Genomic DNA, 139,421 nt, shown 5'->3' on the forward strand with positions numbered 1-139,421 from the left:
ACAGTTTTTTCCTGCAGGGTTTGGCAAGCAATGAAACCAAGATTCAGAGGCCTAGCAAGGTGCCACGCAGCTGGTCAGAGGGTAGAGGAGTGGAGGATGGAGCTGGGGTGGCCGGAAGTTTCCCCGGTCTAGGGCAGAGTGGGAGAAAGCCTTCTGGGGCAGAAGGTCACAAACCAGCTGCAAGGTAGCTGGGCGCTGATATGATCAATGACTTTTTTTCCTCTTCCCCTGAGTTGCCCTATGATGGCCTTTTAATTGGGTCTGTTTGTTCCAAGGCCATGGGCTCAGCAGATGCCAGTATTTGCCTGTTATTAAGCAGATTAGGAAATGGCACTGGGTCCTGGGCAGCCAGAAATGTCAGGGCAGCTGCACAGGGTCTCTGAGGAGTGACTGCAGGCCTTGATGCTCGGTGAGAACACTCCAGGCAGCTTGCCTCTGCCCGCACCAGCCCTCTGTGGGCAGCATCCCTGCCCCTGCCTTGCTTACCTGGGAGACCCCTCCCCCTCCTCCTCCAAGCCTTGTGGACTGCCATCCCTGCCCTCACTGGCTCATCTCTCTGGGCAGAGACCTCACATGTGTGCCAAGGAGGGATGACTCCGACAGAGGACATACATGGTCCGCGTCGGGGTCGTCAGGAGAGAGGGAACACATACAACACCCATGCAGCAGGGACATCCCAGTCCTGCTGAAGTGAAAGAGACTTTTCCCTTTCCCCCGGTTCTTGCTCAGGAGGAGTGGTGGGGGTGGGGTGGGGAGGAGGGGCAGGGAAAGAAGGAGGAGAGGAATTAGTGTTAAATTCACAAAATGAAAACAAGCCAGAAACGTAAACTCGACTGGAGAAAAAGAATACTGTCCTGTGGCAATAACAAATTCAGACTTAAAAAAAAGTTGGTTACTTCTATTTTAGACGTTATCTACTGATTTCCTCCGTGTAGTTCTCTTCCTTCATCCTCCCATTGCAATTTTGGGATAAATTAATACTCAGTGCTTACGTTTTAATGACTTTGAAAGTATTGTTCACAGTTAATGTCTAATAGTGTCCCATGATTACATTTGCTTTCTTGCCTAACTTTCTGTCTTTCCTGGAATTAATAATTGTCTCACTCTACATGGCTAAGAAGGACATGTTCTAAGGACAAAGAGAATTATAACAAAATTTTAAACAGTGTTGGTTATCATATCATGAGTGGCTGTTGAAACGTGGCTCACCTGAATTGAGATTTGTTGCAAGTGTAAAACACACTAGATTTTGAAGACTTGGTACGATAAAAAGAGGCAAAATATCTCATCAATTTTTCATATTGGGTACATGTTGAAATGATAATAAAATTAATGTTCCTAAAATCAATTTCATTTATTTCTGATTACTTTTTAAATGTAGTTACTTGAAAATGTTAAACTATACCTGTGCCTCGCATTATATTTCCATTGGACAGGTCTAGGCAGTTACCATCAATGGCCATGAGTGCCCCACAAATAGTCTCATAGTACCTGAACCCACTGACCAATATTAGCATCACAAAAAAAGAGAAGGCGATCAGTCATTATGTCTTGCTAATGTGGTGCAATAGGAAGTACATACCACCACATATGAATTCCTGCTAAAAATAATTGATCCTGAATCTGATCAAACTGATTTAGCTATCAGTTTTCAGGAAACACAGGGTACAGAAGAACATGTTAAATGACAGTTTGGGGATGCAATTAGCCAGATCCAGAATTTGAGGACTTTTACAGAATAAATGACCTGCTTCTTTACTTTAAAAATGGGGGAAAACAGCAGATGAGTAAATACAGGAATCGAGTTGAAGCTAAGGTCTCATCTCTGCTCACTGCTACAAAAGTGTAGGTCCCAAATCCCTAAATGCCCAGAAGCCATTTGTCTCGAAGGGGCAGAAAATCAGAAACAGAGAACAGACTGGACCACATTTTGTTTTTCCCCACTCTTCTATGCTGAACCCCTCCCCCAAAGTATGTTGAAGTCCTAAAACCCAGTAGCTCAGAATGGTACTTAATGGAGAAAGGATCTTTAAAGAGACAGTTAAGGTGAAATAAGATCATTGAAATGCCCCTAATCTAGTATGACTGGTGTCCTTACAAGGAAGTGATATTCAGATACAGACACAAACAGAGGGAGGGTGGTATGAAGACACAGGAAGAAGATGGCCATCTACAGGCCAAGGAACCAATCCTGCTGTCACCTTGACCTTGGACTTCAAGCCTCCGTAACAGTAGGGAATTCATTTCTGAAGTTTAAGCCATCCAATCTGTGGTACTTTGGTAGAGCAGCCCTAGCAAACCTCTTATTGTGGGTGTGGGAATCATCCCATTTTTTAGAGTTTGATAGGGAGGTGTATTTTCTTTGCATGTATCTCCCCATATGGGAATGCCTGTTGACATGACTTCTTAGGGCCTGAACTTACCCTTGCTGGGTTAACAAGTTGTCACCATGGTGGAGAACCTGGCCTAATTACTCTACCCAAGTTCTTACCTTTATATCCCATAGCTGTATTTTCTCTTCAATACAGCGCTTCATGGATTTCTGTTGTCATTGATGTTGATGACTTCTGTATCAAAGAACATCATCTCCTGTGTTGGGTGAATGACTCAGCTAACTTTTTTTCTATTCATTGTCATCCCTATATACAATATGTTGATGATAATAATAATAATAGTTTGTGACTGCTTTGTGGCTATTTGTAATCCATGATTGTATAAGGCACCACATCCTGGGGCTTCCCAGGTGGCTCAGTGGTAAAGAATCCACGTGCCAATGCAGGAGATGCAGGAGAAGCAGGTTTGATTCCTGTCAGGAAGATCCCCTGGAGGAGGAAACAGCAACCCACTCCAGTGTTCTGCCTAGAAAGTCCCATGGACAGAGGAGCCTGGTGGGCTACAGTCCATAGTGTTGCCAAGAGTCAGACACGACTAAACGATTGAGCACACACACACCACATCTCATCAGATGTATTCAGAGTTGAGGTTTGGCTTTGTGCAAGCACACGTGTATGTGTGTGCAAGTATGAGATGGAATTTGTTACAGTCACTGCCTACACAGGGCAAAAGCTTAAGCCAACCTTCTGCAAGGTCAGTGTTACAAGCCACTATCTATATGACAGCTTCTTGGTTCTTTAAACATCTTGTACCAGCACCTATGTCAATAAGGACGTGGTGGTTTTCATTGACGTGGACATTGCTATTAAGATACCTAGATTCATTTCTTTTCATTTGCATCCAATTTGCTCAAGGCAAAGCAAAACCCTGTGATAAGCTGCCTCTCTCACATCAAGGCTATTTCTCTTCTTTGGGTCGGTAGCATTCTGTATCTTAAACATTCTCCAGGGTCTGTGAACCAGGGTTGGTGAGCTGGTGAGTTTTCCATTCCAATGTGGGGGTCCATGCTGAACTCCCTATTTAAAGCCCAAGGAACAAGGAAAATGCTGGTTAAGATCCAGGAAAAGCAATGATAATATGAGGAGATTCAGGATTTTATTTTCCTGGTGTTTTTTCATGGAGGAATTCTGTCTCTATGTCCATTCTATAGATGGAGAATTGTTCAGTCTTCTAAGAGACTCACTTTGTCACTTCCCTCATAGTTAATCTTGGTTCATGGTTTGCTTTCTTATCTCCTGTACATCTTGTGTACAGTTTTGGCCAAGTGTAGTAGTTTAACACTAGACATTATGTTACTTTGTCTCCTGCTCTTTTCTTTTTTTAAAAAACCTTTTATTTATTTATTTATTCATTTAATTTTATTTTTGGCTGGGCTGAGTTTTCGTTGCTGTGTGCAAGCTTTCTCTAGTCACGGCGCATAGGCCTCTCACTGCCATGGCTTCTCTTACTGCCGAGCATGGGCTCTAGGATATGTGCACTTCAGTAATTATGGTGCATGGGCTTAGTTGCCCCCTAGTATGTGGGATCTTCCCGGACCAGGGTTCGAACCCATGTCCCCTTCATTGGCAGGCAGATTCTCAACCACTGGACCACCAGGGACTCCCTCCTGCTCTTTTCTAAACCATACACTATCAGTCCATAAGCCACCTGAAGAAAAGATGAACACCATGATTGTTTCCCTAAATCCAGAAGTGCCAACTCTTTGGAAGGGTTCTCTTTCTTGTCGGTTCTGTTACTGGAAGAGCCAGCAGGATTCCAACGAAATGCCTCTCTTCCAACCTGCAGAAGGAGCTCAGGGTGGATCCAAACCCTCCTGATCATGACTTCCTGTTATCCTTGCTTTTGTTCTTCTGGCCTTTCTCATCCACTTCTGAGAGTGGCAACATCTAAGAGCTGCCAGTCAGGTCTTCAAATGGTGGCAGATGGGAGTGTTTCCACACAAACACGCTCTTCACACTTCCATCTCCAGGAAATCAGGGCTTTTTCCTTTGAAATTCAAATTACATCCCCTTATTCTCAAACTTTGGAGGAAAAAAATAACTGGAAAGAACAATTCTGTTCTTTCTATATGACAATTTTCAATAAATACAGCTTCACTCAGTATTTTTCTGATCTGAAATTGCCAGAAGCCAAGGTCAGCATTGTGTATGTCAAGACAATTAAACTCTAGATAATATAGAGGACACGCAACAACACCACCACTTTGATGCCATTAATGCTAAAAAACCTCAATAATACAGGATGATTAGAGACCTAGATATGTGCTCAGGACCTCAGTTATGGTGAAGGGTGGTTGAGAGTATAAACATTGTGCACAATGTTACCCAAAATGGCATAAAATTTTCTGAGGGGAGAAAAACAGTTTTCCTTGTAAAATTTGTCATTTGTCATTTAAAATCAGTGCACATAAAGTTGGACGGACTAGTCCTTTTCAATTTTGCAATAAAGCTTAACATGGAAAAACTCAACTGAACACTGACAATAATAACTGTAGAAAAAGTATGTGAGTTGACTTAAACTTTGTCTCACCAGTAAGATTATAAGCATCATTAGGGCAAAAGTAATTTCCTATTCTTCCTTCCATTTTCCAGTGCTTCTCCCATATTTAGTTCACATGGCTGACATATGGAGTGTTCAAGAAATGCCAGTTGAATTGGAATATCTTCTTCTGTTATTTACATAAAACAATATTTAAAGAAAGTTTTTTATTAACTACTCTGTGGTAGGCACAGTGTCCAGAGTTTTACATACCTTACCTCAGTTAACCTTCAAACCACTTAAGAGAACAGAATTATTTTATCCCACCTTGTATGAGTCACCAGCCCTCTGAGCAGCAAAGGTGTGGCTTCGTTTTGCATTTTCAGAGGTTCCTGCTATCAGGCCCCTGGGTTCCAGTTCCAGTTCCTTTCCTGGGCAAGAGCATTGCCCTCTCTAAGCCTCAGCTTCCTCCTCTGAGAAATGAGACTAATCACTTGTACTAGATAACGCTTAAGCAGACTAATATGTTAATTTATGCAAAACTACTTAGAAAACAGTAAATCCCTCTACAAAATTCTGTTTATAAAAATTTTCCATTTTTCTCAATGAGATACTATCAAGTCCCACCATTTGGAACAACTTAATTAAATGTGACATCTTGATTTAAGAAAGTGATATTTTTAAAATTTAATTTTCTATTAAAGAAGGCATTCACGCAGTTCAAACAAAACACATATTGAAAGGTAAACAGTGAAGCGTCTCTCTCATTAACTCTACAAAAAACCACCATTCATGGTTTTATCATCTTTCCAGATAACTGTGTGCATACATAAATCCTAAAAGCTGCATTCTTTTTTCTTATAAAAGGCTACACATTCATACACGTATAACTGGCTTTCTTTTGCAGATTTCCCTGAAAGTCTTTTTACACCAACAAACAAAAAGCTTCTTTGTTCTGTTTACAGTCATAATTTATTTAACCAGTTCCCTGCGAATAGACATTTAGGTCATTTCCAATCTTTGGATATTGAATTTGTTGACTTTTAAAGAGCTGAAATGAATGAAAACATCAATTCTTTCTTCATTAGGAAGTTTAAATTATTTAACCAAACAATAAAATCTGGCTGTACCTCAGATTCAACATGCTTAGTCGCTTCAGTCATGTCCGACTCTTTGTGACCCCATGGACTATAGCCTGCCAGGCTCCTCTGTCCATGAAATTTCCCAGGCAAGAATACTGGGAATGGTACATATTCAACAAGTCTGATGTGAAAAGAAAGGGGATCTGTGGGTACGCAGTGAAAGATCTGACCCCTGATCTGAAGTTTCCACTCTCATGTAATTTGGCTTCTTGCTCCCCATTTTGATTTTGTTACCCTGTGATCCCCCTACAGCAGGCAGTGCTGTGAGGTCAGTGAGCTTCCATATGTAGTTTGAGCAGCAGACCGTTGTGAACTGTCAGCTTTACCACAGGCACTGTGCTCCTTTTAATTCCAGCTAACTTCTCAATCAGGAGCAGCTCTGGTGGGCAGGGTAGGAGACTGAAAAGTGAACAGCCTCAGTCTTACCTCAGATGTCCTAAGTTCCAGTTCTGACCAACATTTCCTAGGTGTATAACCTAAAGCCAGTCATATAGTCTTTCTGAACCTCAGTTTCCTCATCTGTAAAATGGGAATAATCAGGGTATTCGGACTCCATGTACAAATGAAGCATGAAAATGTTCGTAAATCCCTTCGTATGGTGCTGGCTCATAGCGCACGTGAAAAAAAAAAGGTAGCATTTGTATTAACACATATATGTGGAATCTATAAAAATGGTACAGATGAACCTATTTGCAGGGCAGGAATAGGGATGCAGACATAGAGAACAGATGTGGACACGATGTGTGTGGGGAAGGGGAAGGTGGGACGAATTGGGGACGTAGCCTTGACAGATATATACTACCATGTGTTAAAATAGATAGCTAGTGAGAAGCTACTGTATAGCACAAATAAATAAAACTAGAGCATGTTTTATTAGTAGAGCTTGGAAGGGTGAGCAGGACTCGTGAAAAGGATAAGGAAAGGAATAGCATTCCAAGAGGGCAAACAGCATGCATAAACAGAATTTACAAACTGCGACCATGGTAGGGAGGCAGAGAAGGGATTGTTGAGGAAATTTTGTAGTTGAGGAAACTAAGAAAAGAGCAATGAATCACCCCCACCTCCCATCAATGTACATTGATTGGTGGCGGGGCGGGGGCGGAATTCAAAACCCTGAGGATGTACTGCCGGGGCTAAAATTCCTGGGTCATGAAATTGTGGATTAATATCAGGTTGGGCAGCTGGAATGTGGTGGGAAAGTGAAAGGGGAAACTTCTGGAAGTGGTGGCCCTTTTCAGGACATCAGTTGCCCATGGACACTGGATGGACAGAACAAAAAGGAGCAACATGGGGCTCTTGGACCTCAGGAAAGGGGTTGGGGGGTCTTGGGACCATGATTAGGGCTGAAAGAGCAGCACTGGCCTTGGGAGGAGGCTGCAGGCACATCAACACTGGGGGCTGACAGGAGCAGGGTAGTCTCGAAGTCGTTGGAAATGCCAGACATAGCTCGTAAACTCTGGGTCTCACTGGATGCCTGCCAGCTGGAGGCCACGGACAGCGGCCGGGAGAGGGAGGAGGAACAGGGAGGAGAAGAGAAGGAGGCAAGTGTGCTGCCAGACCCGGTTTAACGAAGGGCTCTCTGACCTCTGCTGGAGCCGGGGGGATGAGGCCTGGCTCCTGGGCCCTTCTCTGTGCCCGCAGCCGTCTCCTTGCTTCTCCCAAGCCTGTCTGCTCTTGGCCTCGGTGACACCACACTACTCCGCTGCCCACCTCACTGCTCTGGCTGCTCCTCCTCAGTCTTACCCGCGGGCATCTCTTCCCTCCTTTAACTGATGGCTCCAGCCCAAACCTTCCTCTCGATCTCCTCTCTCCCATTAAGCAAACTCACCTGCTCTATGGCCTAGAGAACAAAACATTAAATTGGTATGTTTCCCAGATCTGTGTCTCCAGCTCCCTGCCAACTCTGGGGATGATGGGATGTTATTTTATTAAAGAGTCACCAAGTTTCTCTGACTTGATTTATGTGCGCCGATCAAACCACTTGGCTAAGCCGATCAGATAGACACTTCCAGTAGCTGGAGCACAGTCTCCACCAAAATCAGGTGAGGGTCTTCAAACCATCTGGGGGCAGTGAATGGACCAGACAAGAAATGCTGAGGGCTGAGGACTGGGGATATGATGCTGGGGAGAAGTCAGGGCCATCAAGCCAACCCCCACTGTCCAATTTCAACACAGACTCCTCTCCTCTACCCACCTTGGAGAATCAGAGCTCAACCTACTGGGGGCAAATGGGGCTCCCTTCCCCTGTAGCAGATGCTGGAACAGGTCCCTGCTCATGACCCCCAGCATTCACTACTCCCTACACCCCTGCACCTTCTTGCCGAGAGTGCCTGAGACTCTGTGTTGAGGCTTTCTCTGGCCATTTGGAGCACACTTGACCAGAAGTGTCAGAACATTTGGAGACCAGCCTTTAACCAATGACAGGCAGAGTTGATTGATAAATACTCTGGATTCCTTGCCCCTCCTGTGGGACATCTCTGAGGCAGGTTCTTGCCACCTCCTGGAGGTTCCCAATGGGATCACCCCCCAGTGATAATCTGCTCATTGATCAGTGTTGGGCTGCACCTCACAGGCCTACAAAGGCCTATGCCCACCCAGCTTCAAGACCGAAAAAAGAGTCCAGAGTCAGCAACAGAGATATCAATGGTTTAATGGATGGGGGAGCATACACATCTGAAACAACGTCTTAGAGCAACAGTGGTGGCAGTTTTCCCTCCCAGGGGGTAGATGGAGTGATTGCCAATTGTGGGGGAAACTGACATGGGGTTGTCTCATTGGTTATCAAGGAAACCAGCAGAGGGGTATGCCCCTCTATACCTCTTTGATAAGAACAATCACTAGCTGGGGCCTGGGGTAAGTATGTAGAAAGTTTACTCATGTGAGTAAGGTGTAGGTGAAGCAAGCACTGGTAAGGCAGGAGATATATATATATACAGAGAACAAGGTGAACAGCCACCTTGAGTGGCCTGACTATACAACCACCCTGAATTGGCTTCTTTCCTTTTCCAGGCTGTTATACTGATGCTTTCACGATCATCTCAGAAATTAACTACTTGCACTTGAATCCTTGCCTCAAGACTGGCTTCTAGGGAAACCCAAACCAAGATACTCCCTCTGTCTTCCTCACAGTCACATCCAATCTGCCTAAATCCTGCTGATTCTACCTGCTAAAAAGTCCTCACAACCCCCTTTCTAATCAGCCCCTCACTTAACACCCCTCTTGCACCCCCACCACCTTGGTCACCTGCATGGACCACTGGCCTTCACTGGTCCCCTGCCTCCTCTCCTGTCCTTCCTCACAGCAGCTGGGTCAAGTGAACTTTCTAAGACATGACTGATTATGCCTCTCCCCTACTTATACCTTCCATGGCTCTTATGGCCCTGAGGTTAAACCAAGCTTTTGAGCGACATTCATGGCCCTGCAAGACCTGGTCCCTCCCCCATCTTCAGCCTTGTCTGGCCCACTCTTCCCTTCCACTGGACCCTCCAACAGGACTGAGCCACACAAGGGTCTCAGAACTGGCCATGTTCTCTCTCACCTCCAGGTCTTTGCATGCTGTCCCCGCCCCTGATTTCACGCAGATGACTCTAGTTATTCTTAAACACCAGCTCAGGACTTGTACCCTGACTTCCCTGTGCCCCTTGTCTCCGGGCTGGGTCAGGGCTCTCTCTGGGCCCCTATGCCTCAGTCCATGTCTCTGCATCCCAGTGTCCCCCACAACCTGGCTTACTCCTCTCCACACCAAACACTTCTTGAGGGCACTAGCCACAGACAATTCATGTTTGTATCCCCAGTGCCCTGACCATACTGGGCACACAGAAAGGGTCAGAGAAGAAATGAATGATAATGATGACTCTAAATCCCCAAAGAGACCTATATTTGTTCCTTCATTTAGTTATTTATAGAGCACTGTGCCAAGTATAGAGAAAACAGGGCTGGTGAACGACAGACACAGTGCCTGTTCTGGAAGATCTCTGCTGATGAGGGAGTGATGTGGAGACAGACATCAGGCTGGAGTGATTGGGTGTATCAGAGGCCAACACTGGGGCCTTAGGAGCCAGAGGAGGCCCTAGGCTCTATCTGATGGGATGAGGGACAGAGTAGCCTTCTAAGAGGAGGTGCTTCCACTCTGTGCTGGCCCTGTTCACCGTCTGTCTTTACAGAGCATGCAGCAGGTGGTGGGGAGTCAGGAGAGAAGCAGAGTCTAATTAGTGTGCCCCGACAATCTCATCTCCTTCTTCCCATCAAAGCTGACCTCTACCCAGTTGATCATTCCCATTCATATCTTTATACATGAATATAGTATTATTTTGCATGTTTTAAAGCTTTATGCTCATAGTATCATACTGTGTGTATTTTTCCATATACTTCTTTTTTCAGTCTGATTATACTTGTGAGGTTTAGCTTTCCTGATATGTTGCCCTAGTTCATTCGTTTTCTCTGTTACATAGTATTCCATTATATGTTTATACAGGTATTCCCTTTTTATCAGAACACAGTCCATTCCTAACAGTAAATCTGTAGATAGTGAAAGCTCATGCATGCATTGGAGAAGGCAATGGCACCCCAGTCCAGTACTCTTGCCTGGAAAATCCCATGGACAGTGGAGCCTGGTAGGCTGCAGTCCATGGGTTCGCTGAGAGTCGGACACGACTGAGCGACTTCCCATTCACTTTTCACTTTCATGCATTGGAGAAGGAAATGGCAACCCACTCCAGTATTCTTGCCTGGAAAATCCCATGGATGTAGAAGCCTGGTGGGCTGTCGTCTATGGGGTCGCACAGAGTCGGACACAACTGAAGCAACTTAGCAGCAGCAACATGCATGCATGCATATGCATGCATGTGCTCAGTTGTGTCCGACTCTATGCGACCCCATGGACTGTAGCCCACCAGGCTTCTCTGTCCAGGGGATTTTCCAGGCAAGAATACTGAAGTGGGTTGTCATTTTCTTCTCCAGAGGAACGTTCCAGACCCAGGGATCAAACTCGCATCTCCTGCATTACAGGCGCGTTCTTTACCACTGAGCCATCGTGGAAGCTCCTATTACAGAATTTTAGTTGGGAAAAATAATATATTGCCAGCTCATCCGTAAACTTCAACTAATTTTATCCCAATATCATTGAAATTCTTTAAAACAATGAATGATCACCAGAGATTTCTGCACAGTATAAAGCTGTATTGTCCAATATGGTATCTACTAGCCACATGAGACTATTTAAATGTAAATGAAGTTAAAAATTTCAGGTCCTCGGTTGTACTAGACACACTTCAAGTTCTCAGTAGCCACATAAAGCTGAAGGCCATCATATCATATTGGACAGCAGATATAGGATATTTCTATTGCATAAAGTCCTAAAGCGTTTAAAACACTGGTTGATTCATTATCTGACACTGAATGAGCTTTTTGTGTTTGTCTTCTCACACATAGGACAGTTCCTATGTGTGATAGAGGGGGATGTAGGCCTGCCCAAAGGGCTTCCCAGGTGGTGCTAGTGGTAAAGAACCTGCCTGCCAATGCAGGAGATATAAGAGACCTGGGTTCAGTCCCTGGGTTGGGAAGATCCCTTGGAGAAGGAAATGGCAAGCCACTCCAGTATTCTTGCCTGGAGAATCCCATGGACAGAGGAGCCTGGCAGGCTACAGCCTATAGGGTTGCAAAGAGTCAGACAGGACTGAAGCAACTTAGCAAGCACGCACACATGCCTGGCCAAGCTTACAGCTTGCACATGTTCAGCCCTCTCAATGAGCTTTATTACTTCCACGTTTTCTTCTAATGAATGGGCTTTCTTCAGCCTCTCAGATTCAGGCTTTCCCACTTTCTTAGAAGACAGTTTTCCTTAACAATGAGGAGAAGATTGTCACAATTACATACCAAGTAAGTTTAAGGAACTTGAGCATGACGTGCAAGCCTATCCTATCTGAACAGCTGAGTTACCACCACAGCTCACTTCACGTCATCTCACCCAGGCTCATGCTGGGGAACACCTGCAGGTTTAAGCTGGGTTTGCTACTAGTTAAAAGTTGTTTTTTTTTTTTTTTTTTAGCTAAAAGTTTTAAAAGTCACTGTAGCAATTATCAGGAGAGTGAGTTCAGATAGCAAGGGACACCTGAATAAAAATGTATTTTCCATTCTCTTATTGATAGATAATTAGATTGTTCTGAATGTTTTGCTTTAGATACAATGCTGTGATGTACATTTTTCTACACCTGCCAGAGTTTCTCCAGGTTATTTATGTTGGAGTGTAATGATTCAATCTTAGACCATGTACATCTTCAGCTACTAGATATTGACAAACTGTTCTTCAGCTTGTGTGTTCGATTTCTAGTCCCAGCAATGGTACATAAGAGTTCCTGTCTCTCCACATCCTCAACAAAGTTGGTATTATCAAACTGTTTAATTTTTTCTAGTCTGATGTGTGTGAAATGGTATTTCATTGTGGTTTTAATGGAATTTTCCCTGGTTGATTGTGAGGTTGAGTGTATTTTCATATATGTGTTGACCATGCCTGCTTTCTCTTCTGTGAAATGCCTGCTCATGTTTTTTGTTCATTTTCCTACTCGGTTGTTTGGTTTCTTCTTATAGGTATATAGGAGATATTTATATGTGCTGAATAATAGTCCTTTGTTACATTTTGCAATACCTTCTCTCAGTCTGTGGTCTTTTTTTTTATTTTAGTATTTTGGATTAATAGAACTTCTAAATTTTTACTACACTTGAGTTTATTGATTTTTTTCCTTTAAGATTTTTTCTTTTTTGTTGTTGCATTTGTTTAAGAAAGCCTCCTTAATCCTGGCACATAGTAGGAATTCAATAAATGTTTGTTGAATACCAGCTGCAATGGAACTGAAAGGATAGGCTGTCTTGTCCAGGTGTTGCAGGTGTTGGGCTGACAGTGTTGTCCTGAAGATGAGGGCATGGGGGAGATTATTGTAGAGAAGAGGACACTTCAGTCATCAGAGGGGAGAAGTCCAGGGAGCAGTAAGTCTGAGGTGCAGGAGGATGGCTGGGCTGGAGGTGGGAAGTGTGAGTGCCCAGCACACAGGGGTAATTTGAGGAGAGCCACTGCCCTGCCCCAGGGAGAATGTGCTCAGTGAGCAGAGAAGATGAGGATCAGCTAGAGCCCTGGGAGGAGTCTGGGAAGCAGGAGGAGAAGGGTACTGTGGGAACCACACAGGGAGTTTCTGACAGTATCTAGAAGTGACTTCCTACGCACTCCTTCAGGGGCACGGAGGTCACTGGGTCCTTAGAAGGGCCATTAGAGGGAGGTTCTGCAAGCAGAGACTAGACAAATGGGCTGAGGACTGCAGAGGAGGCAATTTTTCTCAGACCACTGGCAGTGAAGAAAAGAGAAGGCAGTGGCTGGAGTGGGTGCCTCCAAGGCTTGAGAAGACACTGAAGCATGTTCACAGGCCAGCAGGGAGGGAGACCAGGATTCCCGAGGGTGTGAGGACCTGGCTGCAGAAGCAGAGAGCAGCTCTGGGCACTGTTGGGGCCTTCATCTCAGATAGAAGGAGAGCCACCTCTTGGGGAAGGGGATGCTAAGCAGAAAGGCCGGGGTGGGGGGCATAGGAACTTAAGTGAGTGCCCCCCACTGAGCCTGGCCTCAGTCCTAATGTCTGTCTAACACAGGTCAGAACTAGTAAACAATTGCATGCATGCTAAGTTGCTTCAGTCGTGTCTGACTCTTTGCGACCCCGTGGACTATAGCCCACCAGGCTCCTCTGTCCGTGGGATTCTCTAGGCAAGAATATTGGAGTGGGTTGCCATGCCCTCCTTCAGGGAATCTTCCCAACCCAGGGATTGAACCCATGTCTCTTACTGTCTTCTGCACTGGCAAGCGCCACCTGGGAAGACCAGTGAGCATTTGTTGAGTGAATTTCTTGGTGAGTCAGGTAGCAGACGAGGATGGGATGTCAGTGAGTTAGAGTTTGTGAAGAGGGAGGATTTGGAAGGACTACCATGAAGGGAGAGGAGAGCTTCCCTAAGTGAGGGTTTCTAGGGGCCCAAGTCCCTTGAGTCACAGGTAAACACTTTCTCCCCACAAAGGACTGGCAGCAACCACCACCACCACGACCCCGGCCCTCTGCTATGGCCGCACCTCAAGGCCCCTCGGGTCAGGGGGACTACAGTATGACCACAGTTCATGACACCAAATATCCCTGCTCTGGCTTTCGAACTCCATCCCCCACTTCCTTCCTGGGCCAGCTGCCATCATCTTTTCTCAGATGCTAAAACAGACTCCTACATGGAGACCTGCTGCCACCTTGCCCCTCCTACCCATTCCTTAATCTCCATCTAGCAGCTGGAGACACTGATTAAAATGATATTGGATATACAAATACTGAATCATTATGCTGTACAACCAACACTCATAAAATGTTATACATCAACTATACCCCAATAAAAAAAGGATATCTGATTATGTCACTCTACTGCTCTAAATGTTTTAATGACTCCCACGGTTCTTCAAAGGCCAAAGTCCTGATTTTGGGCTCTGGGCTGGCTGCTGCTCTTGCTTCTTCAGCCCCATCTCCCACCAAGCCTCCTGGCTCATGGGGCACTACCCACTCTGGCTGAGCTTCATGTCCGGGAATGCGCCAAACCCTCTCCTGTCTCACCCTCTTCAAATTTTCCCTGGCTGAAACGCTCTTCCCCCAACCATCACCTGACTGAGGCCAAGGCCAACTCCTCACTCTGGCCTCTGGGAAATCTTCCCAAAACTTACAATTTATTTATTGGCTGAGTGAGCCTAGGGGCATGTGAGATCTTAGTTCCCTGACCAGGGATTGAACCCATGCCCCCTGCAGTGGAAGTGCAGAATCCTAACCACTGGACCACCAGGGAATTCCCCTAAATCTTACAATTTAAACTAGATGCCTTCCCCCTCCCACTCCCATTATACTATCTCCTCTAAGCTTCACTTTTCCTTCTAAGTACTTACCACAGTATGTAATTACATATTAATTTATGTGACTATTTAACAACTAGGGCCCCCACTAGATTATAAACTCCATGAGGCCAGCACTATCTGGAGTCTCCTACTGATTTAGATCCACAGTCCCAGCACAGAACCTGTCACATAGGAACTCAATAACTGGTGACTAAAAGCTGCAATGGTAGCCAAGAGGAGGGGCTGGCTAGTCTGAGAGCTACAAGTCAGGGGAGGTTTCCAAGATGAGAGAATTCGAGGCCACTGTGCATAAGAGAGCTGAGGAGGGCTCCCCTGGAGGCTCAGTGGTGGAGAGTCCACCTGCCAACGCAGGAGACTCGAGTTTGATCCCTTATCTGGGATCATCCCATATGCCAAGAAGCAACTAAGCCAGTGCACCACAATGACTGATCCCGTGCTTTAGAATCTGGGAACTGCAACTACGCAGCCCACTTGTCACAACTACCGAAGCCTGCCTGCCCTAGAGCCTGTGCTCCACAACAAGAGAAGCCACTGCAATGAGAAGACACCCAACACCAAAACTAGAGAAAAGCCCCCACAGCGACACAGACCCAGCACGGCCAAAAATAAATAAATTAGATAAATAAAAAATTTTAAATGTTAAAAAAAGAGAGAGAGCTTAGGAGATAAAAGAGTGGGAGGAGGAGTGACAGGAGGAATACTGACACTGATGAGCACCAATGATGTGCCAGGCACTTTCATTATACTAGCCCAGTATCACTCCCACCCCCATCTTTAGTAGGATGTCTCACTAGCTGGGTGACCTGGAGTAAAATAATCTCCCTGAACCTCAGTTTCTTAATCTGTCAAATGGATTTGTAATGGCAAGCTCCTGAGATTATTATGAGGATCTGGGAACAGCGTATGGTACGGAATGTGCCACCAATCCACTTGGGATACTTGGGCTTTGGAGTTGGACTGAGTTCAAATCTCAGATCTGCCACTTACTAGCTGTGTGACTTTGGGCAAGTCACTTCACTTCTCTGTGCTTGAGTTTCACCATCTGTAAAATAAGGATAATACTTCTGGAATCGCTGTGAAGATTAAACGAGGTAATGTATTAAAACACTTAGTAGGATGCCTGGCACATAGTAGATGCTCAAGAAATAGCATTTATGTTTATCCCTCCTTCCCTTTCACTATCCCAGGACTCTAGAATGTCAGAGCTGGAAAGTCGGAATAACCACTTAAGCCCCTGGCCCCAACACAAAGGGAGAAACCGAGGCCAAGGGAAGGTAGAAGAGGTGAGGGAATCTGGTATGGAGTCCAGGGGTCCTGGGTCCCAGTTCAGAGCAGCAGACCCTGACACCTGTGGCCTCTTCCAAATCTATACCGCCCTCGGAGTCCCCAGCAGCGGGCAGCCCTGCCCAGCCCCGCTGGACTGACTCCAGCGCCGGCGCAGGGCTGCACGGCAACACCCCTTCCCCGCCCCCTTGCTCTTGCGGCGCGAGGAGCCGGGAGGTCCCCGTGGTCTGAGCTGCTGCCGCTGCCCAAGCTACGCTTGGATTCAGGAGGTTGCCTCCTAGCCGATAGCCGAAGAGAGCGCCGTCCCCGGTCCCGCGGCACTGGTGCTGCTCGGTCCAGGTGAGGACTGTGCGGGGCAGGGGACCGAGGGGCAGGCGGTGCCCGGGCGCATGGGTACAGGGCAGGTCTGCCCACGCGTTGGCGCCCCAGGTAGGGTTCCCGGAAGTGAGTGTGGGTGTGGGATGGAGAGTGTGTGTGTTGGGGGGGGGCGGCGGGGGTTATTGTGAGCAGTGTTTAAGAAATTAATGTGGGCAACGTGTGTGTACTGGGTGTATGCAGTTAGCGATGGTGCATGCTTGCTGTGTGTGTGACCAGTGAATTGTGGCTTCCCTGGTGTCTCAGACGGTAAAGAATCTGCCTGCAATGCAGGAGATCCGGGTTTGATCCCTGGGTGGGGAAGATCCTCTGGAAAAGGGAACAGCAACCCACTCCAGTATTCTTGCCTGGAGAATTCCCTGGACAGAGGAGCCTGGTGGGCTACAGTCCATGGGGTCGAAAAGAGTCCCACCAGACTGAAGCGACTAACTCTTTCACTTTCTGCATGCAAAAAGTTTGTGTGGTACTTACCTATGGCTGTGAGTGACTGTGCCAGGGTAACCTGGGGGTTCCACGTGTGTGCCCAGGGTGTGTGCCCACTGTGTGGTGGGAACCATCACGTGATGGTGCATGCATGCTTGTTGTGCCTGTCGTGAAATGTGTGCTCACTATGTGTGGCACATCCATGGCTCTGTGAAGCATGCTGAGCCAAATTATGGAAGATGAGAAGCATTCATGCAGCTCTTACTACTGACAGATCATTTCCCATGACCCTAGGGTGGTTCTGGCTTTTTTACCCAGCACCCCGAAGGGCTTGGGAGAGTGAAAGCTCACCCTGGATCTGGTTGGAGGAAGTGCAGCTATTCCCATGCTCACTCTCCCACAGGTGTGCATGGGTGAGCAAACACATGCACACACACACACACACACAGGAGAAGCTTCTTTGAAGTCTCATTGTTTAATCTTCAAAACTCATGTGGATTTTGCAACCCTCTATGTAATGTTTTTGTAGAGTGCACAAAAATATCGTTTGGTAAGTTCCTATCCAGTGAGTTGACACAGGGCTTGGTGATAAGCTGGGTTTATCCTGCTGGGAGCCCTCTGGCACCTGCAAAGTAGGAGGAATCCCCTACCTGTCCTCCAAACTGAGATGGCAGGGCTTAGACCTCCTGGGGGAGTGCGGCAGTGTGACTGGTACATGGTGTGTGTGCATGTGTGCGGCAGAGTTGTGTGTTGGGAAGCTGGAGCTGTGTGTGGCCACGTGTACTGTGTGAAGGAAGGGGTCACAGTGGAGTTGGGGTGTGTCTTGCATGGGGAAACTGTGTTGGAGTCTGTCTTGGTCATCTCTAGTGCAGGGGCAGGGAAACTGGGCTTCTCAGGAGGAACTCTTGACCATCAATAATGTTCTCATCTTTTCTGCACTGGCTGGGCAGAAAAAGGCTACAGGAGTCCAGGGGACCATGGGGAAGGGAGTTCCTATAGCACGTCACCACCTGGGACTGTCAAGGCAGTTGCGTTGTCAAGGCCTGGTTTAAATCCTACCTCTGGCACTCTCTACATGTAGGACTTAGGGCAAAACTTTTCTGTGCCTCAGTTTCTTCCTTTGTAAAATGGAGACTTTAATTGTGTTTGCCTTGTAGGGTTATTGTGAGGACTGAATGAGTTCCTGGATGTAAAGTGCTTGGCACATAAAAACCCTTAACAGGTTATAAAACTATAATGATAGTGATGGAGCCCCCCCCCCCCATAGTAGTTCTGTTCCTGCCCTAAGAAGTCTCCGATTCCACAGAGCCAATGATTGGCCTGGAGCTGGGCAGGTGGGAGTCTAAGGGTCTCCCATTTAAGAATGCCTGAGGGATCCATTCCTGTCTCCAGCCTCTATCACTATTGAACTCTCAGTGACTCTCTGGCTCCTGGGAAGATTCAGTCTGAAAGGGGAAGGTGTTGAGTCTCTGGCAAGGCCTGGGATGAAGCGTGGGAGAGAGGCTGAGAGGAGATGTGCCAGGGCAGAGTGGGGCTGGGACGGAGGCCTCTCTCCCAACGAACACCAGAGGAAACAGGAGAATGCTGGCCTGTGCTCTCGAGTGTGTGTGTGTGTGCGCACTCATGTGTGTGTGTGTGTGTCTGTGTTTGGGGACTGTCAACGGCAGGGGCAGGAGTGCGCTCTGCCTGGAATGAAGAAAGTTAAGAAGAGCAGGATCAAGGATGTGTGGTCCTCAGGCCAGAGCAGGCCCTGGGAGCTAGAGGGAGGCTGCAGTGTCAGAGTTCGAGCAGGTGGGTCTGAGCTCCAGACTGAGTGGACTAGGAGACCCCTCAGGCCAGGCTTCGTTCTGGTGGAGAAATGTTTGCCTTGGCCGGGCAAGAGCCCTTGTTCCTGGGGATTTCATTAGGTCAGTTTAGAGAAGATGCCCGGAGGCCTCAGAGGAGGAGGGGACATAAAAGGCAGTGGCCAGAGCGGTGGAAACTTATTTAGGGAGGGCACCTAAATATATCCAGGGTGGTGGCGGGGTGCTGTGATGGGCTGGCAGTGAGGCTCAGGATAGGGGAGCAGCAGACCACTGTCCCCACTGTCCCCAGGCAGGGAGTGCCTCGGCCCCAGAGACCCTGGCTGCCACTCTGGGAGATCTGGAGAACAGAGCTCTGTGGGGCAGCGGAAGGCCTGGCCCAGACTCCACGGGCTGGGTGACCAGGGTCGGCTCTCTCTTCTTGGCTATCTGAGGGGTGGAATGGAGTAATGCTGGCATCATTTCTGTCTCTCATTTCCTTTGATCTGTAATTCCAGTTCTCATTATTTATGATTCTACAGCCCTAGCTCTAAGAGTCTGTAATCTCAACTCAAGCATTCTAAAAAAGCCTGTAATCCCAATTCCAACTTCTTTCCTCCAGCTATAACATTTCCTGATTCCAGCTCCAGTATTCAAGGATTCTGACCTTGGCTCTGGCAGTCTGACACTTTCAAGTTTATAAACTACCAGGAAAGATACACTAGAGGTCACTTCAGCAGAATTATTTGAGAAGCCCCCAGGAAAGGGCCTGCACAACCAAGCCACAGCCATTGGAACTGCTCCTCTGGGCTGAGGGAAGGTCCTTGGACCATGACCACATGCTGCCTAGGAGGAATGACAGTGAACCCACGGGTTCCTTCTCATCAGGGCAAGGGAGGTGCTTGGAGTAGACCATGGTTCAAGAGAGGGTGTCCCAGGAGAGGAAACTGTTCAGATCCCGAGTTGTCATCGTTCCCCACAGGATGAGGGATTTGTGGGATCACTGGGCTCTTGGAGGAGACACAAAGAAGGGAAAGAACAAGAAATGGGGCTGAGGAGAACCCAAAGGCAAACATTATCATGTCTGAGAGACTCTCCAAGCACCTTAGATCGTAGAAAAGATTCCTGTGGTGCTAGTAAGAACAGCACCTTTAAAGCGCAGCCGAATCTGAACTCAGCGTGGGCTGCAAGTGGAGAGCTGATGGCCAGCCCCCGCTTCAGCTGTGTGACTTTGGACCAAAAAGTCACTTTCCTCTGGCAATCTGGTTTGCAGGACTAAAACTCCCTGATCTCTCTCTCTGACCACTGGGGGACACCAGCACTATCGTGGAAACCCAGTCCTTGGACCAGTCTATAAATATTAGTTGAATGAGGGAGCGTGTGTGCTAAATCGCTTCAGTCGTGTCCGACTCTTTGCGACCCTATGGACTGTAGCCCGCCAAGCTCCTCTGTCCATGGATACTGGAGTGGGTTGCCATGCCCTCCTCCAGGAGATCTTACCCACCCAGGGATCAAATCCACCTCTCTCACGTCTCCTGCATTGGCAGGCAGGTTCTTTACCAGTAGCACCACCTGGGAAGCCCGAATGAGTGAGGAGAGAATAAAGAAACGAATGAGCAGATGAAGAGAAGTGAAAATACAGCAGAAGGCACCATGATTGTGCTCCCTCTTCGCTTCTCTCCACTCAGCCATAGCCCCCATGTGAGAAATTGGTCTCAGAACTTAAAGAACTGAGGGGCAGGGTGGAGGGGTGGGGTGGGGGCAGTTTCCTTTGGCAGAGCCCTGTATTGGTGGAGAGTTTAAGAGATGGGGGGAATTCCCTGGGTGTCACCCCTTGTCCTGTAGCATTTCCACTGCCAGCCCCGCCCAGAGCCCTGGGCAGCAGGCCTGCTGATTCACAAAGTTTGCCCTGATTATTTCCCTATGGTCACTCCCCGGCCCCCGAGCTGACAACTGAAGGAAGGAGCTCAGGCAGTGGCTCTGGAGGCTGGGGTCGTAAACCAGGAACCCCCAAGAGATTGGTGGAAGAGTGAAGCCAGGAGGGTCCTGAGCCTCTAGGCTGAGTGAGGCGGGGGGAAGGTGGGAGTGGCCCTGGTATGAGCAGGCGTTGGCATGAATGAAGAGCAGGGGACAGGTGGCACACACTCACCAGGCACCTGCTGTGTGAGGCACTGTCCAGTCCTTGCCTATGTGCTCTCTGCCCTCCAGTCACCCTAACAGGAAGGAGGGGTTTGGGTGCATCCTTGACTTCTTCCTCATTTCTCATTATTCCCCATTCCCCCATTTGATTATCAAGCCCCAGTGAAGATGCCTCCCTTGTATCTATCTCTCCAGTGGTCACCTTGTCTCCAGCCCTGTGACTCTGGCTGAGCTCTGGAATCCTCGCAGCCTCCCTACCTCCCACCTTTTACTTTGGCTGCCAGCAAGCTCAGTCACCATCTCAGTCTAGGTTTCTGCTGCTGTCCTGCTCTGCCTCTAATAGGATCATGCGGCATGTGTGGCTTTTGTCTGAGCTGCTTCTAGCCCTTTATGCACAGAGATGCAAGTTCTAAAGCCATCGACCAGTAAAATCTGGTATTTGCTAGATTCTCATGAGAACATCCACTGATTCTTGGATTTTTCACTTTTTTTTCAATTGCCTTTCCCACCATACTGACTCCCACCCAGACATGGAAACATTGGTGCACAATGGAGCAGTGTCCAAATCCTGGCTTTGCTACTACTACCTTTACGAACCTTGGGCAAGTTACCTATCCACCCAGTGTGCCTCACGTTCCCGTCTCTGTTATGGTAATAATCATGGTACCTACTTTGTGTGGGTTTGTGAGGATTAAGTGAGACAGTATAAGCACTCTGGTGAGTTCTGGGGTTGCCAGTATAGATTACCTGAATGGGCCTTAGCCATCCTGGGAGAACTGACAGGATGAGGGGCTGGCTCTGTATGGAATGTTCTATATCAGTGCTTTTCAAGTGTCAATGTCTGCCTCCATCCCTTGAGGATCTGATTCATTAGGTTGAGGTGAGGCCTCCAGGCACATTCCTGACCTGCTATCGAAGGACACCAGTGCTTTTGCTCGAAGTCCACACTTCATTCCACTCTGTGAGGACTTGGCTCTGGATAGGATCCTTGTAAACTGTAAAGTGATTGACTGTTGTACCTGGACGGGGGCTCCTGCTGGTGACTGAAGGCAGGAGGGTGGCTCTGCAGGGGCCAGTGCCCACAGGCAGCAGAGGGTCTGAGGACCCCAGGAAAAGGGCTTTGGCCTTTGGCATACACCCCCTCACATGAGAAGCCTACATCCAGGGCTGAGCAGGCTAAGTTAATCCTCTAAGTATTCCTTTTCCTCTTATGCAAGTGCTTTTGTTCCCAGGGAAATTGAGAACCTGCTGTGACCAGGAACCCCACAAATCTTCTGTGGCATCCCAGGCTGCCTGAGATTGTGGCAAGGATTCCCGAGCCTGGGAAAACAAGGCCTGAGCACTGGGGGTTTGTGGCTCAGACAGTAAAGAATCTGCCTGCAATTTAGGAGACCCAGGTTCGATCCCTGGGTCAGGAAGATGCCCTGGTGAAGGGAATGGCAACCCACTCCAGTATTCTTGCCTGGAGAAGTCCATGGACAGAGGAGCCTGTTGGGCTACAGTCCATGGGGTCATAGAGTCACACAAGACTGAGTGACTAGTACTTTCACTTTTTCACTTTCACTTTCAGGAGTGGGCACATGTGTGTACCACATGTAGAGACACAAGCACAGGCAAACATACATGTGAACATACAGACTTTAGGGCCACAGACACACACGTGTGCCATATACACACAGGTGCAGTTCCAAACTCATGCACCCTGTGAATACATGGGCATCTTCCAGGTCAGACCCACACCTTGCTGACCTCCCACTCCATGCAGACATGTGTGTACCTGCCATTCATGTAGGAATGTCCTCTCCCACCCTAGGGGCCTGAGATGCATAGTTACTTCAGCTCACACCTTCTCCTCCTAGAATAAGGACAGTTTTCCCAGGGTTCCCAACCTCTCCCTTTCCATGTTTCCCCCCTCACCTTCTCACTACAAGGATAGAGGAAGGGCTTTTCCTGTCAGCTGCCAGCCCCCTGGTTGGGAGCAGGGAACCAGTTCTGTGGAATTTTCACTTATTTCCCATTAAGGGTCAAGACCCTGCTCTGGGGGTTGCCTCAAGGCTCCATAAGCATGAGGAGGCTGGCTTTCAGATACACAGGCATGCTGAGCCTATAGCAACCTCTGCCATGTGAGTAGCACCTGAAAGTCTGCAGACTGCCTTCTGGCCAGTGTCTTGCTCGCTCTTCATGACAGTCCCGAGACTAATTGCCTTCATTTCCTCCATTTGGCAGATGAGGGAACTGAGGCAGGTAGCAGGTCAGGTCGTGATAAGAGCTCTAGGTCAGGTCATGACATGAGGGAGGGGAATGGGTGGAGATCCACAGGGCTGGATGGGACTCATGTGAAGTCACATCTGAGCAAGACGAGGTAGAGTTGACCAAAATTCTAGTCTCTTGAGATTGGGCTAGGAAAAGTGGTTTCAGCCTCCAGGGGCTTAGAGGAGAATTTGGTTATCAGAGCTGGGAGATGGAGCGGGCTGGTGCTGCTAGGTGGGCCTAGTGGAGGAGCTGGCTGAGGACACAGGTAGCCTCTCATAGGTCAGTGCCCTGCTGAGGCTCAGCCTTTAGTCCACCCTTGTGGACCCATCAGAGGAGAGGGGAACAAAGACACCTTTGCATTGCTGTGTGCTCCAGGCAAATCTCTGCCCCTCTCTGGACCCACAATCGGTCTCTACAATGAAACATCAGGGTTGGTCGGTGGATACTCTCCTGCAATCCTGGGGAAAGCATCTGCAGAGCTGCGAGTGGAAGGCAGGCTCTGGGCGCTCTATGTTGCAGCCTTGGGGGTCCTGAGCTGTGGCCTGTGCCCGGGGATCCCCGGCCCGGGCCCCTGGCCTCTGCTGTGATCCACCAAGGCAGGGACTGGCACAGAGTTGGGGCTCAGGGCCTCGGTTCTGCTCCAGGTTAGGTGGGAGTTGGTCTTGTGAGAAGAAGACCCAGAAAGTTCCATCCATCCCTGTGGATCTCTGTCCCTTACCCTCCTTTATGTTTGTCTATAGTTCTTATCGCCACCTGACCTGCTACGTATTTACTCATAAACTAAGATAAATTTGTCCCCCCTACTAGAATGTAGATGCCATGAGGGCAAAGAGTTTGTTTTGTGCTCTTAAGTGCATTGAACATTACCTGCACAGAGAAGGTGCCCAATAAATACTTGTGAAAAAGAAAGAGGAGGAGGACTAATCTTCAGATGGGGAGGAGCTGGCCCAGACCCACCACCGGCCTGAGGCAGAGTCCCCCTGACTGCCCTCTTATCAAACCCAAGCTCAAGGTTGGATTGAAGCTAGGAAAGGGGGTTGGCCTGAGCTCGGACTCCCCCCCAAATCCCCCTTACTCTTAGGAGCCATCCTCAGTCCCCTGAGGGAGGCCATGGCATCTGGACCTGTGGGGTGAGGACCAGACCATAGAGCCATTGGTCTCAGGGTCTCCACATCCTTTAATGGACCTTCCAGGCACTGCTGAGAAAACCAGGTTAGTTATTCCCTAGGGTGGCAGTGAGCGGGGCCAGGACTCTCTGCAGACTTGAGAAAGGCCAGGAGAGGGCTGAGGGGTGGGGTGGAGATGAGGAGAAAAACAGTCATCTGCTGAGTGCCAAGCCCCAGGGCCAAGCCCCTGGTCTTTAAATGCCACCTCACTCAGTCCTCCCGGCAGCCGTTGGGGTTGACTTGATGGTACCATTCCAGGGATGATCACACTCAGAGCGTGAAGTGACTGGGCAGTGCCTGGGTCAGCTTTGGCTTTAGAGCCTTGAGCTGGAATGTTCTTGGGATTTGGGTCCCCGCCCTGCTGCTTGCCAGCTCTGGGCCGAGGCAAGTTACTTCCCCTCCTCGATTTCTCGGTTTCCTCATTGGCTGTCTCCGGGGATGACTGTGAGCTGTACATGTGACAGTTGGGGGCACAGGAACTGACGAGAAGGAGGGACTGCTCCAGGAGTCAGAATTTTCCCAACTCTCGACGGACCTGCGTGGCGCTCACTGCCTCCTGGGTGAGTGTTCTGGGTCAGTGCCCTGAGGGTGCTGAGTGCCACCCCGCGCCCAGAGCTTGGCACAGGGACCACCTGCAGCCACTTTGGCTCATTACAGGTCATGAGCCCACTCTCTCATGGAGAGAGAGTGCGCGCGGACTTGGGGGTTCTCCTCCCTTCTTTGGCCTGATTGTGGCTAAAGCTACAGTCTGTGCAGAGCAGAGGGTGGAGGAGACGGCGACGATGTGGGCCTGGGCTGCGAGGAGGAACGAGCAGTGCAGGCAGGACTGGGGGTCACACAGGCCTGGTGTGAGTCACTTTCCCTCTCTGGGCCTCAGTGTGTAGAATGGGGGTAACAGTGACCTCCCCCTGATCTTTGGAAACGGAGGCTGTGCCCGCAGGAGGCTGTGGTGGGAAGAGGCTGGGACGGATTAGGACCAGATGGGCATCCACGGAAGAGGCACTTGCCTCCGTGTGACTGGTGAGGAAAGTGAGTCTGGCGTCCTGGTGCGATTTGTTAAAGAGGAGCACAGCAGGGTGAACAAGCCTATCTGGGGGAGCTGGGTTAAAACTTTTCTGGCATTTCTGTTGTCATCCAACTCCGATGATACCGTGAAGGGAAAGCTGAGCAGCACCGCCCATGGGATGGGCCCTGGCCTCTGGAAGGTACCAGGGACGCACATCTCTTGGCAGCTTTAGAACGGGTCCAAAGCCAATCCAGGGACAGTCTCTCTACCCCTCTGTATCAGATGAGGTGATAAATGAGAAGGCTGCTTGCGGACTCTAAAGTGCTAGGCCTCTGATGGTGCATCTGTGTGTGTGTGTGTGTGTGTGTGTGTGTGTGTGTGCAAGCCCTTAGGTGTGTTTGCATGAGTGAGAATGTGCAGCTCGTGAGTGTGTGTGCACATGTGTGCCTGTGCATGGTCCCCTGACCTGGCTGGGGGGTAACTCCGTGCTGCCCGAGGCTTCCCATTTGGCTGGCACTCTTCCCCCCTAAACTTTTCCCAGTCTTTTTTCCCATGTTTCCTCACTGCTTCTTAGTTTACCAGAAGGGAGCCGCCTGTGGTCCGGAAACAGCAGTTGTCTCTGAATTCACTGACTCTTCTCCTCTCCAGCCCGTCCTCACCCCATCCTGCCCCTGGAGGCCCAGATGCCCAGTCTGGAGGGCTGGCAGCTCACCTGGCTCCTCTGCACAGCCCACCTGCCACCTGTTTTCCCTCCAAGGCTCTATGCCAGCCACTCTCACATCACTGTCCCTTTGGCTCTTCATAAAACCCCCAGCACTCTCTACCCAGGTACTCTTACTAATTTCACTTTACAGGCAAGGAAATGAAGTCTCAGTGAGGGGAAATGGCTTTCCCTACATTATGCAACCCAACTAGTGGCAACAGGGTTTCAACTCCTACATAACTCCAAAATCTTTATTCTTGACTCTTGCCACCTACCTAGCAGGGGTGTACTGACTGGTTGACTGAATGAATAAATGAATGAAAGAACAAATGAATAAATCACTCAGTCAATATTGAGCTGAAAGAGAAGATTACGTGATAATAACAATGGCTGTCATTTATTGAACACCTACTACGTGTTAAGTGCTTCACATGAAAGCAAATGCATCCAAGATTATTGTTACCCCATTCTGAAGTGGAGGAGGCTGAGGTTCAGAGAAATTAAAGTGTCTTGTCCCATATTGGACCTGAGATTCTAACTTGTCCTCCCTAGAGGAAGTTAGTGGAGCCTGGTGACAGGTACCATTGCAACAGAGGCCGGTCAAGACTCTCAGGAAGCTGTGTCTATCAGGCCCTCCCCAGTGACACCCACCCTCACCCCTCTTATCCTGGAACCGTTTCCCCATTTGTATCTGAAGTAGGTTTCTCTTTCAGTCTGAAGTGGGGATCTGCTGGCCCAGCTCTGACTGTTCCTCTCTGACTGTTGGCACATCTGGTAAGGGCCAGTGCCCTGAGCTGGGCATGTGGAGGTATCTTCCTGTTACCCCTGCCCCAGGGCCAGCCCTGTCATTAACAGCTCCCATGAGAGGGCAGGCCTGGGCAAGATGCACGTGTGGGTCTATGGAGATGGCCTAGGCTGGCTCAGTGGCATATGTGCCAAGCCCTGTGCTGCATGCCAGGGACCCAGAGGTGAGGAGATCCAGCCCTTTGATTAGAGAACTCATGGGCTGGGTACTGAAGCCTGGATGAGTTAAATCTGTAGTGGGGGCAGAGCCTGGAATCCTGACTCCCTGTGCAGCACTGATTTTTATGGCCTGGAACAGAGTAGAGGTTGTTCTGTGGCCCCAGGAGACCTGTGTTGACCTGTGTTGTCTGAGAGGCAGATCTCAGCTCAAAGAGATGACAATAGCTCTATCAAGTCAGGAGGATGAGAATCAGCCATTCATTCATTCAGAAGTTCCTGAAGGACCTTCTGTTGGGAGGCAGGGTAGGGGTGGGGGACACTTTGCACAGAGAAAAGAAATCAGATGTTGAAATCAGAGTTGGGTTTGCATCTGGGTACCAGCATTTGCTGGCCTTGTGATTTCAGACAAGTCATTTAACTTCTTGGAATCTCAATTTCCCCATTTGTAAAATGGGGTACTAAAACCTACCTGGCCAGCTCATGGAGTGGACAAAAGAAAATACTGCACATAACATTACTTGTAGGTTCTTAGGGAGGTTTGGGGCTTCTCAGGTGGTGCTAATGGTAAAGAACCTGCCTGCCAATGCAGGAGACATAAGAGACACAGGTTCGATCCCTGGGTTGGGAAGATCTCTGGAAGAGGGCATGGCAACCCACTCCAGTATTCATGCCTGGAGAATCCCATGGACAGAGGAGCCTGCAAGGCTATGGTCTATAGGGTTGCAAAGAGTCAGATACGACTGAAGTGACTTAACACACACGTAGGAAGGTTTAATTCACTTCCTTCCTTGCCCTGGAGAGCTCTTTATGAGGGAGGAGATATTCCTGTAAATAGCAGCTAAACCATCAGCAGTCTGATGGTTGAGGCAAGAGACAAGACTTTTAAGGTGTTAGAATGAACACTCCAGATTGACCAACATTGACATTATGGTGCGCAGTCTCATTTCTCGTGGCACGGAGGGAAAACAGAAGCACAGAGGCTGAGGTCTGAGGCAGCCTAAAATACCTCTGCTGTAGAAAGTTGCTCAAGTGAAACAGACAATAGATTAAAAACGGGACAGTCACTAGCCTAGGTCTCCTGACCAACCTGGAAAGTGCCACTGTCAAACTCTCAGACTTAGTGAGTCACTGAGGACCTACTTGTGCCAGGCCCATACCATGAAAGGTTAATACTGTCATCCACATCTAGTCAGCGGGGAAACTGAGACTCGGAGTTTTATATCACTTGCTCAAGGTCATATAGCTAATATTAATAGAAGCTGAGGCAGGATGCAAAACCAGGACAGTCTGGCCCTGAAAGTCATGCTTCTCCTACTCTGTGGGGTACTTGTTCCACCAAAGATGTCAGGCCTTAGATCAGAAATACATATACTGAAAAGGTAAAATATAAACAATCACAAAAAAGGAGTAATTAGGAAAATGTAAGTCAAAATCACAGTATGAGACTGCTTTATGCCTGCTTGGATGGCAATAAGGAAAAAGACAAGACAATAGCAAGTGTTGATGAGGACATGGAGAAATTGAAACTCTCATACGTGGCTGATAGAAATGTAAAATGGTGCAGCCACTTTGCAAAATTTTATCAGTTCATCAAAAAGTTAGACATAGAGTTACCATATGACCCAACAGTTCTGTTCTTAGGTATGTACCCAAGAAAACTGAAAGCAAACATCCACACGAGTACCACCATTTGTTTCTCCATTCTTCCATCCATGGACATTTAGGTTGTTTCTGCCTTTAAGCTGTTGTAAATAATACTGTTAGGAACATTGGTGTATAAATATCTGTTTGAAAGTCTCTGCTTTCACTTCTTTTCACCTAGAAGTGAAACTGCTGGATCTTTTAATAGTTCTGTGTTTGTTTCTTTCTTTGTTTTGAGGAACTGCCATTACTGTTTTTCACAACTGCACCATTTTACATTCCCACCAGCAATGTCCAGGGGTTCCATTATCTCCACATCCTTACCAACACTTGCTATTTCATGTTTTTTCTTATAATAGCCATCCTGATGACTGTGAGGTGTGTATCTCCATATGGTTTGGGTTTGCATTTTCCGGCTGATTAGTTTTGATGAGCATCTTTTCAAAACACAGATTTTGAGTGCTTATTAGTCATTTGGACATATTCTTTGGAGGGTATCTATTCAAGTCGTTTACCAATTTTTGCATTGCCTTTTTTTTGTAGTTGTTGAATTGTAGGAGTGAGTTCTTTATATATTCTGGATACTAATCCCATATCCTCTGTATGATTTACAATTATTTTCTCCCATTCTGTGAGTTGCTTTTTGCTCTGTTGATGGTGTCCTTTAATGTTCAAAAGTTTTCAGTTCTGATGGAATCCAATTTGTTTTTTCCTTTGTTGTCTGTGGTTTTGCTGTTATGTTGGTCAGGCATGTTTTGATTGCATCTGACAAATGCTGCTAATTTGAACAGGAACTGTGTTAGTGGATGTAAAGAAAAATTCAGAAGTAGACCTAGATCAGACATGGTTAGATCCACCAATTACAATGATGCCATCAGTACTCTCTCTTTTTCTATCGTTTCTCCTGACTTTCTTTTATTTTTTAAATATTTATTTTTTTGGCTATACCAGGTCTTAGTTGTGACCTGTGGGATTGCAACCCAGGCTCCCTGCATTGAGAGTGTGGAGTCTTAACCTCTGGACCACCTGGGAAGTTCCTCTCTTACCCTTCTACTGGATTACTACATTCTCATCTAGGTCCTGACCTTCTGCTGGATTACTACATTCTCATCCAAGTCCTTTCCAGAAGCACCAGGCTTCCCATGGCCCTCATGGCTAATAATCCTGGGAGGGAAACTTTCATGCTGATTCCACCAAAATTCTGGGGTAGACCCTAATTGGTTCCCCCAAACCAATCACTGGTAAGGGGTCTGGATGGCTGCTGTAACTGACCCGCTCTGGGTCAGGTGCCCACCTTGAATGAACAAGGTTATCATGGAATGGAGGAGGGGGCTCCCCACAGTCAGAGATCCTTGACAGGCAGAGGGGGTCCAGGAATCCAAGGGGCAGCTGGACTTAGGAGGCTCTGTTTGAAAAGTCATACCTCATCTCCGATTTCCCATGGGGGCTTCTGGAAGTAGAAGGAATCCTTCTAGTTGATGCCTTAAGACTTCCTGGAGCAGGCAACATTTATGGGGCCCTGTGATTAGTGAGAAGGTGAGCCTAAGCAAGCCAGGTCCCAGGCAGGTGGGGCAGAGCAGTGGAGAGGCTGGACTTGCCTGCCACCTGAGAGCCTCCCTACCCCAGCCCTGGTGCACTAGAGACTATGGACTCTGATCTGTACTGCCCGGGCTCATAGCCCATCACTCCTCCTACCTGTGCTGCCTTGGGCAAGTCAACTAACCCCTCTGTGCCTCAGTTTTCCCACCTGAAGTATAAAATGAAAACGATACCAGTATTGTCTCACAGGTCATGATGAGGATTAAATGGGGATTGTGTATCTGGCACACTGGGCTCAGTGCTTGTCTCATTATAAGTTTGATCCTCTTTCCTGACCACATTTGCTGGTACACTGGCCGCTCCAGCTGTGTTCACTGTCCTTCCACGTGCCTCATCCAGTCTCTGCCCTTGCTGTTTTCTCTGAAATGCCCTTGGCCTCTGTGAACACTTGGCCATTTTGTTGCTGCCTCCTCTATTGAGCCTTCCCTGCCCCCCAGAACCATCCCTCCCCACCTGGGCTCCCACCAGGCTCTGGAACAGGATGTCTGCCTCGGATTGTGGGTCTTCGGGTACTTGTAAGTTCCTTTTCTATGCTGAGCTCCTGAGGGCGGGATCTGGGTCTCCCGAGTCATTGAATTCACAGCCGGAGCCTGCCACCTGCCCTGTGGAGCGATCCAGGGGCACACACAGCACCGACTGGGACGTGAAGCGGAGCACAGCTGGTCTCAGGAAGCGACAGTGGCTTGGTGCCCTGTGGGTTATGTGAGAGTGGGTGGGTTGCGTGTGAGTGCTGAGAACAGAGGGATCTGCAGGGCCTAGGCTTGTTCTTTTCCCTAGGCACTGGGAAGCCATACAGTGCTTGGGCGGCGGTGGGGGAGGGGGCCCTGAGGTTAGTTTTTTGCTGAGCAAGGATGTCTCTAGCTGCAGAAAGGGGATGCATTGGCTGGGGAGGTGGAAGACACGGAGCATGAAGTGGCTGCTGACTAGGCTGAGGCAGGGACTGCAGGATGAGAGAAGGGGACAGCTTGAGAGGTAAAAAGATGGAGAACAAGCAGAGCTTGGTGATTAATTTGAAGTGGGGCCTCAGGTTTCCCATCGGGGAAATACAGTGAGTGGGGCTCTGCCCACCGCCCCTCGCACCAGCCTCTCCTCATGAGACTGGAGGGTAGCCGTCACGTGGCACTGATCACTGTAACCAGTTAGTAACCGTCTCTCCAGTGCAGTCCCATACACCCCCCCACAATCCATTCACTCCCCTGGGTAGGGTCAAGGTCAAGCACAAGGCCAGACATGGAGGCGGCTTGGTCAGGTCTGCAGGCTCTAGGGACCAGAGCCAGGCCTCCTCACCAAGCCCCCCAGGGACACCCGGGTGTGCTGATGGGATCATTTGTCCCCTTAGGCAGGGTGGGGCCTGGGCTCCTCTGCCAGCCCAGACCTTCCCTCCTGGGAGTACATGGTTTCTTCCAGTTTGGACCTCAGCCGTGCCTCCCAGAGGCTGGTATGGAAGGGAAGCGTGCCCTTGGAACAGCACTGGAAACATTGCTGGCACCGGGGCCAGGCCATAGCCAGGTGCTGTTTCAGGAGGAATTCCACCCCTCCCCAGCTGAGCGTCCTCAGGAATCATGAGTCCAGCCCCTCGCAGCAGGGCCGAGACTGGTGGTGATTCAGTTGCTCAGTCATGTCCGACTCTCGCGACCCCATGGACTGTAGCCCACCAGGCTCCTCTCTCCATGAGATTTTCCAGGCAAGAATACTGGAGTGGATTGCCATTTCCTTCTCCAGGGCATCTTCCCGACCCAGGGATCGAACCCCATTCTCCTGCACTGCAGGTGGATTCTTTACTGACTGAGCTTCCAGGGAAGCCTTAGGGCTGAGACTGGGGCCCAGTGTTCTGTCTCCCACACCTGACACTCATTCCAAGGCCCAGAGAGCTGTGTTTATCCCAGGAGCTTAATGCCTCTCTTCTCTGGGCCTCAGTTTCCTTAGCTGCCAAAAGGGTGTGAAGGAGGACAGGAGAGAACTCGGGAAACTCTAAGACCGCTCTCCCCACTCAGAAATGGGAGGGCCTATGTGGGCTGGGCAGTTGGAACAAGTCATCCTTCTGGGCCCCTCTGAGATCCCATCTACCCAAGCCACACCCTTGCTTCCCCCGGGGAAGAGACTGGGTGGCAGGCTTGGGAACAGGTTCAAGGGCAGAAGCCCTCCGTACACTCTAGAAGGCTGTAGACCAGGGAAGCCCTAGGGCTGAGACTAGGGCCCAGTGCTCTGGGCCTTGGGTTCCCATCTGTGATCTGAGGACGGGAATGGGTTATCTCTGAGAACTTAACCCCTCCAGTCTGTCTTCCCAGCACGACAGCTGTCAAAGCTTGTCCAGGGGTGCAGAAGAGGGGCGAGAGCCTGCTGTGAGCCAGGAATTCAAGGCCCCTGATTTGGCCCTACCACCAGCTGGCCCTGCAGCCTCCCTTTTCCAGGGCCAGGGCCCCTTTTCAGGCCCTGTTGTCTCCCATTCAATCCATCCCCCATCCAGCAGCATAAAGAACCTCCTAAGTCTCAAATCTGATCACACTTCTGCTCTGCTTTACAAACCATCTAGGGTTCCTTGGTTGGAGCCCATAACACAGAGGCCAAATTTGTGGTCTGGCAATTGTGTGTTTTTGGTCCCTGTTGGGACCTGGCTCTGATGACCTCTCAGCCTCACCTCCTGCAAACACAAACACTTGTGGATACCTGTGCCTTTATATCTCCAGTAGGTCTCTCAGTGGGGAACACCCTCCCCTTCCTTGTCCATAGTCCACTAAAGAATCATCTCCTCCAGGGAGCCTTCCTTGATAACCCAGGCAGGGATGGGGCCTCCTCTGTCTTCCCAGAGACCTCATCTGTCTTTGCATCAGCTGAGGCTTTTCAAGGGCAAAGACCAAAGCCCAGTGAAATTTCTGCATATCGTAAGGCTCCCAGCAAATGCATGCCAAATGAATGAGTGAATAAGTGAGTGAGTGGGTAGATAAGTAAAGATTGCAAGTGAGGCCATTTCTAAGCTGGCCTGTGATGAAATTATGAGTAAGAAGCCCCACTGAGTGAATACCTGCTTGCACCAGATTCTGGGCTAAGTGTTCTAGAACACTTAGCTACACATTACTACATTTGAGCCCCAACAGTGCTGTGAGATGGGCATTGTTATCTCTATTTTATCATTAAGGACACTGAAGCTCAGAGAGGTAAAGTCACTGTTAATAAGTTGCAGAGCCAGGATGGAAACCAGGTCTGCCAGGTACCAAGATCTGCAGAGGGAGTTGTGATGGCTGGCAGAGGGCTGGAGATGCCAGGAATGGACATTTGACTCTAACTGACCTGGACCCCGCCCAGGGGTCAGGATAGGTTCAGTGAAGTATATGGGAGTGATGGGGAGAATTAGAATGTCTGGGCTTGAAGAGTTCTGGATTTTCCAGGGAGCTCTGAGGAGAGACCCATTTGGGAGTGGAGCCTTGTATTTTGTATGATCAGGAGTGATACTGGGGGATAGCTGAGTGAGATTTGTGCCCCCACCCTCACCTGCTCTGTGATCAACAGCCCATCCTAGTGTGTGAGACAGACAACTGATGTTTTCTCAAACAAATATCATGAGCCATGTAAAGGTGTCAGTCCTCTCACCTACCTCCTCCAGAATTCTCCAGTTCCCACCTAAACAGATGTTCTGGTGGTGCCATGCCTATCCAGAGCCCCACCCCAAATTCCCAACAGAGTCCAGGCTTTTTCCTGGAAGCCACAGATGAGGCTCCCCTCCCCCCAGACCTGCACCAGCCTCAGCAGGAGTGACATCAAACAGAAGTCACCTCACAGTGGCCTGTGTTTTCTGAAACCCTGTTGCATCAAGATCACTTCTGAGATTGAGGTTTCCTTGTGATGGAGCTCAGATAGTCACTGGTTCCCAGGCCCCATCTCACCTCAAAAGACAGGGTGCCTACTGCTCTCCCCTGAGCTGGGCCCAAAGACCCCCTGCTTTACTGTGCCCGGGGCTCAACTGTATGGGTGTGAGAAATGTGGGCAGAGAGGGCAGAAACAGAAGCAGAGCAGCAAGGACTCTTCCAGAAGCTTGATTGTGAAGGAGGAAGCAGCACAGCTGGAGAGACACGGGTCAAGGAAGAGGTGTTGCTAAGAGGAGAGCTGAGGATGGAGAGTGTTGTGGGCTGAGGGAAGGAGCCAGCAGGGGTGCAGAAATGCGGGGGGCGGGGGGCAGCCTTGGATTTATTTCTGTGGCCCAGGGAGTTGAAGGAGGTGCCTCTGAAAGGCATTCCTTTGCTCTGAAGGATGAGTTGTGGGCTATTGGGGTTGAGAGGAGGCCCAACAAGAAAGATGGGGTGAAGTCTTGGACAAGAAGGAAGAGAGGCTGCTCCGGGACAGGCAGAAGTTTGGGAGCCCAGCCAAGCCGGGTGGCTATCAGTTCCTGGGCCTCAGGGCCCTGGGCTGAGTCAAGTCCTTCATCCACGTTTGGCTTGGCAGTGTGGGGCTGAGCAGGCTGCTGGTGCCAGGGATGAGGGATACAAATGGAGGAGCTGTGATCTCAGGAGTCTGGTGTCCTGGGGAAAAGGTCCAGGCTGGCAGGGGAAAGGAAAGGGGCCGAGAAGATGCTGGCCCAGTGCTGGAGGCCTCCAATTCAGAGGCCCTGGTGCAAAGAGAGTGATGGTGTGCAGGCTGGAGGCTCTTGGGGGAGAGCAGGGTAGAGCTGGGTCAGTGGAGGAGGTGGAGGAGATGGGGACCTTGGACAGCCAGGAGGAATAAGCAGGCAGCCCAGGCCCACCCAGCCATGTTCTGTTCACCCTTCTCAGCTGGGACTGCTCACAGCCTGAATCTCAACACATACCGCCAGTTAGGGGCAGCTCCACGGGTCTTTATCAGCCCCCAATCCCCAACACACACACACTGCAAGTACCGACTGCAGCTTGCAATATAAACACAGACTTGAGTCAAGTTCCCTATGAGCCATCAGATTTCTGTTCCTATGTCTACTCTGTTCTCAAACTAGCCCTAGAAATTCATCCATCCATCCAACAAATATTTATTGAGTACCTACTATATGTCAGGCACTACCCTAAGCACTGAGGATGCAGTGAATAAAATAGTGAATAAAACATGAAAATCCCTGCCCTGGTGAAGTTTATGTTCTGATGGGAGGAGATAGACAATAAGCAAACACATAAAATAATACATTTAAAGATGGTGTGTGCTTCTCTGTCCAATAAACCATTGATGTCTCAAAAAAAAAAAAAAAAAAGATGATACACTCTAAGGAGACAAATACAGCAGGAGAGGAGATGAGTGTGTGCTGGTGGGAGGTTTAGTTTTCACTGGAGTGGAGAGAGAGGGCCTCACCGGGAAGATGTCATTTGAGTGACCACCTGAAGGAGGTAAGGTCTGTCCTGTATTTTTCATACACACTCCACACACAGAAGCGTACTTCACAGCAAGACCCCCTGTGGCACCCAGTGACCCTCCTCTCAACACCCTGAGCCTGGCAGGTGCCTGACTTTGCTCTCTTCCTCCCAGGCCACCTCTCAGATGCCCACAATGCACTGTTCCTCCCATGCTGGGTTGGCCGCAGATGGGACCCCAGTCCCACATATGAAGATGAGGGAAGAGGCCACGCCCCCCTCACAGTCCCCATGCAGGGAGTGAGACAGCATGGAGGCAAAGGGCTTTATCCCCAGGTTTGGAAATGGTTATGGCCTCCTGACCTCCTGCCTGGTTTCTGGGCTCCACTACTACGTTCCCTGGGCCTGGACATGAACCCTGGACTTGCTGGCGGGAATGAAGACCAGCTGATGACAGTCTTGGGACAGTCTCTGCAGGGGGTCCTGAGGGATTGGAGGCAGCCAGGTCCGGGATCCCAGAGGCAGGTTAGACTGGGGAATGGAAGCAGTGACGGGGGCAGTGCTTGGGCTTGGTATGACAAAGCATACATCTCAGTGAGTTCTCTCAAAGTGAAATGCAGTGACCTGGGAGAAAAAGGGGGCTTCCTGGTAGCTCAGCTGGTAAAGAGTGAGCTCCCCGTCATGGGGAGTATGTGAGCAGAGGCCAGACAAGTCTGTCAAAGAGGCTTCAGGGAGCCTCCTTCTCTGAGGGGTGGGGGAGAGCTCTGTGTCAGATGCTTTTAAGGCCTCTTTGGCCTAGTGATCCAGAACTCAGAGACTTATCATTGACCCCTGGGTTCTGGGGTCCAGGTGGGTCTCTTGATTCTGCCAGATGGGCTCAGGTGCTGGAGACGGTCAGAGCAGGGCCAGGACAGAGGGCTGCCTTTTGTGGGTAGTGAGGGGTTCCTCTGAAGTTTTCTCTGCACCCAAACCTTGCCTGTGAGAGTTGGAGACATAGTTACCTACCTCTAGGGCCTCAGTGTCTATCTGGGAAATGGGCAGGACCATAACCTGCAGTAAACATTCAGGCAGTGTGGGTGGTCTGCCCTTCCTGAGGGTCAGCGGCTGGGGGACGCAGGTAGGCTCAGAGGTGCTGCTCCTGTGGCCATGACCTTCATTCCCCCTGACAAGTCTTCTATGTCATCAGCCAAGACAAAGATTTGATTTTATTGTTTTGTTTTATTTTATTTTGCCAGGCAGCACCAAGGACAGAGCCCTGAGTCTCATCTTTACAGACTGGTCCACTCATCTGACATTTGCCAGTGCCTCTTGGGAGTTGGAGACTGTGCTAGTCTCTGGGGCCACAAAGGGAAAGCAGACCTTGTCCCCAGTTCCTAACAAAGTTAAAGAAATGAGGGTGTCTGGATAACATTGTCCCTTGGGTTGTTCTTCTTTTCTGCCCTGACTCCTGGTCCCCATTCTTTTGTCCTGTCTCAGGCCACTGAGTTCCCGAGAGACAGGGTGGAGTTGTGGATTTACTGTATACTTTGAGAAAGTTCCTGATCTCTCTGGCTTCAGTTTTCCTGTAGGGAAAATGTCACCTCTCTTCCTGAGCATAGACTTTATCATTAATCAGATCTGTGTACTACCCCTGGCTCACCTCTGACTCACCATGTCACCTTGGGCAAGTCACCAGCTTTCTCAAAGCCCATTTCCTTGTCTTGTAAAATGTGGATAAATAGCTCACCACACAGGGCTGTCGTAAGAATGAAAGAGATCCTGCCACAAAAGCACTTAGCTGTGTGCCTGGCACCTTCTGGGTAGCCAAGAAGCTATAGCAGTAAAGTTGTTTGGGAAAATGAGGCTTGGGGAGGTGAAGTGACCTGCCCAGGATCACACAGCAAGTGAGTGATGAATCTAAGACTAGACCCTGGATTTCTGCCTTTCTAGTTTCCTTCTCAGGAGATACTGAGGTGACTGGTCACTCCAGAAGCTGATGGAAGAGGGGCTCTCCTCATGGAAAATGAGTGGTCAGGGGGGCTCCCTGGCTGCCCCCATGGAATCCATGCTTGACCTGACAGGCCCTCAGTGGCTTCCTGCCCCTCTGCTGATATCCTCCAGGCTCATGGCCAGTTCCAGCCTCCACTGCAGGGATATTAGGATTCCATGGCCAAAGCTGTAAAGATGGGCTCTTGGGGGCAGCCCGTGGGGAAGGGAGGCAGCGGGGTGCAGGACTGTAGGCAGGACTCCAGATTTTAAGTGACAGTCCTAGGTCAAACAGACTGAAGCATAAAGGGAATGTATTAGCTCATGCCTTCAAAAAGTCAAGTGCAAGGTAAAGCTTCAGGCATAGCTGGAATCAGGTGCTTGATGGTGTTCTCAGGAACACCTCTGTGTGTTCCCACCTCTCAACTCTGCCATCCCTTGGCTTTATTTTGGACAGTCTTCTCCCTGGTGGTAGTATCTTCAGTTTGTAGGATAGTGCCAGGCACATAGTTAACTTGGCTCCAGCAGCTCCAGGCTCACTTCCTACTAGCTTTGCAAACCCAGTGGGAGACCTCACTCCTTTCCAGTGTTCCAGCAAATGCTCCAGAGTTGGAGGCACCCAGTAAAGATTGCCCATCCACCCCTGAGCTAGCTACAGGGCCTGAGGAGTCCACTCTTGTCTCTTCGGAAGATCTAGGTCACAGGCCTTTCACTCCCAGATCCTCAAGGCTCCAGGGAAAGAAGGAGGGGAGGCTGTCATCATGAGAGGGGTCTGGGAATTATGTGGGAGAAACTACAGAGAAACAGAACCATGATGGCCTGTAAGACAAGCCAGACAGCTGGACCTGGGCCATTTCTTCCCCAGTAGACTAGAGCCTGGTTATCTGGGAGGATAGGTGGGTTTTGAAGGTAGTAGAGGAGGCTGTCAGCCATGTACACCGCTTGCAGCAGGGTCCTTCATGAAGGGAGATCCAAGTGGTGCACCTCCATGGGGAGATTTTAAAAGTGGGACAGCCTGGGGGGTCCAGGCAAGAATAAAAGACACTCTCACATTGGCACTGGGAAAGAGGGCTTACTGAAAGGTCCTGAAATCTCCCAGAACCCTGGTTGGGAGGTGCTGCCACCCCCCATGGGCGTGGACTTGGAAAGTCGGCCGTTACGGACTCTCCTTTTTCTGACAGGGGCCGCCTGTCACAGCTGGCTCTCTGGGCGTGCTCTGTGGCATAGTTCCTCACCGCAAGATTGCCTATGACTTCTCAGCTCTGTGCCCACCAGGTCGCCATGATCTCAGACCTGCTCATACACACACGTGCCTAAGAGAGAACCTCTTGCTAACTTCACCAGGCCTTGGTTTCCTCATCTGCAAAGTGGGGTTGGTAACTGTGAAGAGTAAATGAGATAATGGCCTGTGAAGTACTGGTAACTCTGAAGAGTAAATGAGATAATGGCTTGTGAAGTATTGTTGCACAATAAGAACATCTGTCCAGACTGTGGTGGGGATTACATGAGCTCATCGATGGGCAGCTGGGGCCTGTGCATCATCGAGCTGCAGGAGAGCTAAGTTTCTTCTTTACTCAACCTGTAGAGGCCAGAGAAGGACTAGAAGCAGGAGCTTCAACTCCCAAATTCCCCAAAGCTGTGGCTTCCCCTTCCTTACATTCAAAATGACTATTTCAGTTCCAGCTTTAATTTCTGTTTAGCAGGAGGTGAGAAGGGGAAGTGAGAAAAGAAAAGAGAAATCAAGTTCCCTTCCCTCTGTGTGCCATCCTCCTGCCAAGTTTTGCCTGCTGTTAAAGACATCTCGATCCTACAGGTGAGACCAAAACCCCTCTAGGAGGAATTGGCTGTGCCCTGGCCCACTGTTCTCTGGGTGCCAGGGAGGAGTGGACCTCAGGAATCTAGCCATTTCTCTAGCGACGACTCAGGCTCAGAGAGGGTACGTGGCTCACTCTGGGACACACCGCAAGTTGGTGATGGATCCCAGCTTATCTGACTCCTCAAGGGAAGGAAGCTGGGTCTTGATTTCTGTCATCCTGTGCACTTGCTGCTAAGCTCACAGCCCTGGGAGGGGGGCAGACGAGGGGGTTTCCAGGCCTTGTTTCCCAGAAGGCAGGCAGGCAGGCCAAGGTTAGGAGGCCTCTTCCCTTGTCCAGCCTGGTCTGAGCTGGCTCCTGGCCGTCTGGCAGGTGGTGACTCAGGCTTCCAGCTCTTGCCTCTGGCCAGCAGGCCACCTCATCCCTTCCCGATAAGAGGGCCTTGAGGTGAGGTTTGGGATGGGATGAGGCTACAGAGTCATCAAAAGAGGTATCTTGAGACCCCAGGATCCAAGGGGCCCAAGGAGCTTCAACCCATCAGTTTTTTCTTATGTCTAAACTGGATTGCTTCTGCTACAGGCAGAGACCAACCCCAAGCATTGTCGTTTGAACTGAAAGTAGGAAACGGCAGCGATAGTCCCCTCCGAGGGGTGAGGGCCTTCAGTGTTTCTGCCAATAGCGTACATGGAGTGGAGCTGGGCTGTGGATGCTTGGAGTCTGGGAGACACTCCCTGGGCTTCTTCCTCAGCTGGACGGCTCAGCCCTGGCTCTGGGCCCTGCCAGTATCTCCATTGGCTCCTGAGAGTCACCTAACCCAGGTGGGGGATCTGAGAACAAGGCTGGAGCTTGTCCGGGCATGAGTGGGAGAAGGGCTGGGGCATAGGTCAGGAGGAATTGAGGTTGGGAACCCAGTCCTGAGGTTGCTCAGCGCCAGCCCCAGAGGCCAGGCTCCCGCAATGTGGAGACGTGCCCCCAGCCCTCGTCTTAGGGCCGCTGTCCGAAGCCGGCAGGTTGACGATCCTGGGTAGTCTCCTGGCGCCACCTCCTGGCCAGAGGCCCTCAGTGCAGGGAAGACTGAGGGAATTCTCTGGCTGGACCATTTAAGCATGGGCTTTGGGCGAACAATGGAAAAGGTGGCTGTATAATGAGAAAGACCTTGTTGAAATGCCACCAGTCTGGGACACCTTGGAAAACTCACTAGCCTTCCTGAGTTTTAGCTCCTTAGTTGGTAAAACGGAGAGAATAATTTCCACCGCTACCTGCCAAGAACAGCAGATAGAACATCCAGTGCAGGGTGGGCAGTGAAGAAATGAAAGGTACCTGGTGCCGATGACCCAGATATCCCTGGAGACTGGGGTGCACTAACGGAGCCCAGAGCTGGGCTTGGAATGGATTCATTCAGTTAACAAACATTTATTAAGTACTTATTGTGTGCTAGGGCCGCTCACATACAGAGTTTCACTTAATTCTTACAACAGCTTGTGTGGTAGGTACCAATGAACACTCCCATTTTACAGATGAGAAAACTACGAGGAAGGATAAGTGAGATGATGCAAAGACAGTGAGTGAAAGTGTCCCAGGCAGAGGAAACAGCATGCGATGGGCCCAGGGGCTGGAAAGCCTGGTGGGGAAAGCCCTGGTGGTGGCACCTGGGGCTCTGTTTGAGGTTTTATGATGGGCCACCCTCCTCATGCTTCCCAACTGGTCCCCTCTTCACACAACTTATGCCATGCTCTGGTTGCAATATTTATTCTTCATTTCTTACCTCCTGCCTGGGATGCCCTCTTCATTCTATGTGTCTGGGTCACCTCTGCCCTTTAAAGCCTAGCAGCAGACATGCCTTCTCCAGAAGACCTTCCAGGTGGACCCATGACCCCTAAGTCCTGAGCTCTCCCTCCTAGGCCCACCCAGAGGGCAGGAACTGAGACCCAAGCCCTATCCTGGGGCTGACACCTTCAGGAAGTCCTTGGAGCTGCTCCCATTCTTGGGACAGACACCCTGGTGGGGGTTGGGGGTGACCGCAGGAGGTCATCCTGGGAATCCAGTGGTGTTGGACTGAAGACCATGCATCGTTACCCTCCTGAGCTCCAGCACAGCACAGATCAGACCAGGATATCCACCCTCTCAGCTGGCACAAGCGACCTCCTAGCACAGACTTGAATAAGCTTGTGCACAACTGACCAAGTGTTTTGTTTTTGAATATCTATTTATTTATTTATTTGGCTGCACTGGGCTTAGTTGCAGCACGCCGGATCTCCACTGCGGCATGCAGGATCTTTAGCTATGACACAGGGCTCTCTAGGGCATGAGGCTCAATGGTTGCTGTGCTCCGGCTTAGTCGCCCCATGGCATGTGGAATCTTAGCTCCCCAATCAGGGGGTCGAACCCATGTCCCCTGTGGATTGGAAGGCGGATTCTCAACCACTGGACCACCAGGGAGGTCCCTGGTCAAGTGTTTATCGGCAGTTCAAATCTGAATTTTCTGTTTGGTCTAAACTTCTGACCCTGCCAGAGTCACACAGTGAGTAGGCGCCAAGATAGAATGAGGAACTGGACCTCAAACTCCTGAGCAGGGATCGTCCCCTGCACCATTCTGTCCCCGCTCCCCTATTTGCCTCCTCTGCTCCAAATGAAAGCCTGTCTCCTCCAGGTCAACCCCTGAGTACTGTCTCCACTGCCAGAGCTGGCCCCCTTGGGACAGCAAGGAGCGAAAGCTCCTCCTCTGATTGTCCTAACAGCTGGTTCGGTGGTGAGGAGCAGCCAGGGGAGGGCTGGCACAGGCAGGGGAGAATGCACCCAGATAAGTTCTTGGAACATCAACTCTGCCCCCACAACCTACACCCCTCACTCCCAGGGAGCTCTGGGCCTGCAGTGTTGAAGGGACTAGTGACTGCTACATGGGGGAATGTGGGAGGATCTGATGGTTTATAGTCGCTCAATGCGTGCTTGTGAAGAGAGGGAAAGAGGAAGGGAGAAGGTGGCTGAGTAAGTGAGCGCCTAGATGGATTGTCAGGAGTGAGCTATTGAATGAATGAAGAAAGGGGGGATAAGATTGGGTTTGACGCCTATACACTACTGATACTATGTCTGAAATAGGTAACTGCTGAGAACATACTGTGTAGCACAGGGAACTCTACTTAATACACTGTGATTACCTGAATGGACAGAAGTCCAAAAGGGAGGAGATACATGTATACATATGGCTGATTCGTTTTGCTGTACAGTAGAAATGAACACAACATTGCAAAGCAACTATACTCTAATAAAAATTAATTTAAAAATATAAAAATATCAACACCCCCCCCCCAAAAAAAAAAGAATGGCGGGATGGATGGAGGAGTGACCCAAAAGGTGGGTCTGGGTATTACAGCTGAAGGGTTAGTCGCTCAGTTGTGTCCAACTCTTTGTAACCCCATGGACTATAGCCCGCCAGGCTCCTCTGTCCATAGAATTCTCCAGGCAAGAATACTGGAGTGGGTAGCCATGCCCTCCTCCAGAGGGATCTTCTTGACCCAGGGGTTTAACCTGGGTCTCCTGCATTGCAGGCAGACTTTATCTTCTGGGCCAGCAGGGAAACTCCTATTACAGTTAAAGAGGGCCCAAAAGTTCTGCAATCACCAGACTACTCATTTGATAGATAAGAAGACTGAGAGAGGGCTGAGGAGAAAGGAAGCTGCCAGATCTGTGGGGCTGGCCTTCCATCAGCAGTCTCTGCCCTCTCCACCTCTCTCTGCATCTTCATCACCCAGTTTCTTCTGCTGGGGTGAGGACGGTTCCGGGAAACAGAACTTTTCTCTGCTTCCTTGCTCCTTAGATTCAGTTTCCATCAGGCTTTGGTGTGGAGAGCGGCGGGGAGGGGGCAGCCCCCGCAGGGGCTATTTCAGTCAGAGACAGACGTGGCAGGAAACAGAGGAAGCTGCCCTTTCAGCGGTATCACAGCCTGGGCCAAGAGCAGAAGAGTGGAGAGCTTCGTGTCTGGCCTCCCCTTGACCCAACACACTTGGGGCCACCAAGGCGTGCGTTTCGGGGACAGGAGGCTGTATGTGAGTGTTGGCGCGTCTCGGGGGCCATGGGCCAGGGTGGAGGGGGGCGCAGGTAGGCAGGCTGGGTCCAGCACTGACCTCAAGAAGATCCAAGATTTGGGTGGGGGGTGGGCAGAGAGGAAGGGACTCCACCCAACTGGGGGATCAGAAAAAGGAAGAAGTAAGCTTAGATCTGGAGCTTGATGGACACTGGGTTTTGACAAACGGAGGGGTTAAATGGCGCTTTGTGTGGAGGGCATAGCGAAGATGGGGAGGCTGAAGAGGAAGTTTGGATCTGTGGCTGTCAATGGCTGTGTGGCGGTCTCGGGCTCTTGAGAACAGTGTGGCAGGAGAGGAAGCAGCAGAGTGAAGCACTTCATCTGGGTGCGCTTCAGATGAGGCTGGAGGGCTCGGCAGGAGCGTAAATGTCAGGACAAGAACTTGAGTTTTTCTCCCAAGGGCCAAGGGATCCAGGGAAGGAGAGCACCTATTATAAAGCAGCACGCACCCCACCCCCCACACACGCCACCGCCAGAGCGGCTGGAGCCCAGGAAGGGGCTGGGGTGTGGGCTGGTCCAGGGCACACGGTCCAAGAGTGAGTGACAGATGTGACAGCCCACAAGAGCCTACATCAGCCGCGGCCGGGAGGCAGGGACCACACAAGCCCTCCCTGGGGACCAGCTCTTGCCGGGAAATGGGAGGACCGCTCACCCCTCCCAGGTCCTCAGACGGCGGGCCGAGTGGATCAGGAAGCCAGGGTGACAGTCAGGCCCACCTTTCCTGGATCTCCTCGAGCAGCCCCTGCCTCCTTCCAAGAGGACTGGTCTTGCCAGGGAGTGGGAGGCAGAAAACACCCAGAGCAGGAGTGGGATGACCTGGGAGGTTGGGACCAACACTGCTATGTATAAAATAGATAACTAATGAGAACCTATTGTATGACACAGGGAACTCCCCTCAGCGCTCTGTGGTGACCTAGATGGGAAGGAAATCCGGAAAAGAGTAGACATATGCATACATATGACTGATTCACTTTTGTACAGCAAGAAACTTACCCACCATTGTAAAAGTTAATTAAATGGGGGGAGCGGGGAAAAACGCCTGGAAACCCCAGTCCCCTGAGTTAGAAGGCTGTCTCTCAGGGTGGTGTCTGAGGGGAACAGACCTCCCCAAAGAGAGTGCAGGGGCACCGCACAGTTCCTTCTGCCCAGTTCATCCTCCTCACCACGACCTTCTATCCTAGCAGGCTACTCTCCTCTCGGACTCTGCCTGCTCCCACTTCCTCCCCACTGGGGTCCCCCTGGGTGGCCTCTCACCCCTCTCCACCCATGCACATCTTCTTCAACCACCAGGGATTTGCTCCATCCTTCATCCTCCTCTGAAAATGTCTTCTATCCTGTGTCTCACACTGGTCTCCCCCTTCAGATTGACATATGTATATGAATACGTGTATGTGTATGCATCTATCTGTTTATGTGTCCACCTATCTACATCTATACACTGTGCCCCATGCAGTGAGCAAGTAGTGAGTACCCATTAAATGTCTGGCATGTGAAAACATGAATACTGAAGTGGATAGCCTTTCCCTTCTCCAGGGGATCTTCCCAACCCAGGGATCAAACCCAGGTCTCCCGCATTGCAGGCGGATTCTTTACCAGCTAAACCACCAGGGAAGCTCCATGTGAAAACAGGAGAATGAAAGAATGGCTGAAACAAATGAATGAAAAGATGAATGAATGAACTTTCTCTTGCCTGTACTAATCTTGGCTTCTTGGCAACAATGGGGGGACCACTGTACTTCCTCCTCTGGCCTCCACCTTGTGCTTCACTGGTTAGCTGGGTGCCCCACGCTCCCAGAACTGGGACTGGGACTGCAGCCCCAGGAAGAATGCTTGATAATTAAAGGTGATGTGGGTTACAGACTAGAGAATCTAAGCATCATCATTTTTCAGTTACCCACAATCTGGGTAAAACATTTTCATTGAAATCAAATTTTAAGTTGGGAGAAATTAGTTTGGGGAGTTACATTTTACTCTCATATAACTTTTATAACTTTATTAGGTATATTCACATTAAGAGTAGCTCACACTTGCTTGTGGCAGGCACTGATCCTCACGAGAAACCTATGAGGCGGGTACTGTATTATCCCTTTTTATAGATAGGGAAGCCAAGCACGGGGGTTCATTAATAGGCCTAGGCCACACAGCTCACATGTGGCAGAGCTGGTATTTGAACCTGGACATCTGGACCAGAGCTCATATGCTTGACTTCAACGCTCTATTTCTCTCTGAGTGTATTGGCAGGACTTCATGTTTTTTCTGGGCCTCAGTTTCTCTCATCTGTAAAATAGGAAGAGGGGATGATTTGAGTCACTATCCCAAAGGTTTTCCCTTATAGGACCATTGGATTAAAGTTGTGAATTCTCTCTGGACATCAGTAAATATGGAAATGCCATTGGGGAGGTGAGTATCAACAAATCAGACTGATCCCATCAGGGGACCTCTTAAGACATTTGTGCTGCTGGCTCCCCTAAAACTCAGCCTAAAGGGATGAGTGGAAGAACAAGGTGTAGGATACAAAGGCATGGCATGGCACTTATTAAGCACCTACTGTGTATCAGGTCTATAACAGTTTTACTGACAAGGACACAGGCCCAGCAAAGGCAAGCAACATTCCCTAGGTAGACCAGCATAGGAGCAGAGGAGCCAGGGTTTGAACCAGACCTGCCTAGCTCTGAAGCGAGCTTTGTAACCTTTCCAGTCCATGTCCATGGGTCATACTAAGTTGCCTCCTCTTAGACAGGCAGTCGGGTCCTGGCTCTGACTCTCCTAACTCTCTGAGATTGAGCAGTCAGTGCCCCTAACTGTGCCTGGATTTTCCTCTCTGTGAAGTAGCTGTGGAGAAGGCAGTGGCACCCCACTCCAGTACTCTTGCCTGGAAAATCCCATGGACGGAGGAGCCTGGTAGGCTGCGGTCCACGGGGTCGCTAAGAGTCGGACACGACTGAGTGACTTCACTTTCATGCATTGGAGAAGGAAATGGCAACCCACTCCAGTGTTCTTGCCTGGAAAATCCCAGGGACAGGGGAGCCTGGTGGGCTGCCGTCTATGGGGTCGCACAGAGTCAGACTCGACTGAAGTGACTTAGCAGCAAAGTAGCTGTAGGTAGGTCCCTCAGCCATCTGCCTTTGTGGGGAAGCTCTTTTCTCTCTGGCCACCAGAGGGCACTGTGGCATCAGTGGCTTCGCCAGACCCGCCTTTGTAGCTTCAAGTCCAGTGGAAGGACATAGGGAACTCTTAAATCACCTCCTTCTTTGCAACTGAGCATGCATAAACACAGATCACCATCTTCCCCCCATTTTACAGATAAGTAGACTGCAACCAAAAGAAGAACCATGGATTAGGAAGATGGAGTCCAGGCTGAGAAGGTGAGCACAGCCCTTAGCCCAGAAGTCTGACATTCTGCTAATATTGATTGATTAATTAACAGGGTCTTCCCTGCTCTGGGCCCCAGTTTGGGCTCTCAGACACAGACCTGGCACTTCTCCTTAAGAGCTTTTCAGTCTGTGGGAAAGAGATAGACAGGTAGGCCCACCATGACTACCATCCCCAAACTCCAGGGAGCCCAGGGAAGCCCTGCCTAGCATGATTTAGCGCCTCTGATTACATGACATCCTGAGAGATGGGTGCATCATTCTCCCATTTCAGATGGGAAAACTGAGACTCAGGTAATGTATTAATATACTGTGTCACTTGACCAAAGTCACATAGCTAGTAAGTAGCAGAAAGTGAAAAATGAAAGTGTTAGTCACTCAGTTGTGTCTGACCCTTTGCAGCCCCATGGACTATAGCCTGCCAGGCCCCTCTGTCCATGGGATTCTTCAGGCAAGAATGGAGTGGGTAGCCATTCCCTTCTTCTGGGGATCTTCCCCACCCAAGGATCGAACCCGTGTCTCCTGAACTGCAAGCAGATTCTTCAGTCTGAACCACCAGGGAAGCCCAGTTGGGATTCAAACCAAAGTCTGTCACTCTCCTTTTATGAGGAGCCATTATGACTAGCATTTTGAAGGATGAATAGAAATTCATCAGGAAGGTTGGTGGGAAATGAATATTATAGAAAGAAAATGAGTTGGATTTCTCTCAAGTTTGAGCTTTATTGTATTCTGGATCTTGGGAAAGTCAGGGCTGTGAGGGGCTTTGGTGGGGTGGTGAGTATCAGAGATGGTCCAGGCAGGAAAATCAAGGGCCCGGAGAGGGACAGGGGCCTACTGGGTGGTCCACGAGTGTAGTCACTGACGGACTGTGTGTTGCTTCCCCAGCCTCTCTGGATGTAGGAAGCCCAGCTGAACAGGCATGGCATGGGACAATGGCACAGGCCAGGCCCTGGACTCCCCGCCCACCAACTGCGTTTACCGAGAGAACTTCAAGCAGCTGCTGCTGCCACCCGTGTATTCGGTGGTTCTGGCGGTCGGCCTGCCCCTGAACGCCTGTGTCATCGCCCAGATCTGCATGTCCCGCCGGGCCCTGACCCGCACGGCCGTGTACACCCTGAACCTGGCCCTGGCTGACCTGCTGTATGCCTGCTCCCTGCCCCTGCTCATCTACAACTACGCCCAAGGTGACCACTGGCCCTTCGGAGACCTCACCTGCCGCCTGGTCCGCTTCCTCTTCTATGCCAACCTCCATGGCAGCATCCTCTTTCTCACCTGCATCAGCTTCCAGCGTTACCTAGGCATCTGCCACCCTCTGGCCCCCTGGCACAAGCGTGGGGGCCGCCGGGCTGCCTGGCTCGTGTGTGGGGCTGTATGGCTGGCTGTGACAACCCAGTGCCTGCCCACTGCCCTCTTTGCCTCCACAGGAATCCAGCGGAACCGCACGGTCTGCTATGACCTGAGCCCACCCGCCCTGGCCACCCGCTACATGCCCTATGGCATGACCCTCACGGTCATTGGCTTCCTGCTGCCCTTTGTCGCCCTTCTGGCCTGCTACTGCTGCCTGGCCCGTCGTCTGTGCCGCCAGGATGGCCCAGCAGGGCCAGTGGCCCAGGAGCGGCGTGGCAAGGCAGCCCGCATGGCTGTGGTGGTGGCAGCTGTCTTTGCCATCAGCTTCCTGCCTTTCCACATCACCAAGACAGCCTATCTGGCGGTGCGCTCTACCCCTGGCGTCTCCTGCCCTGTGCTGGAGGCCTTTGCAGCAGCCTACAAGGTCACCCGGCCCTTTGCCAGTGCCAACAGCGTGCTGGATCCCATCCTCTTCTACTTCACCCAGAAGAAGTTCCGCCAGCGGCCACATGAGCTGCTACAGAAACTCACGGCCAAGTGGCAGCGACAGGGTCGCTGAGTCCTCCAGGGCAGGACACCTGGGGGCAGGGCAACCATTGTGATTGCCACCGTGACTGGGGCACCAGGAGCTCCACCAGCTCCAAAGCATGTAGAGAATTAGAGCTTAGCTCAGCTGGGCATAGACTGAAGCCCTCACCGACCCCGAAACTTCAACAACTATTTATTAAACCCCTTTTCTGGACTAGGCTCCATGGGTACAGAGAGAGACAAGCCTGGGCCTGGTTCTCCAGAAGGCCCCAAGAAGCCATGGAGAATTCAGAAGTCATGTTAAGCTTCTTACAAAAATACAGTATAACATGTACTATGATTGAAGAGTATGCCGCATACTTTGGAGTCACCAATAAAGGGGGTAAAAGAAGATGGGAGGTGGAAGTGAGAGCTTCTGGGAAGGGCCATTTGACCTGGGTTTTGAAGGATGAATATGAGCTCTCTGGGGTATGTGCTATGTTCTATTCATTCAGTATATCTTTGCTGACACTTTGTGCTTGGGCCTGATTTGGTTCTGGGGCCCGAGAAGAACCATCTCGAGCCCACCCCCATACAAGCTTTCAGTTACTGGAGGTACAGACACGGACACACTCATGTCAAGGCTGTGACAGCGGGAGGCATGGCTGGGGGGCAAGGGTGCCCAGAGGATGCCCATGACCCAGTCTAGGAGTCTCTCGAAAGGGGCTGGGGGTGGGGGCATTTGAACCAGATGTTGAAGGCTGAGTGGGAGCTCTGAAAATGGAAGTGGGGAGCACGTTAGTGCAGCCTGGGCCATCCCTGTGCCAGGCTCTGCCCTGGGCAGATAGGCAGAAAGCTGGAGTGGAGGGCATGTGGCCTCTTGTGTGTGAAGGCTGAGAAAATAAGAGCCGTCTCATGGCCACCCTCCAGACAATGGCAAGAGTCGGGCAGGTGCTCCAGGCTGGGGGTTCTCAGTGGAGGAATCAGGGAGCACACTTTCGAAGGGGTGGGGCTTGAACTGGGAGGAATCTAAAAGGCAGAGTGGAGGAGGCTGCATCTGGTAGAAGGCACTGTGTCTACAAAACCCAGAGGCAGAGATGTGCCAAGGCCGATTATAAAGCACCAGTGAGTTTCAGATAAGCCTGGGGTTGGGTGTGTGGAGAGGAGTGGCAAGAAATGGAGCTGGGTGGGACTAGGGCATTAAATGCCAGGAAGAACCCAGATCCCACCTGTCCTCCACTCACCCCTCCACATGTGCCTCCTTCAGGCTCAGGGTGTCCTCGGTGCCTGGAGACACCCCCACAAGAGCCCCCGAGGGAGGGAAAACAGCCCTTCAACACTGCTTCATTCTTTTTTTTTTCCTGAGTTTTTTTTAATTTATTTTAATTGGAGGCTAATTACTTTACAATATTGTGGTGGTTTTTGCCATACATTCACATGAATCAGCCATGGGTGTACCTGTGTTCCCCATCCTGACCCTTCCTCCCACCTCCCTCCCCATCCCATCCCTCAGGGTCATCCCAGTGCACCAGCCCTGAGCACCCTGTCTCATGCATCAAACCTGGACTGGCGATCTATTTAACATATGATAATATACATGTTTCAATGCTATTCTCTCAAATCATCCCACCCTCGTCTTCTCCCACAGAGTGCAAAAGTCTGTTCTTTACATCTGTGTCTCTTTAGCTGTCTTGCATATAGGGTCATCGTGACTATCTTTCTAAATTCCATATATATGCATTAATATACTGTATTGGTGTTTTTCTTTCTGACTTACTTCACTCTGTATGATAGGCTCCAGTTTCATCCAACTCATTAGAACTGATTCAAATGCATTCTTTTTAATAGCTGAGTAATATTCCATTGTGTATATGTACCACAGCTTTCTTATCCATTCGTCTGCTGCTGGACCCCTAGGTTGCCTCCATGTTCTGGCTATTATAAACAGTGCTGTGATGAACATTGGGGTACACGTGTCTCTTTCAATTCTGGTTTCCTCAGTGTGTATGCCCAGCAGTGGGATTGCTGGGTCATATGGCAGTTCTATTTCCAGGTTTTAAGGAATCTCCACACTGTTCTCCATAGTGGCTTTACTAGTTTGCATTCCCACCAACAGTGTAAGAGCGTTCCCTTTTGTCCACACCCTCTCCAGCATTTATTGTTTGTAGACTTTTTGATACAACACTGCCTCATTCTTAAAGGAGAAGTCAGCAACTTGAGGAGATGCAGGGCTACCCCCAGGGCCACTCGGAGGCTGCTACACGGAGATTCCGTGGCCTGGAGCCTGCAGATCAGCCTCAGCACAGACTGCTTCTTCTAGGTTCTACCCCTGTCGTCTCATCTCCATCATTCTGGCCTGTGTGTACCTGGAAGGCTGCCTGGAGGCACCCTCATATGGAAGCATCTCAAACACAGAGCTGAGCTTATAAAACCTTGGAAGGGCTTGTGTCTTGCTGTATCTCACTGTTCACTGAACCCAGGGTAGGCAAGGTGGGAGTGGGGAAGCCAGAAGAAAACTCAAGGAGCCGTAGGAAGTGCAGGCATTGTTTATTCGCAGCAGCAAGGGAGACCTGCTTTACTCTCTAATGGCTGACACAGCAGCAACGACGACTGTGCAATTCAACTCCACGTGACCCGCCTTGACTTCACTGGACTCTACCAACTTGCCCCCTGCAAGAGCTATTCAGGTGGTGCTTATATAGGTTTACAGAACAAAAGTGGCCTGTGGTCAAGTGGGTCATCATGACATGCACGCACAATGCTATAAGTGATCTCAGCTGTTACATAACCATGTAATCACAAACGTGGGGTGAGAGAGCCTGACTACCTCCGTCTTAGCTAATTGGCTCTTTCCCTACGGCATCGTCACTGAAGGTCCCCGAGAAGGCAACAAAGGAGAATTATACCACATAAAGCCTCTCCAAGTCCTCTTCACTTGTTTTCTCCCTGCTCACGTCTCTTTCAGGCACTCCTCTGCTGGCTCCTCATCCTCTCTGCTCCTTGTCCTCATATCCACACACAGCCACACTCCACCCCCATTACTCCTCTAGTCCTTATTCCTTTCTCCCAGATCTTAGTTTTCCTCCCATAGAACAGACTGGCTGGCCTGTAGCTGCTGGCACACACACAGACCCGGCACTGACAGAACTGGTCATGGCAAAGGGGGTCTTCTGCCTTAGAAGGTAGAACGGGGACAGGGAAGGGCAGAGGGTCAAGGCAGGGAGGGGAAGGACAGAATAACTTCTTCAGTGTTTTTCCTTTCACCCTGCCTAACTGCCAAGGCTATTCAGCCACAGGGACATTTAGAGAAGGGCTCTGCAGGGGTGAAACACCACAGTAATGTCAGAGGTGTGCTTACAGCTGGTGGAGGAATCCATTCAAAGTGCCCTTGCTGGAGAGGCTGAGAGTTTAAACAGAAGGTAGTTTGATTCTTTGGGTCATGGGGAGATGGATGTGTGGGGACATCAGAAGACAGAGACTGGTTCTTAGTCTCTATATAATGCAGAACTGAGCCAAGCAGTCCGGGTGTTATCCATCTTGCCTCTGAGACCAGGCTCTTCAGCTGCCTGTCACGGGGGGTAGGAGATGGAAGAGCAGAAGGCAGAGGGCCTCCACCAGCAGCCAATGCAGTGAGGCCCAGAGGATTGTCCCAGCAACCCACAAAACTGTGACCCCCTGGTTACTTTTCCAAGAGTGAAAATTGTGGACCACAGATAAATCCCATTCCTAGTTTTCCTTGTAAGACAGAATAGCATAAAGGGTTCAGACCCCAGAGCTAGATCACCCGGGTATGTATCCTGGCTCTCATTTACTAGCTGTATTACTCTGGACAGGCTATTTAACTTCTTCATACCTTAACTTCCCTAACTGTAAAATGGGAGTAATAATGGCACCTATTTTGTAAAACTGTTGTGAGGATTAAATTAACTAACATATGCAAAGCACTTAGAATGACACCTGGAACACAGTAGGCATGCAATGAATGTTGCTATATAGTGGTTTCACCTTCTGTGCACAGAGCTTCCTCTAGGGTCCATCTCTAGGAATAGGCATAGCAGTTTTCTAAACAAGGAGCTTTAAGCAGAAGATTGCAAAGGTTTTTCTTTCTCCTTTACCTAGAAGGCAGCCAGTCTTTCATGGGGGAAAAAAAAAAAACCCAGCACACTTTTTTGAGAACAAGAGCCATAATCCATGAGCCCTATCTGTTATTGTAAGAAGGAAAAATCATTTATTACATGCCAGGACAGGGATTCCAAGCACCATTTGGGGGCTTGAATTCCTCTTCTTCTCCTGCTTTTTTTCTTTTTCCTCTTCCCTATCCTCCTTCCTCCCCCTCACTTTAACCCAAGCATTCTCAGTGATGGAGGGTAGGGGTCAGCATAGGGGCTTACCCTGGGCATGTCTACTTGCTGGAATGGGGACAGAGAAGACACAGACAGGGGTGGAGTGCAGTGAGGGGCAGAAGGGACCATGCTGGTTCAAAGGGGTCCAAGGATTCTTCTGTGGGTTAGGGAAGATTTTCTGGGCTTGAAGCAGCGCAGCTGGGTCTTGGATAGTTGTAATTAGACTGAAGGAAAGGGGGTAAGAGTGTTGCTGGTGTAGGGAACAACACAAAGGCATGGAGGCTGTTGGAGGAGGGATAGGAAGGACTGTGGCCTGATATGAAGCTGGAGAGAAAAGGGCTGTCGGCCAGGGAAGCACTGTGGAACCACGACGACAGTAACGCCCACTGGCGGGATTCCAGGTACCATCAAATTGTTGTACACTCAGTTTCTCATTTAATACTTATAATACCTCCTGTTACAGATGGGGAAGCTGGGATCTGAATGTGGGAACTGACTTACTCAGGTCACACAGCCTTTCTCTAACCCAGATACTAGATTCTCCCCTGCTTCACCCTCCCTCCCCTCCCCTTTCCTCTCTTCACCTGCCTTCCAAGTGCCCACTTGCCCCACCCAGTCCTAGTAAGTGGGGACCCCAAGGAAGTTGTGCCAACTATAGTGTCAAATCTTTTTTAGTTAGGCACAGTCTCCTATCGTCTTCCCAGGTGGAGCTAGTGGTAAAGAACAATGCAGGAGACCCAAGAGATGTGGGTTCCATCCCTGGGTCGGGGAGAGCCCCTGGAGGAGGAAATGGCACCCCACTCCAGTATTGAGGTGGGGCTGGCTAGAGCTGTTGGACCAGGAATCCCTTTGGTGGACAGGGAGGGTATTTAAGGATCTAAACTGGGCCTCCACCCTGGGAAGCTCACCAATCAGAGAATGACTTGCCTGCTCACAGCATCTCATGAGTGCTCCATGGACACCTCAAGGCCAAGCTGCATGGTGCTGGAACCTGCGACCTGAGTCTCTGCTCCTCTCCATCAGCTCCCTCATCTGTGATTTGGGAATAAAAACCTCTATCCTCTAATCCAGAAGTGACGTGAAGACAAAACAGGACCAGGTGTGAAAGAGCTTGGAAAATTACAAATTTCAGGACTTGCTCGGTGGTCCACTGGTTAAGAATCCACCTGCCAATGCAGGGGATATGGTTTTGATACCTGGTCCAGGAAGATTTCACATGCCATGGGTCAACAAGCCTGCGAGTTGCAACTGTTGAGCCCTCAACCAACTACTGAAGCCCATGTGCCCTATGGCCCGTGCTCCCACAACAAAAGGAGCCACTGCAATAGAAGCCGACACACCACAACTAGAGAGGAGTCCCTACTCACTGCAACTAGAGAAAGCCCGCAAGCAGCAACAAAGACCCAGTGCAGCCAAAAATAAGTAAATATGTAACAATGAAGTTTAAAAAAATAAAATCACACATTCAGATGGCAGGGGCCATCATTATTATTGGAGAGGAGCAGTGACTTCCAGGAAGACGATCCCCGCACCATACCAAAATTTCCTCAAAAGAGTAGAAAGAAAACAATCTAAAGGAGACAAGAGTCTGATTTCAAATAGAGACAGAGAAAGGCACCCTTGGGGAAACTTAAACCCACTCCATACTTTGCAGATGAGGCCCAGGGAAGTGAAAGGATTTACCCAACGTCACACAGCAAGGAAAAGGCAGAGAGGTAATAGGCCAGGCAGAGCTCTCTTCCTTACTATCAATTTCCCATTGAAGAGGGAGAGATATGCTGGCCACTTTGAGGCAGAGCTGAGACAAGGTTGAGGTGAGGGACTTACCAGAGACTGGTCTCATCTCAAAGGGGAAGAGCTTTCTCCCTACAGCCATTTCCTGTAATCCAAGGGAAGCAGCAAGCAGGGCCCCGAGTTCCTCGCTGAGTCCTCCCAGTCTCATGAGGTCTACCATCAATCCCTGAGTGTCTACCATCCTACACTATGTCAAGCCATGCCTGCTCATCTGGACGCACGGGGTGAGGGGTGTGTGTTTGGGGGTGGAGGGGGTTGATGGCAGCCACAGTCCTCTTGGGCTAAGGGGAACATGAGTATCCTCTCTTTCTGGGAAGGCAGAACCCAGGCCCAAGGACGAAGACAATACTGCTGAGGGCTCATCAGGGATCTAGAATTAGCAAAGGCTGTCTGGAGGAGCATGGTGTTTGAAGCTCCTAAAATCTGAATTTGCCATTGCCATTGGCATCCTGAATTTGCCAGGAGCTACCATTTTCTGACTTTGACACTAGTCAAAGTTACCCCGCCTTCATGACCCATAGAGAAGGCACAGTGAGATCCACCTTCAAGGGGCGGAGTGAAGCAGGAGAAGCCACCCACACCTTGCCTATCAGGAGGGCAGATCGGCCTCAGGTAGGAGTGTAGGTTTGGCAGTGGTAAATTCAGGACGTTCCATCCGAGCGCTTTGTGTGAGTGAAGTCGAACGAGGGGCAGTGCACTTTGCGAAGGGAATAGGTTTGAAATGGCTCCTGAAAGGACTAGTTAACGACAAGAATGAAGTAAAGGAAGTGAAGTCTTAACCAGTTCTCGGGGTCTTTTTGTGGTGGGTGTTGCTTTACTCGTTCAAGGTTCCACGCGGGTTGAGAGGAGCGGGGGGCCGGAAAATTGGCCAGCAGAGGGCGCAAGAACCGCGTACCCCAGAGAGCCGCCGGAAAAGGAGGAGGAAAGGGGGCGCAGGGCAGGCCTCTGGAAACGTGGGGGCGTAGTCACAAAGGGTGGGACTCCTGGAGCTGCTTGGGGAGGATTTGGGGGGCGGTCAGAACTGGACTGGCTGCAGAGGTGGGAGGGGCGGGGCGTTTGGGGGCGCCAGGGGCTGGACCCGGTCGCAGTTACAATGGGATTCGCCGCGAAAGACCTGATAGGAGGCGTGGCCCGGGCGGGGTGAAGGGGCGGGACGGGGAGCAGCGAGCGCCCAGGTTGGCCCGAGGCGTGCACTGCTCCCCCTTGTGGCGGGTCTCTCGGCTGGCAGAGTGTTTCTCCGTGTACCTGTGTCAAGTGGTGTTTGTGGGTCTGAGGTTGTCATGTTGGGGGTCCCCGGGGCAGGAGGCTTTTCCGCCCGAAAGCAGTGGGTGCGCCACCCTGACTGTGTGCTCGCGGAGCTGACCACACTCGGACGATCCGTGTTGCAGCGAGTGCTGGGGGGAGGTAGCTCTGCCCGCCGAGCTCCCAAGGGGCTCATCTGGAGAGCTGCTCCAGTCAGCCTCTGCTCCAGCGGTCTGTCGGCTCCTCCCCGATTCCCTCCCCTCCCCACCCCCCACAACTGCCGATTCCCAGCCTAGCGCGCTCCCGGAGCCCACCCCCTCTTTTGGGCGCGAGGCCCCGCCCCCCACCCCCTTTCCTCTGCCACAAAGTTTATTTGCAACAAAAGGGAGCTAGGAGAGAGCAGCCCAGAGGCAGGGGGCGGGAGCAGGAGCTCGAGGGGAGGCAGGCCGGCTGGCTGAGGAGGGGGCGCAGAGCCGAGGAACGGAGCATCGGGATCCTGCCGGGACCGGGTCGGGCCGAGATGCTCCGGGCCGCACCGGGCGAGGCGGGGGCTGGGCCCAGGAGTCGACGCTGAGGCGGGAGGGGTCGCGCGGGATGGAGCCGAGGCGGCCCGCGCGCCCAGAAACTTGAGCCGCCGCAGCTAAACCTCTTGCTCGGGTCTCTGCATCCTTACCCCGCTAATCGCCTCGCACTGCGACTTGCGAGACCCCGGCCTTGGGACCCCGGCCGCTGCGCTCCTTCGGGACCGGGGCGCAGGGGGGGTTGGCCGCGGCTCCCCGAGGCCAGCCCCCCCAGAGTGAGTCCCGCCACCATGGCGGACGGGGCGCCCCGGCCCCAGCTATATCGCAGCGTCTCTTTCAAGCTCCTGGAGCGCTGGAGCGGCGGGCCCGGGCCGAGGGAAGAGGCCACGGACGCTCCGGGACTGCGGCGCCGCTCCTCGTGCCGGCCGGTCGCGGCCGTCCCGGCCCAGCCCTCCCGGCGCGTGTCCAAGCTGGCGTCGGGGCCCCCGGCCGCCCCCGCGCAGCCGCGCCCGCTCCGCAGCCTCTCGCCGTCGGTGCGCCAGCTCTCCCGGCGCTTCGACGCACAGCGTCCGGACGACAACTCCACCGGGGCCCGAGACGGGGGCGTCTCCCCGGCGGCAGCGGAAGAAGCGGCAGAGGGAGCCGCGCGCGGAGCCTGGCCCAGCGTCACGGAGATGCGCAAGCTCTTCGGGGGCCCTGGCTCCAGGCGGCCCAGTGCCGACTCAGAGGCCTCGGGGACGCCCAGCCCTGACGGGGCCGCGTGGGAGCCCGCGACTCGGGAGCCCCGGCAGCCCCCGACGCCACCTCCTCGGACGTGCTTCCCTTTGGCGGGCCTGCGTTCGGCGCGGCCGCTGCCCGGCCCGGGGACCGAGGGGAGGAGGCGGCGGCAGCAGCAGGAGCGAGCGCAGCGTCCGGCGGATGGTTTACATTCTTGGCATAGCTTCTCCCAACCGCAGGCCTGGGCCCGGGCCTCCTCCTCCTCCATCGCGTCCTCCTATCCTGTCAGCCGCAGCCGGGCTGCCAGCTCCAGCGAGGAGGAAGAGGAGGGCCCGCCGCCGCCGCTGCCCGGGGCGCAGAGTCCGGCCTACCACGGCGGCCACTCCTCAGGCAGTGACGAGGACCAAGACGGTGAGGGTGGCCCCTGCCGGGGAGGGAGGACGGGACCCAGGCCTGGAAGCTCCTCTCTGGATAAGGACTGTAGGCCGGACAGTTATGGGTTAAATCCGAGCAGCATGGACTCGGCAGGGGGATCTGGGAGCCCCGATCCCCCAACTCCTCCAAGAGCTCCTAGCGAGGAAGGACCCCAGGAGTGGGGTACTGGCTCTCCTCCCTATGTACCAGGTCCCCAGGAAGGACTTCGGCCCTTGTCAGACACTGTGGGGGGAACGTTCCGCGTGGCCAAGGTGAGCTTTCCCGCCTACCTGGCCAGCCCTGCAGGCTCCCGCGGTAGCAGCCGTTATTCCAGCACAGAGACTCTCAAGGATGAGGAGCTGTGGGCAAGCCGGGGTTCTGGGAACTGGGGCGTCTATCGCTCCCCCAGCTTTGGAGCCGGGGAAGGGCTCGTCAGGCCCCAGGTGCGAGCCCGCAGCAAGGGACCCGTGGGCACCACGAGGGTATCGAGGGATGGAGGATTGGACCCGGACAAGAGCCGGCAACGGAAGTCCCTGTCGAATCCAGACATTGCCTCGGAGACCCTTACACTACTCAATTTTCTACGTTCAGACCTTTCAGAGCTGAGAGTCCGAAAGCCTGGTGGGCGACCTGGAGACCTTGGAAGCGGCCCAGTAGATGGAAGAGATTCACCATCAGCAGATAGCTCGGTGGGGCAACTTGGGCCCATGCCCGCCCCAGCCCCAGCATCGTCTGGCACCCGCCCCACACTGAAGGACTTGACGGCCACCCTCCGAAGGGCAAAGTCATTTACCTGCTCTGAGAAGCCCATGGCCCGCCGCCTATCCCGCACCGGTGTCCTGAAGTCCAGCTCCTCTGAACGCCTGCTGGCAGGCCCAGGTGCCGAGGAGGACCCACTGCCACTTGTCGTCCAGGATCAGTATGTTCAAGAAGCCCGTCAGGTTTTTGAGAAGATCCAGCGCATGGGTGCCCAGCAGGATGATGGAAGTGATGTCCCCCCTGGGAGTCCTGACTGGGCAGGAGACGTGACCGGAGGGCAACGGTCTCAAGAAGAACTCTCTGGCCCTGAGTCGAGTCTGACAGATGAGGGCATTGGAGCGGACCCTGAGCCTTCTGTTTCAGCATTTTGCAGCCTGGGTCCCACCGGAGTGTGGCGACCCCTCTCCTCGTCCTCAGCCCAGACCAACCACCATGGCCCTGGGGCTGAAGAGAGTTTGGGAGGGTGGGCCCTCGTGTCCCCTGATACCCCTCCCACACCTGGTGCCCTCCGCCGCAGACGCAAAATCCCACCTTCAGGCCCTGGTGGGACTGAACTGAGCAATGGGGAGGCAGGTGAGGCCTACCGGTCTCTGAGTGACCCAATTCCACAGCGCCACCGGGCCGCCACCTCTGAGGAACCCTCTGGGTTCTCTGTGGATAGCAACCTCCTGGGTTCACTGAGCCCCAAGACAGGGCTTCCGACAACCCCAGCTGTGGATGAGGGCTTGACCAGCGGCCACAGTGACTGGTCTGTGGGCAGTGAAGAGAGCAAGGGATACCCCGAGGTTATTCAGAGCCTTGTTCAGGGGCCGGGCGCCTTAGGGTGTGTGGTGGATGACAGGGTTGCTGGCAAAGCCCCCAAGAAGAAATCTCTGAGTGACCCCAGCCGCCGTGGGGAGCTGGCTGGGCCTGGATTCGAGGGTCCTGGAGGGGAGCCCATCAGAGAGGTCGAACCCATGTTGCCTCCGTCCAGCAGTGAACCCATCCTGGCTGAGCAGCGGGCAGAACCAGAAGAGCCCAGTCCTGCCAGGGGCCGGGCACAGTCTGAGAGGGCCCTACCTGAGGCCCCACCTGCCTCTTCCACTGCCCACCATGACTTCCACCTTGACCCGAAACTTGCTAACATTCTGTCCCCACGGCTCATTCGCCGTGGCTCCAAGAAGCGCCCAGCCCGGAGCAGTCATCAGGAGCTCTCAAGAGAGGAGGGCAATCAGGACCAGGCTGGCAGCCTGTCTCTGGCCCGACCCTCCTCCAAACACGTTCGCCATGCCAGTGTGCCTGCCACCTTCACACCCATCATGGTGCCTGAGACACCGACTTGCATTGGCCCCCCTGTGGCTGTGCCGGAGCCCATGGGCTTCCCTGCCAAAGCCCACCCCACGATGCAGGCACCATCTCTTGAGGACGTCACTAAGCAGTACATGCTGACCCTCCACTCCAGTGGGGTCCCTGCCCCAGTGCCTGTGGATATGCCCTGCCTGACTCCAACCGCACCACCGTCTGCGGAGGCCAAGCCACCTGAGGCAGCCCGGGCTCCAGATGAGCCTGCCCCAGCCAGCAAGTGCTGCAGCAAGCCGCAAGTGGTGAGTCTTAGTGGGGGGCCTTCGGGGCGGGCCGAAGGGGGGCCATGGATGTGACTTCTGCAGGAGTCTCTTGAGTGTGCTTGTTGGGCACGTGCTCAGGTGTAAGGAAGCTTCTCAGGTCCTGGAAGTGCCCAGGTGGTTTTAAGAGTATTAATGACACATGGCTCCTGTCTACTCAGGCCCCCGAGGCTTCTGCTGGTGCTAACGTCAGAGGTTCTTATCTGCTGCAGTGTATTCTGGGTGATAATTACAAAGGGTTCTAATCTGGTCCTTTAAATGTTTTGCAGCGAATAGTTTTAAAGATTCATATCTGGTTTTTTATCAATACATGAGGAGCTGTGAGAGTGGTGGAACTTTCTCAAGCGCCTTGCTGACCCCCTCAGGATGTTTGAGTTTGGAGGCCCACAGATGACATGGGTTTGCCCTTCCTCATGTGGCTTACCTGTGGTAGATCAAAATCTGGGTCTGAGCCTGGGTCTGGGAGAATTGAAGAGGTACAAGGCATGACTTTATCTCCATAAAGTGGAGAGGGCTTCGTAAGGGACATTGCCAGCCCTGGCTTTTCTCTGTAACTCAACCTCCCATCCATAAAAATCAGGGGTTTTGGACAAGATGGTGCCTCTATCTCCTTCCAGCTGTGCTATACAGATTTGTGGGGAGTCTGTGGCTTGGCACACTCTTTGGACCTGAAATCTGCCAAAGCCTCCTCCAATTAGAATGAGGACCTCAGGGAGCACAGGGTCAACGGAAGGGCTGTCAGCAGACACAACGGGAGCAGTTGTCCCTCATCCTGCAGGCTTGTATCTTCTCCCCGCTCCCCCTTTCTGGTGACTCTGAGATGCTTCCTCCTTCCTCTGCCAGACCCCAGGCCTTGGGACTCATTCTCCCAGAGACCTCCTCTCTGCCTTCTGTCTTTAGCTGTTTCTGGAGTTTGGGCTTTTGGGTTCACATGGGTTCTAGGCAGTGTTATGGCTTGGCATCTCAGTTGGAAGCTAGATTTGAGGCTCTGGCTTTGAGTCTGGAGTGGAGATGGCCTGGGGTTATTTCAACCATGGTTCACACACCCACTGTGTTCCCTGCAGAGTGAGGAACCTAAAAACCCTAAACCTTGGACTAATTTGGTCACTGCCGGTTCTCGGCGCTCTCACGGCCCCCTCTGAACTCTCTCCCTCTCTCTTTGTTTCTCCCTCCTGTCTCTAGTTTTTCCTAGTCCTGGCTCTGGTGTCTCTCACAGAGGCTGCGGTCAGTGGGCAGGGAGAGGGAACATTTGGGACCTGTCCTTCCTTCTCAGAGCTTGGTAGGGGAGCTCAGGTGCCTATTGTCTTTGTGGGCGGATGGGGGAGGAGGGATGACAGCAGGGGCAGCTCCTGCCAGGGACCCCCTCCCCAGATACTTTTCCCATATAATTATCTCCTCTGGGAGCCTTGAGGAGTAAGTTAGGGGAGTGAATCGAGGGACTTGGAGAGACTGGGGGGAGGGGGCGCTAATCCTAAGAAGAGGCAGTGAGACGAGGTGGGAGTTTTTGCAGAATTGACTCCAGGTCTACTCCCATCACTTTGTCCTTCTGTCCTGCCTGATCTCAGGGAGAAGCTTAGCTGCCCTCAACGCCCCACATGCCCCATGCTGCCCCCAGAGGGATATGAGGTGGGACATACCTGCTCATAACACAGGCTTCTCTCTGTGCTCAGTGAAGGCTCTCTCCAGCCTCCAGGCCTTTGCTCGCTCCAGTCCCCTTCTCTCTCCAGGCCCAGCGTAGTGTCCCCTCTTACCCCTTAGGGAACTGGTGAGTCTGTCGTTGCAAGAGCAGCGTTTGAGCCCCGGCTCCAGATCCCTCTGTGGCCTAGGATCAGTCCCGTCCCTGATTTTTGCCTCAGCTTCCCCTTCTGTAAGTAATGGTCTCTACCTGGCAGGCTTGTGTATACTGTGCGTGGGTGGTATGATCACGCCCTTCCTGGGGGCAGGAGAGAGGGGAGAAAAACAGGGTTCACTGTCTCAGCTGCTTCTCAGTGACCAGCCTCGGCCCCTCCTCCCTGCGCCCTACTGCCTCCTGAGCACAGGACTGGGCCTTCTGGCCTCAGTATGACCTGGTGGACTTCAGTCAGCTCAAAAGAGATTCACCATCCCCTGACTCCCAACTCACTCATAAAGCCTGGAAGTTCTCCCATCTGCTCGCCCGAATCCCTCCTGCTGTCCCCTTCCTTCTGGCTCCAGGAAGATGGGGAGCAGCTGTCCAGCCCTCCTTCTGGCCTCCGTGGAGGAGACAATGTCCCCTTGTTTCGGGCCTGGGGCTCCAGTCACGCTCCCTGGGCTGTGGGTGGAGATGGTGTGGTGTGGGCTCCAGAATAAAAAGGGAAGAGGCTGTCACGCTTTGCTGATGAGGCAGAAACCAATGTGAGCCCAACCAGGGGGCCGGCAGGAGAGGCTCTGGGGACAGAGGGGGCTCCTACCCTACCCTTGGGCTGTGAGGAGTCCCTCAAAGTCAGGTCTCTCCCACCCCAAAGTCTGTTTCTACCCTCTATGTGGTGCTGCCCCCGCTGTTGGGAGCAGGAGGCCTGGTCCCGCGCCCAGCTCCTCTGAGACCTGAACAGAGTCGTCTTGGGTTTCACAGTTTTCCCATCTGTACAGTGGGTGGTTAGGCTGCCTGGTCTTTGAAAGTCTATAGGATGGACTCAGCCTGTAGGGTGGTCAAGGGAAACAGAAGGAGTTAGGATATGGCTGGAAGGGAGAGAAAGGCAGCTCTATGCAACAGCTGTAAGGATCTAGGAGCCCAGGGAATAAGGGATAGCTCATGGTCACTTTCCATGAACACCTGCTTGCAGATATACTGGGTGGAAGAGGCCCAGCTATGGAGCATTTCTGCCCTGCCCCCTCCCACATGCCTTGTCATTTCCATTTAGGCCCACAGTAACCTGGAAGATCAGTAGTTCTTCATCCCAAGGCTTCCCTGTCCTGGCTTTAAAGTACAGAGTCGATCCAACCTTCTGTCCTCAAGTACCTGATACCCATTTGAGAGAAGTGGCAACTCTAGTCCAGAAACAGGAAGTGACTTGTGTCTCAGAATCAGATGGATGGACTCAGAGAACTTTAGTGTATTGAAACGGCAGTAACAGTGGCTGACATTTATCAAGTGCATACTATAAAGAATCTGCCTGCCAAGGCAGGAGAGGCGGGTTCGATCCCTGGGTCAGGAAGATACCCTGGAGAAGGAAATGGCAACTCACTCCAGTATTCTTGCCTGGGAAATTCCATGGACAGAGGAACCTGGCTGGCTACAGCCTATGGGATTGCAAGAGTCGGATATGACTTAGTGACTAAACCACCACCACCATATGCCAGACTCTCTGAATGTTTCAGTCTTCAAAAATGAAAGCTGTGAGAATCTCACAAGGCTGAATTCTTAGAATTGCAGGCTCTTAGATTCCCACTGAATCCTAGAATGTCAGTGTCTTGGAGGTGAAGGGGCCTGAGGGTCCTTGTTTCTTGATGGAATTGGCCTGCCATCTGAGTAATGGGGTAGGGTCAGGGGTTAGTTGGGGCCTTTCCTGCACCCCCAACTGTCTGAACACGTTCATGGTAGTTACTTAATGCTCTGGGGCCAGGGTTTGTGGTGGGAAGAACTTCAAGACTCAGAAAGGAGAACGCTGACTTTAAGGTCACCTAGTATGGCAGGGCAGAGCTGGGCCCATGCACCAGCCTGACCTTGCCCACACCCCCTGCCTCCAGCAGACATGGCCCCTATCCCCCCTCTTGCCCAGCCAGCTCCCTACCTTGCAGAGGACCGCCTGGCTACAGCTCTTTGTCACCTTTCTTCTCTCTGTCTCTCCTTGGCAGGGAACCCACGGGGTGGGGGTTCTCTCCTTTCCCTCTTTGGCTCTTCACTCTGATTTTTCCATGGAAACTGGCTCTGGGAGGGGAGGCGATTAGGACATTTGGAATTCTGAGCAGTACCAAATATCTATAATTAAATGTCTTGTCACCCAGCAGGAGGAGGTTGGGAAGGGGAGGACAGGCAGAGGGCTGTCCCTTTTGTCTGTTTATTCCCTGTCTTCCCCCCCACCCCCAGTACTTTCTAAGGGTCCTGGGCTCTTAGGGGAGTGTGGCCCAGGAATAGGTTGTCCTCCCCCCACCACAAGGAAGAGCTGGGGGATGGACCAGAGTTGCGTCTGACATTTTCCAGCCCTGAATTTTCAGGACCAGCTGGGTTTGGGAGGCTGGGAAGCTGCTGCTAATCCTGTCCCCAGCCCCCTCCCTCCCAGGACTTGTCCCTCCTGCTTCCTTCCCGCCCATCTGTGATCTCTCAGGCTACACGTGCTGCCCCGCAGCGGGGTGGAGGCACCGCCAGGCTGCCGAGGCACTCAGAGAATTCAGGATCTAGTAGCTGACTGGAAGGGGCTGTGGGATGTTGAGGGACTGGCCTGGGTGCTGGCAGGAGACACTCCCTGGAGGAGGCTCTGTCTGGAGCTCTGCTTTGAATCTCCAGAGAAGACAGGCAGAGATTCTAGGAGGAGCAGAGGCTAGTAGTTGGGAAAGAACAGATTAAACTGTGTGTCCTAGGAGTTTGTTTCAGAGACTTGGGTGAGCTTTGATAAGGCAATGCATTCACCCTTGCAACAAATGCTTACTGAACCCCTGGACACTCGGGCTCTCTTCTAGGCCCTGGGATTCAGCAGCACACAAAACAAAGACCTGACCTCATGGAGTTTCCAGGCTAGTGAGGAGCCCTGTCTGTAAATGGAATCCTTGTGTTTCAGAGAGAGATGAGGGCTGGGACTAGATAGAGGATGACAGGGTGGTGGGGGGGCTATATTAAATTAAGAAATCTGGATAAGGTCTCACTGAGGAGGTGAGACTGGAGAGCAGAGACTTGGGGGGAGCCAGACAGGTGGCTGTCTTATGGGGAAGAGAGGAACAGCAAGTGCAAAGGCCCTGGGGTAAAAGTCAAGAGGACAGTGTGAATGGAGTTAAGTAGGAGATGAGGTCAGAGTTAAGGGAGAGTGGAAGTGGGCTGGGGCCAGATGAGGTAGATTTCAGAGACTAGTCGGAGGTCTTCAGTGTTTACTTGAGGTGAGACAGCAGGCCGTATTTTGAGGTTCTGAGTTAGAGTAGTGACCTTATCTGACTTATGCTTTCACAAGTCTGCTCTGTGGGGGTAGGCTGCGGAGGCCCAGGGGAAGGGGCATCAAGAGGCCACTGGAACAGTCTGGGTAAGAGGTAATGGGGGCTTGGGCTGGGGCAGAGGCAATAGAGTAGGGGGTTTCTGCTGCAGCTTCTTGTGGCTGTGAGGGGTCACTTAGAGTGGGGAGAAGATTGACAAAGCCCCCAGGGTCAGCTGGAGCTGTAGGCTGCACCAGACGCCCCTGTAGACCTCTGTTGGTGTGGCTCAAAGGCTAGGAGGGTGGAGGTTTTCAGGGCCCTAGTGAGGCAGGTGAAAAGTGCTTCATCCCACTGGTGTCTCCTCTGCAGCCGCTGTGACACCTGTCAGCTCCAGCTTGTGTGTTATCTGAGACAGGGAGCTTGTGCCACCCACAGGCAGTGCTATCCCTCCCATCTGGTCCTCCAGCTAGAGGGGGCATCCCACTACATAGATGAAGCAGGCTCAGGGTGGACAGAGACTTGCCCCAGGTCCTGGGTCTCGAGTATGGAATTGGGCCCAAGGTGTCCTGACTCCCAGGCCATACGTTGGCCCCACAGAGTTCCCACTAAGCAGAGCTGGCAGGGATGATGGTAGTAGGGCGGGGGGAAGGGGGAGCCCATGTTTCCCAGAAAGGCTCGCAGCCCTGGCGTACTTATTGGGAAACGTGCCCAGGCAGCCTGGCGCCTTGGCTGGCAGGCCCTGAAACGGGGGCGCTGGGTCTCTTGGGAAGCAGGAGCCTATTAGAACCATCCCCCCCCCATGGGAGTTGATCCTCCAGGCAACCTCCACCCCCACCCCCGGGCCTCTGGGGCATTCCAGGGGTGGGCAGAGGCAGAGGAAGACTGCCAGGCTGCCACGCTCTGAGCTGAGACTGGTCCCCAGCCCATGACAAGCAGGCGCCTAGGGACCCAGCCAGGGTATCTGAGCCCCCTCCAGTAGCTTTGGGGCTCATGAGGGATGACGTGGTAAGACACGTGGAGGTTGGCACTAGGCATCAGGAGACCTGGATTCTAGGCTTGGCCTCTCTGTTTTCCTGCTGAGTGTCCTTAAGTAAGTCCCTTCCCTTCTCTGAGTCATAGATTCCTTCATGTTCTTAGGCACCAGGAAGAACTCCCTCTTCTGCTGGGAGAGGTAACAGCTGTCCTTAGTAGGATCCCAGCTTGTATTAGTAGACTCAAGTGCTGGTGGCTGGGATTCACAGTCCCCTTTAGCTTGCTGAGGAGACTGAGGCTCAGAGTGGGCTGAGACTCACCCAGACTTGGCCCCTAGGGACCCTGTTCCCTACAACCAGCTGCTGCTCTGCACCCTTCCGCACATATAGAGGGGGCCTCTCCCCCACAGTTGTGGCAGATTGTGGGGCTCACTCTGGGGCCTGCCACAGAAGTGTTGATGCTGCTGCTGTGTGATGTTAGCACTTTCTTTGGGGTTTGATGCAGTTGTGGAGCTCTGAACACTCCTGGGGCAGGGAGCAGGGGAGAGGGGAGTCTCCAGAGGTATCTGAGGTGGGAGGAACATGAGCTGATTCCAGGGTCTAGGCTGGCAGATGGGTGCTGTATTAGTTTCCTATTGCTGCTGTAGCAAATGACTACGTGTTTAGTGACTTAATACAAGTATTATCTTATAGTTCTGGAGGTCAGAAAAAATGGGCTTCACTGGCCTAAAATTATGATGTTAGCAGGGCTGAGTTCCTTCTGAAACCTTTAGGGAAAAACTGGGCCCTGTGTCTTTTCCGTCAGTGGAGGCTGTTGGCACTTCTTGGCTCATGGCCCCTTCCTCCATTCTCAAAGCTGTCAGTCAGGTGGCACGGTGGTAAAGAATCCACTTGCCAACGCAGGAGACATAAGAGATGTGGGTTTGATCTCTGGGTCGGGAAGATCCCTTGGAGTAGGAAATGGCAACTTGCTCCAGTATTCTTGCTGGGAAAACCTCATTGACAGAAGAGCCTGGCGGGCTATAGTGCATGGAGTCACACAGAGTCAGACACGACTGAGCGGCTAAACAGCAACATAGTGTCTTCAGATCTCTCTCACGCGGAACCAAACCTCCTTCCTCCCTTGTAAGGACCGTTGTCATTACTCTGGGCCTATTTGGAATATCCAGGATAATCTTCCCATCTCAGAATCTGTAATTATACCTGCAAAGTCCTTCTTGCCATGTAGGATAGCATTCATAGATCATGGGGATTCAGACCATGTAGGATAACATAGTCACAGGTCCTGGGGATTCAGACGCAGACATCTTTGGCCTTTATTCTGCTTTTGACAGGCGGGCAGAGGGGTCAGGCTGTCAACTTCTGGAAGCCAGAGCCCCCACTAGGTGCTGGTCACCGGGCAAAACTGGTGAACTCAGGCCCCCTGCATTTATCCTGCACTCATTTCTTTCCCTGATCATTTGTCACTTTCATTTATCCATTCATTCAGCAGTCATTTGTTGAGCCCTTGAGGGGCAATAAGAACACACAGAGAAAGCTTGGACATCATCCTTGCTTGTCAGGGATTCCCAACAAGGGTCTTAGCCCGCCTATGTGGGTGGGATCCAGAGGGTGGCTGAGCCCTGCTCTGGTGGGAGAGGGACAGAAGAGCCAACGTATCCCCTGTAGATGGGTTTGGCTTCTAGAGTCGCTGCCTAAAAATTGGGATGAAGTAGCTCCCAAGAAGGGCAGTTGGCAGGAGAATGTAGAGCCAGGGCAGAGAGAGAAGAGTGGGATCTATGGTGGAAATCATAGATTTCCACATCTCTGCTGGACTGGCCTGGGCTGGCTCAGGGCAGATGGCCAGGAGCTTCCCTCCCCCTGTGCTGGGAGCTCTGTATGGGGCATTAGAGACCCTGGTGCTGTTGGACCAGAGTCAGGTCCCTTCAGGCCCCGAAGGGCCGAGGTGCTACCTAAGAGGTGGCCCTGAAGGGTGGCACATGGAGGGTAAGGAGCATGGTCCATGTCCCTTCTCAGGCTGGCTTTGGGACCCAGGGCAAGCATTTTCAGACCCCTCTGAATCTGTAAAGTGGGTGAATTATCCCCTCACTCCATGAAAGATTATGATTAAGATTGAATGAAATCATGCCAGGAGGGTTTCCTCAAGAAATGTTAGCTCCTTCCCTTGTAACTGAGATGCTAGGATTCTCTGATCCTAAGAGACCCTGATTCCAAAATGCTCAGGTTCTCAGCATCTCTTTCCAGCCATGAAGCAGAGGACAGAGCTCTAGATAGGAGGGGTGGTGGGATCCTGGCTACATCTGTAGGGTGGGTGACCCAGCACCCTGGGCCTTTGGAGGTGGGCAGAGGGAGAGGGGCTGGGCAGTGAGGTGGAGCCAAATGCCCACTGACCTGGCTCCTGGCTCCCGCTCCCTCACCCATTTTGTCACCACCAGCCCCAGCCTAGGAGCAGAGCCAGGTCCCAGACCCACTGGAACCGGCCTGTGAAGTGGTTCTCAGTCCCCTCTGCTACCCATCCTGGGCTGAGAGGCCCTTCAAGGTGGGAAGTCTGAGGTCCATGTGCCTGGTGGGCTTTGGGGTTAGACAGATAAGGGTTGACATCTCAGACCTGACCCTTGTCTCACAGCTGGGTGGTATCTAACAAGTCATTGCACCTGAGCTCCGAGCCACAGCTTCCTGCTCTGCAAAGTGGGAATGCTAAGGAGTTACTGTGAAGGCCAGAGAGAAAACTTATGGAACGAATCCTCAGCCCATGGCCCCAGGTCTGGAAGCTCTCAGAATTCTGGCCAATTTAAAGGGTATACTTCTGAGATTGCCAGTTTAGACCACAGAATCTCCTGGTTTCAAGATGAAGGAGTCTGAGTTTTTGTTTTTGTTTTTGTTTTCCTGCAGAAGACAACTTTTAACTTAATTTTTTCATACATTTGAGATGATTACTTCTTGGTTCTGAGATTCTGGGGCCGGGGAGAAGCGGGCCAGTGGGAGAGCAGTTGAGGGACTGTGATGGTGGGGGCCAGGCTGAGGGAGCAAGCACCAGGTTGGTGTCTGTTTCCTGTTTATTGGTTCCCAGGGGGTGAGCAGGCCCTGCTCCCCAAGCAGCATGGAGCAGGAGGGAGGGAGGCCTGGGGTCCTGGCTGCCAGCCAGCCCCACAGCCTGGCCTCCTGGGACTGCCGAGACCCTTCCCTCCCCCAAGCCCCCTTGGACAAACATCCAGTCCTTTCCCAGGACAGGGCATTGGAGGTCAAGGAGCAGATGTGAAGGGAAGGGGCAGAAGGACAGGAAAGGACTCCCCCCACTCCCCCCAGAAAATCCTACTGGCTCCATCTCTCTTGACAGCCTGTGTCACCGCAGTCTTGCTCCTGGTTCCTCACTGTCCCTGTCTCTCTTTCCCTGTGTCCCTGGGGTGGGGCCTGGTGTGAGATGTCCAGCTTCTTGGCAGGCTAGGAGGCAGAAGAAGGAAGAAGAGGGGCAGGGCCTTGAAAGCCAAGATGGCCCACCCGAGAAGACCCTTAGAAACCAGTGTGTCTTCTAATCACCCCTCACCCCTGCGTGATTCGTCAGGGAAGCTTAAGGCACAATGAGGGAAGTGGTCTTGCCCAAGGCCACGCGGTAGTGGACCAGGCCCAGCCATCTGCCCGTGCACCTCACAGCTGGGTGTAAGGGGCCTCGCTGGGGAATTCTTGAGAGGGCAGGGGACATAGTCCCTTGGCGTTTTAGAGAATCGGGCTGAACCAGGCAGGAAAGAGAAGCCTCGATGTATGTCTGGGGCCAGGAGGGCAGGGAGATCTCTGACCAGAGCGCATGGGGAGGGGGTGTGTGTGTAGGAGCCAGGTTTAAAGCCTCAAGGCCGAGTGAAACCGCAGAGGCTTTGTCCTGTGGGCAGTGGGGAGCCATGGAAGATAAGGAGCTGAGGAGGAGCGCCAGACGGGCACATTGAAAAGCATTCTCTGCTTATGGGGGGATGACTGGATTGGGGAGCAGGGAGGTTAGAAAACTGGGCTTAGGGGAGCAGGTGATACAGGGATGGAGAGATACTTACTAGGGTGATAATTTGGAGGTAAAATTGAAACTTAAATTCAGAGTTCCTGTCTGAAGCTGGGGTAGGGAGAGTAGGGCCTACCTTCCTTACTGGAGTTAGAGAATGAGGCAGTGGACAGGGTGCAGGGTCATCTGAATCAACCTCCTGCCTTGGGGCAGAACTTCCCTCTGCATTTCTGGAAGGGCGAGGGAGCTCTGAGTCAGCTTGGGTCCCTGCCTCTGTGTTCCATGTGCTTTTCGTCTAACTTCAGATCTTCTTGCTCCCGTGGAAATGCCCTGCTTCTCAGCAGGTTCACCAGAGAACAGCAGCGCTCCAGGCTACCTCCCCAGCCAGCCCTTCCGGGCGCAACCTGAGTGGGGAGCCTGTGGGAGAGGAAAGGAGCAGGCCTGTGCTCCCTGGCTGGCTAGGACCCAAGATAAGGCACTTGGCCTCAGTCTTCCCATCTGTAAAATGGGAGTCCCAGATGTGGCAGAGCCTAGAAGAGCTCTGGAGTCTGCAGGCTCTCGGGAGCTGGGGGAAGAGGAACTGGTAGGTGACAGGCCAACAGCCTTGCCAGCAGTGCTCACAGTGGGTCCTGTAGTTGCAGACAAAGTATCCTCATGATGTTTGTGTCATAGACCTCAAGACAAGTGCTGTTCTGTGGCCCTGCAGTCCTGGAGGAGAGCAGGGCAGAGGCTGTAGGAAGAGGAGTAACTCAGATTTGGGGCCTGCTCCTGAGCTTCAGTTTCCTCATCAGAGGCCTAAGTATCCTTCTAGCTCTCTGCTACTTCTGGGCCCTCCTCTTCACTCCTGCCTGGACCAGAGCTTCCAGGCTTCTCCCCAAGGCCAGCGGGGGCGTTGCCTGGGGCGGGTGAGGAATTTCCGAGGGAACAGCTAAATTCAGCCCCAGCTAAAAATAGTCTGGGCCTGGCCCAGAGGCTGAAGGAGGAGGAGGAGGAGAAGGGCAGAGCGGGCCAAGCTGCTCCTCCGCTTGCCTCGCCTCTTCACCTGGACCCCAGGCCTGAGCTGGGAGGGCCTCCTCCCACCTCCACCTCTTTCTTCTACTCATCCCAGACCTTTCCTCGCCGTGGGCACTGGCTTTCTGTTCTCCTCCTTCCTTTGTTGTTCATCCTGCGCCCGTCCCCTGGTCTTGCTGTTCTGTCTGGTGTCTCCTCTGCATCTCCCTGCCTCCAGCAAAGCTGGAGGCGCCCGGCCAGGACCAGGCCTCAGGAAGAGGGCCCTGTATAGGGTGATGTTCCTTCAGTGTCCTCGCCTGAGAGTCAGGACCCCTCCCCTACTCAGGACTCAGAGCTGTTGGAGCTCCTCTCTACTCATGGGGGTAGACAGGTCTCAGAAGATTTGGGGGGTGTGAAGATGGGGTGGGGCCTCCAGTTTACCTGTGACTCAGTGCTTGGTTCGGGTCAGGTGACTCCACCTGAGGCCAGCCCTCCTGTTCCAGGCACGTGGTGGGGCATCAGAACACATTAAATGACTTGGAGGGAGTGGGGAAGCAGGAGGAGGAGAGCTGGTGCTGCCCCTGGGGAGTTCCCAGGCTGCTCCGAGCTCTTCCCACCGCCCGTGTCCAGCGCTGTGTGGCTCTGCCCTGGGGATCACAGGCCTGAGCAACTAGGCTGATGGGCAAAGGGCGCTTCCTGAGCCCGAACTGATTGGAGATTAGGGTGGGCACTAGACACGGAGGCCCAGAGCGGGTGAGGTACCAAGCTCGGGTCACAGCCCTCAGGAGTGAGGAATTGAGGCCGACCTCCCTCCAGGAGATGCAGGAGAGAACCTTGTCTAATGCAGAGAGAACCGGAGGGAGGTGATGGAAAGTCTGAGCAGGTCTGGTCCACAGCACCTGCCTGAATAAGGTGCAGGCAAGGGAGTGGAAAGTCACCAGTCATGGCCACAGAGCTTGGAAAGCTCTTCCTGTGTGCCTGGCACTGGTGTGAGCCCTTTCCACATATTCCCTCATTTAATCCTCACGACCTGTCTTTGGGGAAGGGCTGTTTCCCTGTTTCACAGGTGAGGGACCTGAGGCACAAGTTAGGAGTTGGGATCCGAGCCCAGACAGTCTGGTTCCAGAATATGTGAGTGTTACTTGGGCTCTTGGATTTCAGGACTGCTGGGGTTGGGGGGTGGTGCCGTTGCCAAGGTGGGCACATGGGAGGAGAAGGGTGGGGTTCGCTGGGCATGGGGAGCCCCTGGGACGCACAGTCCACAGTCCTCATCCTCAGAACTAGCACATAGTGGTTGCTCAGTAAATATTAGTTGCCTGGCTTAGTTGAATAGGAGAGGTCCTTGGGGAGAGAGTGGGTGACGTGCAGGCAGAGGGAATGTTTCCTCCTGTCCTGGGCCCAGGGACCTTCTCTGGGTGCTCGAGAGCCACTGAGGTGGGTACTGGACTCGGCTGGTGGAGAAAGCTCAGGCCCAGGAGGTCGGAAGGGTGCTGAGCTGAGCCACAGGCAGAAGGAGGGTGGGGGAGGAGTGCAGGCCCGGCAGGGCTGGCGCAGTCCCGCCTGCAGTATCTGGAAAGCAGATCTCTTGGGCCATGGCCGGCGTGACTCAAATGGAGACAAAAAAACCTTCCATATTTGGACAAAGAGCCCAGAGAGGCCCGGACCCACAGCCAGCCCAGACTGCTTCCCCCATCCCCCGCCTCCTGCCCTGTCTCCCCCTGGGCCCCTAGCCCTGAGCCCTGTCCCACGAGTTTAATTCTTGGTCCTCAGGCAGCACTGTGGCCCCTTCCCCTCTGTCATCAGGCCACCTTCTGCGTGGCCAGGCCTGGGCCATGTGTGCTGGGGAAGAAACACCCAGTGTTGGTCTCTGAGCTCCACCTGGAGATGCAGAGGAGCCCTGGCAGAGCCCGCGGGCTGGATGGGGGACAGAAAACCAATAGTTCCCGTGAGGTGAGGGAATTGACTGTAGACCCCCATCCACCCCAGTGTGAGCACAGCCTGAAGTCACAACATGTACACACACACATGCACAATCCCCAGTGGACTTCTGTCCCCACAGAGACATCTGGGCAGATCATCAAAAGTGAGGACCTAGCCTGAGTACCCCTCATACCTCGCCTGGAGCAAGGTTTAATGACAGTGAAGTGGGAGTCAATACAGGCGGCCAGGTGTCAACTGAACAAGGGATACGAGTTGGTGTTACCCATCTGGCGAGATGTGAACAGAGCAGTTCTTCCTTGCACTGGAACCCTGAGTGTCCAACATGGGGCTCAGTTGGACAATGGATGCTGGAACCAGGTGCCTGGGGAGAGGGCCTCAGCTTACCTTCTGCCTGGAGCAGGACCTCGCTCCCAGGGGGAAAGTCCGGCAGTTTGACTGAGGACTGGGTGCTCATTGTCACTGGTGGAGTAACTGGACTGACTGCACAGCTGCTGCTGGCTTTTATAATTAGCCCTGGGTAATTAACTGTGGGATCAGCCTGGTAAAGTGCTTGAAGAAAGCCTGGGGTAACCTTTAAAATTCAATTCCATTTCCATCCACTATATATTGTGCTTGTAAATTCAGGGTGAGTGCGTGGGAAGGGGTTCCTGCCCTAGGGAGTCCCATCTGAGAACTGAGACTTAGAAGGAGGGTAAGGGAGGCTGATGTGGGGCCGTGGCTAGAGCCTTGAAGAACTAACAGGGCCCTGACAGACAGAAATGGGGCCAAGGGCTTTCGGGCAGAAAGAACCAGGAAGGCAGAGGCCTGTTATGGAAAAGCTCTGGTGCATCTGGGGTACCATGAAAGCTCCCTGGTTCTGAAGAAGTCGGGTGGGTCCTGGGGAGTCTGGAAGGCCAGCACTAAAAGTCTGGATTTGATCCCAGGGCAGTAATTTCCAAGCTTTTAAAAATAGTAGAACCTTTTCTTCTAGGAGACTCTTGACACAGAGCTATAAACTAGGTCAACTTGGAACCTTGTTGATTTAAGTGAAGGTGGGGGCCATGGCTGCCCTTTGACCACATTTCCCTCATGATGTACTTCCATGGAGCCCCCTGGGACTCAGGCTGACAATCCCTATTTGGGGCAGTGAGGCTCTGGTGTAGGGTTTAGAGCTGAACAACCTCTCCCTTCAGTTTCTCTGCAGGCTCAGAAGTTCAGCACCCGCCACCCCGCCACCCCCCACCCCAAATAAAACCCAGTTTAGCCCAGCCAGGCTCCCTGGGCAGGGACAGACCCCACTGGGAGCCAGGTCTCCAGGGGGAGCCAGGCTGATGGAGCACCCCACCCTGGGGCTCCTGTGAGCAAATGATTCCCCCCAACCAGGAGACTCTAGAGCCAGGTACGGCTCCACTTGACCAGGAGGATGACTTGTGGGAATGATGGAAAGACCCTGATTGCCAGCTATTCCTGCTTGGGAAGGTGCAGGCCCCTTTGTGGGAGGTGGGAGCTGGCATGCTGCCTGGCCCGGCTCACTCACTCACCTGGAGTCTGGTGGAGGCAGATCCTTTAGAGGTCCAGGAGTTCCACTGGTACCTCTGGGGTGAGGTAATTTAGGTTAGAGTCATGGAGACTTCCCCAAAGTTGAGAGTGAGTAAAAAGGAAGTGTGAACAGGTGTTGGCAGGAGGAAGCCTGAGCTCTGAGCCTGGGAATTCCAAGGCCTCAGGAGCCAGGCTTTGCCCGCTTTGGGCACTGGCCTAACCCGGCCCGACACACAGCCTGCACTCGCACTTCTTTGGCCACCAGAATCGTGAAATGAGTAGGAAATTGCCAAGCATAAAGATAGGGGAGGCTGCACGTGGCAGAGAGACTAGCACATGCCAGAGTCTAGGGTGTAGAAGAGTGTGATGGGTTGGAGGAAGTATGATAGCCAGAGCAAGATGCAGTCACTGTGATACAGTGGGGAATTTGATGCTGGTGGGTCAGTAAGGACTGGGTCATGCAGGAAGTCGGGGGCCAGCCTGAGTGCTTGAACTTGACCCTGCATCCAGTTGTGTTGGTGTAATGGTTGGAACAGATTGGAGCCAGATGGCTAAGGCTCAAATCCTGCTCTTCCTCTTAGCTCTGTGACAATGAACAAGTACTTATCCCTCTGTGAATCAGTTTGTGCATCTGTAAAATGGGGGTAATTGTGATGGCACCTGTTACAGGGCTTTGGTGAGAAATGTGATGATGTTTCTGGTGGCGGGGCTGGACCACTGATCACTGAGGATCAGTAGGAAGTCATAAGGTAGATTGGAAAGAAAAGGGAGGATAGTAGCCTGGCCTGGCTGGGGAGGGTTCCCGGGGGTTGAGAGAGTGGATGGAGTTACCAGGAATATCCTAGAAGGTCATCTTTGTCGGAGAAGGGAGAAGCTGAGTTTCCCAAGAGAGGCTCAGAGTTTGCCCCCAGGCAGCTGCCCTAGGAGCAGAGCTAAGGGGCTACCAGGGGTGGGGTGGGATTCTGTGGGCTTGAGGCTCTGCCGGCTTCTCAGTGGCAGAAATCCCCACCCTGCTCTAAAGCTGCCTGGTGCCAACCTCACTTTACAGAGAGTATCTGTGGCCCAGAGAGGAGCAGGATTGTTCACAGTTGCCTGGAGAGTTCCAGCCCCCTGGACCTTAATCCAGGCTGAGGACTCATTTCCAGACTCTGGTTCAATCAAACCCCAGCCCTGAGGTTGCTCAACCTAAGAAGTGGGTGTGGGTGGGGAGGTGGCCTTCGAAGGAGGAATTTAGCAGTTCTCTGAAGAAAAGGACTTTGTCAAGCCCCTCTAGGACTACAAGGTGGGTCAGGGAGAGCATCTTAGAGGAGCTCGCAGGTGGGACTGGAATTGTCCGAGAGACCAATTAGGAGGGCAGAGAAAGAAAGCGAAGACAAGGTTCCAAACCCAGGGTCCAGAGCAGCCCACCATTCTTTCATTCTTTCTTCATTCATCTGGAGCCGCTCTGGACTTGGCGCTGTGTGTAGGGGGCAACACAGGGCAGTGTGCAGACACACACAGAGACAGTGACCGCCGGGGAGATCAGGGCAGGGACCGAGATGTACAGCGGCTGGTGGCCCAGAGGGTCCCTACCCAGGAGGGAGTGCACAGAAGGGATGGTTCATGAGGAAGAAGCTGAGGCCTCTGATGGGTGAGGAGGATGATAAGGGCTGCAAAGTCTGTTCAGAACTGAGATGTGAGCCTGGAGCAGGCTTAGGAGCCAGACCGTGAGGGGAAGGTTTTGTTTTTTTTAATTCACTGTATATATTTGAAAATTTGAATAGATAATATATTCATGTGGTTAATAAAAGTCAAAATGGGTAAAAAAATCTCCTCCCTACCAATAATAGCCTCCCTGCCATATCCCAGGAACTGAGTTATTAGATCTTGTGAATCCTTGTATATGCAAATACCAGCAAATGCACTGACTTTGCCCACAGACAGTGACTCACAGTCCACACTTCTCTCCACTGAGTATCACTCGGAAGGCTGCTCATCACTGCCCTGAGAGCTTTCGTATTCCGTCTTGGACCACATGGTGTCTCACTGCACAGATTACCAAGCGGTATTTAGCCACATTTTAAAGGATATTTCGGTCATTTTCAGTCTTTTGCTGTCACAGATAGTGCTGCAATGTATGAGCTTGTTCGTAGGTTCATTTGTATGGGGGCTGGTGTATGTTTAAGGCAATTTCTTGGGAGTGGAATAGCTGGAACAGAGTGTACATGTGATTTTAATTTTGATGCTGTCCACAGGGGTCTACTACCTGAAAAAGATACCTCTTCCCCACAGCCTCACTGAGTCAGACCTTTGGGTGTTTTTCCCAATTTGGTGGGTGACATGGTATCTCAGTATATTTAATTTACATTTATCTTACAATGAGTAAGGATGAGCATCTTTCCAATTGTCTAAGAGACATTTGGACACTCTTTTCTGTGAACTGTTTGCATCCTTTGCCCATTTTTCTGTTGGGTTATTGGCCTTTTGTTTTTTAAATTACTAGGAACTTTTAAAATATTAGGGAGGTTAGTCCTTTGTGTAGGTTATAGATTGCAAATATTTTTTCCTGACTTGTCACTTGACTTTTTACTTTGTTTATGGTATATTTCTGCCATGCAGAAGCTTAATTTTTGTGTGGTCTACTTTATCAAGCTTCTATTTTATGGCTTCTGGGTTGGGAGTCATGGTTAGAAAGGCCTTTCCCTGTCCAAGCTTTTAAAGCCATTTTCCCATGTTTTCCTCTGGTATTGATATTTTATGTTTTCTTGTTTTATTTTACATTTATATCTTTGATCCACTTGGAATTCATCCTGTGTAGTGTGAGTTATGGTTCCAACTCAGTTTTTCTTCCAGATGGCTGGCATTTTCAACTCAGGCATTACTTGGTCAGAATGGGAGCATCTTTTTGGAGTGGGAGGGGAACAGGGCTGTGGCTTTTGTGGATCAGGGGCCAAGAAGTGAGGAAGGCTTGGGGCAGCATGGAATAACTTGATGGACAGTTGGAGACGGGGCACAGGCTGATGGCATCGCATTCCCAAATCCTCATCTGTGCTTTGTGACTTTGGACAAGTCCCATCCCTCTCTGGGCCTAGAGTGTCATAGATGAAAGGGGCCCTGGAGATCACCCTGATCCCAGGGTTGACTGTAAGGAAGGAGGAGGCCAGCAAGAGAGGGCTGCCTGGAGGCAGGGGCATAGAGGATGGCCATCAATCCAGCTCCCACTCAGGCTTGGCTGAACTGGAGGGGAGCTGGCAGTAGAATTCACTCTGTTCCTGGAGCGGGCAGGCGGGAAGGTGGAGAGGGGCAGGCACCCATTTAAAAATACCCACTGCAGCCCAGTACTGCAAGCAGGGGTGGGGGCAGGCCCTTTGCCAGCCCACCAGATCCGGGAATGCAGGGGGTTGCTGGGGGCAGGCACATCATCTGTTGTCTCAGGACTGTGGGCTGAGCCAGTCATAGCCATTCTTGGAGGTCCTCTACCCCCAGACATGAAACAGACATCCTTGTCCTCACCAGTAGAGAAACAGGAAAGTCAGAGTATACAGACACCACCCTCCACCCCAACCCGGGGTCTAGTTTTGGTACTGCTCTGGACTTACTGTGTTACTGGGGTGGGTCCCTGTTCCCTAGAGTCTCTATCCATCAAAGGGACAACTGACCTTGCTCTGGTTACTGCCCCCACCTCTAGCCCTCACCCAGATTCCAGTTTAGAATAGAGCTGGAAAGAGAGATCTTGAGGTCCATGCCTCTTCCCCTTTACAGATGGGGAAACTGAGGCCATGGAAGGACCTGACCCCTGCCCTGCCTTTGCTCTTCTTGGCTTTCCTGGACCTATGGATCCTCCTCCCTGCCCCCAGCATGGCCTGTACCAACTCCCCACCCCCACTCCTGGGCCCCAGTGGTCAAATTCCAGGGCTCCGTTGCCATGGCAACATCCAGCTCACAGGGCCCCTCCTCTTGGGGGTTCTCTGCTAGTCCAGGGAGGAATCAGAGAGGGCCTCTCACCCCTGGGAAGTGGAGGGGTTGGAGGTGGGCTGGGGAGGAGGTCAGACCCAGCTGGCTCTCATTTGTTTTCCATAGGAGAAAATGGAAAAAGCACAAAGTGTTACAGTAAAGGTTTCTCAGTTATCCCAGAGACAGTGGGAGGGACAGAGGTGGTGTCCTGGGCTGGGGACAAGAGAGACACCCAGGAAGCCCCTCTCAACCTTGCTCCTGGAAAATAACCCCATAGAAAGGTCTGAGACCAGAGGATTTAGAATGGGAGATGGACGATCCTTCCCAAGGTCACCGCTGTCCAATGCTAAGGCCCCTCAGGGACTGAGGGACCCAGCCCAGCTTGGTCTTTCCCCTGCACAGACCTGCCCATAGTACACGGAGCTGCCAGGGGACCATTGGAAGGGAGCTGCTTGGTTCTGGGGCCACAAGAACAGGGCTCCAAGGGCCGCCTGCCCTGGAAGAGGGCCGGTCAAGATTACCTCTGAGATGACCTGCCTTCTAAGCTTCTCTGGTTATTCATAACAGCCAACATGTCTTGAGAGCTCTTTGTTCCAGGTCCTATGCTAAGTAAGTCCTTTAAATTCTCTATTATATAGATGAAGGAGCTGAGGCACAGCTGTGGGCCTCCGAGTGGCCAGGGCAGCCACCAGTGCGGCTGTGCTCTTCGCATATTCCTATGTAGAGTTCATGATGCTGAGATGGTGTGCTACATATTTCTGGCCTCTTTTTTTAAATTTTATTTATTTTGGCTGCACTGGGTCTTCATGGATGTGCATGGACTTCCTCTGGTTGCAGTGAATGGGAGCTACTCTCTGGTTGCAGTGCTTGGGCCTCTCATTGCAGTGGCTTCTTTTGTTGTGGAGCATAGCCTCTAGGATGTGCAGACTTCAGTAGTTGCAGCGTGCAGGCTCAGTCGTTTGAGCACGGACTTAGTTGTCCTGTGGCATGTGGAATCTTCCTGAGCTAGGAATCAATGTGTCCTCTGCATTGGCAGACAGATTCTTAACCACTGGACCGCCAGGGAAATCCTTGCTTCTTTCATTTAACTGAACATTTCTCCATGGCATTTTAAAGAGCTCTGTGGTCAGTTCCCACCTTGTGAAGAAGGCAGTCTGGGTGTCCTCCTTGTGCTGGGGGCCTGGCCTGCTATCTGAGTTTCTCCGTTGGGCTGGAAGGGACCCCCTCTCCTACACTGTGGAATAGGTGTGGATATCCAGACTCCTTGGCTCCCCAGATGCACAAATCCTGTCTGCTGTGAGACCTTGAGCCAGGCCCTTGACTTCGCTGTGCCCACCATCCTTTTGTGTAAAGCAAGGTAATAATAGGGCCCACCCAGGAGGCTGATCTGGAGGTTAAAATAAATACCTGTAAGCAGCACATTATGAACCTCTCAAGGGATATCAAGTCCTGTTTGTATGCCATTGCTCTCGTCCTGTCTTCAGGCACAGTAAGGTTAATCGATTTACCCAAAGACCCCCAGCAGTTCAGTGGAAGAGGAGTATTTGCACCCTAGCCCCACAACCTCCTGCTCACAAGAACCTGAGCAAGTTGTGGCTCCTCACTGAGCCTCGATCTCCCCACTGAGTTGCTGTGAGGATCTGATGACATTAGGCCCTGCAAGCGTTTTGTAAACTAAAGTGCTTAGTTGGTGTCTCTTATTGTCAGTATCACAATAGTAGGCCCAGAGAAACTCTGAGATTTTAAGGCTGCAACACCAGAAGCCCAAGGAGCTCAGAAAAGGAGCGGGGAGATCTGGGCTGTCGAGACAGCTTCCTAGACATGGTGGTCCTAATTCTGATGCCTTGGGAGAGTGGCTCAGAACCTAGACTTGGCTCAGGCTGCCCTTCAGCTATAAATCTTGTTGTGTACTGCAACCCCCACCACCACAAACATGTTTTACACACAGACACACACACCACACACACACACACACACACACACACACACGTGGGCATTAGGGCTGGTCACCAGTTGCTGATACACTGCAAAAAGACTTAGAAACCGTGGCTGCCTCTGGTCAGTCAAGGCAGAGACACTTTTGTCAGCATGGCCCCAGCCCAGTGACAGCCCCCTTGAGGTAGAGTTGGAGGGATCATTGAGTAGGGTATAGTCACTGTCCCTGAGCATCTCGGCCACCCTTGGCTTGTCTGGTGTGATGGTGGGGTCGGGGGAGGGGGTGGCACTTCCCTGGCCTCTGGGTTGGACCAGGGTCACCAGGGCTCAGGGCTCACTCCAGAGCCAGAGTAACAGATGGAACTTGCTCCTTTCTTGGGAGTGTCCTCTGGGTCCTGGAATAGGGTAGGGGCATGAGAGGTGGGGGCCCCAAGGCCTCCCAGCTAGCTGGGCCCCTTTGGATAAGCTGTGGTAGTGGAGTCCCAAGGGCCTGGTTCCAGCCTCAACTGCCTGCTACCCTGGAGGTCAGGAGACACTTTCCTCTCTGGGCCTCAGTGCCCATATGTAAAATGGGAAGGAACAGTCCCTTCCCTGGCTCCCTCCTTCAAGGGAAGATTGGACATGGACATTCTAAAGGTGCTATGCACATTCAATACACTGATACTTGCTTCATTCATCCACTAATTCACACACATGGAGTTTACTGATCATGGGCTGGCTCTGCTCTAGGCACGGTTTGTGAGCTCAGAAGGGAAGGGAGCACCTCTGCCTTCTTTAGGCAGCATCCACATCTAGAACAGAGGCCAGATTAGTGGGTTTGTAGGAGCTGATAGACCCTCAAGTTTCCCTGGGCCTTCATTGGTCTGAGTAGAATTTCTGGCACTGTGGGAAGTGGGGAAGATGGGCTCTACTGGCTGCGGAGTTTTGAGAGCCCCCAGGATGATGTCTATGGCTCAGGCAAGGCTTGCCCCCCTCCTCCCTGCCTCCTGGCTCCCCAAGGCTCTGGCCTGAGGCTGGCCTGGCCTTTCCCAGGGTGCCTGGCCCATAGCCTAGTGAGTCATCTTCCGCTCTAGAGGCAGGACACCCCATCCCACCCTGACAGCACACACAAATGGAGGCTCCCCGCCACAACTGTGCCTGGGTTCGAGGGAAGGAGGGAGGGAACAGGATGGGCTGAAAACAGGCGCTGGCTAACATCCGTTCCCACGATCCCTCACCCCAGCCTGCCTGCACGCTGGAGAATGGGTGGAGGTGAGGGAAGTGAGCTCTCCTTTGCAGAGCACTTACTCTGCAATAGATGTCCCCCCTCATTTAAAAAAAAAAAAGATTTATTTGTTTATGGCTGCCCTGGGTCGTCTTTGCTGCACATGGGTCTTTTCCATTTGTGGTGAGTGGGGGCTACTCTCTAGTTGCGGTGTGCAGGCTTCTCATTGCAGTGACTTCTCTTGTTGCTGAGCACAGGCTCTTGAGCCAGGATTAGTTGCTCGGGCTTAGTTGTCCCACGGCGTGTGAGATTCCCCAACTAGGAGTGGAACCCGTGTCCCCTGCATTGGCAGGTGGATTCTTTACCACTGAGCCACCAGGGAAGCCCCACCCTCCTTTTTGAAGTGAAAAAAACCAAGGCTGAGGGGAAGATGGTGGTGCTGGGCTCAGAGCATATGGGCCTGATACTCTGTGCAGTGTTCTGTGCTGAGCAAGGTTTAAACACGTTGAATGAATAATTTTTAGAGCTGGTAGGGAAGGGCTCTGCAAGCTGACCTCATTCACAAGTTCTGAGCCAGGACTGAGGCCAGGGCCCAGACCACTGTTGTGAGCAGCAGTGTGTACAGGGTGGGTAGGTGCATTTCCAGGGAGCTAGGGTTGCTAGATTTAGCAATTCAATGGACATGAGTTTTTAGCAAGCTCTGTGAGGTGGTGAAGGACAGGGAAGCCTGGTGGGCTGCAGTCCATGGGGTCGCAAAGAGTTGGACATGACTGTGTGACTTAACAACAACAACAACAACTTTAAGACTTTGGGGTTCCCAGGTGGTGCAGTGGTAAAAAAAATCCACCTGCCAACAGAGGAGATGCAAGAGACACGCGTTTGAGCCCTGGGTTGGGAATATCCCTGGAGTAGGAAAATTGCAAGCCACTCCATTATTCTTGCCTGGAAAATCCCACGGACAGCAGAGCTTGGCGGGCTACAGTCCCTGGGGTCAAGAAGTCAGACACGACTGAGCATGCACACACATTTAAGACTTCATCAGATTCCCAATGGTATTTCTGCCTACTACCCATCCACCCTCCCAGCACACACACACACACACACACACACACACACCACAAGCGGGTGCACACACACACACCCCACATAAGCACACGCACATGCACACGCATCACCACTCAGATATGGGACCCAGAAAATCTGGGTTTTGGTTTCTCTGCCTATAAAGTGGTGGTGACAGTCCCAACCTCTTGGGCCCTGGAGATGAGTTAATTCAGAGTGTACTAGCTCTTCAGGAGATGTTTTTCACATCTGTTGGGGTCTGTCTATCCTCCTACCTCCTAACCACCACCTCCTGCTTCCGGCCATTATCCATGGTGTTAAGAAACCCTTCCTTCCCAGGCTGGAAGATCCAGCTGTATCTTCTTCAAATTAAGGCGTGGGGGCGTGGTTGTGGGAGAGCTGTGGAAGAAGAAAGGGAAAAAACCCACATGAAACAAGACTGAAGTTAAATTCAAACCACATGCACCACAGCCCCATGCTATGCGGGCCTCTGCTGCCACCTGTGGGTGTTTGGAGGAAGTGCAGTTCCTGGAGCTCCAACTTCCTCACTCAAGCCAGAAGACTGGACCCTGGTACTGAAACCAGGGAGAAAGGTCAAACTGTCCAACCCCCATCTCCGGGTGTGACCTCACTTATCTCCCTCCCTCAGGGAGCCTGGTGAGAAGTTTAGAGTCCACCTGTACCTTCCCTCCTCTTCCATTTGTTTACAGAGGAAGAAGCTGAATCCCAGAATGAGGAGCAACTTGACTAAAGTCAGAGCAAGTCAATCAACAGGGATGCCTGGTGCACCTGTTGTATGTCAGGGACACAGCTGTAGAGAGGTCTGGTCTCTGCTTTTATGGACATTATCCAGGGGACAGAATAGAGAACACAGCCCATAACCATCTAATTCAAGGTACTCTAGGCCCAGTCCAGGTCCTCATTTATGTTTTCTGTGACCCTGGTGAAGTCACACAACTCCTCTGATGTGCTGATTATGTGGGGTCGGACCCTAGCTTTGCTAAATCCCAGCCAGTTTTGCCACATCCAACTTCATAACCTCATAAAAGCTGCTTCACTTCTCCTAGCCTTTGTTTCCTCACCCGTAAGATGACAAGTTCTTTACCTCTGAGCCACGAGGGAAGCCTGTAAAAATGGCAGTAGTAGTGATATGTAACTCAGAATTGGTGTGAGGATTGCATGAGATAATACATAAGAAACAGTGCCTCACTGAACATGGAAGTAAAAGTCCCTACCAAGGGTATACGGAGTGCATGCCATTCCCTGAGATGAGGGGTCAGGAGTACAGTGGGTGGGGTGTCCCATCTGGGCTGAAAGGTGGGCAGCAGGGTTGAGCTGCCAGAAGCTGGGCCTGAGCCCCAGCATAGAGAGTGAGAGCTGCCCCCTCAATCCTTTCAGCCATCAGAGGTGGTTTCTGGGAGGGTGGGGAGATTTTCTAGTGCTACAGAGGTTGGGGTCCCAGATGGACCCCTCTGGACCAACAGTGAAATCTGGGTCTGTGCAGAAATCATCCTCTTACTTCATCCCTCCCATCAGGACATTGAGGACCCTGGGTTCTTATCCCAGCTCTGCCACTTACTAACTCCATAACTATGGCTTCTTCACTTCTCTGGGCCTGCTTTCTCAGCTAGGTGGCTCTTAGAATCTTTTGGGCAATCACAGTCAAGTAGTAGCTAGACTGGACTCATCTTGAAGTCATGCTCATTCACAAATCTGGCAGTTTCTGCTGGTATTTGAGCAGGACCTCATCCGGGCTGTCAGCTGGGGTAGCCTGCACATAGCCTCTGCATGTGACCTGGAGTTCCTTACAACATGGTGCTGGGCTCTAAGAATGAGTGAGTGACTCGAGAGCAAGGTAGAAGAGCATGGCATGCGTATGGCCTAACTTTGTTTTTTCTTTTTTTTTAAGACTTTTTTTTAATGAGCATTTTTTTTAAAGTCTTGATTGAATTTACTTCAGTATTGCTTCTGTTTCATATTTTGGTTTTTTAGCTATGAGGCATGTGGGGTCTTAGCTCCCCTACCAGGGATTGAACTGGCATTCCCTGCATTGGAAGGCGACGTCTTAATCACTGGATCACAGGGACATCCCTGGCCTCACTTTGGATGTCACATAGTATCCCTTCTGCTGTACTCTGTTGGTTGGGGCAGTCACAAAGGTCCACCCAGTTTCAAGGGAACATAAACCTCCTCACTCTATAGGAAGAGTGTCAGTTACACATTGTAAGAAGACCATGTGTCATGGAAGATACTGTGATAGCTATCTGAAAAATGCAAGCTACCACACACCCCTGGACTGCTTATGAGGATAAAATGAGACAGTGATGTAAAGTATTTCTCCCATGCCTGGCACATGGTGGATGCTCAGCTATAGCTGTTTTTGGTTTTTATTGATGTGGCCCCTTCACTTAGCACCTCTGCCAAGAACCACAGGGATCACCACCCATAGAGGTGCTGTGCAGTCACGTGGCCACAGAAGACCACTGACCGGGATGCACAGACACGTGCCTGAGCCTGCACAGTTGAAACACGTTTCGTGTCTCTCATAATCCCACCTCCGAGTGCACACTGTCTGACCTAAGTGGGGCGGTGACCCTGTGGCAGGAAGAACCTGAGGCTCCTTAGGCCCTTGATCTCTCCCCTTCCTGTTCTCAAAGCACATTCCCCAGAATTCTGGGGCCCATCCAGAGCAGCCAGTCCCGCGGGAGTCCTGTGGCTTGGAGACTGTCCTTGCAGCTGCCTGAGGCCTGGGAACTCTGTGGAGCCTTAAGAGGCCCCTCCTCCCAGAAGGGAGGGTCTGTAAGGGACAGGCTGTGACATGGGAAGGGATGGATGATGGGAGGAAGGGGGAAGGGGTCTCAAATAGGAACAGATGGAGAGACCGAGGCCCCAAGAGGGGAAAGAGTCTTGCTCAAGGTCATATCACCTGGTCGAACCAGGATTTGAGCCCAAACTGTCTGGCTCCACAGTTTGCACTCCTAATTGCTATGCCCAGAAATCCCTCTTTTGGAACTTTCATTGATGAACCTGAGGACCTGAGAAGGGTAGCAGCCATCAGCAAAATGGATAGCCCATTAGGTTGGGAACATCCAGTACTAACTTCATGCCCGTGGACATTGGTGGGGTCAGGAACGCAGACAGTCCATCTGGGCCATTAGCCAGGGCTCAGTTCCCAGGGAAGAGGCGCCTCCGTGATCCCAGCATTGCCTGTGGATGGACAGCATTTTGTTTTCTACCAATTCCGACCTGGGTCAGGAGAATGTGTCATTGTCTCAGTACAGATGAGGCTGCAGAAAGGCAGTTCAGGCAACTAGGGCGCCAGGGAGGCAGGTGAGCCCCAGGGGAAGTGGAGGGGGCTCTTCCTAGGGGAGGTGGTGGTTTAAGAGCACGGGCTCTGAAAGCAGCCACCCAGGCTCCACTCCTTACCGTGTAGGTGACTTCCCTGAGTCTCAGGTCCCCTGTTTGTAAAATGCAGGGATAACAGTATCAAAACTCTTAATGTAGGACTGCCGTGGGGATCAAAAGAGCCAGGGCTTGGAAAGCAGGGGTGGGGTGCCTGGCACCTGAAAAGTGTTTAAATAGCATTAGTGGTGGTTAAGATTCTAAGATTATGGAGTTCCCAGTGTTCTGATTTGAGCAGCTCTGGGGCCCAGACACTCTGCTGGTAAATACTTATGTATCTATGCTCATGTGAAAGGCTGGAGACCCCTCCCAGCCTGCGAGAGCCTGATGGGACCCACCACCCCTGAGCCTGCATTGTACTTGTCATTTTTGTTTTCAAGTTCCTATCTTCCCACACAGACTGTGGTGCCCAAGAGGGCACAGATTTTTTTCTTACCTCTAAGTCTCCACTCAGCACCGTGCTTGGTACCTGGAAAGTATCCAATAAATATTTGTTAAACTGTCAACAAATGAATAAAATAAAAACTCAGTTAACTTCTCATCCATTGGATCATGTGTCTGTGTGTCCATTTGTGCTCATTTGTCATCAGTTCATCCTGTTCTTCCACCCATTTATTTATTCATCCATCATCAATCCATCCTGTTATTTTTTCAGCCATTACTCATTAGCCATCCATTTGTCCATCCATATGTCCTTTTTCATCACCGGTCCCCTAGTTGGCCCAGCTCACATGGCCCTAAGTGGGTTAGAGGTCTTGCAGGTGATTTTGCTGGGACTTGGGGTGGGAGTGTGTCCAGAGGCAGGCTGGCGAGTTGTTAGACTTCCCTCAGAGTTGGGGAAGCAGTCACAGACTAGGTGGAGATTGGGAGGATTGGTGGGGATGGCAGGGGTGCCTTGCTGGCCTCCTGGAGTGAGGTGATGGCCTTGTAGATCAGAGCCCTTTCCTGCCTCTGGGGAGGGTGGTGTATGGGGTGTGGTGGGGTTTAGGGTTTAGGAAGAGGGAGGCTAGATGGGCCTTTACCAACTACCTGAACAATCAAACAAAAACTATTCCGAGCCAGATTCACTTGAAACAACTGCAGATACCCAAAAGGAAAAGAAATCTGTGCCTGAAATGGGAGCTCAGAGGAGCTCCAACAGAATCCAAGCTGCCCAGGGGTGTCTTCAGCCTCCACGCCAGCTGACTGGACTCTGAGGAGCTCTGATACCTGTGCTGTTACACGGGAGATGCCTGACGCCCTGATGCAGCAGCTCTGCATTCCTGTTCTTTCTCTCAGCTTCCCTCATCTCCCCACCCCCACTAGCCCCTGTGTTGCCACGGCAATGGGCTTGGATCTAATTAGCCATCTTTAATGAAGCAGCCACAGCACGCAGTGCCATGCCGTCAGCACCAGGCCTCACCCCGCTCTCCAGGGCGGGGGCCTCTGGTGAACTCTGCCTTCTGGGTACCCACTTGCCTCTGGATCTGTTGACCCTGGGACCTGCCTGGCCCCTTCAGGAAGCCCTCCCTGAATACCCCTCACCCCCCATTTCTTGAGGCATGAGTGATTCCCTCTGTTGAGCCCTGTGTGTTGTCTGGGAGCTCCTGGGTGCCAGCCAGAATGGATTCATCTCTGCAGGGCCTGGTCCTGGTGGAGTAAGGGAGGGAATGAATGCAACTCACTAACAAGCCCCAGCTCTGCACTGCCTCCCAGCCACTTAGAGGAAATAAGGCCCAGGTCATATAGCTGGAGAGAGGGTCGAATAGGGGAGGAGGTGTTCAGAGAGAAAGCCAAATGTGGAGTTAAGTAGGTACAGTGATCAAGCAATGGCCCTGCGGTGAGGCCTTCGGACCACTGGCCCTTTTACTCATGTGGGATTACATTTGGGACCTGGCTGTTTGGACTGGTGTCCATCCTTCTTGCTCAAACCATCACTCAGTTAACTGGTCTGGCTGTTCCCAACCTTCCCCCCAATGTTATGAGCCCAAGAGGAGGAGGAAGAGGAGCAGGCCCTGCCCCTAGGGAAGTCCACAGTCCATCTCACTCAGAAGGTGACAAGTGGGGAGACTCAATGGTCCCAAACCAGAGGCAGAAGAGGGCTTGGGCTCTGCCGGAGCACCCTCGCTTCTGCCTCCTTGGGTGGTGTCAGGGAGGCTGAGAATGTGCATTTCTAATAGGGCCCCAGGAGTTGCACAGGGACACACTTTGAGAACCACTGCTAGGGACCAGGAAGGGAGTTCATGCAGAGCCCCCACTCTTGCCTACATCCGTTCTTTCATTCAGCAGACTGGCTCAAGAGTTGCTTAGGGTGGGGCTCTCATGAGACCCAGGAGAGACAGATAGGTTCATCAGTGGTTCTGTCATTATGCAGGGCAGACTTAGCAAGCACCCATCAGGTGTCAGGCTCCGCTGCCTAGCACAGCCTCTGGGAGCACCCCCACCTCTGGGTAGTTAGTGCTCACTGCTCTGGGACCCTGCCAGGCGCAGGTCACATCGGTCTTTTCTTGCCACTTTCTTGGAATTCCCTATGCCTGTTTTCATTGTTGGCTACATGGGGTTGGTCTGTTGGGGAGTTAAAATTTTAGTGTTGGATATCTGGGGATTCTGAAGATGCTACTACTGGCCAGGGGTGTGGGGTATTTAGTTGAGGTGTGTGTCCTTAGTTGTGGTGTGTGGCTTTAGTTGAGGGCCAAACAGGGGAATGGGGAGGCAATGGGGGCAGAGCAGGATAGGAAGCTGCAAGGGCCAGCAGGAAGGGTTGATCCTGTGCTGTGGGGATGCCAAGTTTCATGAGCTGGGACCTGCATGGGCTCTTTGCCTCTAGGTGGTGACTGCTTGGTGTGTGGGGAGAAGGGAGGAGGAAGAATTGCTGGAGTTATTGTTTCATTAGCCAGCATCTATGCGCAGAGGGCTATGGCTTATGAAAGGGTCATGTGCCCTGCCCTCAAGGAACTTACAATCTCTTGGGAACAGAGGAGCATCAATCTAGCTCAAATGTAGAATTTTAAAATGTGATACCTGGTTAAGAAAAACTGAGGCTCTTTGAAAGCATAGAGCAGCTGCACCTGAACTAATCAGAGGTTCAGGGAACGCATCCCTGAGGTGACATTTGCACTGCGACTAGTCTTAAAGGAAAAGAAAAAGCACTTATAGAGACTTCCGTGGTAGTCCAGTGGCTAAGACTCCATGCTCCCAATGCAGGGGACCTGGGTTTGATCCCTACTCAGTGAACTAGATCCCTCCCCCCATGCTGCAACTAAGAGTTTTCATGCTGCAATTAAGGCCTGGTGCAGCCAAATAAATAAATTTAAAAAAGGAAAAGCACTTGTAGGAGAGAAAAGAGACATGGGCCAGGGCCCTGGGGCAGGAGAGAGCCTGGTTTGTTTCTCACAGTTAAGACGGAAGTGGCAGGAGAAGGGGTCTCAGTCATGGGGGAGCTGTGGGCACTGGGACTGGCTTGGTTGATGGGGTCAGGAGTTCTCCACTGTGCAGGAAACCCAGAGGGAAGCAGGTTTGGGAAGGAAATCTGTTAGGAGTGTGGTGAGTGTGGGAGCCTTCAGTACACTAGGGAATTATGAGTTCCCCAGGCAGCTGCAGGGCACATCAGAGCCCCTTGGTGAGGTAGAAGCTGGTACAAAACCAAGCTCATGTATGCCCCTCATGATTAAATCAGTCTGGAATAGGTTTGGGCACCACCTGGGATTTAGGGAACAGTTCCTGAGGATCCTGCCAGGAGACATCCTGGAGGACAGTCTGGTGGGGGGGGAGGGTGCCTATAAATGCCTGAGCCCCCTACCCATGGCAGTAGTGGGATGGGGTGGAGAGGAATAGGACTCGAAGCCTCGTGGACCGTCTCAAGCACAGGACACAGGTCTACTGGGTGGAGCAGGTGTAGGAGTGACTCAGGGTAGGCCCTTTCCCTGGTAGTCCCCTCCATGGTCCAAGTGCTCTGTACCTGGATGCAGGACAGCAGCAGTTTCCAGGGATGTGTATGTGTGCACACCCCTAAAGTTGTGCGTCTGTCTGTGCCTGCTCATAGTTGCATGAGCACGGAAGCGCGTGTGGCTGCGTGCAGCACCGGGTCGGTTTCATGTGTGTGTCAGGGTTCAGGTCTGTATGGGACTATGTTGTTGTGTGTGTCCTTGGCTCCGACCCACGCGTATGTACTAATCGAGGACCCAGGGCAGGCATCCATGTATGTGGGCTGGTTCTATGTGGGCATTTGCATGCCCCTGCGTGTGCCTCCGTGCGTACAGGTGTGGGGAAAAAGTGTACTTGCCTTTGTCCACGGGTGTGCGCGGACTTGTGTCCACAGAGGGAGATAGGTCTGCGAGCGGAGGCCTCCGTGTGGCGAAGCTGCGGGGGCGAGGTGGGGCGCCCTTTGCGTGTTGGGGGAGAGGGGCCCGAGTGGAGGGGGCGGGGTGGCCCGGGGGCGGGGGACTCCCTCCTCCCCTCCGCGCTGCCGGCGGCGCCGCGCGGGGCTCGCCGGGCGCACTCGCCCAGCGGAGGAGGCACCAGCGCCGCCGCGGGCCCGGCTGCCGCCATCAGATCGCCGCTGGAACTGATACCGCGCGACCGCCGCCGCGGCTCGGCTGAGCCCCGCGGAGGGAGCTTCGGTGGGAAGGAGGGGGCCCGTCGACTCCCGGCGCCCCCGCCCCGGCGGCGGCGGCGGCGGCGGGCCGGCCGCATGCTACAGATGGTGAAGACCCTGGCCCAGTTCACCATCGCGCTGGAAGACATGCGCGATCTGGGCCCGGCCGCCGCCTCCGGGGAGCCCGCCGGGGGGAGCAACAGCGCTGACCCTGAGGAGCCCGGGGAGGCCCAGGTACGGGGCGGGGGGGAGGGGCAATGAGGGACCTGGGCCAAGGCTTAGAAGTCTGGCGCCTCGTACTGGGGGAGGCACGGGCAGAGATGCTGGGGCCCAGCAGCCGCCTGGCTGTGGGGCTGGGGACTCAGTGACCAGTGATGGTGGCAGGGAGATGGGGGGGGGGGGGTGAGAAGTCCTGGCAGGGGTGGTGTGGCTGGCAAGATGCTGAGGTTGGTGCCACCAGAATGCAAACTGGGGATGGCAGAAGGGCTGGCAAGCTCAGCTGGGTAGCAGGCCTGCACCCTGAGACCCAGCAGTGCTTGGGAGTCCTGTACTGAGCGCCGATACAGGTCAGCCTGGAGGCTGAGGCTGTCACCAGGGTACCCTGGGTCCACAGGCTCAGGGAGAGGAGATTTTGCCAGCCTCTGTCTCAGGATGAACGTATGTGCTGGGGGGTAAGGGGCGGTCAGTTTTGCTCCCCTCCTTGCCGTCCTCTCCCTGGAGTCCCTGGGCCTGGGAGGAGTCATGCTGGGGTGGTAGTGATGGTGTCCCCGTTCCTGGCTCAGTGTGTGTGTCCCCCTGCGGGGGAGGGGGAGGCTTCCACCCGCTGTCTCTGGGCTTTGTGTGTCTCTCTGGGCCTGGACTCCGATTGTTCCGCTCTCCTGGGCTCCAGTGGGGCTGTGGTTTTGTCCTCCTCCCCATGCCGTATTGTGTGATTCTCTAAGGACCTGGATGCATTTTTTCTCTTTGCGGGGTGTCTGGCCTTTCTGGCTTCTCTCTGTACACGTCTCTGTCTTCATGCCGCATATGTAGGAGTCTTGGGCTTTGGGTCATGATGTCCCACTTATACTGGTAGGAGAGCCCCCCACCCCCACCCCATCCTCCTGCTGTATCCCTTGGGCTCCACATCCCCTCCCCCTTCAGTGCCCCGTGTAGTGACGGTCTGGGGTTGGGGCTGCTGAGGGGTGAGAGGCTCTGGGGGAGGCTGGGCCTGCCGGGCTGTCCCGCCCAGAACAGGTGTGCCTGCTGATCTGGTTGACAGCTGCACTGCCTGTCCCCTGCTTCCCCTGGCCCCCACCCCCACCGATACTCACACCCGTGTCCGGGCACGTGCGGACGGGGCGCTCAATGCAGTGACAGGGAGCTGGCCTTGTTTTCCATACCTCTACCTGACAGCTGAGTGACGGCCCGCTGTGCTTTTGAGCAGGGAGGAGGCTGGAGAGGTGGCAGTTGCAGCGTCAGCCTCCCTGCATGAGTTACTAACGCCAGCTCTGGGCCATCAGGCCCAGCAAGCCGCCCTGCCTCCCTCAGGAGGCCTCCCTACCCATGGCCCTCACTGCTGGGCCTGGCAGGCTTGGGCTGGGGAAGTGGTGGGGGAGGGGGCTGTGCCACCCAGGGCCGAGTCTGGCCTGATCCTACAGTCGGAGCTCCCTGTCCAGCAGGGAGACGGATGTAGATAAACAACCTTGCCGAGACACAGTGTGGCTGGACCTTAAAGACCCAGTGTGTGTGGAGAGCTGCCCTGCTCCCCAGGTCCTCACTTTCCCAGCACTGGGAGGGAGGTGTTATTTGTTCCATTTCATAGAGGAAAATGTAGAAGTCCAGGCGGTTAGGTGACCACCCATGGTCACACAGCTGGGAGGGGCCAGACTGGGGACCCTGTGGCTCATGGCTGGCTGGGCAGTCTGAGTGAGAACTCTGAGTTCTTGGGCCCTCAGACTCAGCATGAGGTGGCTGAAGAGACTCTGTTACCCACTCTGCCAGTCACTGGCTGTGTGACCTCCGACAAGTCAGGCCACTTCTCTGACTTGACTTCCTCACCTGTGTATTGGAGATGACAAGTCTTGCCACAGAGCTGTGGGTGTGAGGCTGAAGTGAGGCCACGTCTGTGACACGCTGAGGTGTTTCCCTGCAGGAGGCTGGGCATTTGGGCCTTTCCTTGGGAGGCCCTTCTGGCCCTTGATGCCCTCCCTCCCAAGCTGTCATCCTAGAGTGGCCTAGCCAGTGCTGCCTCCCACTGGAAACTGCCCTGGTTTTTTTAAGGCCTCAGAAGCACTGAGCATAGGTGGTCTGGCTGTAGCTGGGGGCTCTGAGACAGAATCCAGTGCCTTCTTACCCATCAGAGCACAGCGCTGAGGAGGGGGCAAGCCAGCCTCTTCCCCTCCCCCTAGGGGGTGCCATTCACACCCCCATCCCTGAGTTCCTAGCATAGAAGCCTACTTTTTAAAGGATGCCTTGTTGTAGTACAGACTTGGGGACAGGCCTGACCGCTCAGTCCCGAGTCAAGGAGGGGGGAACCTGAGGTGTCTACGAGTAGAGGGGTGAGCAGTGGCTGAATCAGGCCGACTGGACAAGCCCAGTGCTTAGGCCACTCAGCAGACACAGACCATGGGCACAGTAGTGATCAGCCCTGCTCCACTGTCTGAGTCCCAACCCTGAGAGGCTCTCGGGGTGGGGACTAGAGGGAGGTCACAGACACAGACACCCACCATGGCATCGTCACACATGAAGAGCATCCATGCTGACTGGCAGGCCTTCATGGCTGGAGCTCAAGCTCCCACTGAGACGAAGCTGAGGACTGACTGGGAAGGAGAGTAAAGAGGGGAATAAGCCCTAGAGATTTAGGGCCCAGAGGAGTTCGGACTTGGCTTAGGACCACTCCAAGAGCTTGGAGGAGACCTCGAGTGGAGTCCTTGCCTGGGGAGAGAAGCTCTTAGAGCTGTGCTATCTGCGAAGGCTTCCTGGAGGAGGAGTGGGCCAGAGGCATAGGAACTGGTGGCAAGGGGCAGGTAAGCGGAGTCCCAGGATGGAACACAGAGAAGGCGTCCCTAAACTGACTTCCAGAAAAGCGTTGCCAGAGAATAGGGACTGCCCTGTCAGGGATGTGCACCTTGTCCCTGAGGGCGTGAGTGCGGAGTCTCCATAATGCAGATCATTGGAGCCTCGGAATGGACGCTGCCTGGATCTCCTTAAAATGGGAAGAATATTCACACATACCTCACAGGATGGTCAGAAGGAGAAAATAGTGCACGACATCTAGAATAGTGCCTGGCATGGAGTAAGGCTCAGTTAACCTCTTTTACTGAGCGAACCGGGACCCAGCCTTGTTGAGAGGGGCTGAGTCCTGCCCCTGCCTTGCTGCGTGTCATTTAGCACTGCCCTTACCTCTCTGGGCCACCTTTTCTTTATTGTAGCAGGAAGTGACAGTTTTGACTTTCTGGGATGATGTGAAGCCCAAGGTAGGGTCTGACCCCACAGGACTCAGCCCAGAAGTGGGGTTTTCAGAGTTGGCAGCTGGAATAGGGGTGGCCTGGAGGCATTGCCCTTTGCAAATGTGAGAAGCTATTCACTTTCTTGAGTCCTTTTCAGGAGTCCAACAGGGGAGCCAAGAAGTAAACAGGAGATCTCCAGAGCTGCCAATAGCCCTGGAGAGGGGAGTAGAGGGACAAAGTTTGAGGAGCGCAGTCTGGGGAGGCAGGCATGTGAGTTGCAGGGAGAGGTGCTCCCTGCAGGGGGAGCACGTGAGCACAGACCTGGTAGAGTGGAGGTTCAAGGTGCTTTGGGGAGGACAGACCTTGAAGACCTAGGAGAGGGCGTGGATGGGCTCTCTGGGCCCGTGTGACTGCAGGTGGCGCGTGTGAGAACAAGGCACCGCTCACCCTCTGCCTTCTGTCCCCCCAGGATATGCGGAAGCATGTGACCATGACCCTGCTGGACACAGAGCAGTCTTATGTGGAGTCACTGCGCACTCTGATGCAGGTGAGACTTGGGGTGGCCTGGGTCCCTGAATGCAGCCATTCTGAATCTAGGTGGCTGTTGGACATGTGGGAACACCAGGGACCGAGGTTAGAGAGGAATGACCCTGGGGCATACCACCCATCCATAGAGGAAGCTCCCCCCAGGGCAGGAGAGAATGCAGAGGGGCCGTAAGGACGCCAAACGGGGGCACCCAGGGCAGATGCTTCCTCCTCCTGCTGACCTTCCACGTCTCCTGGCAGTGCTGGGTCTGAGCTTAGATCTGTGAACCCCCTCTGGTCCCACCCCACCCCCGCCCCCACCTTCACTTCATTCATTGACTGGAAAAATGTTGGTTGAATGGAATTAAATGTTAGCATGCGCTATGTGCCAGGCCCTGTTCCAGGTGCAGGAAACACCGGGACAAATAAAAGACAAGCCTCTGCTGCAGGAATTGACAGTCCTGCTAGGGACATAGTTGAGTGTATGGGCTCTTAAGGCACCAGGTTGGGGTGGGGGGGCACCTGGGAGGTAAAGGGTCAAGGAATTTTCCCTGGAGGAAGTGCTGGCTTCCTTCTGCCCTGTCTTCTCAGCAGCAGGAACAGCTCGTGCAAGGTCGAGTAAGGAGAGACCTGGTCCTTTCAGGAGTCCATGCGGCCAGCACAGAGCACAGGGCTCAGTCCTGTGGTGATGCTGAGGGAGCCAGCAGAGATCACGTGGTGGGGACCCTCAGTACCAGGAGGAGAATTTGGACTCTACCAAGGGTCCTAGGAACTACTGAAAGGCTTTGAGCAGGGGCAGTGTGTCGTGTGACTCACGCTTTATAAGGTCTATCTGACTGCTGGGAGGAGGATAGCAGAAGAGGAGGCCAGGGCCACTGAGGCCTGGCAAGGGAGGAGAGGCCACTACCTGGGGGGTAACTGCAGAGAGGGCAGTTGGGAACAGATATTTAGGAAGTGGACCGATCAGGCCAGACATGGTAACTGGTTGGTTGTGGGGCAAGATGGGGAAGCCCAGAATGGTGCCTGGGCTCTGGCTTAGGTGACTAAGGCACTAAAGGAGCCCTCTGTGAAAAAGGGGGGATGAGATGGTGAGTTGAGGTTCAGACGTGGGGGTCTGGAAATCCCAGGGTCTGGAGCCCAGGATAGAGAGTGTGGGTCTGAGCTAAAGTGGGACCTGGTGGTCACAACTGGGGGACAGCTTTTCTCAAACCACCTGGGCAGAGCAAGAGCGAAGGGTGGAAGGGAGATCCTGGGGAAACATCCCAAGGATTCACTCATTCACTCCACAAATCCACCACGAAGCAGGCAGTGTTCTCTGGAGGGTTCAGCAGTGAATGTGAGTGATGAGGTCCTGTCTCCTGGAGCTCACAGTCTGTGGCAGAGACTGACAATAACCAGACAGGCTATGCGTGAGGACACATGGTGATGTAAAAGTGCATGGAGAGTATTCTTAAAACAGAATCTTGTTCAGCCAAAAAGGAAATTCTGACACATGCTACAACAAGTTCTGGACATTATGCTAGTGAACTCAGCAAGTCACAAAAGGACAAATACCGAATGATTCCACTTATATGGGGTACCTAGAATGGCCAACCAAATTCATAAAGACAGAAAGTAGAATGGGGTTGCTGGTGGCTGGGGAGGGGGATATGGGGAGTTGGTATTTAGTGGGCACTGAGTTTCAGTCAGGGAAGACGAAAAAAGTTCTAGAGATGAATGGTGGTGATGGTCCATAACATGAATGTACTTTAACGTGAGTATACTGAACCAGTCTCTTAGAAATGATTAAAATGGCAAACTTTATGCTATATATATATATATATAATATATATCACAGCACAAAAATACATTGTTTATATATATGTGTGTGTGTGTGTGTGTGTATTTTTTAAGATGCATAGTGCAGTGAGAACACAGAATGGGGGTCTGCCCTGGTGTTGGGGGCCAGGGTGTGGGGTATTTAGCTGAGACCTGACAGGTAGGTAGGATTTAAGCAACGGGAGAGCTTGGAGGGACTTGTTTCAGGCAGAGGGCACAGCGGGAGCAGCGCTGGGTGGCGGGAGGAAACCTAGAGCAACCAGGAATAGGGAGGTCGCCAGTGTGGCTCCTGGGCAAGGAACTGGCCTTTACTGTGAGCACAAGGAGGTCACAGGAGGCCCACAGCCAGAATTCCATCTTTAAGAGGTGTCCCTGGCTGCCAGGCAGGAATAGATGTGCAGGGGTCTCGGGGGGGGGTCCTTGATTGTCCCTAAGTGGGAGTCAAAGGCATGGGAATTAGTCCAGGAGTTTAGTCATTTGCTCCCTTCTGGGTGATGCCTAGCCTAATAATCTCACTCCTCTGAGCCTCCACATTTTTGTCCTGCAAATATAACTAATCATACCCTCCTCTCAGTGTGAAGATTAAAAGGTGACAGGGTGGGCGTGCCTCTCTCCCTCTGAACCTCCAGCTGCCAGGCTGCACACGTGGAGGCTTGCAGGGCCTGCGAGTGAAAGAGCTGAGGGAGCTCGGTGCTGAGGACACCAGTGGAGAGCGTTGGGTGGAGAAGGGTGCAAGTGTCAGCTGAGACGGCCGTCACTCAGTGCAGCCCTGTGTTGGAAGGACTGACGTCCGCCCAGGGGTCCAGAGCACAGCTCTGGAGCCAGGCCACCGCTGTGGAAACTTGGCACTACCTCCTGACCAGCCATGTGATCTGGAGCAAGTTATATAGCCAGTCTCTGCCTCTGTTTCCTCGCCTGTTGAGTAGGAATAATAAAAAGACCTGTGCCAGGTGCAGATTACGAGATGCATGTATAATTTAACATACTGCCTGGCAATTCTGCCAGCAAGCATGCATGCGCATGTGTGTATGTGTCTATAAAATCACCTTTAATCCTTGTATTAATCTTGTGAGGCAGATATTATAATAATGCTCTTCCTCATCTGAGGAAATGAAGGCTCAAAGAGGAAGAAACCTGCCCAGAGTCATCTATCTATTAAACGAGATCCTAGTCTGTTTGGCCTGCTATAGTAAAAATCCCATTGATAGAGTGACCTAAACAAATAGAAATTTATTTCTCATGGTTTTGGAGGTGGGGAAGTGCAAGATCAAAGTGCTGGCAGATTAAGTGCAGATGAGGACCGGCTTCCTGGTCTGTAGACAGTTGTCTTTTCACTGTGTCTTTCTGTGGTGGAAGGGCTGAGGGAGCTCTCTTTCAAAGGGCACAAATCCCATTTGTGAGAGCTCCACCCTCATGACCTGCTCACCTGCCAAAGGCCCCACCCCGAAATACCACCACATCGGGGCTTCTGTTTCAACATATGACTTCTGGAGGGACATATTCAGACCATAGCAAGCAGTAATACTAAGAGCTAACATTTATTGGGTGCTTAATATGTGTGCTCTATATGTTAATTCATATAAACCTCATTAAGCAGGAGGTGTCAGAAAAGTTACCACAGGGATAACTGGCTTGTGGCGGCCAAGCGTTCATATAAACCTCATTATAGACCCCTATTTTACAGATGATGAAACTGATCACAGAGAGGTAAAGCAACTCGTTCAGGTTCACAGTGGGGACGAGTGCCATAGCCCGGGTTGAATCCCTGTCAGTCTCACTCTAGGGTGGAGGTTGGACTCTACAGCCCTGGTGATCCCTCGCAGTGACTGCTGCCACTCAAGTTGATTTGTATTATTCCTGAGGGCCAGGAGTTCACAATGAAGGAAGAGTTAAATGCCAAGGTTAACAGCCAGAAAGAGGTGGGATTTGAACCCAGGTCCTAAGGGTGCATACTTTCCTCAGTGTCACCGTCACCCTTTGAGTCTTTCTTCAACCTGCAGATTCCCAGCTAATAACACTGCTTTCCCTGACCAATCGCTCTGTCTTATTTCCCACTGCACTTGCTACCTTCTAATACACTGTGTGATAATTTTGTCATTTAGGGTACTGTTATCCCCCTCCTCCACTAAATTGTCGGGTGCACAGGCACAGGGGCTTTTGCCTGCCCACAGATGCAGCTCATGCTTATAAAGCAGGACACAGTAGTTGCTCAGCAAGTATGTGGTGGGTGAGTGCAGGTGTTGGCTCCTAGCAGGTTCTGCATCGAGTTCCCTGTCGCTGTTCATTCTTTCCTCCAACTGGTGTGCAGGCTTCTGTGTGAGGCGCTAGGACCCAGAAGTGAGCGGTTTAACTCCTACTCCTTGGGCAACAGACCCTGGCAGAGATCCTGCCCCGGGCTCAGACTAGCCTAGGAGCTGTGAGAGAAAGGCTACATGTGTCCTGTCACCCCCGACCCCTCCGCCTTTCCGGAATCCCAAACCAGGCGAGAGGATTCTGTTGAGCTTTACTTTCTCAAACTTGTTTTAGGACAAACTAGGTTTTCTTTTTAATGTTTGATGTAAATTTTATTGCAGCATTCCATATACTTTTTCAATCAGCCTAGTTTCTTTGGCATGTAGTTACAGTTTGGCCAGTAGAGGGCGACATCTACATGAGCCACTAGCCACTGAGCAGGGCTATTCAAGCTCAGGAAATACCTCTGAATGCGGATTTGAAGTGAAAAATGGGAGTTTTAGTCACTAATTGACCAGAAGATCTGAAAACAGTGTTTTGGATATTGTCAAATGAGCCTTCAATAACTTTCCATATACCCCTCCGTACCTGTCTCTGCTTTATTTAACCCACAGCAATTATGGTCATTTAATTTACCACAGGATTTCTTCATGTAATTAATTCTAAGACACATTCTTCACATTTTACCATCTCTGAAATCCAGGTTCATCCCATAGTTGATGGCCTATAATAACTTAATTGACAACTTTTTTTTTTGAAGTAAAGAAGAGTAATGATGCATCTGAGATTCAATGACGTGGTTTTTATTTATTTATATATTTAATTTGTGTATTTCATCTGACTAGATTGTAAGCTCAATCTGGGCAGGGATTTTGGCCTTTCTTGTTCACTACTGTCTCCCAGTTTTTAGAATAGTACCTGGCACATAGTAAATGCTCAATAAAATATTTGCTGAATTAGTGTGTGAAGTTTTCCAGGAGCCCAGTCTTCTTGCTTTCCTCACTCTAAGCTCTGTTCATTCATGCATCCAACAAACCTTTCCTGACACCCCTCACCCCCAATTTGTGCCAGACCCTGGTGCTGAGTGAGGGTCATGGGGCCAGATCTTCCCATCTCCCTCCTGGAGCTCCCAGTTTAATGAGGGAGATCCTGGAGGCAGGGCCATTGAGCAGCAGGCCCAGGTGATTTTGTGTATACCTGGGCGGGTGGGTTGGGGTGCCATCTCTCTGAGGGGACTGGCACCAACCCTGTGGCCCCTCCAGGGCTATATGCAGCCACTGAAGCAGCCGGAGAACTCCTTGCTCTGTGACCCGTCACTAGTGGATGAGATTTTCGACCAGATCCCGGAGCTCTTGGAGCACCATGAGCAGTTCCTGGAGCAGGTGCGGCACTGTGTGCAGAATTGGCATGCCCAGCAGAAGGTGGGAGACCTGCTAGTCCAATCGGTGAGTGGCCCTGCTGTCCACTGCTATACCTCCCACCCCATGTCCCTGCCTCTCCTAGAAGAGACCGGATGCGGCCTTGGACCCCACCCCCACCTCTGAGACGGACACTGATCCCTGATCCAACCCCTAGAGCTTGACGAGACATAGGCACTGACCCCAGATCCTGGCTTGACCTTGACACGGCCCAACCCCAGAGCTTGGCTGGACTCTGGCATGGACCCCAACCCCAGCCAGACACCCTGACCTTGGACCCAGCCTCAGTTGCTGATGGTTTCCCTGGTAGCTCAGTTGGTAAAAAAATCCACCTGCAATGCAGGAGACCCAGGTTCAATTCTTGGATGGAGAAGATCCCCTGGAGAAGGAAATAGCGACCCACTCTAGTATTCTTTCCTGAAAAATCCCATGGACAGAGAAGCCTGGCAGGCTACAGTCCATGGGGTCACAAAGAGTCGGACACGACTAAACCCCCAAACCAGTTGCTGACACTGACCTGACCCTAGTCCTGACTCTGAGCTGCCACTGACTATGACCCAGACCTCAAATGGATGCTGGTACTGACCTCAACCCCTACTTAACCTGAATGTAAATAGTTGTCCTGGTCCTGACCCTGGACTTGGACTTGATGCTGACACCAGCCTAGTCTTGACTAGCTCTTTTCTCCATCAGGCGTTTTAATAATAATGGCTATTTGGCACTTATTATGTGCTAGGCATTCTAAATACAGTATATATATCAATGACACTAAGGAGATAGCTATGGTTGATTATTACCAAGTTTAAAGCTAATGATCTGGAAATTCCCTGTTGGTCCAGTGGTTAAGACTCCATGTTTTTACTGCTGAGGGCCTGAGTTCAAGCCCTCATCCGAGAAGTAAGATCCTGCAAGCTGTGTGGGGCAAAGCCGAAAAAAAAACCCCACAAGCGAAAAATAAAGTTGATGACTCTGCCACATAGAGAGAAAATAACTTGATCAAAGTGACAGTTAGTAAGGGACTTCCCTGGTGGTCCAGTGTCTAAGACTCCAGGCTTTCAATATAGGGGGCCCAGGTTCAATCCCTGGTCAGGGAACTAGATCCTGCATGTTTCAACTAAGACCCAGTGCAGCCAAATAAATAAACAAATGATATTTTGTTAAAAATCACAGTAGGTAGTAGAGGATTCAACCCAAAAAACCTGGTTCCAGCGCCCATGCTCTACCCCACCCCTTGTCCCTTTCACCACAGACAAGACTTCCACCTGCGAGCTTTTTAAAATCCTACAATAGTGATTGGGACCTTAGGAAAGGCATTGGCTTCAGAATTTTAAAAGGACTGTAAAAGCGAAACTAATAAACATTCAGCTAAATGTCTGCAAAACATAACATGCCATTTTCTTTAATTGTTAAATTTAGTATTCATTTACATGAGTTTAATTACATTTGAAAAAATTTCAGTTACATTTTATTTTGCCAGAATTCCAAAAAAAGCACGATGATGAATGAGAAATCACAGCGAAACACAAACTAAATGCTTACTCAGAGCCAAATAATTTCAAAAATAAAACTCTAAAACTCCTTCCAGAAAATTCTACTAGTAAGAAACACCTTATCTATTTCTATAGGATGTGGGTGTGTTTGCATGTGTTTGTGATGTGGTAGGGTGAGCCTTGGGCTTACTAAGAAGGTCTTGGAAGGTGCCTGCTGATCTGGAAACTGATGTAACAGGAACCTTGGCTTGGCAGTGGTGGGACCCCAGCTTGAGTGCTGACATCTCCAGTCCATCGCAGCCCTTGGTGTCACTGGATTTATGCCCTCCCTGTCTGGACCTTGATGTTAACCAAGGGTAGCAGTGGAAGCCCTGGTCCCCACGGAGGGGTCAGCGTAGGATGCCCTGTCCCAGGACTGGGGGGAGTTCAGGCGACGCTGTCTTTATCCCTGAGCTGCTTCAGCCTCTGCCCTGCAGCACATTTGATGGGGGGGTGGTGTGGGGATTGGCATCAAGAACCTAGAAACATGGATTTGGAGACTGAGAGGGGACCAGAAACACCACCACAGGTCAGCTAGTCCATCCATGGTGCAGCTGAGACAGGCATTGGGGTGTCCTAATGCCCAGCCAGGGCTTCTGCCGAGAACGTCCACATTGAGCCCAGCCATCAGGCGTTAGCCACCAGGCAGAGCATACTGGGAGGGATGGGAGCACCTACTCCTTGGAACTGGCAGACTTGCCTTGGGGGGTCAGGGAGGCCAGAGGCCAGGTAGAGTTCCAAGCTGAGCCCTCTTCAGGGTAGGAGTGCTTCCTGGAGGCGGCAGAACTGGAGCTCCGCCTTGCCAGGGTGGGTGAGATTTGGATGGGGGAGGGGCCTTCCTGGTGGAGGGAATTACATGAGCACAAGCCAAGCAGCAGGAACAAGTCTGTGTCACTTGGCTGACAGCAAGGAGGGAGACCTGCCTGGTTGGAGACCAGGGGATGAAATGCCCTGTTGGGAGGGAGAGAGCCTGGTCTGAGTGCACATGTGTGTCTGCACACACATGCACATGCCCAATCACACAGTCATACATATGACATGTACAGACATCACAGTAGTAGCACATGCCCGATCCCTCAGAGACCGTGTCCTTTTCAGATGGAGGGAGAGTCAGATGTTGGCTCGTCAATCAGTGGAACCCTGGTCATGATGAGGTGGGGAGGGGACACCTTGAGGCTCCCAACCTGCCTCTTCATCCACAGTTCTCCAAGGACGTCCTGGTCAACATCTACTCTGCCTACATCGATAACTTCCTCAATGCAAAGGACGCCGTGCGTGTGGCTAAGGAGGCGAGGCCTGCCTTTCTCAAGTTCCTGGAGGTACCAGGGCCAGGCAGGGGGATGGAGGCCACCCTTCTTGGGCAGCTTTGGGGGTCCCAGGAGCCCCCAGCCTGGACACCAGAGCCCCAGCTTGTGGGTCAGTGTCTCCCCTCAGACCTGGAGGGGCTCACCAGGGACCTGTCTGTCCTTTGACATTTCCATCTTTGCTTGTCATGCCTCACTTGTGTGCCCATCCACCCTGTTTCGGGTTTCAGCAAAGCATGCGTGAGAACAAGGAGAAGCAGGCGCTGTCCGACCTCATGATCAAGCCTGTGCAGCGGATCCCACGCTACGAGCTTCTGGTGAAGGTGGGCATGGGGCTGGGTGGGCAGGAGGGCATGGGGCTGGGTGGGCAGGTGGGCAGTCTGGAGGCATGTGGGGATGCAGGGGACTCAGTGGCCCCCACCCAGTGGAGCCGCAGGAGCCAGATAGGAAAGTTCTCTCTAGAGTCTACCCACAGTCTCTTCTGTTCCAGCAGTCACTGTGGGGCCCCAGAGCCTGACAGGGGTGGCTAAACAGGGGTTTACCGCCCATTCCCACCCAGGACCTCCTGAAGCATACGCCTGAGGACCACCCGGACTACCCTCTCCTGCTAGACGCGCAGCGGAACATCAAGCAGGTGGCTGAGCGCATCAACAAGGGTGTGCGGAGTGCCGAGGAGGCAGAGCGGCATGCCCGCGTGCTGCAGGAGATTGAGGCCCACATCGAGGGCATGGAGGATGTGAGTGCTGTTCTGCCTGGCTCCACCCATGCCTGTGTCTGCATCTGTGGTCACCTGGAACCGTGGTCATGGCTGCAGTGTGTTTGCATCCGTCTCAGTTTGCATCTGTGTCCTCCCCCATGTCTGTTTCTGGCCATATGTCGCATGGCCTGATGACACAGCATTGAGAAGGTGGACAATGTGTTGCTTCTACTGACTTGACCCACGAGTGGGGCCAAGCGTCACTGGGGTCTGGGGAGGGGAAAGGATTCATAGTGAGCCTTCAGGACGCCTTGTCCCTCCTGCCCCACAGCTCCAGGCCCCTCTGCGGCGGTTCCTGAGGCAGGAGATGGTCATTGAAGTGGTAAGAAGTGTCCCATTGTCTGCCCCCCTGTCCCCACCTCCCTGCCTGGTTACCTTCTCTGCTCACAGCTGCTGCCCTCTGGCCTCCTGCTCTTCCACCCCAGCAGGAGCCCAGGGTCAAGTCCCAGTTTGCCTCTGGGCATCTGGAGGGCCCTCCCCTCCTGGCCTGGCTGTCCCCCTTGGGCAGGGTGGGCAGGAGGGAGGGCCTCTGGGCCTGAATCCTGTCTCGGGCCCCACAGAAGGCAGTTGGTGGCAAGAAGGACCGGTCCCTCTTCCTGTTCACGGACCTCATCGTCTGCACCACCCTGAAGCGGAAGTCGGGCTCCCTGCGGCGCAGCTCCATGAGCCTGTGAGTGGCCAGGGTGCTTGAGGCCGTTGTCCTTCCTTGGGCCCGCTCCCCCGCCTTGGCCAGAGCACCCCTGTTGCTCCCCACAGGTACACGGCAGCCAGCGTCATCGACACGGCCAGCAAGTACAAGCTGCTGTGGAAGCTGCCGCTGGACGACGCAGACATCATCAAAGGTGGGGCTGGCTCGGGCCCACCGGGGGTGCTGGGTGTTAGGGGGTCTTCCTCTGAGAAGCCCACCTGGAGGATTTGAGCTGTGGCCAGGTTGGCTGGCTGTGCACCTGCTCTTCTGCTTCCGGGCCTCGCTTTCCCATCCTGTCCAAGGGTGCTGGCATGCAGGATCCAGGTTGTGTCCCACGGAGCCAGACTGACCACCTTCTGATTGGGCAGGGGCCTGCCGTGGACTGGCAGGTGGACTGGGGCGGCAGTGCTACAGGGAGCGCAGACACGCCCGTAGCGGTTGATTCACTGCACAGATGCATTTATACACTCCATCTTAGATGATGGCGCACTGTTCTGGTCCAGCAGTTTGGTGCCTGGGGAACAGATACACTCAAGCCAATCAGAAAGCTGGCTGGAATGATCCTTTTGTTTGGGGCTGAGACTGTCGGGAGCTGAGGCAGCTTCAAAGAGCTGCTCCTGCTGTGTGAGCGTGTTCCCCCCACTCCCACCACACTCCCGCCCCCTCTGCGCCAGTTCTCCTCACTGCTCTCCGCTTTCTCCGCCCCCTTGTAATTCCCGTGATCCATCATGGCCTTGTCTGCCTCCTCGTAACTCCCGTGATCCCTCACGGCCTTGTCTGCGTCGTGGCCTTTCTCCCTCAGCTCTCAGCCCCAGTTGCTCCAGGAGGCGCGGTCCACCCTCCTGAGCAGGGTGGTCATTTGGTGGTAAGGGCACCTTGGGACCAACAGGCAGGTCAGACCCAGTGAGGCAGGGGCTCACGCAGCCCCTTGGTGCACCCAGGGCTGCCCCACACAGGCCCCTACATAGGAAGGCAAGCTGATTATTGGTCCAGTTCATCTCTTCTCACTAGAGAACAGGCCCGTGGATAAAATGAGTACCTCTAGGTCAGCTGTCTACCCCTGGTCCAGTCAGCTGTGGCCAGAAAGGGGCAGGGTCATAGGGAAGAAAGTGTGGCTGCCTGGGTGGTAGAGGGTTGTGGGGGGACCGTTTCCTTCAGAAGGAGCAAATGTCCTCAGGCCTCTCTTGTCTAGTCCACTCCACCTCTGTCTACTCAGCCCATTTGTGGGCCACTGGTCTGGGGCGTTTGCCCCTAGCCAGGCAGTGTGGGGTGTGCGGGATGCTGAGCTGGTCTGTGGGGCCAGTACTTGGCAGTGATCAAGTATGGGACAGGACCAGAGAAATCTAGGTCATCAGCCCGTTGCCCCCTCCTTTGTGGGGCGGGTATTGAGTCCCTGGGTCAGCACATTTGACTGCCTGAGGCTCTGCCTGCCCAGCTGACTTCCCCTTTGGGAGACTGTACCACCACAGCGGCATCAGCTGGAGTCTGCATAACCTGGGAGCTACCTGCTGTTTGTTCTTTGTGCTCTTCCAGGGAGTTCTCCAAGGGACCGACACCCTGTGGCCGGTGGCTGTGAATCAGGCCTAGTCCCCTGCTCTCGGGCCTGGAGTTTCTCTCCAAGCTGCCCATAAACTTTGGGGTTCATGCTAACCCAAGGTCTGGCGGTTTACAAGCTCTCGGTTGTCAGGCTGCTTCCCGTACCCAACGAGTTGGGAGGGGAGGGGAGGAGTGTCTCTCCAACCTGACCTTGTCTGTCTCTGGATCTGCCCATGGCCTCCCTCTGTCCCCACTAGGGGCATCTCAAGCTGCCAATCGAGAGAACATCCAGAAGGCGATCAGCCGCCTGGACGAGGACCTGACCACCCTGGGCCAGATGAGCAAGCTCTCTGAGAGCCTCGGTTTCCCCCACCAGGTCTGCATCTTCTGCCTGAGATTCCCTCATCCGGCCTGAGGGAGAGAGAACAGCCTTGTCGTTTGCCTGAGGGCAAGGACATCCCTGTCAGTTATCTGAGGGGGAGAGTACAGCCTCATCCCGTCTCTGAAGGAAGTCGGGTTCCAGGTCTGCGGGTTGGAGACACAGCTCCATCACCAGCTGAGGGAGGCGGGAGGGCCCACCATGTCTGTGCGGGATCCAGGCTACCTCTTGGTCTCCGGGAAGTAGAGTTCCGTTTTCTGTCTGAAGAGGGAGATGCCCAGTCCCATCCCCAGGGCAGGAGTAGGCTGAACGGGGAAGTGAGGCCCTGAGGCCTGGACCCTTATCCCTGCAGAGCCTGGATGACGCGCTGCGGGACCTCTCAGCTGCCATGCACCGGGACTTGTCGGAGAAGCAGGCCCTGTGCTACGCACTTTCCTTCCCTCCTACCAAGCTGGAGCTGTGCACCACGAGGCCCGAGGGCACCGACTCCTTCATCTTTGAGTTCCCCCACCCTGATGCCCGCCTCGGCTTCGAGCAGGCCTTTGATGAGGCCAAGAGGAAACTGGGTAAGCCAGGGCCCAGGATGGCGCCCTCCTCTCAGAACCTTCAAGGAGTGGACAGCGCCTTGCAGCTGTGTATGACATCAGGAGCCAGAAATCTCAGGACTGCCATATCCTGTGTTCCAGTCCCTGCCAGTGGAAGGGTGGACTGAGACTTCTGCAGAGAAATACAGGACTTCCCCAGGGTTGGGACGATCCCCTGGAGAAGGGAACCACTACCCACTCCAGTATTCTGGCCTGGAGAATTCAATGGACTGTATAGTCCATGGGGTCACAAAGAGTCAGACACGACTGAACAACTTTCACTCACTCACTTAGGGCCTCCTTGGCAGGGATTCTGTGGATACGGTCAGCGTAGGGCAGGGGCCCTATCATGGGAGTGGGTGACTAGGACCTCGTACCTCCACCAAACACACATATATACACACACACACAGCAGGCCTGGATCAGGGAGCACTGTTGATCGGGCCCATAGAAAATCCTTAGAGACCTCTGGGTCTACCTCTCACATTGTACAGATGGGAAAATTGAGGCCAAGGACAAGCAGGACATAACCCCCAGCCACCTCATTCTCCCTAGAGAGACCCTGAGGGGCAGAAGAGGAAGGGAAATGGGCAGGGTCAGGACCAGGGTGAGGTGGATGCTAAGCAGTGTCTGTCTGTCCGTCCATCACTACAGCCTCCAGCAAAAGCTGTCTAGACCCTGAATTCCTGAAGGCCATCCCCATCATGAAAACCCGCAGTGGCATGCAGGTGTGTATGCACCTGGGTACCTGGGTGCATGTATTCTAAGCCAGCATGTGTTCATGTGTTTTTGTTCTTTGTACAGCATTATGTACATCTTGAACATTGCAGTGGTCCCATATGTCTTTGAGGGTACAGCTCTCTGTACAAGCACATGGGCACTACATATGTGTCATATGTATATGGGTACATCCATGCATTTATGTATCTTTGCATGTGAACAAAGGCTATACCATTGATGTGCAAGTGTCTAATTCATATGCTTGTATGAGTCTATATACATACAGACAAAGTTACCATTTTTTTCATTTGTTACACATATACATGTATGTGTGATCATATTTGGGGTATATATATATATGTGTGTGGATGTATGTGTAAACACACATATATGAATGTATGTCACAGAGGGATGTGTGCATTTGATGTGTAAAGAGTCACATGTGCACGTGTATGCCGAACGTGTGTTGAGAATCCAGGAGGGCCTGGAGAGCGGTGTGGAGCTGGCAATAGTTCCTGCATCCACCTTCCCCTGTCCCTTGGCGCCTTCCGCAGTTCTCGTGCGCAGCCCCGACCCTGAGCAGCTGCCCCGAGCCCACGCCCGAGGTGTGGGTGTGCAACAGCGACGGCTACGTGGGCCAGGTGTGTCTGCTGAGCCTGCGTGCTGAGCCTGATGTGGAGGCCTGCATCGCAGTCTGCTCCGCCCGCATCCTCTGCATCGGGGCGGTGCCAGGCCTGCAGCGCTGCTGCCAGCGGTGAGGCCCGCCAGACGGGGGCAGGTGGGGTGGAGGGCGGGGCCTGGGGGCAGAGTCCCCGCCCCTGACTGGAGGGTGGGCGTGTCCTGTGGGTGTGGGCGGGGCCTAGGGGCATGAGGATGTGTAGGGCAGATCCTAGCTCCTAGTGACACTCATTCCCAACCCTTCGTCTCCCAGGGAACGGACTGCATCGCTGAGGAACCCCACAGAGACGGCACCCGAACCTACCGGGCCAGACCTGGACGTTGAGGCGGCGGACGAGGAAGCAGCGACGCTGGCCGAGCCAGGGCCCCAACCATGCCTGCATATCTCCATAGCGGGCTCAGGCCTGGAGATGGCGCCAGGCCCCGCCGAGGGTGACCCCCGTCCGGAGCTAGTGCCCTTTGACAGCGACTCGGATGATGAGTCTTCTCCCAGCCCCTCGGGGACCCTGCAGAGCCAGGCCAGCCGGTCCACCATCTCCTCTAGCTTTGGCAGTGAGTGCCCAGCTTGGGGCAGGGAGGGGCAGCCCAGCCAGTGCTGATTGGATGAGAGAGACAGGATGAGCACAGCCATGGAATCCAGCCTCAGGACACTAGTGCAGAGAGCGCTGGGGCCCAGCAAGGTGGGCCGGGGCTGTGATACCAAGGGCCCCGGGGGCAGTGGGTAGTCAGACTGGATCCTGAGGCCCCTGCAATGGCCAGTTAAGGAAGATGGAGTTGTTGGGGGAGGTGGTGGTGATTGGTCCGTGGTGGTGGATTGGAGATGGCCAGGCTGGGACCAGGAGCCCGTAGCACTGAGCTCTCAGTCATCAGGGTAACAAGGGCTGAACTGATGGCGGAGGCTAGAGGGCAGGGAGAACAGCACTGGAAGACCTTGGCCCAGAAGGGTGCATTGAGGGGAGAGTAAGGCCTAGAAAGATACCACGTCTTGGGCCTGGCAGAGTGGGAGAAAGAGCCCTTTGTCTCCATCAGATGAGGAGACCCCAAGCTCCAAGGAGGCCACAGCAGAGACTACCAGTTCAGAGGAGGAACAGGAGCCTGGCTTCCTGCCACTGTCTGGCTCCTTCGGGCCTGGCGGCCCCTGTGGCACCAGCCCCATGGATGGGAGAGCCCTTCGTCGGTCCAGTCGTGGCTCCTTCACCCGCGGCAGCCTGGAGGACCTGCTGAGTGTTGACCCTGAGGCCTACCAGAGTTCTGTGTGGCTGGGCACCGAGGATGGCTGGTAGGGACACAGGGGAGGCTGGAGTCTTGATGACAGAACCTGAAATCCCTGTTTAAGAAATCATATCGCATCTTGAAGCAGAAGCAGGAGGGCTTTGGGTTAGATCTCAAGGGTACTGCCAACCAGGGCTGCCAGAGGGTCTGAAACCCACAGGGAGGCCGTGGGATTTTGGTTCCTTGGGGTGGCACCTGCCGTGGAGGAGATGGAGGTGGAGGCAGCTAGGTGGAGGGGTTGGCATGCCCAAGCACTTGTCACAGGTACTCACCACTGATCCACAGTGTCCACGTGTACCAGTCCTCCGACAGCATCCGTGATCGCAGGAACAGCTTGAAGCTCCAGCACTCGGCCTCTGTGACCTGCATCCTGTAAGGCCCCCCAGATGGCTCTTTTGGTTCACACCCTTCTCAGCTATACCTGTAGACCTCCTCCTGCTCACCTGGACCTCCTGGGCACAGAGCACAGAGGCGTGCCCTAGGCTAACTGTGTCTCCCACACACCATGTGTCATTTGTGCAAGTCACTGCCTCTTCTTAGACTCAGGTGCCCACCACCTACAGAACACGGGGTGGGAGGAGGTGGTCTTTCAGAAGCCATAGTCATTCTGTCTGATTCCTTGGGCTCAGGTGACCTCCTTTGGCTTCCTGAAACCCCTCATGACTCCTTTTCCTTTCCTAGGTATCTGAATAACCAGGTGTTTGTGTCTTTGGCCAATGGAGAGCTCGTAGTCTACCAAAGAGAAGCAGGTGAGTGTCCCCCTCCCACTGTTCCCCTCCCCACCCTGAGCAGGATCTCCCTCCTGAGCAAGCCAGGGCCTCCAGACCACAAGTCTGGAGATGTGACTTTGGGTAACTCCCAGGTCTTTTCTGGGGTTTGGTGTCCTCATTGATAAATTGAGGTTATTTGTTAGCACCTTATTTCAGGGGAGAGTGAGGCTCAAATGCAATATAAGATTGAATCTGCTGTTTTCTTTATCTCACTCCCACTCTAGGCCATTTCTGGGACCCCCATAACTTCAAATCGGTGACCCTGGGTGCTCAGGGGAGCCCCATCACCAAGATGGTGTCTGTGGGTGGGCGGCTGTGGTGTGGCTGCCAGAACCGAGTCCTTGTCCTGAGCCCTGACACGCTGCAGCTGGAGGTAGTGGGGATGTGGGTGGGGTCGGGGGATTGGTGACTTGGGGTGAGCCAGGCCCATGAGAGAGGAGGTGAGATCCACAGGTCCGTAAAAAAGCAACCAGCTGAGAGGTCGGGGCTTTCCCCCGACCACTGTGTGAATCTGGGCCAGCCCCTGGCCTTCTCTAATCCTTATTTCCTTCTAGCTGATGAAGGCTACAGGTACTTGTAAATTAGAATACTTTAGTCCTCCTCCCCACCCCAGCCCTATTTCTCAACTAAGGTATTGTGGTCTTTGGTGGGTGGACAGAGTTCCTTTCTGATGTCAGCATCCCCTTATCATCACTCTGGCCTTTAGTCCTGATTTCATTTACATGTACATCAGTAGCTGTCAGCCTGGTCATATACAGGAGTAACTCGTTCCCTTGATTTCCCTCTCACTGGTCCCATCATTGGTGGGGCTGGGAGTGAAGAGGTGGAGAAACTAGGTTCAGGCCCAGGTCTGTGACTGACTTGTCGATGCCCTTGGACAGGTTCCCTCCCCTTCTAGACTCATTTCTCAGCTGTACAGGGTGAGGCCAATGATTGCTCTTAAGACTCTTCAAGCTTTGAACTTCTCTGATCATTAACTCACTCAACTTCCTTAGGGAAAGGGCACTTCCATTTTAATTCCTGAGGTTTAAGTGGGGAGGCTCCAGTGAAACTAAGATTTGAAAGGTTAATCATCCAGGTCAAGGAGCAAGGCTGCCTTTGCTGTCAATCCAGTGGGCTTTCTGGAGAGATTTGGCATGAGTTGTAGGGAGGGAGGAAAGGGCACTGGTGAAGCACAAGGCCGGGAGGGGCCAGTGAAGGCAGGCCTGTCAGTCACCCATCTGTTCTCTACCTTCACCCCAGCACACATTCTCCGTGGGGCAGGATTCCAGTCGCAGCGTGGCTTGCATGGTGGACTCCAGCCTGGGCGTGTGGGTGACATTGAAAGGTAGTGCCCACGTGTGTCTCTACCATCCAGACACATTTGAGCAGCTGGCAGAGGTAGATGTCACACCTCCTGTGCACAGGATGCTGGCAGGTACTGACCTCAGGCTCCTACTGCCCCTTCCCTTGGAGCTTTTCTGTCCCTGGCAGTGAGGATGCTAAGCCAGGGCCAGGACTTGGCCCCAGCGCTGGTCTGTCTCCTACCCCAGGCTCAGACGCCATCATCCGGCAGCACAAGGCTGCCTGCCTGAGGATCACAGCGCTGCTGGTGTGTGAAGAGCTGCTGTGGGTGGGCACCAGTGCTGGCGTGGTGCTCACCATGCCCACCTCACCCAGTACCATCAGCTGTCCACGGGCGCCTCTCAGCCCTGCTGGCCTCGGCCAGGGACACACTGGCCACGTCCGCTTCTTGGCCGCAGTCCAACTTCCAGATGGCTTCAACCTGCTCTGCCCAACTCCACCACCTCCCCTAGATGCAGGTGGGTCTACACATCCTGTGCCAATCCAAGGACCTGGGCTTTGGGTTTAGGATGCCCTGCTGCCCTGCCAGAGGAGGGTTAAGAGGGAGGGAAAATGTAATACAGATGTGGAAGTGGTGTATATTATAGGAAGTAGGCTATAGAAAACCCAAACTAAAAATCTATCAGGATACTGTGTGTATGTGTATAAAATTCTGTCCAGAGAATGTCACGAAGATGAGGAAGTGAACTAAGAATTAGAATATGGCACAGGAATGGATATATACAACAGGAAATAAAACAGGACTAGAAATGCTGTATAGGGCTGGAAGTGAAATGCTGTATAGGGCAGAGCGGGAAACAGAAATAGCACCAGGAAGCAGAACGTAGAATGGCAGATAGGATAGGAAAGGGACTGTGAGGATTAGAGTGAAACCTAGTAGGTAATGATGTACATTAAGGAGGTTGCCATTGGCCAGGTCTTGCTCTGGCAGGACAGGAAGCCGTACTCCCAAGAGGAAATGGCTGTGGGCATCAGGAAGCAGGGAGGCCTTGATCAGGGCTTGTCTGGGTCCAGAGAAGACTTAAGCTGCCTGCCTGGGGAAGGGCTGTTGGAAGCAGGAGATGAGCACCAAGAGATAGTGCTGCCGCCAGTCACCCCCCAGCTCATGGCTTCTCCCCTCTGCCCCCCAGGCCCGGAGAAGCTGCCCTCACTGGAACATCGGGACTCCCCTCGGCACCGAGGCCCTGCCTCGGCCAGGCCTAAAATGCTGGTAATCAGTGGAGGCGATGGCTACGAGGACTTCCGGCTCAGCAGCGGGGGTGGCGGCAGCAGCGAGACGGTGGGCCGAGACGACAGCACAAACCACCTCCTCCTATGGAGGGTGTGACCCTGTCCACGGGGGCCCAGGACTCGCCTACCTACCCGCCCTCCGCCTGCTTGCCTCTTCCAAGCCCACCGGCAGACCCTCACACAAGTGTCTGACCAGGGGCACACCCGTGCCTGCAGACTGCCTCCCATCCTTGCGGAAGCATTCCCAATGGAGCACCTGCTGGCCAGCGGGGTCTGGGCCTTTCCCGGCCCTCTGGCTGCTTCGGTGCACCCAGTCATGATGGCGGGGGGGTGTGGAGAGGGGGGCATGTGGGCTGCCCAGGACCTCTGTCCCTGGAGCTTCTACCAAAGACACGGCCAGGCCTGGACCCCACGGGGCTGGGGAGGGCCATGTGCAATATTTGGAGGGTTTTCCTGGGGACAGTGGGAGGGCTGGGGGATGGAATCCTTTCCCGTGTACAGTATTTATGTTTCTTTTTAGATGTGTACTTTCCCAAGCACTTATTTATGCAATGACCTGGGGCAGGGACTGATTGGAGAAAATGACAGAAGAGGAAAAAAAAAAACAACAACCCTATTCCTGCCCTGGGAGTCACCCTGGGACCCCAACCAGCCTTCCTGGAGGGACCAGTCCCCCCTCATTATGTACGCACACACACACTGCATGTTTGGGGCACTGAAACACTGTCCCTTAACATAAACTTTCCACAGCCTTGTCCTGACTGGGTTGCCCTCCAGTATCCAGAGCAAAGGACCAAGTCCCCTCAGTCATCCCGAACAAGGCGATGACCGTGGGTGGGGCAGTGACTCCCATCCGGGGGGCTTCCCCAGGCCTCGGCGTCTCCTTGCTTGTCGGCAGTGCCTTTAGTGGTTCCCGCATGTGGGAACCCTGTCGGGGCCTCGTCCAGGGCCCTCTCCTGGCACATTGTCCCCCAGCCCCTGTGTCTCATGCACTGGCACCCGTGGTCACCGCAGAGGGTGGGCCTAGGGGCCCCTCAGGCTGACCACTGACTTCTCTCCACACCCTCCCCTGGCAGGGGCAGCCATTCCAAGAAGGACGCCCAAAGCTGAGGGGCCAGACATGGCCTCCCTGGCTGGGAAGGCTACTCCAGAGGCTAGCTTACCCTGCCCCCACTCCCGCCCCGACCCCTGAACCACAGAAGCCAGTCTGACCCCAGCCCCCACGCTTCTTCAGCTGCAGCTCCAAAGGTCTGGTCTCAGATGGGGTTTGTTTGGTTCTGTTTTTGTTTGGGGTGGGTGGGTCATTGCGGTCTTAGATTATGTTTTTCTTGCTACCAAACAGTCATGTATTAACTTTCCTTGGATGATGAAGTTTAAAGAGTCAATAAACAGAAACACCAAACAACTGGTCCCCATCGGCAGCCACAGAGGCCTCCTGCCAGCAACCTCCGAGCTCCCCAGCTGCGTGGGCTCCCCGACACCCACCCACTTGGACAGACAGAGCAGGACTCAGAGACCCAGAAGAGTGCTGCGGTGGCAAGGCGGCCACTGACTTGCTGTGTTATCTCAGGCAGGTCACTGTGTCTCTCTGGGCTGCAGCTTCCTCATCAGGAAAACCAGGAGTTGTGCTAGTCAGATGCTTTATAACCAGGGCTGCATTTTAGAGCCCCTTACAGGTTAACATTGTAAATACAAAGCATGATACATAAATTATGTGTATGTAAATACAGATTCCCAGGCTCCCCCAGCTCCTGAGTCAGTAGGCCTGGGATAAAGCTTGGGAATCTGAAGCTGACACATGCTACAAGGAAAACTAGGTGAATGTGAGCCTGTCTACAGCTCCTATAAGAACCGGTGCTCTCCAGCGGAGGCTCAGGAGGCTCAGAATCTGACAGAGGCCAAGGTGAGCAGGGGTAGACTCCAAATCGCTGTGATTTCTGGTCATTAAATCAGACAGGAGAATGCAAAGGCTGACAACACAGGACTGTTCTTCACAGGGGCACAGAGCCCTTTCCACCAGGGCGCACCAGCAAGACTCAAGGTGATGACTTCTAGAAAAAGAACAGATCAGGCTTCAGCTCTCTTGAACATATGTTTGAACATTTTCCAACCTGAACAATCAAGACTTTACAGAAATCATTTCCTAAAGAGGAGTGCAGGCTCACACTTTGCACACTGGTATTCACATGTCTTAGTTCTGCCAGGCCCTTGATGCCATGGGACAGGCATGAAACATCTGGCAGCATCACTACTGGGATGATCTGGAGGAGAGGGTAATAGAAAACAGAGATACATCACAGAGTAGAAAGCTACATTCACGTGGAATTTATGATGAAACTGCATAGAAGGAGCACAGGTTTTGAAGCTGAACAGAAACTTTGACTTTGCCACTAACCGGCTATGCAGCTTTGGATGAGCTGTATTCCCTGTGAGCCTCCATCTCGTCATCTGTAAATTGGGGTTGATAATCCTTTCCCCCACAGGACTGTTGGTTGGTGTGCACAGATCTTTGGATTGCAGGGAAGAGATTTGTTCTGCCCAGAAATAAAGGGGGCGCTGACTAGTGGAAACGTGACCTAGAATCAAATAGCTGTTAGCACAGTGGTCCATATACTGCTGCCCCACCTTAAGACCCCTGGACTCTCCACCTTGAGTCTCTGATCCCTGCCTCACCACCAGTCAGCCGCCATTTTCTGCTTCACAACTTCTGCTGCCTGAGGCCCTCTTCTGCCTCTGGAGAGACTTCACTTTCAGCACTGGTTACCCAAGGCCGGATCCTCCGCATTTTCCCTAATATGCCTCGGTAGGAATGGGCCCGGCCCAGCCCACTGCTCCTTAGAAGGCTACATCCCAGGACACGGGGCAGCCTATGGAGAGATGAGCAGCCCTGAGCAGGTCAGCTGTGGGCAGGGTGGTCCTGGGATGCACGATCGATCACTAGGCACCCGGCCAAGGGGAGAGCCTAGAAGGATCAGCTCCTCCAAAGCAGTGGTTCTCAATCTTGCCTGCACATTGTAATCACCTAGGGGGTCCAGGTCACATTCCAGACCAATTAGATCAGAATTCTGTGGGTGGGACCGACCCAGGTGTCAGTCATATTCGTAGGAAAACTTAAGTGAAGTATAACATTTGTATAGGATGGTACTCAAGTCATTAGTGGGCAGCCAGATAAGTTTATTAAAAAACACACCCAGATTAAGAAACCGAACATTCCACCACTTGAAAGCTCCCACGTAGCCCCACCCACTCTCCCTTTCTCCGGTAACTACCACGCTGGCTTCTGACACCGTGGTTTAGTTCTGCTAGTGAGGCGGAGAACCACTGCTTTAAAGGGCACAGCCAGGGACTTCCCTAGCAGTCTAGTGGTTAGGACTCTGCACTTTCATTGCCGTGGGCCCGGGTTTGATCCCTGGTTGGGGAACTAAGATCCCACAAGCCATGCCACTGGGGTGGAGGTGGTGGGACTCGGGTTTGATGTGAGGAGTGAAGGAACAGCTTGAGTCAAAGCAAAGAGGGGTAGGGAAACCTGGAGCAAGAGGTCTGAGGTGTAGGCCCAGCTGGAGCAGTGAGGAAAGAGGAGAAGGCAAGGAAGCCAGAATGTGAGCTTTGCAAGGGGGATGTTTGTTCATTGCTCCATCCGCAGGCCACCTGCAGTGCCTGACACAAAGTAGGTGCTCAGTAAATATTTGTTTAGTTAAATCTAGAGAATTCAGTCGAGGTTCCCCTGTAGGTCTTGAATGTCGCTAAATAATAGCCCCAGCTCCCATTTATTTATTGCATGCCAGGAGCTTGGATCATCCAGTTTAATCCTCAGTGGCCCTGGGAGGTTAGTACCATTATCCTTTTTTTCAGATGAGGAAACTGAGGTTCAGAGAGGTTAAACGCCTTCCTCAAGGTTGCCTTCCTACTAAGCAGTAGAGCTGGGATGTGCATGTGATCTGTCTGCTGAGGTCTCTGCCTCATGGAGGAGAGTAAGGGCAGTGACATGGGGTGGCTGGAGGACAGGAGACAGTCCAAGCAGCCAAAGACACATCCAGCCACTCATGATGTATCTGGCTCATGTTCCTCATACCCAGCCTGGGAAGGACATCCTGACTTCAGATGAGACAGTCAGGGCCAAAAGCCACCTCTTCTCCAAGGGGGGTTCTCCAGGTGTTTCCTTGGGCTAGATACAAACAGCAGGGTTTAGCTAGACATCTGCCTCACAAGGAAGATGAGGTACAGAAAAGGACAGAGATTTACCTGACGTCACACAGCAAGGCAGCATTGAGACTGGGGGTGGGTGTAGAGGAGAACCAGGCAGGAAGGTTTCCTATGGTCAGAAAAGTAAAAAAATGACCCAGGTGACCTCCGAGAGCTCTTCACATCTTTTGCATGCCTGCCAAACACCAAGTCTCTCTTCTGGCCTCACAGACCTTAAGCCACAGGCCAGATTGCAGGAAACAGCAAGGGGAAAGTACTATTTTGGGCCCATTATGGCCAACGAGGAGCCTTGCCTGGCAAAGGCAAGTGAAGGGGCTGGGTCAGGGGCAGGATGCAGGGCTGAATGGGGAGGGGGCAATATTGTAGGCACTGGGGAGAGCCCAAAGGGCAGAGCCCAGACACTGGGCTGTGGAGAGGACACAGGGCATGGGGACTAGAAAGAACAGGTTCTGAGCCTGCAGCGTAGAATAAGTTGGGTGCTTCCTGTGTGGGGTCTCAGCAGATCCTCACAATGCCCTTAGAGTGAATTTGCACTCAGGTGAAGTCACTAGCTTAAGGCCATGCAGCCTGACAACGGCAGAACTAGGACTTGATCCTTCACTGTGTGACACCAAAGCCCCATCCCAGTGAGATTACAGACCCAAGCCAGGGTCTGGACATAAATGCGGACAGAACCCAGCTCTCAAACCTGGTAGCCTCAGTTCAACTCCTGCCTTGTCCTTGCCTCCTAGGCCATTTTTCCTTAAACCAAGCTCACCCTCCCTCTGGAGGCTAGAAACAGACACAGGAGGACGGCCCGCCTTCTGGGGGATAGAACCTGGCCAGTTAGGGGGTTAGCCAAGTGCAGAGTCTTGAAATTTAAGTCTGAGTCATGACATTTCCTCTTGCTTTGGACAGTCACACTGGAATTTAAGGGTATCCACAGAGGGCGCCACCATTTCTGGTCCATAACCCTGTGCATGCTACATTGCTTCAGTCCTGTCTGTCTGACTCTTGCCGTAACCTGCCAGGCTCCTCTGTCCCTGGGATTCTCCAGGCAAGAATAATGGAGTGGGTTGCTGTGCCCTCCTCCAGGGGATCTTCCTGACCCAGGGATCGAACCCCAGTCTCATATCTCCTGCACTGGCAAGCAAGTTCTTTACCACTAGCGCCACCTAACCCCATAACCCTCATAACCCCAGAGGCTGCCATCTGCTCAGATCCCCTGCAAACAGCCCCTTTTCTCTGATCCTGCTGCCCAGGATCCCCACCTCAGGCAAAGCCTCAGTGGGGCCCATGTCCCTGCCCCTGGGTCACCACAGCTCACCCTGCTTATTGGAGTCTTGTGCTGTGCCACCTAGGATGAGGTGCAGGACTTCTCTGGGCTCAGTTCTCCGGCTTCCCTATCAGAGGTTCAACAAGATCGTCTGTCTCTGAGATGCTTGAGCTCAGGGATTAAAATGCTAAGATTCCAAGGACCCATCTGAGACGCCAGGAGTTTTAAAAGCCTGTGATTCTAAGAGTCCTTTGTTTTCCCGAACCTGTGGTTCTCCAAGCTCCGTAAAAAGCCGATCTAAATCTCTTTCTGTAGCCTCCACAACTCCTTCCCTGTCTCCTCTCTGTAGCAGCTGAATGTTCCCAGACTCTTGGGCAGGGTTCCAGGTGCAGCTTGCTGTGGTTCGGAGGACAGAGGGACTGCTCGGCTCCTCCATCCCCGGTCATTTCTCGGGGCTCTGGTGGCTGCTCACCCTTCACACACGGTCATGTCGGGCCTCCTCACACAGAGAACTAGTATGACCTCCAGGCAACAAGTTAGGCAGCCTCATTTTCATATGGGGAAGCTGAACTGGGGAGGGATTTGACCAAAGCCTCACATGGAGCTGGTAGCAGAGACAGGTCTGGACCCTCTATATAGGTGGCAGTCCCCTTTGGCACCAGTCTCAAGAAAGACAGTTTTTCCGCGGACCAAAGGAGGAGGGTGGGAGTGGGAAGGATGGTAATGCCAGCAATGGGGAGAGGCTATAAATACAGATGAAGTTTCACTCGCTGGCCGCCACGCACCTCCTGCTGTGTGGCCCAGGGGTTGGGGATCCCTGCCCTATATGACGTCTGGTTAATGGCTTGTGCTTTACCAAAAAGCATATCCCCATCTGGCCTATTGAGTGCATGTGAAATGCCACCATTTGAACTTGGAATGGGGGAATAGAAGTTCCTCTTACAAAGAAAACAATTGCAGGGACAAGGGCATCCTGGGCTGCTCTAGCTCCCTCACTAGGTCCCCAGCATGGACCTCTGTGGGCTCGGATGTGGGATATGTGACCCTGGGACCACCCCTGATCTAGCCCTGGGGGTCTCTGTAGTCATGCGAGGGGCCTGGCTGGGGCTATGATCCTAACATCAGTCATCTAGAGCCTCTTCTGCCCTTCCCCCACATCCTGGGCTTGGCCCAAGGAAATGGAAACTCTTTCCCTGCCCCCCTCCCTCTGCAAGTGTCCAGTTCTCCTCCTTGGATCTCCTGGACCCTGGGGACCTGACCTTTTCCACCCCCTCACCCCATGGCTCAGATTCTCTGACTCAATTTATTTAGAATTCTCCACCTCCCCTCACAATCTACCCCTAACAACTAATTTCCCTTCCTCCACCTCTGCCATGAGCTGTGATTATCCTAATTCCCGCCAGGCCTCTGCTCCCAGCACAAGGCCCTCCCTACTGTCTGCATCCCGATCCAGCCCTGCTGTCCTGGGAGGGCCTCTGATGACCCCTGAATTGTACTGAGTGGGGGGAACCTTGGCCCCTGAGCTGCTGCATTCAGTTCTGGCCCACCATAAGGCACAGCTCCAAGGGGCACGATTCACAGAGCTGGAAATACAATACAATCAGTGTCCCCCTGCTGGACACGCAGTGGTTGAGGTTGGCAATCTGCAGGGTGGGACGGCTGGTGGTAGGAAACAGAAAGCAAGCAGTGTATCACCTGTCCTGCTAGAAGGAGGGACTAACTATCCGGGATAGTTAGTCCCGGCTGAGGGTAGTGGGGTGGAGACAGGAAAGGCCTCCTGGAGGAAGGAGATTCGGGCTGGGCCCTGAAGAATGGCAGAAGCCTACACAGTGGGCCTCCACTATAGATTAACTTTCACCAGGCCTTTTCTCACCAAATGGGTGGGGTGTCTGGAGGCGGGCCTGGGCCTCCTCAACAAGACAAAGTGAGGTCGTTCACCCTGGCTGCCAATTTCCAGGAGGAAAACGAGACCCAGTGAGGAGCAGCGGTGGCCCCGTTTGCACTGGCAATGATGACAGGTCTCAGAGTAGCATCCAAGTCTCCAGTTTATCTTGCAACTCCTTTCTTGGTTTGGAGCCCAGATGGGGCTGACCCCAGAAGGGGCTGGTCTGGCACAGCCCATGCAGTTCCTACGGGACACGAGAGATGGCGACACAGAGCAGCACGGCCGGGCCGCAGAGCGCCTTCTCGCCCCAAGGCAGCCTCCAGGGGCGGGGGTCGCGGGCCGGGCTCTGACGTCGGGGGCGGGGCCGGCGGCCGTGACGCGCGGAGGCGGGGCCGTGCGTCTTCCAGGCCCGGGTGGCGATTCATTCAAAAGGCGCGCAGCTTGCGCTGCCGCCCGGGCGCTCACCGATACGGGCCCGGGCACCGCGTCGACCCGGGAGCTGGGCTGCTGGAGGGAGCGGCCAGGTAAGGAGGTCGCGCGGAGCCCCAGCCCGGAGTCCGTTCCCCGCGGTAGGGGCCAGAGGGATGCGAAGCCGAGCGGCGCCCCCTGCCTCCCCGCGTCTCTGAGGAAGTTCGCCGGCGCGGCGGATGCCGCAGCCCGGGCCCCGCGCCCCCCCGCCCCCGCGTCTTTTTGTCTCTGAGCCCCGCTGCCCGGGGATCTGCGCGTCCTTCGGCCGCGGCTCCAGGCCCGGCTGTGCGCGGTGGGGAAGCGGCGGCGGGACTTGCAGTTTGAGGAGCGAGCGGGCCGCGGAAACGCCCCCGGCCCGGGAAACTTGGACCGCGGCACCTCAGTGCGGCTGCGGCGCGGAGCGGCCGGAGGGGGTTCTGAGCGGTGTCAGCCCGTGACTGTGGGCGACACGGCGCGTGGGGCGGCCCAGCCGGGGCGAACGTGTGGCCGGGACACTGGGCGGTGACGCCGGGCCGAGCGGGAGACACAGAGGGGCTCTGTGTGTCTGTGACAGGCAGAGTGTGTGCGTGTGATTGTGTGTGAGACACCCCGGGTCACTGCGGGTGACTGTGACCCCTCGCCTGCTGTGAGTGAGACCCCGGGTCACTGGGGTCACTGAGTGTGTGTGTGTGTGTGTGTGTGTGTGTGGCCTGGGGCGTGAGCAGGGCAGGGCCAGGGCCCTCATTAACGTGGGTGAGCGTGGAATAGAGGGAGAGAGGCCCGGGTGATTGTGAGAACCAGCCCCTGAAGCATAGTGTGCTGTGGGGTCAGGTTGTGCTGTGTGCGCGTCTGCACCTCGGGGAGATGAGTACACGGTGGAAAGGAGGGACCTCAAAACACCTGCTAGCAGATTGGGGTCTGGAAGGAGGGGGGGCTCAAGGGAGGGGACAAGAGTCTCTCCAGGACTGTCCCCAAGAGGGCACCCCCTCAGGAGCTCAGTTTAGTGAGGGGGTTGTGTCCTGAGTGACTTGACCTGGCAGAAGGAGTGAGGCTAAGGCTGAGTGGCATCTCCTGGGGTGCCAAGTCTGGCAGCAGCAGAGGGCCCCTGAGGTAGCCTCAGGCTCCACCCTTCTGTCTTACACACACACACACAGACACACACACACACAGACACACACACACACACACACACACAGAGTCTGGGAGGCCTGGCAAAGCTCTGCCCCCGGGTAACCTGTATTCCCACTGGGCCCAGGCATAGTCTTGCTCTGAGGTCCCACCCTCACCGGGCCTCAGTCTCCCTGTCTGCACAGTGAGGTGCTGGGCTGTGAACAGACTGTGAATCATCACTTTGGGATCCTCTATTGTTTTTGGGTCAACTGTCTCTGTTCTCCCCTACCTCCCTTAGGCAGAAAGACTGCAGTGGGGGATGGGGGACAGGCTGTCTGCTAGGGACAAAGTGGCTCAGGGGTTGCACCCAGGTGTGGTGACAGGATTGGAAGCACACCTCCTCAAACAAAGCTGAAAATTCTGAACAGTAGACATGGACTTCTCTGGCCCTGTCTCCTTTCTTCAGTTCCCTTCGTGGCGGGGAGAGGAGGCAGGGTCCCCGTGAGTGGTCTCTGATTTGGAGAGCTGGAACAGGGCCTCTTCACCATCTGGTCTAGACCCTCCTGAGGCCCCCTCCCCCACAAGAGGATCTTTTAGGTTCTTGCAAAGTGAAATGGAAATTAGGAGAGGTGAAGGGGCACCTGCTGAGGGATCTGGAAGTTCTCTCGTCTGCTATCACCCTTTGAAAACATTCATTGTATTCTGAGTGGGGGCGAGGGTTCCACATGCCATGCAGAACAGTTTATGGTGTGCTCTTGGTGAATCCTCACAGTGGTTCTGAGATGCGGTGACTTTTCCAGAGAAGGAAACAGCCTTAGAGAAGCAAAGTGACTTCCCCAAGGTCACGCAGAGTCAGGTCAGTGCCGGGACTGGGATTCAGGTCTCCTGCTCCTGAAGCCCTGTGAGATGTTTGGTGAGGGCCACTTCCCTTCATAATAAGCTGCTTATGGCTCATCTGGGCTTCCTTCTCTCAACCTGGGCTGGCGATGTGGCCTTGGCAGGGTATATGCCATTGCGAGTTCTGGGTATGGTGTGTATTTGCATACATGTCTAAAATATTATGGGTGTGTAGATTATGTCGCCTTTCTGTTCCTCCCCGTCTTCCCTCCCACTAGCTCTCAGTCCCTAGCCAGAGGTCACCAGAAAGGCCTGTCTCCTGCCTTCTAGAGCCTGTAACTGGTTTGGGAAGAGTCTGTATAGCTCTTGAGGAGTGTTTGTATATTCTGAGGAGTGTTGGGTGTCAGCAGCATAGCCCAGGCTCCAAGAGTGGCAGGAGAATTGGAGTCCCACTTGACCTTCACCATACCTGTGAGGACCTATGTCCCTATCCAGAGTTGTTCCCAAACCACCCACATGCTGCAGGAGTTGGGGGACAGGCCGGGAGTGACCTTGAGCTTGTGCCTACACTTTCCGGGCCTCAGCGTCCACATTCTTCCCAGAGACCCCTGCTGCTGTGTGGCTGAGAGCTAGAGCTGGGGATCAGGGTGTCCCTCTGTCCTCTCTGGAATGACTGGAGTTGTGCTTCTTGGGGCTGATCAGAATAGCTGTCTTGGTCTCTTGGGACTGAGCCTGGGTTATTTCCATCCCCAGCGAAGAGGTGGAAATAGCTCAGGGCCTAGGAAGGGGAGGGCGAGGGGAAGGGTTAAGCAAGAGTTAACCTCCTCTTCTGGTCCCGGCCCCACCCTGTGCCCTGCCCAAGCCAAACTTTTCTGGGAACTTGGGCGCCATGAATGACAGGGATGGTGGGGCCAGGCTGGGTTTCCAGTGGGGCCCCAGTTGGGATTGGTGCAACAGTTGCTGGAGGGAGGTGCCTGTTTCTGGCCAAGGAGGGGAAGCTTTCAGCCCGCAGCCACTGCTCACAGGGTCAGCCTCATTGTACAAGCGGGAGAGACTGAGGTTCTGAGAACTGCTGGAATTTACCCAAGGCCCCCACCACCCTGGTGCTCTGGCTCTCACCCTTCAGGCAGGGGACCTACCTTCTGTCCTGCCACATGTTCCCCAGCAGGCTGGACGTGGCCCAGGACTGGGAGCAGGCCCAAGACATGCCTTCGCAAAACCAGGGCGCCTCTTATGTTCCAGCTCTGGCCTTGCTGCCCTTGCCCGGACTCTTGTACTGGCCTCTCTGCCTCCATTTCCAGTCCCCATCCCTGCCCACCGCCAGAGTGGCCTCCCTAGGGCAACCTGTACTTTTGGCCAACAATTTACAGTCCAGACTCATCACCTTGTCATTGAGGTTTTCTTTCCAGGACCTTTTTGAACTTTACATCTTCAGCCTTATCTCTCTCCACCAGATGCTGTGGTTGTGCTCTGCCTTTCCTTCTGCTGGCTCCCCTTTCTAGAACTCTCCTGATCATTCAGGGTACAGCCCCACCCCCACCCCCTCTCCCAGGAACCCTCCCAGCCCAATGTTAGTCCTTCTTCATTGTGTGGTCCACGTGCTACCTGCCCCCCTTCTCGCTTCTAGGAATAGGTCCAGGGTTGGATCCTCATCGGCACTGCACGCCCAGCTGGGTGGGGCCAGCCTGGCCCTTATCCTCTCTTCTCCCGTGGTCATATCTGTGTTGGCCAGGCAGGAAGGAATGGTAGCCACTGTAGGCTGAGGGCCTACTGTGTGCCAAGATACACAGGGAGGTTTGTCCCAGGGTTTTCAGTGCTCCCAGGTGTGTGCTGGGGGTTAGGGGTGAATCCTCAAGGCTACCCCTGTGTGTAGGGGCGAGTCTGGTGCTTGCTGTGGGCTCCTCAGGCAAGGGTCTCATCCCGGGCCAGCAGAGGAAGCTCCCCGCTGAGGCCCTGGGTCCTGACAGCGGCGCTGACAACATGTTCCCTTGCTCCCCAAGCTGCTCTGGGGAGCCCAGACTCCGAGGGCAGAGGGGGTCCAGTCCGAGTTTGAGTCACACAGCGGCTGGTGCTGGAGTCTGGCACTCCCGTTCCCACCCAACCCCCAGCCCCATCTCCGCCAGACAGAGCTGAGGGTTGTCTGACAACTCTGGTGTAGGTTTTCAAAGAAGGACCAGGCTGGCTACCTGTAAGGGGAGCAGGGCGTGGCAGTGCTGCTGCCCAGCCCCTGGCCTGGCTGGGCAAGGCCCACTCCCTCCCGTGGGGCAGCCCTTCTGCCAGGTAGGCAGTGAGGGTGGACCAGAGGGAGAGGAGTTTTGCTGGAGAGCAGCCAGCAGGGTCCCCCACTCAGGATTGGGGGTGCTGGAATGTGATCTCTGGCAGAGCTTAGCACCCAGCTGGGGATGGGGTGGCAGGGAAGATGTGGAGTCCGTGCTGCATCCCAGCTGTGTATATATGTTCAGCCCTGGGCAGGACCCTCCAGGTACCAACCTGGAAAAGAAGGTCCAGACCAGGGAAGGGATGTTCAGGATTCCAGTGTCACTGGGATCCTAACCCAGGTCTGCTTGCTGGAAGACCAGAGCTCTTTCTCGGGCCTCCCTGGGAAAGATGAGGGCTCTGTATATAAGCTGCCCGTGTGGCCATGAACGTGTGCACAAGAGCGGGATGGAGGGGTTTTCTGTAGCTGATAGAGGCAGGGTCTGAGTGTGTGGGTAAGAGAGACGGAAGGAGGGCTTCCAGAAGGAGACACCTGACTTGGACCTCACACCCTCACGGTGAGAAGGAGCGATGAGCACGGGGATGGAGCCGTGCCCCACCTCCTGGATCACCTGCTGCCTTCCTCCCTGATGGAGACATGACCAGTGATGGCTGAGGGGGCCAGGAGAGGGGTGGGGAGGCTGGGAAGGCTTCCTGCAGGAGGGGGCACCTGGGCTGAGGCCTGATCGTAAGAAGAGCCACTGTTCCCTGATGAACCGTGGATCCTCCAGCCATGCCAAGAGGTCAGCTGGACAGGCACAGTTGTCCCAAATTACAGAGGAAACCGGCTCGGAGATGTAGGGCTGGGTCGTGACTACTCAGCACTCCTCTCCTTCCTTACTGTGACTTCACTTGGTGTGGGAACAGGTGGACACAGGCCTGTGTAACAGCTGGGAAATGGGCACCCAGAGTCCACCTGGGGAGTCTGAGACTCGTCACCCATGCTGTTGGGACTGATGTCAGGCTCCCCAAGCTCTCCTGCTCCCGAGTCACTGGGTGACCTCAGTTGGACGCCGCTCTGTCCTGAGCTTGGCTCCTCCTCTGGCTCGTGTGGGCTGTTGAGAACTGGTACTCAGGAGAGGCCTGGTCAGCACTACCCACAGTGGCTCCAGTTATCCCCTCAGCATCCCTGGAGACAGGGACCAGAACCCCTGTTTGCAGGGGAAGACCGTGGAACTCAGGAAGAGTAATTGCCCAAGGTCACAGAGCTCCTAAGCGATGAGCTAGAGCTTGAACCCAGGTGTGACTGCTCTGGGCCCAGCCTCCCGTGACCTCCATCCTCAGGCTTTGTTCAGGCCTGACTGGGATTGCTGGGGGCAGGGAGTCTCTTTCCTCCAGCCCCTTGAGTCTGGAGAAGCTGGAGGACAGGGCTGGTTGGGCCTGTGGTCTCCCCTCGGTTCTCGAAGCCTCGCCCGAGTCAGCCTGGTCAGGGTGACAGGGCAGGGCCTGTGCTGAGAACTGCAGGCCGTCCTGGGACAGTAGTGATTGGTACAGACGCGCAACCTGGGCAGGAGGCAGGGGTGGCCTCTCAGAGGAGAGGGCGGCAGTGGCGAGAGCTGGTGGGCAGGGGGCTGTCCTCCTCGCGCTTTGCCATCCTCTCTTGGGAACAGGTACGTCGTCCCTGCAGGAATGCTCAGGGGCTGGGCTGGAGCAGAGCGCTTGGGAGCAGGGGAATGCCAGGACTGGGGCGGCAAGAGCAGGGGCTGCCTGCCCCCTGTCTCCACTCCTCTCAGGGAGACCTGTCTCCTTGGAGACCAGGTGGTGACGGGGTACTACTCGGCCTGTCTGCCCTGCGGTTTCCTCATTTGTGAAGCTGGAGCCCTGTCTTGGAGGCCTGGTGAAGGAACGGGCATGTCAGTCAGTCAGTTCAGTCGCTCAGTTGTGTCTGACTCTTTGCGACCCCATGGACTGCAGCACGCCAGGCCTCCCTGTCCATCACCAACTCCCTGAGTTTACTAAACTCATGTCCGTTGAGTCGGTGATGCCATCCAACCATCTCATCCTCTGTCGTCCCCTTCTCCTCCTGTCTTCAATCTTTCCCAGCATCAGGGTCTTCCTGGTACGGGAATGGGCATGTAATAGGTCCTTAGTAGGGCGCAGGGGAGCCCCAGCTCTGCTTCAGAGATGACTGCCTTGTTTGGGCCCCAGGCTCAGCCCAGGGAGGGGCAGGGATTGCTTCTGCACTCAGACTGGGAGGGGCGGGTGGGCCCTGTCTGGCTGTCTCAGCCCTTTTCTTATCCTCAAGAGCCAATTAACCACCCCCACCCCCAGCCCCTGAGCCTCCCAAGGGCAGGCCTGGGGGCGGGCTGGGGTGCAGCTGCTGCCTGGTGGGCGCTGGGGCAGGATTGGGGAGTCTGCATTGCCTGGCGTCCTCACCCCAGGGTTGTGACCTGGGAGAGCTTGGCTGCCTGAGGCTGGGGTGGGGGTGGAGATGGGGGCGCCCTTCTCACTGAGTGGCCCCTTCATCAGTCCTGAGGAGCTGGCCTCCTCCCTGGGCTCTTCCTCGCCCTGGGATCCCCAGGCTTTCCTGGGCTTCCTGCTTCCCACAGGTCCCAGTGGCTTTTCCTCCTGGAGCTGGTGTAGACAGGGCAGTAGGCGAGTCTGTGCAGGAAAGCTGAGAGGCCCCCCCTGGAGCAGTGCCTCCTTGCCAGGGGCCCTCCTGGGTGCTTCATGATAGGCTTTCAGTTGAACCGCCTCCTGTGTGCTGCCAGCTCCCTAGCCTCTGCCGCTAGGTTGGCAAAGCCCCAGAACATCTGCCGTATACTGGGCCCTGGGCCAGGCTCCCGGGGAGGAGGGGCCAGAGAGATGTAGGTACCTGGCCTGCATCTCTGCCTTACCACTCCCTGGCTGGGTGGGGTGACCCATACAGGTGACCTCCTGCAGCCTCAGTTTCCCCAGGGATGAAAGAGGCATGCTCTCCTCTCCTGTGAGGAGTGGAGGCAACCCCGGGACGATGGCCTGGCCCGAGGGAATGAGGGTCTCTCACCTTCCCTGTGAAGGCGGAGGATGGAAAGGAGACAGCGTCTAGCTGTGGGCACTGCCCTACTTCAGCCCCAGTTGCCAGGGAACCACTGGGCTCCTTGCTAACCTGGATTTCTCTGTCGGTGGGAGGCCTTTGTCTTCCTGCTTGGGTGCAGCCATTGCTGAGAGAGGCCTGTGTCCAGCTGTATTTCCAGGCAGCCCTAGCCTCTGGAGGCTGCAGGAGGTCCACAGGCCATGAAGCCACTGGCCAGGAAACAAATGCCTGCCTCCCACCCCCTGCTCCAGGTGGGAACCTACCTCCCACCTCCGTCTCCAGCCCTGCCTCACTTGGCCGGCAGCCCAGCACACCCTCTGAGCCGTGAGTTGTTCCATGCCTCGCTCCCCTGCTCACCCTTCAAGGCTCCGGTAGGCCCTGGGTTGGGGACAACGCAGGCTTCTCGGCTCGCAGCCTGGGCTTGGTGTGACCTGGGCTCTGCCCACCAACCTCTCCTCTCCCTTCCTGTGCCCCCCCCCCAGCCCCGCTCCCCAAGCGTTGTACACGAAGGGAAGAGCAGCTCATTTGCACCTCACACATCAGGTGTGTGCTGTATCCCCTCCTCAGTGTACGCCGGAAACAGGCGTGGTGAATGCTTACTGAGAGCTTGTTCCACGTCACTCTGTGCTGAGTACTTTTTTAAGAGGATTTATTTATTTATTAGTGTTTGGCTGTGCTGGGTCTTCGTTGCTATACGTGGGCTTTCTCTAGTTGTGGCGAGCAGGGGCCACTCTTCGCTGTGGGGCGCGGGCTTCTGGTTGCGGTGGCCTGTCCCGTTGTGGAGCACAGGCTCTAGGCGCACGGGCTTCGGGGGCCGTGGTGCTGGTTGCGGACTGCTGGCTCTCGAGCCTCAGCTCAGGGGCTGCGGCACACGGGCTTGGTTGCTTCACGGCACGTGGAATCTTCCCGGACCAGGATCGAACCCGTGTCCCCTGCAGGAGTCTGTCTGCGGGCATCCTAACTACTGGCGCCCCCTGGGAAGCCCAGTGCTGAGTGTTTAATGTGAATTTTCTCCTCTTGTTCTCACAACAGCCCTCTGAGAGATGGGGAGCGGGGGTGGGGTCCACAGCCACAGTGTCAGTGAAGAGCGGAACAAGAAGTCTGGTACTCCCCAAGTTAGGCAGGAGGTTCAAATCTGGGTTCAGTGCCCGCAGCCCAATCCCACCCGCTGGGCCCCTTCGCCGTTGGCCTGCGCTCTGGCCCCCTTGACCCTGGGAGAAGCTGGCCCCGCTCCTGAGCACCTCTCCTGAGCCCCTGGTTTGGCACACACCTCTTCAGGTGCTGGGTGCCGGGCATGGGGGGGGCGGGCAGCCCGGCAGTGGGGAAGGGCGGGGTTAACAGGATGGTCACACCCGGGGGACAAACGCACAGGTGGTGGTGGTTGGGGGCTTGCAGGGGGAAGCAGCTTCCAGCTAAGCTCTGAAGGGTGGGTGTCAGGTGATGGGAGAGGTTTCCGGGCAGAGGAAGCAGCAGGTCCCAGCGCCAGTGAGAGAGGCAGGTGTGGGGCCAGAAGGTAGCTCAGAGTGGCTGGAGCTGTGGGGAAGGACAGGGCCCAGACCTGGGTGTTGAGACACCTGAGCTGCAGGTAGGGCTGTGCTGGAGGCCACTGGGGGGCCGAGGCGGGGGAGGGGGGGCTGTCAGAGGAGCCTCGTGGAGGCGGGGGAGGCCGGCGAGTGAATGACGGAGGCGGGGCGCCCTCCATGAGCTTCAATTCTGGGAAAGGGGAAGCTGCTGAGGCCTGAGGAGGCAGGGTGGGGACACAGCTTCCTCTTTCTCTGAGGCCTCCAGAGCTACGCTGCCCTGGAGCTCCGGCACCTCCTGTGAGGGGCCCTGGTTGCAGCTTTCCTCCTTGGCTTTCTTCCAGGGAATTTCTGGTCCTAATTGTTTGGGCCTTTTTAAGAGGGTGGGGACGGGCCGTGTGTGAGGAACCCTCTCCCCCTGACCTGCCAATATCCCCGTGTTTCATGGGGGCCTCCTGCTCTAGACGCTGGCTGGGGGAGGGTGTTGTGGTGAACGAGACAGACATTCCTGCCCTCGCGGCTGTCTGGTGGGGGGGCAAACAATAAACAAGCAAGCAAACAAATAATTACAAACCCTGGTGGGAGGTGCAGAGGGAAAGAGGGGTGATGGGAGGAAGTCACAGGACCCACGTCAGGTTACCTCACGTAAACCTCGTGACAGCCTTGCTCTGGGGGACAAACAGCTCCCACTTGCAGATGAGGAAACTGAGGCCCAGCGAGGTGAAGCTTCACCCAGGGGTTCAGGTCCCACAGGGAGCTGGTGACTGTGGGAACAGGCGCCAGGCTGGCTTTCTGGGAGGGGTGGCCTCTAAGCTAACTTCCTTTTGTGCCCCCAGGGCCCTGAGCGTGGTTCGCCTCTGCCAGGAGCCCTGGGGCCAGAGAGGACCACCACACCACCACCCTCCTCAGGGCCTCCGTCCGCCCGTCTCTGACAGCCCCCCATCCCCCAGGAAGCCCTCGGGAGGTGCCCCGAGGTGCTGGGCTTTGGAAGGTCCCTGATTGCCCGGCCTACGGGAAGGCAGGGTGGGGGGTGGAGGCTTCCCAAGGCTTGATAGGAACTTGCTTTTCAATCAGGGTTCCAGGGCTCCCAGCGTAGGTGCTGGAGGCCTGGTGGGGAGAAAGCTCAGAGGGGAGTCGGGGCAGCAGGTGTCCACGTGTGCAGCGGGGTTCTGGGTGGCGGCCAGCAGCCTGACTGGACAGGTCCCCTGGGGGCTCAGGCTGAGTGTGGGGGCCTGGGGAGCTGCTAGTAAGCAGAGACTTAGGCCGTCAGACTGGAGTAAGTGCTGGTTTGGGGTAATTAGAAGGCACATAATTAGAAGGCGTCAGGCGCGAGGCAGCGAGTGTCTGTGAATGTGCCAGAGTGGGCCCTTGCTGGCTTTGAGTCTGGGCCCTTGGACCCCACTTTCCTCTTGGAAGTCTCGAGGTCAGAGCTCCCCGTCCGTCTGGAGGTCAGCAGCTGCACAGCTCCTGCCCGCGGGCTCAGGTCACCCAGCAGGTGCCAGTGACAGGGTGGGACTCGGGCCGGGGGTGAGGGGAGCGCTCCTCTGTGGCCAACCAGCCTCTTACTGTCCACGCCTGCCCCAGCGCTCTGGGCCCACCCTGGGGTCACGGAGGGGCGCTGGGGCTTGACGAGGCTGCGGGGCTGGCCTCGAGGCCTTGGGACTCGGGGTCGGCTGTGGGTGAGCTCTGGGACGAACAAAGGAGGGAGCCATGGAGCGATGGGCTTGCAGGGGAGCGGGGCCTGGGTAGGGGACAGGGACACGTGTCACCACGCTGGAGGAGGCACCAGTGAGGGGGGGTCAGAGGATGCCCCTGTCAGGCGCTGACGGCCAGGGTGCAGCCTTCACTCTGCTCCGCGGCCGGACCTTCTGTCCTGGGTTTTCCCTTGAGCTGGCCTTGGGCTGAGAGCCGCCGCCAGTGACCTGGAGAGTCCCGAGGATGGTGTAACTCAAACCTCTGGTCCCATAAGGTCTGTGCCAGGCCAGGCCCACGGCGCAGCTGGATCAGTTTCCCCGCCTCCTCCTTCGCGTGGGAAGTCCCGGGTGCTCGTAGGCCGAGGGGCTCTCCTGTGACCTGGGCTTTACTGCGGGCAGTGCTTCTGCTGCCAGGCAGCCCATCAGACTCCGAGGCTCCAGGGGGGCCCCTCCAGGCTCTGGGCTTGGCTGTTCCAGGCTGCCCCGCGGGGGTCTCCGGCTGCCCGAGACCCTCCTTCCCTCCCGAGCCTGAAGCGCAGCCTCCCGCGCGGACGTCACGGGACTCCCTGGCTCTGCCGCTGTCCCGTTTGTTGTCTAAGCCAAATCCTCCTCCTTGCTCCTCAGCCTTGTCTGCTGGCTGAAGACTTTCCTCCTGGCGAGGCCAGTGCCCGTCACGCTCCACGCCCCGCGTGCCATACTTGTCTCAGCCCTGCCCTCCACCCGGCACGCTTGATCTGTTGCTCGTAGGTCTTCCTGGGCTGTGAGCTGCCTGAGGACAGGGGCAGTGTCTGTCTTGTTCGTACCCTTGCCCATGCTGCGGGCAGTGCCCAGCACACAGTAGGTGCCTGGGGGAAGACGGAAGGCTTGCATGTGGGCTGCCGCGACCACCCCGTCCCCCGTCCCTGCAGGTCTGCCCAGGGCTCTGAGGTGCAGGCCCGGCGCTCTGGAGAAGCCGGCCGAGTGTGGACTGTGGGGCCCGCAGGGGGACCGGGGCTGTGATGGAGTCTGGCTGGGGGAGGCCACAGGCAGGCACTTAGGCGAAAAGGAAGTCTAGAGGGGCCTCCAGCAGGAGAGGCCTTGGTGTTGGGCTTTGAAGTGTGACGGAGCAGGCCTTCCTTGGAGCAAAAACAGCCAGAGTGAAGGCAGGCAAGCAGGAGAGGCGGGCGTGCTCGCGGCCCCGCAGTTCTGAGAGGCGGGAGCCCTGAGAGCTGAGGATGCGAGTGGAGAGGCTGGGCGTGGGGGCGCTGCCAGCCGCCTCCTTCCTCCCACTCATGCCTGAAGCTGTCGGTCCCTTCCTCCCACGCTTCCCTGCTTGGCCTGGGGCAGCTGGCTGTTCATGGAAGAGGCTGGAAGCCCTCCTCCCCCGGGAAGCCCCCCAAGCCCATGCTGCCCTGGGAGGCTGCCCCAGCCTTCTGCCTGCGCAGCACCATCTCCCCACCTTCGCTCCCTTCCAGCCCTGTCTGGGAACACACACCGGGAGGACAGCAGCTGCCTCTGTTCTGTCTCCACCCGCCGGGGCCTGAGGATGAAGCTGAGCCCGCCGCCCTGGCCCCTGTCCTGTCTCCTCGTGGTGAGTGGGGATGGGACTGAGCCCTCAGGAGCCTCGTGCCGTGGTGGGTGCTGGGGTCGGTTACGCAGCCCTTCCTTTGAGGAGCAGAGACAGTCTGGCCGCGCCTTTCCTGGTGCCCCTGGCCTCCCAGTGCTCGGCACGTGCTGGAACTCGGTCTGGAGCCTGAGGAGGTCCCTCACGCCCCCATGTGACATCCCTCTGCCCTTCAGGGCAGCCGGCTCTACTCTGCACCCGTCGCAAGCAGGGGCCCTATCAGCAGACTGGAGGAGGGGGATTCAGGGCAGATAGTTCACACCTGGAATGGGAAAAGAGGGCGCTCCAAGAGGAATGGGTGGGACGCAAATTGAGAAGATCCTTCCCTTGGGATCTGTGTGGGTGCCAGGCTGTGAACGGGCCAGCCTTGCGTGGCAGGGAGGTCACAGAGGAGGATATGGTCCCAGAGCCTCGGCCAAGGGCCCAGAAGCACCACCTGTAGACTCAGCTCCAGGGATGATGAAATGAAGCTGGTTAATGACATTTTCAGCTGTGATGTGGGGGCCAAGGCAGCAAGCAGGAAGTGGGACGGAACTTGAGGAATTCGGAAGAATGTCCTCCTCATTGTCCAGATTAGCTTAAAGGGTGTGACTCAAAGACCCAAGGGCTCGAGAGCCTGACCTGGCCCTGTCGGGGGCTTTCCGGCACTTTCCAGAAGCAGATGTGGTTCCCTCCTTGCCTGGGCAGTGGCGATGCAGCAGGACTGAGACAGGCAGATTGGACTTGCAGCACAAGGGATTGCAGCTAGAGAGTGTCCCTGGGGCCCGGGGGCAGCCCAGTAACCTGAGGTCCTTGTGCCCGGGGCGGTGGGGCGGTGGGCCCGGTGCTGCCACGTCCCAGTGCTCTCCGCCCCCTGAGTGTGTCCTGCCCTCTGTTCTTCCAGCTGCTGTCCTGGCCTCTGGCCACTGCCGCATCAACAGCCCCTCGGCCGTGCCCACCCGGGAAGGAGCCCAACCTGGTGAGCCCGCCCTGCCCATCGGCCTCTCCTGGGAAGGCTGTCGAGGGCCGGGGCCGGGACCCCAGACCCGGCTCCTGGCTCTGTCCTCACTCTTTGCCTCCTGCAGGAACCAGGGCAGGTCCCATTGTGCAGGTCCTGCCCCCCAGGCACCTTCTCAGCCTCCTGGGGCTCTCGCCCGTGCCAGCCCCACTCACGCTGCAGCCCTCGAGGGAGGCTCGAGGCCCAGGTGGGCACGGCAATTCAGGACGCGCTGTGTGGAGACTGCCAGCCTGGGTGAGCCGTGGGGCGGAGCGAGGGGGTTCACCCAGGACTTGAGATCCTGGGGTCTCAGCCTCACTCCTCCCTTGAGTGGGCCTCAGACTTCGCATGTGTGAAATGGGATGGGTCAGGAGCAGTGAGGGTGCCCATGGGGATGGTCCAGCCTCTCTGAAGGATGGTTTTTGGGCTTTGGTAACATCTTCCCTCCCTGCAGGTGGTTTTCCCCTTCAGAGGTCCCCGGTGTTCCCTGTCAACCATGCTCCCGGACCCCTCTGGGCGCCCGCAGCTGTTACGGTGAGTGCAGACGGGAGCCGAGCCTGGTGGGGACAGGTGTGGGAAGGGGTCTGGCGAGCTTGAGCCCGAGGCCCCTCTGTGACTGTCTGGGGCAGTGGGATCCTCACTCCCCTAGCCCAGGGTATCCAGCAGGACGTGGTCACTTGGTCGGCTGGCTGTCTCTTCTCTCTCCGTCTCTAAGGGGCAGAGACTGTCCAGCAGATGCTGTCACGGCTGGGGGCTCACATCCCAACCTGTCTCCTGTCCTTCCCTCTCCCCCTCAAAATGACCCACATGGACAAGTGTGAGCATACGCACTCACACGTGCACCTCCTCTCACCCGTTGGGTTGGTCCCCTTCTGAGGAAACTACCTCACGGGCCAGGCTTGTGGAGAGGCAGATCTGCTGTCCCTGTGCAGAGGCACGTGTGCACCGTTGCCTTTTGTTTACCCCTCTGGCCTAGATGTGGGGCTCAGGGTCTGGCCATCCTGATGGTCAGATGGCCCAAAAGGAGGGGGATGAGCTGGCCTCGGCTTCCCCAGCGTGGTGGACAGTGGGTGGCTGAGGACATGTCAGTACCGCAAACCCTACCCCTGCCCCGTGACTCAGCCCTGGGCCTCTCTGAGTGTCTGCCTCTCTCTGCCTCTGTCCTGCCTCTGTCCTCCATGGTGCTCAGAACGGGGGCGACGGACCCGACGTGGCGTGGAGGTGGCCGCAGGGGCCGGCGGTGCAGGGGAGACGCGGCAGCCTGGGAACAGCACGCGGGCGGGCAGCCCCGAGGAGACGGCTGCCCAGTACGCAGTGATCGCCATCGTGCCCATCTTCTGTCTCATGGGGCTGCTGGGCATCCTGGTGTGCAACCTGCTCAAGCGGAAGGGCTACCACTGCACGGCCCAGAAGGAGGTCGGGCCTGGCCCCGGAGGCGGAGGCAGCGGTGAGGCCCAGCCGGGGGTTGGGTGGGGAGGCCAGAGGGCCCAGATTGGCCCAGCCTAGCTCAGCTTGGGGTCACCTGAGGGAATCTACTTGGCCTGGAAGGGTGATCAGGAGAATTTCCTGGAGATGCAGCACATGGGCAAACTGATAAAGTGGAAGGAAGGCTGAGATGGTCCAAGCTGGCAACTGGGGCAGAACAGGCAGCAGGCAGAGAGGATGTCAAGGGGCTGCAGCGGGATTCCCTCCCAGCTGGAGGAGTCTGGACCCCTTTGGGGCTGCAGTTGTGTGTGTAGTTCAAAGGTTAGACTGCCTCCTGGGTACTCAGGGTGACCTCTGGCCTCTGGCCTGAAGGGCTGGCAGGGCAGCTGACCTGGACAGGCACCATGAGAGGCTCAGGTTTCAGCTTCAGGCTGTGGTTTGAGTTACAAGCCCTGGAACCAGAGGGAAAGATATGTTCCTCCTGCCTCTCCCCTAGGGCCTTGGAGCCCTTTTCTTTTTTCCCTTACCGCCCCATGCTGTCCCCTGAGAGCCAGCAGGGCAGGGACTCCACATGCACACAGTTCTGTTCACAGAACATAGTGGCCGAGTCAAGATTGAATGGCGCCTCCCATGCCAGTCCCCTTTCCAGCTCCTGACTTCGCAGGGTCAGGAGGGGGACAGGACGGGAACTTTGGGCAGGCCATTTAGCCTGGAACCGCACTTGTTTTCCTAGCCTGGACTCCCTTTAACTTGCTGGCTGCTGCCTGGGTGCAAGTCCTGGGAGCTCTGCTGCTGGCCCAGGATTGGTTGTATGGCCCATTCTCTTGCCCTTGAGGTCTGGGCCCTCGGTTAGTTATGAAGACAGGGCGGTATGCAGGGTGTGACAGGCCCAGAATGGCAGTGCGCTGGGGCTGAGGGGGTTCTGGGCAGAGAGGCCGCCCACAGCTCCCTGAGGCTGAGGAGAGGGCAGGCCCTGGGAGAGGCTGGCCCCCCACCCCACACAGTCTGTGCAGGATGGTGGAGTTCAGATGGCCCTGAAACCACTCAGCACCTGGGGCTGCTGGGTGCGGGGAGCTGCGGTGCTGAGCGGTGAAGGTGGTAACAGTTCAGCCAGAGCTGAGGCCGTAGGCGCGCACACCCAGGCCTGCGGCGCCCCCTGCTGCCAAACCTTGGTGTAGCCGGCGAGCCAGGGGTGTGTTCCACCCACTTCTTCCCTAGAATCATGGTGGTTCTTTCTCTTCTCCAGGGATCAACCCTGCCTACCGGACCGAGGACGCCAATGAGGACACCATCGGGGTCTTGGTGCGCCTGATCACAGAGAAGAAAGGTGAGGAGGAAGGTCTGACCCCACCCCTGTCCCAGAGCGCTGCTCTGCCCCTCCCGCCGCGACGCCTCAGGCCAGCCTGGCCCTCTGACCAGTGTGGCTGACGGTGCTGCCCCCTTTCTTGCTTGGTGAGCGGGGGAGGAAAAGGCACACAGCCCGGGCTGGGGAGGGGTGAGTGGGTAAGGGGCTTTTTGCCGGTTCTCCCGGGCTGCCCAGAGCCAGGTTCTGATAACAGCTGCCCACAGAGAATGCAGCGGCGCTGGAGGAGCTGCTGAAGGAGTACCACAGCCGACAGCTGGTGCAGACCAGCCACCGGCCTCTGCCCAGGTGAGCGGGCAGGCGGGCCCCAGACCACAGGTCCTCAGCCTGCCTCCCGGGGACTCGCCCCTGGGGTGCGTCTCCCCTCCTGTCACCCCGATTCCCCTTCACTACCTCCCGGGGTCTCCTGGGCCTGCCCCGCCCCGGTGACCCTCACACCTGTGTCCCCCACAGGCTGCCACCGGGCCCACCCAGCATGCCGCACGTCTGCCCGCATCGCCACCACCTCCACACTGTGCAGGGCCTGGCCTCACTCTCGGGCCCCAGCTGCTCGCGTTGTAGCCAGAAGAAGTGGCCCGAGGTGCTGCTGTCCCCTGAGGCCGCAGCTGCCACAACCCCCACTCCCAGACTCCTGCCCAACCCAGCCAGGACCCCCAAGACTGGGGCCAAGGCCGGACGCCAGGGCGAGATCACCATCTTGTCTGTGGGCAGGTGAGGAGGGCAGAGACTGCAGGTGACGCCTGATGGCTGTGGGGGAGGCAGGGCCTTAGGCCGATCCGTGAACAGCGAGTTCGGTGGCAGCCCCACCCTTCCTGGCCTCAGTGGGCCTCTCTTTGCAGTGGGGGTGGCCAGGGTCCTCGCCCCAATAACACCGGGGCCCCCATAACACCTAAGAGCCTGGCCACACGCAGCCTAGAGTTGGGAGCCTGGCAGTGGGTGGGAAGACACGGGGGGACTCAGGCTCTGATCCAGGAACTTGCTGTGCCACCCTGGCGGGTGCTGCGCCCTCCACACCCGGGGATCCCCCTCTAACGGGGCAAGACGGCATCGCCGCTCCTCACAGGTTCCGCGTGGCCCGAATTCCCGAGCAGCGCATGAGTTCAGTGGGCTCCGAAGTGAAGACCATCACGGAGGCTGGGCCTTCAGGGGGTGAGCTCCCCAACTCCCCACGACCTGGCCTCCCCAGTGAGCAGCGGGCACTTCTGGGAAGTGGTGGAAGCCAAGCTAAGTGGCCAAAGCCCCCAGCAGAGAACAAGGCCGAGGTGAGGACTGAGTGGGAACATGTCTTGTCAGCACCTGGGACACTCCCCTGGCCAACCAGGCTGGGGTGGGGATACAGAGGGCGCTGGGCAGGGGCTGCTTTCTTGGAGCCAGAAGCCCCCTGACAGCTCTGACCCCTCACCCCTGTACCCAGGAGAACCGCTATGTGGTCCGGCTAAGTGAGAGCAATCTGGTCATCTGAGGGGCTGTCCCGTCTGAGGACCCTGCAGCCCTGCCCTGGGCAGTTCCGAAGGCTTCCTGGAGGAGGCGGAGCTGCAGCTGAGCCTGTGAGGATCCAGGAAGGCCCAGCAGACAAAACCGCCAAGGCCTGGAGGTGGGAGTGTCCACCCCGGTGAGGAGACGGGCAGGCCGGCCGGCGGGTGCCGTGTGCAGGAGCAGGCGGAGGCCTCTCCCGTCCCTGCCGCCCATTTCCCTCCCCGCAGGTCCCTGAGCCTGTGCCCTGCCCTGACCTCTGCTCCACCGGGCGGCTGGGCCTTGGTGGTGGGGAGGGGCCCTCTCCCTGGCACCCCTGGCCCCACCCCTTGCCTCTGTAGGGGGACCGCTCCCTCTTTTTCTGACAGGTCCCTTACAGGACCTGGGCTGGGAGCTGAGTTCTGGGTTCTCATCTAGGGCAAGCCCCTGGCCATTACTGGGTCCCAGTTCTTTTGACTGTGAAGTGGGGGTAGCAGCGTCTCAGTGCGCAGGGTCTTCCTGCCTTGCAGATTCTGGGCTGGGTCGTGGGACTGGAGAGCTCGACTCCACGCCGCCCCTCCCACTAGTAGCTTTATCTGACCCCGTTCTTGCTGCTTCAGGGCCTCTGCCTTCAAGTCTCCCCCGGGGCTGCCTGAATGTGGCTCTGCATACATAAGGGGCCTAATGCATGTGCCTGCCCCTGCCCCTGCTGTTTTTATTGGACCTGAAGAAACAGACTTGACCTGGGCAGGACTGTGGTGCAGAGCCCCAGCCACCCCCAAGGTCTCAGGCGCTTCGGAGGGAAAGTGGTGTGTGTGACAGGGCTGGAGAGGGGCCTCTGGCCCTGGTTTGTGTCCCTGCGGTGTTGGTGTCTGTCCCCTCGCCTGGGCAGTGCGGGCGACTGCCCCGCCTCCGTCGCCACTCTGGCTCAGCAGTCTCGTTATTTATGTGGGGCTGTGCAGGCACGGGCCCACGGCTGTCCCCATTTCTCTTATTTATTGAAACTTGGCTGTTGTCCATCCTTGTGTCTCCATACCCATCTGTTTGTTGAATAATAAAAATGTGGGAAAGTAGTGTCAGGAGGAGCTTCTTGTCCTGTGTCTCTTCCCAGGTTGCCTGCCTCACTGCATAGTTCTGTGTCGGGCCCTGTGTGTGGGCCAGGCCATCCCTCCCCTGGCAGTGTCTGCTGTTTGGCAGGTGGGGCACCAGGTGAAGTGGGGCCAGAGGCGGCCTCACAGGTCATCTGGCCTCATCTCCCCTTGGGTAAGGAAGAGCTGCAGTCCAACCACAGGTACGGGCTTCAGGGAGGGGGGGTTTTAGTTAATTATAGGTTTTTTTGGTGTTTGGTATGGTTTTTAAAGATGGAAGGAGACTTATTTAAACACTAATGGGAAAGAGGCTCAAGGAGAGGCTGAAGAACCAAGAAGTGATGCCTGTTGGAACCTGAGGTGGGGGGTGGTGGTGGTGGAAGGGGACACCCTGGGAAGGCTCAGGCTCGCTGCACCTGGGAGACGGCAGTGGCCACGCTGGGCC

The 139,421-nt window shown here is 54.0% G+C and overlaps 3 protein-coding genes and 1 non-coding gene across 11 annotated transcripts; 3 read left to right on the forward strand and 1 right to left on the reverse strand.

Moving 5' to 3' along the window:
• Positions 1–14,789: 14,789 nt before the first annotated feature.
• Positions 14,790–14,862, reverse strand: TRNAG-UCC. The gene has a single exon. It is a non-coding gene; the product is annotated as a tRNA-Gly (tRNA).
• Positions 14,863–16,423: 1,561 nt separating this feature from the next.
• P2RY6 (pyrimidinergic receptor P2Y6) lies at positions 16,424–49,010 on the forward strand. 8 transcript variants are annotated; one of them, XM_043482641.1, is made up of 4 exons: positions 16,424–16,552; positions 45,764–45,828; positions 46,732–46,793; positions 47,685–49,010. In XM_043482641.1, exon 4 carries the CDS (start codon positions 47,719–47,721, stop codon positions 48,703–48,705), a length of 987 nt encoding a protein of 328 aa, XP_043338576.1. In that variant the 5' UTR covers positions 16,424–16,552; positions 45,764–45,828; positions 46,732–46,793; positions 47,685–47,718; the 3' UTR covers positions 48,706–49,010. The 8 variants fall into 8 exon arrangements, with proteins under 8 accessions (XP_043338576.1, XP_043338581.1, XP_043338578.1 ...); XM_043482643.1 differs by lacking the exon at positions 16,424–16,552 and adding an exon at positions 16,566–16,642; XM_043482640.1 differs by lacking the exon at positions 16,424–16,552 and adding an exon at positions 24,822–24,910.
• A 7,389-nt stretch (positions 49,011–56,399) lies between these two features.
• ARHGEF17 (Rho guanine nucleotide exchange factor 17) lies at positions 56,400–114,248 on the forward strand. Its single transcript, XM_043481152.1, has 21 exons — positions 56,400–60,026; positions 94,532–94,609; positions 99,900–100,082; positions 102,787–102,903; positions 103,119–103,211; positions 103,448–103,624; positions 103,917–103,967; positions 104,206–104,315; positions 104,402–104,487; positions 106,127–106,245; positions 106,601–106,814; positions 107,487–107,560; positions 108,107–108,306; positions 108,484–108,782; positions 109,260–109,509; positions 109,788–109,874; positions 110,184–110,251; positions 110,497–110,645; positions 111,515–111,689; positions 111,805–112,074; positions 112,747–114,248. Exons 1-21 carry the CDS (start codon positions 56,844–56,846, stop codon positions 112,941–112,943), a joined length of 6,180 nt encoding a protein of 2,059 aa, XP_043337087.1. The 5' UTR covers positions 56,400–56,843; the 3' UTR covers positions 112,944–114,248.
• Positions 114,249–120,316: 6,068 nt separating this feature from the next.
• RELT (RELT TNF receptor) lies at positions 120,317–138,970 on the forward strand. Its single transcript, XM_043482488.1, has 11 exons — positions 120,317–120,713; positions 132,524–132,639; positions 133,556–133,630; positions 133,737–133,903; positions 134,103–134,182; positions 134,838–135,095; positions 136,320–136,400; positions 136,643–136,724; positions 136,890–137,147; positions 137,500–137,698; positions 137,851–138,970. The coding sequence occupies exons 1-11, from the start codon at positions 120,386–120,388 to the stop codon at positions 137,896–137,898; spliced, it is 1,692 nt and encodes a 563-aa protein (XP_043338423.1). The 5' UTR covers positions 120,317–120,385; the 3' UTR covers positions 137,899–138,970.
• The last annotated feature ends 451 nt before the right edge of the window (positions 138,971–139,421 follow it).

The sequence above is a fragment of the Cervus canadensis genome, chromosome 11, assembly GCF_019320065.1.
Source record: "Cervus canadensis isolate Bull #8, Minnesota chromosome 11, ASM1932006v1, whole genome shotgun sequence".
In the NCBI taxonomy this organism is placed as follows: domain Eukaryota; kingdom Metazoa; phylum Chordata; class Mammalia; order Artiodactyla; family Cervidae; genus Cervus; species Cervus canadensis.

Coding starts and splice junctions, on each gene's coding strand:
- ARHGEF17 (XM_043481152.1), top strand. CDS start 56,844: ATGGCGGACGGGGCGCCCCGGCCCCAGCTATATCGCAGCGTCTCTTTC. Junction 94,610..99,899: donor CACTGCGCACTCTGATGCAG/GTGAGACTTGGG, acceptor TGGCCCCTCCAG/GGCTATATGCAGCCACTGAA. Junction 103,625..103,916: donor ACATCGAGGGCATGGAGGAT/GTGAGTGCTGTT, acceptor CCTGCCCCACAG/CTCCAGGCCCCTCTGCGGCG.
- P2RY6 (XM_043482641.1), top strand. CDS start 47,719: ATGGCATGGGACAATGGCACAGGCCAGGCCCTGGACTCCCCGCCCACC.
- RELT (XM_043482488.1), top strand. CDS start 120,386: ATGGGGCTGACCCCAGAAGGGGCTGGTCTGGCACAGCCCATGCAGTTC. Junction 132,640..133,555: donor CCCTGTCCTGTCTCCTCGTG/GTGAGTGGGGAT, acceptor CTGTTCTTCCAG/CTGCTGTCCTGGCCTCTGGC. Junction 136,725..136,889: donor AGCCACCGGCCTCTGCCCAG/GTGAGCGGGCAG, acceptor TGTCCCCCACAG/GCTGCCACCGGGCCCACCCA.